Raw genomic sequence first — 144179 nt, 5'->3', positions numbered from 1 at the left:
TTTGCTCATGTACATGTCCCTTGAAGGGATCACTCCATTGTCAACCAAAACATCCAACTAGAAATATTCTAACTTAAAGCCAAGAGTCAAAGTCCTTCTCATGTTCTTCCAATTTATTAGAAAACAAATTATAATTTTTATCAATTTTAATTTTTACCTACTCTAATTTTTTCACAACAGTAACAACTCAACATAGGAGATGAGTTCCCTGGCTTTGTAGTCTATCCATCCATTCACCAACTATTCTCCCACGAGAAGTTACCTGTTCAACTTGTTTAACAACTTTTTCATCCATAGAAGAAGTGACCGACTCAATTACCTCTTATGATTTGGTAATTTTTATCAATACCTCTGTGACCTAATCAACTTATTTCTTCAAGTCATCTTTCTTAACTTTCTCTTCATTGAAGATCGCCACAAGATGTTGGAAAGAAGTTTAAGAATCTTCAAGTGTTCCATCATATGTTTGTTTGCCAAGATCAATTCTTCTAATGACATAATCAATAGATTACACCTTATCCAAGTCTGTATCTAGAAGAGGAATAGCCATTTCCATACACTTTTTCTTTGATTGATCTATTCTCAATTTGGACATATATATGGTGAAAATGGATAACATCAATAACGATATTGAAAGGCTAAATAGATTCAACCACAAAACCCTAGCCTAACAACAACAAAGATCCACCATAACATATGAAGATTACCTAAGACAATGCAAATCAAATGAAATCACAAAGATTATACCATCACATGTCCAATAGGGTTTGGATCTCCATTCTTCCTATCTCCATTGATCTTGCTTGATATATTTGCTCTCTGATTTTATATGCACAAGAGCTCAACAAAGAACGGAATGTGGTTGCAAGTAGGATCGCATATGCCAAGTAGTCAATTAATCAAGTAGTTAGGTCATTAGGATGATTGATTAGGATGATTGATTAGGGTTGATAATGATTAGGGTTGATAATGAAGGAAGCATCTCCTTATATAGAAGACACCATATGAAATGGAGGGATAAGATTGAGAGGTGTAAAACGAGGTTAGCTATGATTAGAGGGTAGGTAAAATAAATAATAAAATAATGAAAGGGGTAGGTAGTGTATGAATTAAGAGATGAATGACATGTGTCATGGGTAGAAAAGGTTAATGAATTAATTAAATAAATAAAGATTTATTTAATTAATAGGAGTGAGATCAATTAAATAAATAAGATATTTATTTAATTTAGGAAAAGGATAATTTAAATAAATAAATGTATTTATTTAAATGAGAAATAAGGCTAGAAGAGGATAAATGAATTAATTAAATAAATAAAGATTTATTTAATTAATAGAAGAATTAGGCTAAAATAATTAAATAAATAAAAATATTTATTTAATTAGACTGGACAATTTTGGGTGTCTACATTGCCCCTCTTTGAGACAATGCGGCTTGTCGCGTTGTTTCAAAGAAGATAATATGAACTGATATAGAGTTGCCCCAAGATGGGAATGATATGCCCCCTCAAGAGATTGGATGAAAATGTATGAAAAGATCGTAGACAATCTCTCGATAAGAAAGAAAGGCCAGAATGGACTGACCGGATAAAGTGACAAAGTCACGGGATAAAGAAGACTGACTCGGGAGATGAGGGCTAGGGCTAGGGTAGTTTATAAGATAGACCATGGGGGAAATACATCCTCGTTGTCATCTACACATCCACGAGAGCAGAGTGTAGAGAGAGAAAAGAGCAGCAGCAGTCAACAGCGATGGCCTTTGTTCATAGATTCGACCGCGTTCGCCGATTCCAGAGGCCAATAGATGCAGGAGAGCTCGTAAGTACCACAAAACCTCCTTGTACTTTGATGCATTTATTGTTGTCATTAATGCATACTAGGTAATGTAATAAATGCACATTTATGTCAGGAAAACGCGTTTGTGTCCAAAAATGTGAATTTTTGTCTTCTAGGTCAAATCGGCAGTTCTGTGATGAACATACACTATTGATTGGATAAGTTGCTGAGAGGATACACTCAAGCAGGTCCTCTAGGGAAGACTAGGATAGCAAATAGGGCTAGGATTGACAATTCTATGATAGAACATACGTTGCCAATTAGGAAACTAGTCAAGAGGATTCACTCAAGCAGAGGCCCTAGGATAGGATAGATCAAGGCACTTTGTGATGAATAATGAGTACCAAGATATAGTACTTTGTGATGAACAGGGAGTACTAAAATATGAGCAGCACTTTGTGATGAACAGTGAGTGCAAATGTGAGCAACACTTTGTGATGAACAGTGAGTGGCACACACGTAGTACTTTGTGATGAACAGGGAGTACTACTAGGATAAATAGCAACACTTTGTGATGAACAGTGAGTGTCACAAGGATAGATAGCAACACTTTGTGATGAACAGTGAGTGTCACTAGGATAGATAGCCAGATGCACTTAGATAAAAAGTAGCATTTTGTGATGAACATCGAATGCCACAATGACTGACATGATTGATTTGCTTGACTGCAAGAGTATTTGCCTATGCTGGAGTCACGGGAGAGATTCCCATCGACTCAGAGGTTGCGACCTGAGTTGACAGCCGAGGACCAAGCTGCGATTGAGGCTATGGGATTGAGACATATTTTGTATGTGCCTGAGTTTCGGGCGAACATGGGATTGCTGACTGCACTAGCGGAGAGGTGGCACTCCGAGACTTGCACATTTCATTTGCTGATGGGTGAGATGACAATCACCGTGGAGGATGTATACAGGAATCTGCAGATACCGATCGATGGGGAGCTAATTCCGTATGATCGAGACGGAGACAGGGATGCCCTTAGATGAGTGTTCTAGGATCCGGGACTGGAGATGAGGGTGGGACACGTGGCATGGGATACCATGACATGGACAGGATTAGCACTACCAATAGTGTTGGCAGGAGTTATCAGTGGGTTCCTCTGTCTGGATAGGGCGACACGAGGGGTGGCTGCAGAGGACACAGGGGCTAGGAGAGATGATCTTGGGGTGGGTCCTTCTAGGGATCAGACTCCATCGAGGCCAGCCAGCTCTGAGGGAGGGAGTTCATCATAGTCGTAGAGGGCTCCCTATGTATCAGTATTGTACCATTTTTGTATGATGATGTAGACACCTGCGGATGATTGTAGCCATATGATTTTGACATCATTGTATCATGACACTTTATATATATATATATATATATGAGATGATTCATCTTTGCAGAAGCTATATGCATGCATACCTATGTGATGTATATTTCTATGTGATGCTTATGATATGGATGCAAATATGTATATGATGCAATGCAATATTTTTTTTTGTTCTTTTATGTTTTATATGTGTTATGCCAATGCAAACGTGAATGTATGTAATGTAGATGAATATGATAATGAAAATGTAAATTGTACTAACAGGTGTTGTGTGCAGGATGTGATGCAGTTGTGATATCTATATGTATGTATGAAATGCTTATATGAGGTAATGCAGGTGCAACTACATGAAATGCAAATGTTTTTGGTGTGTCATTATACTAAGTCATGTGATAGCAGGCTATGCGGACTCGAGAAAGATGATGGAAGTCAATCAAGAAAGGGGGATGAAAGATAGAAGATATGAAAGTGAAAGAGCTTCTTGTGCTTTATCATCATTGAGCTTTATTATGGCAAGTAGGTTATGACAATCAAGGCATATGTTCGACCCAGAAAGTCATTGTACCTGTTTGCATGGAGATAAGACAGTCACAAACAAGGAATGCCCTAGTTCAAACTAGACTCACAGTGTCCTCATATCCTTGGACAAGTCATAGCATTACTAAGAGACAATCCACAGACAACAAATACAAATAGGTGATGATACCCCATCCTTGCCTTTCTAGTCAAAGACATCTTGGAGATAGAATCTCTAGTCAGAGACATCCTGGAAAAGCTAAAAGACATGTCACCAAAAGATAAAATCAAAAGAAAACCAAGACTCGACACCAACATCCACTGTAGTCCTCAAATTTAGTATCTCTTGTCACTTGTAGAAGTCTTATTTGATTGTGGTCACAATGTTTACTTTCACAAAAAGGATAGATCACACTGAACCATAATGTTGTCTGAGTCTGTTGAAGGATTTGATTTGTTGAAGTCCATTGTTGTTGTTGTGTCTCATCTGAAACTAACTGAATCCATGAAATGGATACTTTATTGCGGAGAAGATGAAACTTTATTGCAGATTGTGATGCAAATGTTGCTTTATTGTGGATTGTGCGTGGATAAACTGAAGAAAGCTGGAAGAAACTGTACTCCTCGAAACATATGATGTTCTCAGTTCCACACTCATCACTAGACATAGGATTTGCCTTAGCCACAAATAGGATCTGATTTATTATGGATGGAAAGGGAGGTGAAAAGGGAGGTTTATTATGAATGGCGAACCAATCTTGGGTAGATCAAGAACAAGCCATGATGGGAATGTGTAAGTTTATTATGAATGGATAGGTTGTGAGTGTGTGCAAAGTGAAAGAATGAAAGTGAATCTTGAAAGAGGGAGGAGCAATGTCTCTACACATGGCGTTGGTGACCTAGTTTTCACCATGGTACTTTCTCAGGGCGCCACCAAAGTGGTTTTCACTATTGGACGAAATTATTTCTCTTTACTTTTTTCGATTTTTCAATGTTTTTTTTGTGTCACAAGGCGCCTGTTTGCTAGGTTTTCACCAAGTAACGATTTTTTTTGTTTTATAAGTTTTTTTGTATTTTTGAAATTTTTGAATTTTTTTTGTATTTTTGAAATTTTTTATTTTTTTTGTATTTTTGAATTTTTTTTTTTTTTTTGTATTTTTGAATTAGGATACTCTGAAGAGCTATGTGTAGAACCTGCGAAGGTGCATGTTGTTGATAGGATCCTCCAAAGGTTCACCTTCTGTAGTTGAGAGCTGATATGCCCCAGATCCATATGCTGTTGTAATGATGTAAGGACCAAGCCAGTTTGGTTCGAACTTGCCCTTCTTCTCTCTGTCTTACTGATTTTTGGGATTTTCTCTGAGAACCAAGTCACCTACCTCAAATGTGTGAGGCTTTACCTTGTGATTGTAGTTGCATTGTTCCTTGACTGAATGATGTGTAGCTTGATTGAATGTCTTCCTTGATGAAGGAACTGAGATAGAATTACTAGTGTGTGGACTACACAGGCCCGTATGCGTGTCACCTGAAGAAGTTTGGGCATCCCTGATAACAAAGTCATTCAAGGAAGCTCCATTAAAGGTCCATAATGTATCACCAGAAGGGAAAGGATGTGTGGAACAAGTAGATGAGTGATGAAGGCTTATGATTGCGAAAAGAAGTGAAAGTAGGATAGCATGATGGAGACTTAGGATCAACAAGTAATCTTTTTGACTTGCAATTGTAGAATTTTTGCCCCCAGTTATTTTAATATTAGGGGAGATCAACTCTTGCTCTTTTTCTTTCATTGGATTTTTATCCTTGACCTTGATTTTTGCAGAGTCCAATAGCTTTTGATTTTGATTTGGACTAAAGGACTTTTCTTTATTATTGACTTTTAGATTTTTCTTTGAGCTCTGCTTGTTTTGATGTAGAAGGTTTCAAGGATTTTGGATCCACATATGCTGATGAAGGAATAGCTTCTCGATTGACTGGGATTATTATTTCTGATCTAGGTTGTAGATTGTTGCAATATATGAATGGATTTGGATCCTCTTTGACAGTCACTTCAACTCCATTGTCTGGAAACTTGATACATAGATGATATGTAGATGGTACTGCGCTCATCTCATGAATCCAAAGACATCCCAAGAGTATGTTGTATGTGAGATCTAGATCAAGGACTTGACAAACCACATCCTTTGTAACCAATCCAACTCTGAGAGGTAAGGTGATTGTGCCTTTGGATGAACGCTCTTCATCATCATATGCCTTGATGGTAATTTTGTTTGTAGAATTCACAGCTTTGTCAGAATATCCTAATTGTTTAAGAGTCCTCAATGTACAAATGTTTAGTCCTGCTTCTCCATCTATTAGGACTCGTTTGATTTTATGTTTATGTATGAAGGCTTCAATGTGTAATGGTGCATTATGTGGCTGACTTATGGAGGTGTCATCGGCTTCTGTGAAAGTAAGGGAGTGTGGAATGGAAAGGTATCCCACCATGGCTTGAAACTGGTCCACGTTCAGATCAGTAGGAACAATAGTTTCTCTCAAGATTTTGTCAAGAATGGATTTATGTGCGGGGGATATGCGTAGGAGCTCAAGAATGGAGATGAGCGCGGGTGTCTTCCCTAACTTTTCTACAAGGTCATACTCAGGTTTGGTTGATGAGGAAATGGTGTTTTTAGCTGGAGCACCTTGCAAAGTGAATTTACCTCGATGGGTTGTAACATGACATTCATAGGTAGGTTCGGAAGACGATCCAACACCTTTTAGGACAATCTTGGGTCTCTGGGTAGAATTCTCAGGGGTTTTGTCCTTGATGATAATGGTAGAGACATAATTGTCCATCGAGATGTGATTGATGGTTGAATCATAGTTATAAGATGCTCTGGTATAGTTGGTTTGGTCATCTATGTTTTTATCTTTTCCCTTGTCATGCTTTGGGAATGGTTCCTTAAATATTTCATGTTCTTGATTGGATGAGTGTCCCTCAATCTCAATGTCACCTCTATCAATGAGATCTTGTATGATGTTCTTCAGTCGATGGCAATTTCCTATCTTATGACCCTTGCTCTTATGAAATTCACAATATTCATCATCATTCCACCAATTTGGTTTAACCTTTGGTTCATATGGAGGAAAATCTGGAATAGTGATTACCTTGTTTGCCACTAACTTTTTGAAAACTGACTCAAGTGGTTCTCCTAATGGAGTGTACTTCCTTTGTGATTTAGAAGTTGTTTGAGTATTCACCTGATTTGATCCGGAAAAAACAAATTTGGGTCACAGTGTATTGGCATCAACAACACCATCATTGACCGTGTTCTTGTTTTTATTCCAAAATCTTGGCTTGTCTTTTCCTTTAAAGTCATCTTTGTTTTCCTTGAATATCTTAATTACTCCTTATTCAATTAGGACCTTCTCTGTTGCTAAGCCTTTTTCAATGATGTCCTTGAAGGTGGACAAACAAGCTTTCCTTAAGTCATAACCAATCTCTTTGTTAACATTTTGGGTGAACATTTCTACCATTTGTTTTTGTGGAATTTCACAAGAGCATCTACTAGCTAGATTCCTCCATCTTTGTAAAAATGATGCAAAAGACTCTCCCTCTTTTTGCTTGGTGTTTCACAAAGTAGTGACTGATATGTCTATCTCTATATTGTAGGAGAAATGTTAAATAAATGCCTCTGCTAAGTCACCCCATGACTTAATTCCAGGTGGAAGTTGGGAGAACCATTCCATAGCTTGATCACCTAGGCTTTGTGGGAATAATCTCATCAAATATGTCTCTTCTGCTGCTACCTCAATGCAAGCTATGAAAAATTGTCTTATGTGTGCCTTAGGATCCCCTTTTCCTCTATACTTATCAAACTTAGGCGTCACAAAGTGTGTAGGAAATGGAGGCATTGGAATGATTTTGTCAAATGGATAGGGACATATGTCTCTCATTGTGTATGTTGGCTTTGGTGTATTTATGTCCTCCATTTTCTTTTGTAAGTCCCTAATTTGTTGTTCCAAATTGCTCTTAGGTGGAGATCGACTTCTTGGACCATACCCTATGCTTGAGGCACCAATTGGAGGAGGAGAATGTTGCATATATGGATGATATTGATCATACACATGTTCATATGGAGGAGGTCTATAGTGATGCTGCATATATGGACCACTTGGTATAGATTCATGTTGAGGAATGAAATATCTATTTTGTCCATGTATACCATACTCTACAGGCATGTCATGTTCTAATGTGTTGCCCCCAAATTTGACACGGGGTTTCCTTGTGTCCAAATTTTGAGCATGCCTTTGAATATCCAATTGCTTTGGTGGTTGATCCTTAGCATTTGTATGTGATTGAGCATATCTTTCTGCATAAGACTTCCATAATGGTCTGCGAAGGTGAGTATCATATGCTTGACCATGTGTATGTGGGACCTTTGGTTTTTGAAACAAAGATGATGGTGATTTAGGCACAATATGTGGTCCTCTATTGCCTCCACTATTAGGTCTCCTTTGATCCATGTTAGAGTGAGGTTGTTGCAAAGGTCGATTTTCCATTATTTGAGACATGTCAAAATCATGAGGTATCTTGGCTCCACTTTGTGCCATCATTTGTAAGAAGTATTGTCTATCCCTCCTCATTATTTCCTCAACCAATCAATTGAAACGGGGATCCATAATGGATTCTTCCACATCTACTGAATGTACTGAAAAGTTGTCCATATCATCATTGTGTGTATCATTGTTGTTTGTAGTGTCCATGTTCTCAACATTTGGAATGTTTCTATAGGCATCCATGTCAGGTAATGTAGTATGATCAGAATTGAAAAAGATATCATTGTCATACCCATAAGAACTCATGTTTGCAAACTCTTGAGCCTCCTTAGTTTCTCTCCTAGATTTTTTAAGATGGGTTTCAACCATGAACTAGGTATTGACCAAGATGTGTGAGACTAGATGAAAATGGAAAAAGTATGGAAGACCAAGAGTTGGATGGAATGTAAATGAATCTGAAGTGTACTTGCAATGTCCAAAATGTAAGACCAAGTATGTATGTAGTAGAGTAGGTGTGACTTCCAAAGAGAGGATAGTTTCTCTTGATGAGGTAAGTTGACCTTGACTCTAAGTAAGACCAAATGAGACCCAAAGGTGATAGACCTTGATGAGGGACCACTTAGCAAAATGTTGTTGTATGTAGTGTGTTGACAAAGTATGATGAGGACAAACAAGTGACCTTTTGACTCAAGTTTAGACAAATGTAAATTTAATGCAAGATGTAAAGCAATGATGGACTTTGTGAGACCCAAAGACAGGTTGAATGCTAAATGAACCCTGGAGAAATGACCTAGGAAGCTCAAGAATTCCAAAACTGATTGCTCTTGTTTGCTGGACTGTAAAATTTTTCCAATTTGTGAAGTTGTTGGTTGTGACCAAATCTGAATGTTTGACTATTTTTCGTGACAATAGGACACAATGTTGATGAGGACTGAATGTTTGCAAGTGTTTAGATTCAAAATGACTCCAAGAAAAGTGTGTTGTTTGATGTAAAAAATGTTTTGTATACACTTGAAGACACAAAAGACACAATGTTTTGCCATTTGGTCTTGAATGTTTTGAATGTTTAAAATAAGTCAAGCACAATTCTTATGGCTAGCCAAGACAATAGTTGTTGATCCCACATGAGGTTTTACCCTTGAGGCTACACTATTCAGAGCGGATACTTAGATGCTTGACCTCACTGGCTCCACCCTCGGCACTCACTTCTCAGGTCAGCCAAGCATCAGTCCCCACGAAAACTCCCCATGGTGAACTTTGTATCTCTACTAAGAACTATATGTGTGTGGGCCACTACCAAAGGTCCGACCTCCTACCTCAACAACTAGAAGGATTTTGGCTTCTAAAACAAAAAGGTGCTAGTAAGGGCATCCACTCGTGTGGCCATACATGCGGCACTTTCAGCTCTATAAATACAGAAGGCTCCTAGCCGGTAGGGGTTACGCCTTACAACTGATCAAATAAATTTGATCAAACGGGTTTATGGGGAGACATAGTGTCGGTATGAACTAATCAGCACACCTTATTCATAGTTTTCACCATGAATACAGTTATTTATAGTGGTTTGGAAGAAGATGGCTTTTTTTTTGCTACCACTTGGGTCGTTCTCTTCTCACTAGTAGTCCTAATGACCACACAGGAAGACAGGCCCTCTAAAGATTAAACAAAAAGAGCCTATTGCTCAAGACACAAAAGACAATGATTCAATTTTAGTGCACCAATTGAAGTGTTTGCTAGTCTATGAAAAAAAGGCACACAATAAAAATCCAAAAACCCTTGACAAGGACCTGCAACAAAGATTTATTAGTAGTTTGGATTGTTTGAAATAATCACCCCTTCCTGCAAGCACACAAGTTAGGTAAATTTTAGATCCAAAAGACTTTGTGAAATAGGAGCCTTCAACAATGCGTTTTGTTGACCAATTCAAAGATCTGATTCATCATTAAAAAAATACCACCTGTAAAATTTCAAGAGATTTCTAGAAATGTAAGAAAATCCAAAAAATTTGCTAATTTGCTCCAAAAATTAATTTTTTATGAAAAATCATAAAAAATTCATATAAAATGCAAAATCAATCCAAAAAATCTAAAATTTTTATTGGAGAGTCCTGATGGTCTTCCAAACCCGTATAAAAAAAAATTCTACAACAAATCCAAGCAGCTTGTGAGATATGAGTAAAATAATGCAAAACCCTAATTTTCAAAGATTTGATTTTTAGGGAACCATTTTGCATCAAATTTGAAATCAAAAAGAATATATCCTATATATAATTATGAGATATTTCCAAAAATGTAAGAAAATCCAAAAAATTCTATCATTTTCTCTCAAAAATAATTTTTTATGAAACATCATAAAAAATTCATATAAATTGCAAAAGTGATTCTAAAAATCTGAAATTTTAATTGAGTCCTTCTGATACTTTTCTTGATCTTTACAAAAAATTTCATGCCAAAATTCAAAGCCGTTTGTGAGATCTGATCAAAATAATGAAAAACCCTAATATTTAAAGATCCAATTTTTAGGGAAATATTTTGCATCAAAATTAAAATCACAAAGAACAAATCCTATATATAATTCTGAGTGATTTCCAAAAATGTAAGAAAATCCAAAAAATTCTCTCATTTGCTCTCAAAATTGTTTTTTTATGAAAAATCATAAAAAATTCATAGAAAATGAAAATGTTCTCCAAAAATTCTGAATTTTGGATTGAGAGCTCTTGATACTTTCTTCAACCTGAAAAAAATATTTGGTACAAAATTTCCTAGCCGTTTGTGAGATATTATCAAATCTCTCCAAGATCTTGATTTTGTGTCCAAAACCCTAGCTGCACAAGATTATTCTCCAAATTGTTTTACAAAATAGCAATATAGGGTTAGAAAAATCTGCAAAAATTATAGCTCTAAGAAAAATCCATATCCCACGGAGCGTGCCAAAATGTATATGGTGAAAATGGATAACAACAATAACGATATTGAAAGGCTAAATAGATTCAACCACAAAACCCTAACCTAACAACAACAAAGATCCACCATAACATATGAAGATTACCTAAGACAATGCAAATCAAATGAAATCACAAAGATTATACCATCACATGTCCAATAGGGTTTGGATCTCCATTCTTCCTATCTCCATTGATCTTTCTTGATATATTTGCTCTCAGATTTTATATGCACAAGAGCTCAACAAAGAACAAAATGTGGTTGCAAGTAGGATCGCATATGCCAAGTAGTCAATTGATCAAGTAGTTAGGTCATTAGGATGATTGATTAGGATGATTGATTAGGGTTGATAATGAAGGAAGCATCTCCTTATATAGAAGATACTATATGAAATGTAGGGATAAGATTGAGAGGTGTAAAAGGAGGTCGGCTATGATTAGAGGGTAGGTAAAATAAATAATAAAATAATGAAAGGGGTAGGTAGTGTATGAATTAAGAGATGAATGACATGTGTCATGGGTAGAAAAGGTTAATGAATTAATTAAATAAATAAAGATTTATTTAATTAATAGAAGGAGTGAGATCAATTAAATAAATAAGATATTTATTTAATTTAGGAAAAGGATAATTTAAATAAATAAATGTATTTATTTAAATGAGAAATAAGGCTAGAAGAGGATAAATGAATTAATTAAATAAATAAAGATTTATTTAATTAATAGAAGAATTAAGCTTAGATAATTAAATAAATAATATTTATTTAATTAGACTGGACAATTTTGGGTGTCTACAGGACAGAGTCTTGGCTTTCTTTGTGACCTTGGGCTTAACAGGTACCAATTGATTAAACTCAAAATCATTTGGAGATATGGCTTTCTTTTTCCTCTTGGGAGTGTTAGACACTAACCAAGGTGGCAATGGTGAATCTTCATCTACTCCAACAGTGCTTTATTTATTTAATTAATAGAAGAATTAAGCTTAGATAATTAAATAAATAATATTTATTTAATTAGACTAGACAATTTTGGGTGTCTACAGGACAGAGTCTTGGCTTTCTTTGTAACCTTGGGCTTAACAGGTACCAATTGATTAAACTAAAAATCATTTGGAGATATGGCCTTCTTTTTTCTCTTGGGAGTGTTAGACACTAACCAAGGTGGCAATGGTGAATCTTCATCTACTCCAACAGTGAAAACTTGTGTAGCCAATTCCCACGACTAAACACTAGTAGTAACAATGAGTGAATTAATGGTAACAGTGGCAGGTGGATTTGAGATGGTAGAAACCTATGGAGGAACTTGGGTTTCTGCCATGAAATTTTCAAAATCTCCCAACATGGAAGAAGTAACCTCAGACAAATTGGGAAGAAAAATAGTATCATGGTTGTCATGAGGTGTATAAAGGGCAGATTCACTTATGGAAGTAGAAGGAATAACATGAATTTCAGGAGCTTGAGATGAAAATGACATACTGGAAACCAAATAAATAGCATCAGTAATAGAGACTAAAGTAGTACCTGTGATATCACATAATGTAGGAGGAACACCTTCACGTGTCTCTTGAGACTGGGATTTCAGGTAATCCCTCATTAAATTCTCCTTCCTCCTGTTCCTGCTCATTCTTTGGTTCATCTCCTTCTTCTTGCTATTGTTCACTTTCATTTTATTCTTCTTTTCCTTCAAATTCATCATTGACTTGAGTCTCTTGAATTGAAGACTCACCTTGAGTTTTACCCTTTCTGATAGTGAATTTGAATTTAGGACCTTTAGGAGTTGCAAGATCCTGTCTATTCTTGGTTCTTAATTCAAAAATTCTTCCCTTGGGCCCTACACCATCTTCTTCAAATGATTCAATTTGGAAAGGCTTAAGTTGAACACCATGTAGATTTAACCAAGCAATGGTATTATCAAGAATCCTTTGGAACCTGGCACTTATAGAAGTATTCTCCTTTTGACACCATTGAATGAGAGGCAGAGGTAAGCCAACAACTTTTTTTCTCATATTAAGGATCTAGGATGTCTCCATCCTCTTCAAGATCCCCAGGAACCTCAACAAGATAAAAATTATCAATCTTTTCTCCAATCAAACAAAAGTAGTAAAGTCTTTGGATGTCCTCTTTTGTTCTACAATCAGTCCATACATCCTCAATTCGATGGAAATGAGTGTAACTCTTCTTGATTTTGTTCTTCATGCCTCTTTAGTCAAAATACTTCCTGGCTTTGAAGAATCTCATAGTTACTCTCCTCATCTACTCCTCCATGGTGCGGGCCTTGTAGATGGAATTGATGGAATTTATCCCTATAGCAATAGAAAACTATAGACCTATCTTATGAGCTCCAGATTGACACTCATGGATTGATATTATTTCATGAGCCATCTCCATAAGGATGATCTTGTATGATAGATACCTTGGGAGCATGAAGGGTTCTCCATCAAAGCATCCAATCCTGATATATGTAAATGTGGGGAATTTTAAGAAAATACAACCATATTCACTCAACACCTTCCAAGCTTCATCGGACACTCCTTTTTTTTGAAGATATTCGTCAAATATAAGAACATGTAAAGAGAAAAAAAGGCATCATTGACCCTCCTGAAATGGTGTAATCTCTCCTTGAGAGTTAACTGGGAGAAGTACTTGTAAACAGGAACCTAGCTCCTATCACCTAGGATAGATAAGCCTAGAAAATGCCTCATTGAGGCGGCTACATAGACAAGTTAGGAATTCATATAGAACTATTGGCAAGAACAATGAAGAAAAAATGAGAGGGGGGGGGGGGGGGGGTTGAGGGTTGAATTAGTTTTCACCGGATCTAACAAATTAAGCACAACTTCAAATTTGATCACAATAACAACAACAAAAATAACACCAATATTTTGACGTGGAAAACCTAGTTAAGAAAAAAACCATGGTGGGAACCTACCCACTAAGATGATACTCTACAGTAGTATGTGAAAATATTATAATGGGGAATGCACATGCATTCAGGCACTACTCAAAATAAGAAGATACGCCTGATAGGCTACAACCTTTAGGGAAGTCTCACTACCTTACAAATATTCAGACAACAATCTAGATTACATGAATTGAAAGAATAGCATCTCCTAATGCCTAATGATAGTTTTGATTAAGGAGATTTGTCTACCCTACAACAATCTCTACTCTACACTTCATAGTGAAAGATGAATTTGTTTGTTCACACATACACCATTCTCTGATAATGCAAACACAACAACCATCTCCAAATTACATGAATATAACACCTATTTATACAAATCATCAACTTTGACTACAAGGTCAACTCAACCCTTAAGACCTAATTACAAAATTACATCACACGATACATCGATCAACCACCAGACCAATACAATATCGTTGTCAACATAGCATGGACCCAAATCAAATCCTTGAACACACAATGCCACCAGAAATATTGCTAAGATCATCTGCAACATGCTACACTACCAAAAATATCGCATAACATAAAGAACATCACCGAACCCATAATATCTTCAATAACGCACACAATGATCAATGCGGACCAAAAAAATAAATAGGACACGATTAGGAAGAACCAACAAGCACATTAGAACCATCTGCAATAGTTGCACCAACACCACTTAATCAAATCTTCATCGATCAACATGTTGATACTCAATAACACTCAAACAACAACAACTAGGACTAGAAAGATAACTTCCGGAGCACTAAATCACAAACCATCACAATTGAAGATACACATAAACATACCAAACACTCTCCCAAATTTGCAACTCAAGATATAATCATTCTAGAGCACAACGGATCAAATACCAGAAAACTACAACACTGAACACTGAAAAACAATCCTCATACCAAAATCCATAACTCAATTAAATCGCCACATAGCATGATGAAACCAACACTGAATCAAGTATAGATACTTCTTTACTGAAATCATAAATCCATAGGCACATCTAAAAAATACCAACCAGATCAACTCTTTGCAATCACCAAAACACAGGAATACAAGAATATGTTGACATCAATGACAACAACATATCCTAGCAGCAACAATATCCAATAATCTCCCCCTTTAGTATTTATGGCAATGTATGAATGTGAAAAACAATCAATGCAAAGAAGAAATCAACACCAGTAATCTCCCCCTAAGATCATGCACACAAAGCTTCAAGATAAGGCTATTTTTCACATGCTCCTCTCCCCCTTTTACAACAATGTCAAAGACACATATGTTGGAATCAATGAACACTGAGAGGGGGGGTGAATTAGTTTTCTACAATTTACAATGTTATTAAACTGATTCTTTAACCACTAGATGCATAAAAATGAAAGTAAAGTGCAGAAGCATAAACCAATCAACCACAATACCATAACACCAGAATTTTTATGTGGAAACCCAGAAAGGGAAAGACCACGGTGAGATTTGAACCCACAATATTATTATACTTTGATCAGGAGTATGATAATATTACATAAAGGGGAACACACTTGCATTTAGGCATACTGCCTAGAGCTCAATGCTCAAATACAAAAAAGGGCTACAAACTAGAGGAAGGCTCACTTCCTTACAGGTGATTAGAATTGATTACAAGTATGACTAAACTGAAGAATATCATCTACTAATACCAAATAATAGTTCTGATTAGGCTCAATCTGACTTTGGCATCTGTTATGTCTTCCTGCTTTGTTTTGCTGCTCTGCCATATACTGAAACGCTAAAACCTTCAACTACATACTTCAAACATTCGCTCATACAGACTTCTCACACTCATATCATCATTCAAAATTCTCAACCAAATCGTTCTTATATATCTGCACCACCAAAATAGATCAATTCCCATGTTGGCTTCCAAAAACGGCATAACATGCAACATGAAACATGTATCAATAAGTTAGCTTAATCTGTCCACAAATCCATATGCAGACCAAAACAAAATGATAACAAGATTCAAATATGTTGGCTCAATCTCCTTGAAATCGAAACCAATCAACAAAATCATCCTAAGGATTCGATATCACAAGTTACATCAAAATAGCTCCATTCTCCTTGAATTACTAAATATCGAACCTTCAATCTCGCTCATGAATCAACACCGGATATCTGGATTACGGAATAATATACCTTGAATCATCTGCCTCTATCACCGCAACCAAAATTACACAACCAAAATCAAGATCTACACATTGTACTCATGCTCTACCGGTTACTGTATTCCACCTTCAAGACTTATGCCTCATGATAATAATACTTCTGATAAATCAAATTTACATACACCAGATATAATTTTTGAACTAAGTTGCCATCAATGACAACTCCTAAGCATTTCTCATGCGTTAATATTCACCGTAACAATTTTTATTGCCAACAACATACAGATCATACATCTCTCTCTAAGAAGGACAATCTCTCTCCCTTAGGATAAACTCACACATCTAAACCACACATATTGACTACTCATGTTGAGTAGTATCATCTTCTCATCAATTCGGATAAGAAGATAAGACTATGAAGTCCACTAGATTGATGCATCTCAATTCATCTAGTTCTCATCAGGAGGGGCAGAGACCCCTAACTTGTCTCTCAGATATACAAATGTATCTACAGCAAAAGGCTTAGTAAAAATATCTTCAATTTGATCCTTTGTAGATACATATTCCAATTTGACTTCTTCCTCACCGACTTTCTCCCTCAAGAAATGATACTTAATTGGTATATGCTTTGTTCTAGAATGTAGTACTCGATTCTTGGAAATATTAATAGCACTTGAATTATCACAATATATAACAGTAGGCTCATCATATACAACTCTAATATACTTCAACATCTACTTCATCGAAACTACTTAAGTGCAATTGCTAGCGGAAATAAAGTATTCAACTTCTACAGTAGATAGAGAAATTTCATCTTGCTTCTTACTCATCCATGAAAATAACTTCTTCCTCAAAAAGAATGCTCCACTGGAGGTGCTCTTCTATTCATCAACATCACCTGCCCAATCAGCATCAGTATAAGCACATAACATGAAATCATCATTCTTTGGATACCACAAACCATATTCAATTGTCCCCTTCAAGTATATAAAAATTCTCTTCACAACAATAACATGACTTTCTTTAGGATCAGCTTGAAATCTCACACAAAGACAAACAAACTACATAATATTTGGTCTAGTTTGATTCACGTATAGCAGTCCACCAACCATATATATATACAAGGTCTGATTAACTTTCAGAGATTCATCATGCTTAGATAGCTTGCATCCAATCACCATAGGAGTTCCAATAGGTTTGGAGTCATCTAATCCAAACTTCTTCAACAATTCCTTCACATACTTAGATTGAGAAATGAAAATGCCTTTGCCAGTCTGTGTAATCTGCAATTCTAAGAATAATTTCATCACCTATAATAGACATCTCAAACTCTTTTTGCATATCATCAACAAAATTCATACAAATTATCAACTCCTCCAAAAATAATGTCATCAACAAAGAAATCAACAATCAAAACTTTATCATTATCAACCTTAAAGTATAAATTACTATCAACAATACCTTTACAGAATCCCAACTTAATCAAATACCTCTCCAATCTAGCATACCAAGCTCTAGGGGTATGTTTAAGTCCATACAATACTTTCTTCAATCTGAATACCATGTCTCCTTCATCTGATAATGAAAACCCATCTGATTTCTCAATGTACACTTCCTCTTCCAGATCACCATTCAAAAATGTTGACTTAACATCCATATGATATACCTTGAAATTCTTATAAGCAAAATATGCAAGAAGTAATCTAACGGCTTCAATTCTAGCTATCGGAATAAAAGTCTCCTCATAATCAATACCTTCCATCCATGAACATCCTTTACATACCAGTCTTGCTTTGTTTCTAACCACTTCACCGACTTCATTTAATTTGTTTCAGAACACCCATTTTGTACCAATCACATTCTTGTCTTTTGGTATCAGAACAAGTTCCCATGTATTGTTATTTTCAATTTGATTCAACTCTTCTTCCATAGATTTTATCCAATTCTCATCTTTACAAGCTTCAACAACATCTTTAGGTTCAATCTTATAAATCAAACATACTTCTTTAGCAACAATTCTTATTCTAGTCATCACACATTTATTTTTGTCACCAATAATTTGATTTTTTGAATGATTTAATCTCACATACCTTGGAGTCTTCTAATTATTCTGATTCTTGGGTTCTTGAACTTCTTCACTGACAGCAAAAATGTCTGGATTAACTATCTCTATCGGATCATTCTGTTGGCAATATGGAGGAATTGATTATGTGTTGCACTGATGTTTTGTCATTGATGTCAACACTAGCTGTTATGGTTGGTTACTGACAGATAGGTTTTGGTTACCGGTATAAGATCTTGTGTTACCGATAAGGGTTTAAGTTTTTACCAATGGAGCTTTAACTGAGAATCTTTGACATAATGCATAAGTAGTGTTGGAGTGGCTTCTAGATGGAATTCAGGATACAGAAGGTGATCCTTGATCGTGCCTCGACTTATTGGAGACATCTCTTTGGCATTGTGGACTATGTTTGGGTCCGGTACCTATCTAGTTTATGGACCGGTATCTTGTTAAAGTGTTCTCTACACATTATCGGGATGATTTATGGATTGGTTAATGTTGTTTTGGTCTTAAGATGACATGGCATATCATTGTAATATGGATGTATGTAATGATCTTATTGTAATATCTTTTAGGTGGCTGAGCTAATTAGTTTAGGCCTTAGGGTTTGTATAAATTGATGTAAGATCTCATTGTAGATCGTGGTGGTGAAAAATGTTCCTGGTCATGGAATGAAATATCATATGCAAAGGAGACTTGGTCGATCATCGGTGATCGAATTGGGTTTAAGTAAGAGGTCAAAGGCCTTCAGTATTGATCTTAACCGAGACTATAATCAGGCATGGTAGATGCTATCTCTGGTAGTTTATTCTTCTGGATTATTATCCAATTATATTGAAGTGGTTATAACCTCTCTGTAGTAAGTGAGACTCCTTTGTAATGAGCAGTACATTCTAGGTAGTGTGGCTTCTTGCATGTGCAAGCCCCTCATTGTATCACATACTTTCTGTAGAAGTATCATTTGATTGTGGGTAGGCTTCCCACCTGGTTTTCCCCTTTACCGGGTTTTCCACGTACAAATCATGGTGTTATGTGGTATGGTTGCATTGTGTTAATTCTCTATTTCATTCTTAAGTTTTATTTCTTACCGGTATTTGTTTCTGCTATTCTGGTATTCAATGTTAATGTGCTCTGGTTAAAGGTTATAAAGTGGTTTGATTAATATAATTTGTTGACAACTGATTCACCCCCCTCCCCTCTCAATTGTCCACTGGTTATCCTAACAATTGGTATCAGAACTTTGGTCCTCTTTTGCATAAGCTTAACTGCTTGAGGTAGATCCTATGGCAACTAATACTTCATGTGAGATTTTGCCAAGATCAAGGGCACAATGAAAAGTATAAAAATAGAGACAAAAAAATGACAAGAACAAATTATATTCTCATCAATATGAAAATGATCAACTGGATTCACCAATACAATGAATATAGGTCTTCTTATATATGTAAGGCCATATGGATGTATGAGCACACAATCATGACATGTGGCTCAATGAGAAACAAGGGTAGGTAAGAAATACTAGGGGTGGGTAGGAGAAATAATATAATATTCCACAAGAGGTGGATGACCCACCGAATGTGGAGTGTAACAACAAAACAAGACCACAAAAGGTGGAATCTCTCCTACAAGCTCTATCCCTATGTGCACACTTCCCTAAGTGTCTCAAATCCAAACTAAAAAGAAATGCATTATCCTAAGTTAACTTAAGTAAAGTGTAATAGTATCCATAATGAATATTTATTTACACCAACACCCCCCCTTAAGTGCAACTTACGGGAATGAAGACTCAAGTCAACAATGCAAGATGGGTCCCGGCTACTAGGCCATGATAGGCACCCATGTACAATATGCAAATGCAAGCAAAACTATGCAATGCAATCTCTCACAAACAGAGAAAAGGAGAAAACCCGGTGGGAAAAAACTCCCCCCCAAAAGAGAGATGAAAGTACAAAAGACTCTCAAAGAAGAAGGACAAAACCTCAAAGAGGAAAAAGTCCCCCCCATAAGAGAGGAAGGAGAAGTCAGCTGACCCCCCCTAATGACACATCATGCACCCCCAAGAGAGCTCGCAACTGCTGGAACTTACTCTTAGTGAAAGTTTTGGTGAATATGTCAGCAACTTGCTCCACTGTAGGACAATACTGCAAATCAATGACCTGCTCCTGAATGAGCTCTTGGATATAGTGCATATGAATCTCGATGTGTTTGGTCCACTAGTGTTGGACCGGGTTCTTCGAGATTGTAATAGCACTCTAATTGTCGCAATGTAGAACTGTTGACCGTGGAGTGGTGAATGCAAACTCTGTGAGAATCTGCTGGAGCCAAATGGTCTCAGTTGCTGCATTAACAGTGCCTCAATACTCAGCCTCAATCGAAGAGAGAGAAATAGCATGTTGCTTCTTTCTCTGCCAACAAATGGGGCCTGAACCAAGGTGAAAATTGTAACCGGAAGTAGACTTATGATCATCAAGATTGCCAGCCCAATCGGAGTCTGTGTAACCAACCAAGCGAAGTCCTATGCCTACTGCATAGTGAATCCCATAGTGATGTGTACCCTGGATGTAATGAAGGATGCATTTGGCAGCTTTCCAATGAAGCTCATGTGGTTCTTGCATGAAGCGGGAAACCATGCCAACTACAAATGAAATATCAGGGCATGTATGGGTCAAGTAGATGAGACTACCCATAAGCTGACAATACAAAGTGCCATCAACTAGTGGAGAAGAACAATGAGCCTCAAGCTTGACTCCTGAAAGAAAGGGAGTTAGGGCAGGTTTAGAATCAGCCATATGAAAGCGTGCAAGTAGATCAAGAGCATACTTGGGCTATGATAGTGTAATCCCGGAAGGTGACTATGAAATTTCTATCCCTAGAAAGGAGTGCAAAGGACCCAAGTCAGTCATAGAAAATCTGTCATGCAAAGCAGATTTGACCCTACTAATGATGGATGTAGTACTCCCTGTAATGATCAAGTCATCAACATAGAGCACAAGTATCAAGTGAGAGTCATCCAGTCGCAAAATGTAGACATTTGGATCAGAATGACACCTGGTGAACCCTGCAGAGAGAAGAAAGGAATCCATCTTGGCATACCAAGCCCTGGGGGCCTGCTTAAGGCCATAGAGAGATTTCCTTAGTTTGCAAACCAAAGAAGTATCCTGGATGAAACCCTGTGGCTGCTCCATATAAATCTCCTCATCAAGATCACCATGAAGAAAAGCACTCTTCACATCCATTTGATGTACAACCCAACCATGAGTTGCAGCAATAGCAAGTGTCAAGCAAATGGAGTTCATCTTGGCTACGGGCGCAAAGGTCTCAGTATAGTCAACACCTGCTACCTGAGAGAAATCTTTCGCAACAAGCTGAGCCTTATACTTATCCACACTACCATCCGCTGCAAACTTGGTCCGATAGATCCACTTACATCAAACCATCTTTCTCCCCTTAGGGAGATGGAATAAATCTCATGTGTTGTTCCTCATCAAGGAACTATACTCTTCCTCCATAGCTTGGACCCACTTAGGAACCGCTAATGCTTCCCTAAATGTCTGTAGATCAGAAGCAATAGCAATGAATGCATGTGGAAGATCTTGATGTTGTGATCGAGTTCTTTGTGTATCTGAAGGATCCCCAATAAGAGAACCCGCGGACTCAAGTGTTTGTCAAGCCCAATGAGGTCTAGGTGGAGGTGGAGAACAAGGTTCCTCAACTGCAAGTGGACCCTGCGAAGGTGTAACCCTATGAGTCGGAGTTGAAGGAGTCTCATCATTTGAATCACTAACATCAGTATCCACAATGGAGTAAGGTGGAGGAGGTAGAGAGGCTAAGCTAGGAGAGCCTTCCTCAAAGTGAACACTCCTCTTAATGAACACCTCATGTGTCTCAGGATCCATCAATCTATATGCCTTAACACCCTCTGGATATCCAACAAAGATGCAAGGTCGACTCTGTGGTTCCAATGCCTTGTGTTTCTGCGGAGGTATGCGAGCCCATGTTGGACACCCAAAGACTCTGAAATGTCTCACAATCGGTTTCCTACCAGCCCAAGCTTCAAAAGGAGTAATACCTTGCAAAGCTTTGTGAGGAACCCGATTCTGGATGTGTGTGGCACAACTGATAGCCTTGACCCAAAAGGCAGGATCAAGAGAAAGTGCATGAATTATACAGCTAGGTATTTCTTTGAGAGTTCTATTCTTACATTCTGCAACTCCGTTCTATAATGGAGTGTATGCGATAGAATGCTGAAGATCAATCCCCTCAAATGTACAAAAATCCTCAAGTCTTTTGTTCACATATTCCCTTCCATTATCTATGCGAAGAATCCTCACCACTTTCCCAGATTGCTTCTCCACACGAGTCTTGAAGTCCTGAAATCTATCAAATACTTCACTCTTATGAATAAGAAAGTAAACCCAAGTGAAGCGGGAGTAGTCATCAATGAAGGTGAGGACATAGCGGGCCTTGCTAAATGAAGGTGTTGGAAATGGACCTGCTACATCACTGTGAACAAGTTGAAGAACTTCCAAAGCTCTCCAAGCTTTCCCCTTATCAAACTTTTCCTCGAGATGCTTGCCCATGGAACAACCTGAACATACACCCTCTGAAAAACTGATTTGAGGTAGACTTGTGACCATGTCTTTAGTGCTGAGCTGCTGAAGATAGCGGTAGTTGAGGTGACTAAACCGCTCATGCCATAGCTTACTTTCTGAATTTGAATGAGTAAGCAAGGCCCTAGAAGGTGAACTTGGTGCAAAGTGGGAGAATGAATAAAGCCTTGAGTTGTCATTGACTTGTCCCACTGCTACCAAGGCATCACCATCAAGTTCCTTTACCACAACTGAATATGGTGTAAACTCAACCTTTTTCCCATTCCCATAGTGAGTGATTTGGTAGATAGAGAGAAGGTTGGTAGACAAGTTAAGAACGTAGAGAACATTCTCAAATATTCCATCATCCATGTCAACTGAACCTTTCCCTTCAACCTCTACTTGTGTATCATCACCTATGTAAATGTGAGGTGCCTTAGATTGCTCCAATGAAGAAAACTGCTCCTTTGTAGAACCCATGTGATATGAGGCACCTGAGTCAAGTATCCACTGCTCTGAAGAACTTGTTGTAGCCACAAATGCTTGCCCTTTTCCCTTAGACTGTGAGGAAGAGAAAGGAGATGAATCCTTCTTTATGTAGGTGGATGGCAAGTTGATGTTGTTTTTCTTAAGAAGATTAGTTAACTCATCAACTTGGTTTGTGTGGCATCGATGCTCATCATGACCATACTTCTTGCAATATGCACAAGTTGGCTTATCCTTCTTAGGTGGTGTCCCATTCTTGGAAGAGGATGAAAATTGTCTTGTGATGGAGAGGATGATTGTCCTTTTTCCTGTTGGGGATGTGACTTAGATTGCTTCTTCTTCTTGTTGGAATCTTTGCCTTGACTTCCTTGATTCCCATGATTAGCCACCAAAGCCTTAGACTTTGAAGACTTGAGAAACCCCATGTTCAACAACTTAGATTGTTCCAATATCAACATTTCTGTGAAAGCATCAAATGAAGGCATAACATAGGAACTCCCCACTATCAAACGATGAGTTTGGAAGGTAGACACAAATGCTGCATATTCTAGTGCAAGCTTGTCCAACAAGTTGAATATCAACTGAGCATCCTTTTTGTCAATTCCACAATCCTTAAGCTTTGCTCTTAGCTCATTTGCTTTGGTGACATAATCTTGGATTGTATCAAAACTCTTGGGATCCAAGTTGGTGAGCTCATTGTCAATCTTATAACCTCTGATTTCATCAACTTGACCATACAATTTCTGAAACATATCCCAAGCATCTTTGATTGTAGTACACTTCTCAATATGAAAGATGAGGTCATCTGATACATACTTACGCAAAGTTCCAAGAGCCATGCAATTCTTAGTGAGCCATTCTAACTAAGCATTAGGATCAACCTTAGGATCAGGTGGTGCTGCTATTGTTTCATCTATGTAATGCATGAGACCTTTTTCCATTAATTTGCTCCATACTTTAATTTTCCATGATGCATAATTATGTGGAGTTAAAGGTGGAAATTTATGAGGACTCATTGCAACAAAAGTGAAAGAGCACAAGGAAAGAGAGGCACAATCACACAAGACACCCCCCCAAATTCACTCAATCAAAGAACCCCCCCAAAAGTGATGATTTGACACTTTATACTTAGTGCATATACAATGGGCCACTTGCAAAAAATGGCAAAGTGGGCTTCTGATTTCAATTTTACAATTGACTCAATAAGGCCAAAAGAGACTCAAACTAATAATGCAAGAGATCTAAACTAAAATCCAAGCAATTTGCAAGTACCAAATAGGCCAAATAAGACCAATATCTGAAAGTACAATTTATACTTAAAATCTCTGAAATTTGATCATAGATTATGAAAGTAGATGAAAAAACATGCACTTAAAAAAAAAACGGCACCTGAAAAGGAGGTCATATGAGCTCAAACGAGGCCTTTGAAGTTGCAAGAATTGAGGATTGGATAGATACAGCTAAGAGAATCTGAAAATTCTGAAAACTCTGTGCACCAAAACCACAAAATAACCACACCACTGTGAAGAGCACAAAAAATTAGCCCAAATCAAAAAAAAATTGCACCCAAAAAGGAGCAAAATTGAGCAAGTTGTGGGCCTCCAAAGTTGACCTAGAAAACCAAACTGCTCAATGGAGAGGGGTCTAAAAATTTCCAAAGAAAATGTTGACTGGGCGTTGACGCTAACTGTGCACTGCTGACTGGGCAGAAGGTACGGATCCCAAAAAAAAAAATCAATTTTTTATTTTTTTTATTTTTTTGAAAAAAAAATTTCAAACAAGGAAATAATTTTTAGAATTTTTTTTTTTCTTGAAAAAAATCCCAAAATTCCATACTGTACTGCCCAAATTGGGCAGAAAATTTCCTCCACACCCAAAAATCGATTTTCGCCAAAATAGGTCGAATTTATACTCAATTTTTATGGAAACGACCTTCCGGATGCAATGGTGAGGTCAAAAATGCTCCAGGATGCCTCCAAAAAGTGCAGTTCCTCAGATCTGAAAATAGAAGCCTTCCACAATGTCTCCAAAAACCAATCAATGAAGCCCCAATGGCTCTGATACCATGTAAGATTTTGCCAAGATCAAGGGCACAATGAAAAGTATAAAAATAGAAACAAAAGAATGACAAGAACAAACTGTATTCTCATCAATATGAAAATGATCAACTGGATTCACCAATACAATGAATATAGGCCTTCTTATATAGGCAAGGCCATATGGATGTACGAGCACACAATCATGACATGTGGCTCAATGAGAAACAAGGGTAGGTAAGAAATACTAGGGGTAGGTAGGAGAAATAATATAATATTCCACAAGAGGTGGATGACCCACCGAATGTGGAGTGTAACAACAAAACAAGACCACAAAAGGTGGAATTTCTCCTACAAGCTCTATCCCTATGTACACACTTCCCTAAGTGTCTCAAATCCAAACTACGAAGAAATGCTTTATCTTAAGTTAACTTAAGTAAAGTGTAATAATATCCATAATGAATATTTATTGACACCAACACTTCAAATCCACTGACAACTATTTTCAGAAGAGAAATCCCTAAGCTTGATGGAACAAATTATGGGATATGGAAAATCCGAATGGAGACTCATCTTAGATGCCTTGGCAAGGATATTTGGGAGATCGCTGAGAAAGGATATACATCTTATGATCCGGCATCTGGCAATCCTGCTTCTGCACACTTGGACAAGAATATTGAAAATGATTGCAGAGATAGAGAAGCCATCTTGTGTGCACTTACTAATCAACAAATCATGGGATTGACTAATAAATCATCGGCAAAGGTTATGTGGGATAAATTGCAAACTTTGAATGAAGGTGATCCTACTATCAAAATTGTTGAACTTGATGGTTACCGGGTAAGGTATAAGAACTTGAAGATGGAAGATAATGAAAGAATTGCTACATTCATGGAAAGAGTAAATGAGATTGTCATGGGAATTCAATGTTGTCGAGGATCTTTGAGTGAAGATGAAATAGTTTGCGCAGTCTTGAGAGCCCTTCCATTGGCTTACAAGAAGAAGGCAACTACAATTAATGAATTGAGTATAATGGCAAACACTTCAGTTAACGGAGACATTCTGATTGGGAAATTATCTTCTTTTGAGCTTGACGAATTTGGACCCTCTCGAGCTACAAAATCTGAACCTTCTTTTCATGCATCATCATCCACTGGCAAAAGTGATTGGAAAGCTCTATATGCAAAAGAATTGGAAAATATGAGGAAAGAGGATGAATAATTTGAGCAACTTGAAGCCTTATTTGCTAGAAGTTTACCTAAAGGACCGACAAAAAGTAAGTATGAAAGAAAAGCACCTTTTAAATGTTTTGCATGTAATAAGATTAGTCATTTTGCATCTAGATGTCCTAAAAGGAATGCAAGATTTGAAGAAAGAGTTAAGAAATCATTTAAGCCTAATCAGAACATATATATATTTAAGAAAAGAAAATAATGCTACATAGCAGATGAGGAAGGAGTAAGTGATGACTCTGAGGATGAACCGACAACATACTCTGCTAGTGGACCTGACAATGGAAAGGAATGGGTGTTTTATGCTTTAAAGGAAGATGAACCAGAACCGGTTATCAAGAATGAAGAAAAGGCCCTAGCAGAAAAAGTTGAAGACAAGGATGAATGGGTAATTGATAGTGGATACTCACATCATATGACTAGAGATAAAAGAAAATTTATGTCCCTATAAGAATACAGTGGCGGTCAAGTCAAATTTGGGGATGACAAAGCATGTATGATCAAAGGTAGAAGTATCATTTCTCTGGATGGCAAGCATAATACTAATAATGTCTATTATGTAGAAGGTTTAAAGTATAATCTTTTAAGTGTTGGCCAATTGGTGGATAAGGGATTCCAACTTCAGTTTAAAGATAGAAAATGCAAAATCATTAACAAAACTAGTTTCGAGATTGCAACCGGTACTCAAACTGGAGGTAATATCTTTCACTTGAACACTGGTAATAATACATGTGTGATTGCTCATATTGATAAGAGCTAACTATGGCATAAGAGGTTGTGTCATATTAATTTTGATTGTATTGTTAAGATCAGTTCAACAAAGGCAGTTAGAGATATACCCAAGATTATAAAGCCTCATAATCTGGTATGTAAGGAATGTCAATTGAGAAAGAAAGTTAGAAGTTCTTTTAAGAGAATACATGATAAATCTAATGGTGTGCTTGATTTGATTCATATTGACTTATGTGGTCCAGCAAGGACCAGAAGCTTTCAGGGTGATAGATACTTCATGCTGATAATTGATGATTATTCTAGAATAATGTGGGTGACTTTTCATAGGGAGAAGTCTAAAGCATTTGAGAAATTCAAGATCTTTAAAGCTAAGGTATAAATAGAAACTGGATTGAAAATCAAATGTCTGAGATCAGATCAAGGTGGTGAGCTCACTTCTCATGAATTTAATAGTTATTGTGAGACAAATGGAATTAGGAGACAATTATCTTTACCTCGGACTCCTCAATAGAATGAAGTAGTGGAAAGGAAGAATAGAACCATTTTGGATGCAACAGGAACCATGATGAATGAAGCCAAATTGCATCACATCTACTAGAGAGAAGTAGTGAGTACAAGAGTCTACACATTCAACAGAGTTCACATCAAAGGTGAAACTGTTAAGACCCCTTATGAATTATGGTTTGGACATACACCTATTGTTAAATATTTCATAATTTTTGGAAGTAACTGTTATATCAAAAGGGATGATTCAATTGGGAAGTTTGATCCTAGATGTGATGAAGGGATATTTCTTAGATATTCAATTCAGAGAAAATCATATAGATGTTATAACCAAAGATTGCAGAAAATTGTGGAGAGCACAAATGTGAAAGTGGATGAGCAATACAAAAATCAATCTATATCATATGATAGGGAACCGGCGGTGAAAATAGTCATAACTAAACCAACAATGCCTCAACCGATACAAGACACTGAGAAAGTTACACCGGTACAATCAGAAAATTTAGATGTGACTGATGATCATAATAGTGAACCTGAAGTTCAGCAGACACCAAGGTATGTAAGGTTAAATCATTCTGAAGATCAAATCATTGGAGATAGGAACAAGGGAGTTATGATAAGAAGAAGACTGGAAAATGAAGAGGTATGTCTTATTTCTCAAATTGAACCAGCATCTGTTATTGAAGCTTGTAAAAATAAACAATGGTTAAAGGCTATGGAAGATGAATTAGATCGGATAGAGAAGAATGAGACTTGGATTTTAGTTCCCCGACCTAAAATTAAGAATTTTATTAGAACTAAATGGGTTTTTAAAAATAAACTAAATGAGGATGGTCAAGTTGTAAGAAACAAGACTAGATTGGTTTGTAAAGGATATTCTCAAATGGAAGGAATTGATTATGGTGAGACATTTGCACCTATAGCTAGAATTGAAGCTGTTAGACTATTTCTTGCCTATGTAGTGTATAAGAACTATAAGGCTTATCAAATGGATGTTAAATGTGCATTTTTGAATAGTGAACTTGAGGAAGAGGTATACATTCAATAGCCTGATGGATTTTCATTGACATGTGATAAAGATATGGTTTGCAGGTTAAGGGAAGCATTATATGGATTGAAACAAGCTCCTAGAGCTTGGTATGAAAGGTTTGATAAATATCTTTTGAAGCTTGGTTTTACTAAAGGCAATGCTGACAATAATTTATATTTTAAGATCACTGATGATGATATTCTGTTTATTGAACAATTTGTTGATGATATCATTTTTGGAGGTGAAGATAAATTGTGCATGGAATTCTCTAATAATATGAAGAATGAAATTGAAATGTCCATAATTGGTGAGATGAGATTTTTCTTAGGTTTGCAGATTACTCAAACTGACAAAGGCATTTTTATTTGTCAAAATAAGTATCTAAGGGAATTGTTGAAGAAGTTTGGTATGGATAATTCTAGACCAGTAAGTACTCCTATGGTGACAAGTGAGAAATTATCTATTAAAGACACATCTGCACCGGTAAATCTGACAACGTATATGTCTATGATTGGTGGCTTGTGGCTTGTTATATCTAACTCAGACTAGACCGAATATTATGAATGCAGTAAGTATTGTTTCAAGAAATCAAAGTAATCGTAAAGAAAATCATGAATGTGCAGTAAAGAGGATATTTTAGTATTTGCAAGGAACAATAGAATATGACTTATGGTATTCTAAAGAGGATAACTTCACTTTATGTGCATATACAGATTTAGGTTGGGTAGGAGATACTGATGATAGGAAGAGCATTTCTGGTGGAGCTTTCTTTCTTGGAAAAAAATTAGTTTCATGGATCAGCAAAAAATAGTCATGCATTTTTTTATCTAGTACAAAAGCTGAATATGTTGCAGCAACAACTAATTGCACTCAAGTCTTATGGATGAAGCAAATGTTGAAGGATATCAAGGTAAATTGTCGTGAACCTGTAGTTATCTATTGTGATAACTCTGCAGCTATTGACATGTCTAATAATCTAGTATTTCACTCTAAGACTAAGCACATATCAATAAAATATAACTTTCTGAAGGGCAAGGTGGAAGAAAAGGAAGTCAAATTGGTTTATGTGAATACTAAAGAGAACATTGCAAATATATTCACTAAACCACTATCTAAGGAATCATTTGAGTATTTGAGAGATAGGTTAGGGGTATCTACTCCTCCGACAGAAACTTAATTGTTGGAGCAGTGCATCAGCCCAATATGCATCATTAATTTTATCCTTAGCTTTGGGTTGATGTAGTGGTGCTACTACTCAGGGGGAGTAGTCAACTTTGAGATTCACAGAATATTGATATCTATGTCATATCTTTGGCATTGATGTCAAAGGGGGAGAGTTATATGTGAAAAATAATGTTTATGGGAGAGAGATTCAGATCAATTTCAGATTGGACTACACTCCTCATGGGGAGTTGTTGGGATTTTTCAGTTTTTCATTCTTATATCTTCTATGAGAAATGTTTGGCACTTCTTGGCACTTAGTTGTTTTCTTTTTCACATCTAGTATTGTCATCAATGCCAAAGGGGGAGATTGTTGGCAATATGGAGGAATTGCTTATGTGTTGCATTGATGTTTTGTCATTAATGTCAATACTAGCTGTTATGGTTGGTTACCGGTATAAGATCTTGTGTTACCTGTAAGGATTTAAGGTTTTACCAGCAGAGCTTTCACTGAGAATCTTTGATAGAATACATAAGTGGTGTTGGTGCAGCTTCTAGATGGAATTTAGGATACAGAAGGTGATCCTTGATCATGCCTCGACTGATTGGAGACATCGCTTTGGCATGGTGGACCCAGTTTAGGTCTGATACCTATCTAGGTTATGGACCGGTATCTTGTTAACGTGTTCTCTACACATTACTGGGATGATTTATGGATTGATTAATGTTGTTTTGGTCTTAAGTTGACATGGCATATCATTATAATATGGATGTATGTAATGATCTTATTGCAATATCTTTTAGGTGGCCAACCTAATTGGTTTAGGCCTGAGGGTTTGTATAAATTGATGTAAGATCTTATTTTAGACTGTGGTGGTGAAAAATGTTCATGGTCGTGGAATGAAATATCATATGCAAAGGACACTCAGTTGATCATAGGTGATCAAATTGGGTTTAAGTAAGAGGTCAAAGGCCTCTGGTATTGAGTTTAACCGAGACTATAATCAAGCATGGTAGATGCTATCTCTGGCAGTTCATTCTTTTGGATTGTTATCCAATTATCTTGAGGTGGTTATAACCTCTTTGTAGTTAGTGAGACTCCTTTGTAATGAGCGGTATGCTCTAGGCAGTGTGCCTTCCTCCATGTGCAAGCCCCTCATTGTATCACATACTTTTTGTAGAAGTATCATCTGACTTTGGGTAGGCTTCCCACTGTGGTTTTTCCCTTTACCAAGTTTTCCACGTACAAATCATGGTATTATGTGGTATGGTTGCACTATGTTAATTCTCTATTTCATTCTTAAGTTTTATTGCTTACCGGTATCTGTTTTTGCTATTCCAGTATTCAATGTTAATGTGCTCCAGTTAAAGGTTATAAAGTGGCTTGATTAATATAATATGTTGACAACTGATTCACCCCTCCCCCCTCTCAGTTGTCCATTGGTTATCCTAACACATTCTACTTTAGGTTCTGAATCTACACTTCTTTTGAAATAATATCTCGATCATCAAACTCATATCTGCATGCTCTAATTTTCTTTTCGTGACACTCATCAACCTTCAAATTTACACTTTCCACTATCTTTTTCAACCTCTCATTGTAACACTAGTAGGCCTTGCTCTTAGTATAATAACCCAATAAGATTCCTTCATCACATATTGCATCAAACTTTCTTATATCCTCATCTCTTGTAATATAACATTTTCTTCCAAAACTTCTGAAATATCTAATTGTAGGAACATGATCAAACCATAACGTATAAAGAGTCTTACCAAAATCAACTTTCATATGCACCCGTTTGAATGTGTATACAACAGTGCTAACAACTTCTCTCCATAAGGTCTTCAGAACATTTCCTTCAATCAACATAGTCCTAGTAGCATCCAAGATATTTTTGTTCTTCCTTTCAACAACTCCATTTTGTTAAGGGGTTCTAAGAGAAGATAATTGTCTTCTAATTCTATGCTTTTCACAAAATGAATCAAACTCACCGAATGTGAATTATCCTCTTCTGTTAGATCTCAGACACTTCAGCTTCAATCTTGTCTCAATCTCCACCTTATCTTTGAATATCTTGAGTTTCTCCAATGCTTCTATTTTTTGCCTTAGAAAAGTAACCCACATCATTCTAGAATAGTCATCAATCAACAATGTGAAGTATATTTCACCCTGCACATTTCTCACTCTTGTAGGACCACATAAACTAGTATGCACAAGATCTAATAATCCATTAGATATATACTGCTTACTATTAAATGATATTCATGTTTGCTTTCCCAACTGACATCTTTACATACTGGATTAGAAGGTTTGACAATCTTAGGCAAAACTCTAAGAGCTTGAGTAGAGTTTATCCTTATCATACAGTCGAAATTAATATGACACATCCTTCTATGCCTCAACCAGCTTTCATCTATCTGAGAAATCAAACAAATTTTCTCACTGGCATTCAAATGAAATATATTACCTTTAGTCTTAGTTCCTGATGTAATCTCTATATTGGGGGCATTCAGAATCTTGCATTTACCATTCTTGAATTGCAAATCATATCCCTTATCAGCCAACTATCCAACACTCAAAAGATTATGCTTCAAACCTTCAACATATAAGACATCATTAGTATTATGCTTACCATCAAAGGAAATAGAACCTCTACCACAAATTACACAAGCTTTATTATCTCCAAATCTCACCATAACACCATCATACCTCTCCATATTCACAAATTTTCTTTTATTACATGTTATATGATGTGAAAAACTGTTGTCAATTACCCATTGATCTTTCTCTTCAATCTTAGTAGCCAAATCTTTCTCCTCAACAATGTAGCTTGTAGAATTCATTGTTACTAGATTATCTTCCTTGATAGAAATGAATACAAAGTCATCTTTTGAATCCCATTATTTGATTCTTCATCTATCACACATTCATCAACAACATAATAATATTTCTTCTGATATTTTTACTTGTGGTTAGGCTTGTAAGGCTTATCATACTTATCATGCTTCTCATATCTATCATTCTTATCAAATTTGTCATGCTTATCATACCTTGACATTCTTTCAGGGCACCTAGAAGCAAAATGTCCTATCTTATTGCAAGAGAAACATTTCAAAAGTAGCTTCCCATCATACTTACTGGCTCCCTTAGGCAATCTCTGAGAAATAAGTGCTTTAAGCTCATCCAACTCTTATTCTTGTTCTTCCATCTCTCTCATTTCTCTTTCATATCTGGAAACCCTAGATGAACTTTCTCCCAGATCATACTTCTTCCCAGATATAGAGGCTTTAAATGCAGTCTCAGATTTACCATGTGATTCTCTAAATTCACTCAACTTTAAAATAGCAAGCTTACCAACCAACGCGTCTCTTTTCATAGTGGTCACAGTCTGAATCTCATAAATAGTGACAAATTTAGATTTGTAAGTAGGAGACAAAGATTTGAGTACTTTAGCAAAAATATCATCCTCTTCAAGATTTCCACTACACATTTGATGTTCATGACTAGTTCATTCACTTTAGCCATAAAGTATGATATGTTCTCATCTTCTCCCATCTTCAACATCTCATACTTCCCTTTTAGACTCTACAATTTAGCAACTTTGACATATTTATCTCCTTCAAAAAATATCTCTAACTTTTCCCAGATCTCATGTGCAGTCAGCAATCCCATCACATTAGTCATCTCTGAATTAGTTAGGGCACTCAATAATGCTTCTTTATCTCTTATGTTATGTTCAACGTCCTTGATCTCATTTGCAGTAACCGAACCCTTCTGAGGAACATTGTAGGTACTCTTTGTAATCTTCCAGTAATCATCTCCATGATAATTCAAATGACAATCCATCTGGTCCTTCCATACAGTGTACTTGCTCCCATCAAATCTTCGACTCTCTTTCTTGAAAACATAGGTTCCTGGATCTCCTCAAGTGGTCAAGATTATTTTGGAGGATCTAGCTCTAATACCAATTATTGGCAACAATAGTGAAGGAAAACTGAGAGGGGGGGGGTGAATCAATTTTCACCAAATTTAACAAATTAAGCACAACTTCAAACCTAATCACAATAAAATCACTACACATAACACCAATAATTTGACGTGAAAAACCCGATTAAGGGAAAAACCACAGTGAGAACCTACCCACAGTAAGATGATACTCTGCAGTAGTATGTGAAAATATTACAATGGGGAATGCACATGCATTCAAGAACACTATCTAGAGCTCACTGCTCAAAATAAGAAGATACCCCTAAAAGGCTACAACCTTTAGGGAAGGCTCACTGCCTTACAAAGATTTGAACAACAATCTAGATTATATGAACTGAAAGAATAGTATCTCCTAATACCTGATGACAGTTCCAATTAAGCACATTTGTCTTCCTTGCAACAATCTCTACTCTACACTTTACACCGAAAGATGAATTTGTTTGTTCACACATACAACACTCTTTGATAATGCAAACACAAAGACCATCTCCAGATTACATGGATATAACACCTATTTATACAGATCATCAACCTTGACTACAAGGTCGGCTCAAACCTTAAGACCTAATGACAAAATTACATCACATGATACATAGATCAACCACCAGGCCAATACAGTGTCATTGTTGACATAGCATGGACCCAAATCAAATCCTTGAACATACAATGCCACCAAAAATCTCGCTAAGAACATCCACAATATGCTACACCACCAAAAATGTCCCATAACATGAAGAACACCATCAAAATAACTCACACAATGATCAATGCGGACGAACAAAACAAATAGGACAAGATTAGGAAACACCATCCAGAATGTTAGAACCATCCACAATAGCTGCACTAACACTAGTTAATCAAATCTTCATTGATCAACACACTGATACTCAAGAATAATCAACCAACAACAACTGGGACTAGAAAGATAACTTGTGGAGCACTAAATCATGAACAATCTAAATTGAAGATACATATGAACATCCCAAACACTCTCCCAAATCCGCAACTCAATATATAATCATTCTAGAGGACAACAGATCAAATACCAGAACACTGCAACATTGAACACTGAAAAACCAATCCTCATACCAGAATCCATAACTCGATCAAATCACCACATAGCATCATGAAACCAAGACTGAATCAAGTATAGATACTTCATTACTGAAATCACAAATCTGCACAAGCACACCTACAACATACCACCTAGATCAACTCTCTGCAATCACCAAAACACAAGAATACATGAATATGTTGACATCAATAACAACAACATATCCTAGCAGCAACAATATCCAACAAGAAATTTAAGGTGGTGGGCACCTTAGTCAATTTCTCACATAAAGCATCTGCAATCTACTTGCCCTAGTAGATCTTCTTCTTATTCTTCCTAATAATGTAAATATACATATACATCCACTTGTAGTAAGTGTTGGAAGTTGGGAGGCCTTTAACTCTACTAAGAAGAGTTATAAGATAATTGAACTCCTCAATGAAATCACTGTGAGGAATGATCTCATGCCATCTTGAAATTGTAGGCCTAGGTATTTTTTAGCCAACTATCATTTATTTTTCTTCTGCACTTATCTAATTTTTTATCAAAATAAGCCACTTTTGATTGTATGTCAATATCAAAATATTGATCTATAGGTGACCTTGAATATTATATCAAAGAAATCCTCATCAATCTTGATGAGTGTTTTCTTTCCATCTGCATCCTTCACTGATCTGGTGGTAGGATCATACATGTTGGCTAGGGCCAACACAAATTTTGGATTTTGTGTAGACATATGAAAGGCCTCCACCAAATGAGTTTTGTTGTTGATGTTGTGATCCATTTATAAGATACTAGTGGCTCTTTGACTCTTTTCATGAATTCAATGAGATCCATATGATGAAATGGACAAAGGAGGAAAAACTGAATGTACTTCTTGCTTCTTGAACTTTATTGATTTCTCGCTAGGTGAAGGCTTTGTCATTTGCAATAAATGAATTCCATCATGAGAAAAATCATCTTATGAGACAATTAGCCTCCATAATAATCTTCATTTGATAGGATAAAACCATCGATCAATTACAAATTGGTCAAAAATCACTAATTTATAAGTGTGTGTATTAGGTACAAATCAGACTTATAAGTCCAATTTGCACTTAATATAAGTGTAAAATCATCAACAAGTGCATATCAGACTTATAAGTCCAATTGGCACCTTATATAAGGTAAAAAGCCAAAATAGGTCTATATCAGACTCACATCCCTGAAATACACCAAGGAAAAAATAAAACTCATGAAGGTCTAATTTGGGGATATACCCCCAATTTATACTTATGTTGATGTAAAATCAGAATATGTTTAAGTGCATGTCAGAGCTAGAAATTCGATCAACACTTTGAAAGAGAGGCAAGTGATGGGTGTTGGGCAAGGTTATAATCCTGAACGACGCTATTCAAAGGGAGGACAAAACAAGGTGTCAGGTAGGCTTACAACCCTGATTGATACCATTCAAAGGGAAAAACGCAGTGAATAAAATTGGTGATGGTCAGTTTGGTAACCCCGACCACCACCAATCACTTCAAATAAAGTGGTGGGGATCGAGGTTACCAACCTGATCACCACCAAACACTTTGCAAATAATGGTAGGATAAGGTGGGTCAGGGATACAACCTCGACTACCACCATAGTCAAAGACTATAGTGAGGATCGGGTTAATATCCCCGCTCAACACTATAGTTAATGATAAGTAAAACTAGTGAGGGTGGCGGGGCTGTGTGCCCGCCACATACTACAAAATCATACTATGGTGTATGACGGACATACAATCCCACCATCCACCATTAAAAATCATAAAACTTGAAAAGATAAAAGGGTATGAGTCAGGTTTAAAATCTGATACACATCCAAAAGAAATATTTGGTATGTGTCAGGTTCCAAACCTGATTCATACCAAAGATTATTTAGGGTACTATATAATAAAAATACAAATCAAAAGCTTAACAATACAAAGATTTGAAAGTAAAAATTCAAAGAGGTAGGGCAAACAAAATCATACCTTGATTTGGAAAATCCAACTCAGAGGAAGAAACAATGCCTTGATTTGAAAATAATGATGATTTTAGAGTCACAAATAAAAAATAAAAGAAGTATAAAACCTAAATTGAATCAAACTCTCTAAACAATTAATGTTGATATGTGTATCATTACAGTGTAAATTGGGCCTATAGGTCCGATTTGCTCTATAAAGTCTAAGATCGTGTAAATCGAACTTAAAAACCTAATTTACACCAAAATTAATTAACATGGTGTAGAGTCGGGTTTTAAGTTTGACTTGACACCAAGTAATAAAAAATGGTGCAAAATTAGGTTTAAAACCCGACTTGACATTGAAACAGAGGATTTTAACTTTTAAAGTTAAAATTTTGAAATTTTAACTTTATGAGGGAATTTCAAAATTGAATAACACATATTCAAAGACAAATGAGATGAAAAAAATGTGTATAAGACTTGACTTAGAGAGAAGAGGATGAATTTGAGAAAAATACGTAGGCGTTGTCCTGTTTACATGCAAAACGAAAACAAGGACAACACAATCTATCATTCAAGAGTTGAAGCATTTATCATCAAGAATTTCTAGAGATCTTCAAGGCTGCATATTCTTCATTCATCAATTATGGAGAAACATTACATCATTCATATGCAAGTGTGTGTGTGTGTGTGTGTGTGATTAAGGTTTTGTCATGTTCGTGTCATTTCATAATACATATATGATTACATTCAAGAAGCAAAGCATCTTTATCAGTCATTGTAGATTTGAGGTATATCCTTCCATTATTTATTTCAGTATTTACAATATTTCAATCAAAGTTAATTCCTAAACCGGGGTTTGACTTAGGTAAACCCCTATTCCCAACCTATTTCCCCTTCTTTATGTGTGCATGAAATAGGTACGAAGCTACGATCTTTAGGATAAGCTTTATTTACAGGGACGAATCAATCCCCCTTTGGTGTGCAAAAGGTTCGAAGGACCATGGTGAATTTCACCATAGTCTCGACATTTTAAGAGCTCATTTGGGGATCAGATCTAAATTTGCTTATATTTCTCAGATCTAGTTGTGTGTCTTAGTCTCACATCTATAGCTTGTTGTTCCTATGTTTTTATCTTCATTTTCAGCACTTTACCCTAATTTCAGTTATTCAACTTACAAAAGAGGGTAAACAAATTTACATCTTGAATCCAATCAATATTTTCAGTCCTTATCCTTGGTGGTTTTTGACTAAATCTATTGGATTCAATCCCTCTTTTGAATGTAAAGGTCCCTAATTAAAATTTAGTGGTTTTACTACATCTTGGGGTCGAAACCCTAATTTTTTACCCTTTACATTTTGGTGAAACTGCCATCTTGCACCTTAATTTTTTATTTATGTTTTCAAATCTGAATTCTTTAGGCATTTAAAATTCAAATTTTCATTTACAAGCTCAATTTCCAAGTAAATTTTAAAAATTTAGAGGTTAATTTCACAAAAAACCCATATTTTTAAATTTAAAATTGAGCTTGTGGGTTGCTAAAATTTGGATTAATTATTTTAGATCTAGTTATTTTCAAATTTCAAATTCAAATTTTCATCTACAAGTTCAATTTCCAATTAAATTTTAAAAATTTAGAGATTAATTTCACAAAAAAACCATATTTTTAAATTTAAAATAGAGCTTGTGGGTTGCTAAAATTTGGATTAATTATTTTAGATCTGGATATTTTTAGATTTCAAATTCAAATATTCATTTACAAGTTCAATTTTCAATTAAATTTTAAAAATTTAGAGGTTAATTTCACAAAAAAACCCTAATTTTTAAATTTAAAATCGAGCTTGTCGGTTACAAAAATTTGGATTAATTATTTTAGATATAGGTGTTTTCAAATTTCAAATTCAAATTTTCATTTACAAATTTAATTTCCAATTAAATTTTTAAAAATTTAGAGGTTAATTTCACAAAAACCCAAATTTATAATTCTAAAATTAATTTGTGGGTTGCATAATTTTTCAAGTGTGTTTTTAGATTTAGAGGGAATCATTTCATAGTTTTGTTTAAAAGAAAAAAAAGAAAAAATAAAAACTCTCGTTTTATTCATTTTGTGTGTTTGCATGCTTTAGTTCATTTCATTGCAATATTTAGCATTTCTTTTCAAAATGTTAAATTAATATTTACAAGATTATCGTGCCTTTGACAATCCTTTTCTTATAATGACTATCCTTTTGAAGAAGTATATAGTAGAGAAGAACTTGAGGAGGCTCTTGATGGTTTCCTTTATCCTAAGCCTTATAAACCATCCTTTTGCAAAAGGTTAATCAACATAATGCGTAAGCCATTTAGTAGTGATGACCTTGAGATGATGGATGAAACTCTTGATGACTTCATTCTTCCCTCTACATCATCCTCTAAATCTCCAAAAACTCACAAGGATATTGTTGGTTCCCAAATCAATAGAGCCTAAATCGTATAGGAATAGCCAGAAACTCATAAACAAAACTAGAATTGAATTCATCCAACGAACAAGATAGAGTCATAGACTGAAGTCTTCTACACTTTAGGCTTTGCAACACTAGGTGGGTTCCCCTATACAGTGACTAAGAGATTTTTAACTCTTTATAATTATGACATTGTAAAACAAAGTAGATTTCTCAATAAAAATATACCAACTAAATGTAGAAAAACATTTGGTTATGGCTCTAACCTTGGTTTATGCCATTCTTGTAAACATTGAGATTATTTCTAAACTAATAATTACTCCTAATGCAGAAAAGTGAAAGGCGCAAATATAAAAGGTGAAATAAGAATGATCCTCAACGGGTAGTATAACCAGTACCTATTTGAAAGGGAATACAGAGTCAAATAGAAAACTCAATGACAACCAACATCATGTTATCAACATTAATACTCAATGTTAATATATATGACTTGCATAAAATGTTTAAATTGAAAATGCATTCACACTCTCCTATGCAAATATTGCAGTGCTCAAGACAAAATTTAATTCATTTGCTTGAAATGAAACCCGTCGAGAAAACACACATTCTCCATTAGATGAGACAAGCTGAAAATGTTATTTACACCTTAATTCATACAATACAACACAAAAAATACGAGCCAGAAATGAATGTTCTCTTTATTGATTTTCAAAATATGATTGATACATTCATGATAAGTTGATCGGTCAACTAAATTTGCAAAAAAGACTAACTGTCAATGTATTACTTATTGGCATATGATGAAGCGATGATAATGTATGTTGTCATTTATGTCAATAAGTGCTCAAGCAGGTGAACTGGTATGAAGATCGAAAGTGGTTATGGTCAACCAGGATGGAGTGGACCGGTGTTGGGGTTCACTAAGTGTGACTACCGATTGGTAGTCTCAGATCAGCTCTAGGGTTACCGGTTTGGCTTGTCCAGTGATGTTTTGTGACTAGTTAGTTAACGAATAAGGATAAGGATAGAGATTCCACATTAGTTGTGTGCACGTGAAGGATTTATTTGTGGTTCTTGTGCATAAAGATTGAATGCATTGAATGCCTACCTCGGGAATGAGCGTTTTTCTTAGTGGTGTGTGAAGAGTGCATGATGGGTTATTGATTTCCAGATTTGGTGAAGATTGGACGATGCAGAATGTCTTGAGATCTAGTTTAGATTGTTTCACTCTATGTAATGTGTTTGGATGATCAAGATTGGACCACTTGTAATTATAAACCTAAAATATTTAGGGTTTATGCTAGCAACCTAATTATTGCCTATAAGGTTGATGAGTTTTGTTATTGTAGGGGTTGGCAAAAGTTATATTTGTGTCTGCATGTTGGAGATTTGAGACTTGCCGAACTAGAGTGAGGAATCTGCATAGTGTGATTGCAGAAGAGAGGAACTAAAAAGGATCTACCTTAGCAAGAAGTTTTGTTATTAGATCAGTGTTTTTACCTGTTGTCTTCTAACCATTTCAACAAAAGGTAAATCCATTGATCGGGTAGCTTTAACAGGCTTTGTTGTAAATCCACTAACTAGGTGGCTCAAGTTCATTGAGTTATTTAAATCCTCTAGTGAGGTAACTCTTAACAAGGTTTCAACCTTTAACAAGGTATATAGCCATCCCTTAACCGAGTGATCCCTAACAAGATTGATTCCTAATAGAACCTTTATTGTAAAGTCTTTAACCAGACTAGGCTCCTAACAGAGCAGGCTTCAAAAGAGTTCACAAACAAGCTTGTGGGTATTCATCCCCACCGTGGTTTTTCCCATTTGGGTTTCCACATGAAAAATATGTGTTATGGGTTGTGAGTTTTTTATGTGATAATTGTGTGATTCTGATTAAGTTAGATATGCATGCAATATTAAATGGTTGTGATATTATTGATACAACTCATGCATGATTTTATCGGTGAAGTAGTCATCAAGATTTGAGATCTGTTGAATGTTGTCTGAAGTATTTTTGTTTAACTGGTTTAGTTGTCTGAAGTATTTTTCTTTAACCGGTATTGCTATGGTTAAGTACAATGGTGAAGACAATCAGTTAGATGCGTTTTCATATGATAAAGTGTTGAAGCAGTTTTTTTTGTGTGTGTACTGATTCACCCCCCCTCTCAGTATTGATTAGGACCTTAGTAGTTCATCATTATTCATCAATTGGTATCATAGCACATCTAGGTCCTTAGTGATATAAGCTTAACCGCTTGAGGCAAAAGATCTTGTTTTAATGATGAAGAGGGAAGGTCCTAAGTTCAACGAGGACAAATTTAAAATATGGAAGGATAGGATGAAGATATATATCAAGAGTTTGGGTACACAACACTAGAACTATGTTGAGAATGCCTATGTAATTCCCTCTGGCATTCTAACTGATGATCAGAAAAGAGAGATACAAGAAAATGGGCAAGTCATGGAAGCCCTTATTAGCAGCTTGTCTAATGTAGAGTTCATTGATTTACAAGATAAGGACAATCCGAAAGAAGTATGGGACAAACTGGAATCCATTTATGGTGGTGATGAACATGTCAAGAATGCTAAGGAAGAAAGCCTTAGAGGAAAGTTTGAAGATATGAGGATGGTTGAAGGAGAGACCATTCAACAGTATGGCATAAGAATCAAGACAATGGTTGGTGAAATCAAGAGCACTGGTGGAACAATTGATGATGCCACTATTGTCAGTAAAGTTCTGAGATCATTGTTACCGGTCTATGCAATCAGGGTTGCCGCTATTCAAGAGATAAGGTCTATTGACAAAAAACAAGGTATCTTTAGACTCTATTATTGCAAAGTTGACTGCATATGAATTGAATGGCTATGATGGTAGTGTTCAGAAGACCAAGTCAGCCTTTAGAGCATCTTCTCCCTCTACACCGACCAAGAAAAGAAAAGAATTCAATACTAGTTATGAATCCAGGCCAACTAGAGATATGAATGATGAGGAGATTCTGATGGAGTTTGAAGCTCTTCTTATCAAGAGACTTCCAAAAGGCACCGAAAAATACAGAGGTAAGCTTCCTCTCAAGTGTTTTTCCTGCAATAAGATAGGACATATAGCTATTAATTGTCCTAACAATGATAATAAGGATAAACCAGAGAGGTTCAGGAAGTATACAGGAGTAGGTAGGAAAAATTGTCTTGTTGCAGTGGATGAAGGTGTTATCGATGAGGAATCTGAGAATGAAGAGAATGAGGACATAGTGTTTGTGGTTGTAAAGGAAGAGTTGTCTGACAAGAAAGCCCTTGTCTCACATATTGACAACTCTAACGAGTGGATCATTGATAGCGGGTGTTTTTAACACATGATCGGTGACCGTAGAAAGTTTTTGTCTCTTGAAGAATATGATGGTAGTGTTGTCAGGTTTGGCAATGATGCACCTTGCATGGTGAAAGGAAAAGGATCCATCTTACTAAATGGAAAGAGCGGTGTGGATGATGTCTACTGGGTGGAAGGCCTTAAGCATAATCTTTTGAGTGTTGCTCAACTGAACAACAAAGGAATCATACTAGAATTCAAAGGTGGAGTCTATAGAATAATTGGAAAGAGTGGTGAACTTATTGCCACTAGTATGCAAATCGGAGGAAATATGTTTCAGTTGAATGCCAAGATTAGTCAGTGCTTGATGGAAAAATTTGATGACAGTTGGATATGGCATAAGAGACTTTGTCATATAAGTTTTGACTATATTGTAAAGGCTAGTAAGATCAAGGCAGTAAGAGGACTACCTTTGTTGAACAAACCGAAGAATGCCAACTTGGGAAGATGTCTTAAGGTAAGTCTTTTTCTGCGGAGAAGTTACTTGATCTAGTGCACACCAATCTGTGTGGTTTAATGAAAACTAGAAGCATTAAGGGAGATCGGTACATCATGATTCTTACCAATGATTGCTCAAGAATGATGTGGGTCACATTCTTGAAAGACAAATCTCAGGTATTTGGAAAGTTCAAATCCTTTAGGGCATTGGTGGAGAAGGAGAGTGGTAGAAGGATAAAATGCCTAAGGACCGATCAGGGAGGTGAATACACTTCTGATGAATTCAATAAGTACTACAAGGAGAACAAGATTAAGAGGCAATTGTCTGCCCCAAGGACACCACGGTAGAATGACATAGCAAAAAGAAACAACAAGACTGTGGTTGAAGCGGCCAGAACTATGTTGATCCAAGGAAATGTAGCTCACACATTTTGAAGAGAAGTGATGAGCACTGCAGTCTATACCATGAACCGGGTAATCATTAAGAAAGGTAAAGACCAAACCCCCTATGAGTACTAGAATGGGAGAACTCCCAATGTGAGTTATTACAAAGTGTTTAGGAGTAAATGCTGTATCAGGAGAGGTGAGCACCTGAGTAAGTTTGATGCTAAGTGTGATGAAGGAATATTTCTTGGATATTCCACTAAAATCAAAGCTCTCAAGTGCTACAATAGTAGGACTCAAAAGATTGTTGAGAGTATCAATGTCAGGGTTGATGAATCCCTTGAGAAGCCTGAGGAAACCAACAGAGAGAAAATGGAAGATGAACCAGGTTTAACCTTTTGAGAACTGGTTAAGAAAGAAACAAGTGACAAACACTACAAAGACCTCAGTGTTTCTGTACCGGTAGAAGCTTCAGTGGGTGAAGAAGAAGATGAAGTGGAAAAAGAAGAGGAAAAGCAAGCAGAACCTGCTATGGTCATTCCTAGGTATGTAAGACTGCATCATGATTTGAAGTAGATCATAGGAGACAAAGATGCAAGAATACTTACAAGGAGAAAGGTGAAATAAAATTCTTGCATGATTTCAAATTTTGAGCCTAAGACCGCTAGAGAGGCACTTACCGATGAAGACTGGATAAAGGCAATTGAAGAGGAGTTGGACCAGATAGAGAAGAATGCAACATGGTCCTTGGTATCCAGATCAGAACACAATAATGTCATAGGTACCAAATGGGTCTTCAGGAATAAGCTGAATGAAGAAGGCATAGTAGTAAGGAACAAGGCAAGACTTGTATGGAAGGGATATGCTCAGGAAGAAGGAGAAGACTATCGAGAAACCTTTGCCCCAGTGGCTAGACTGAAGGTGTCTGAATGCTACTTGCATTCACAGCATTTAAGGGCTTTAAGTTATACCAAATGGATGTCAAGTCTGCCTTCTTGAATGGAATCCTGGAGGAAGAAGTGTATATTGAGAAACCAAATGGGTTTGCTTTGTCAAAAGATAGTGACATGGTGTGCAGATTACACAAGGCCCTATATGGATTGAAACAGGCACCAAGGGCATCGTACGAATGTTTACACTCTCGTATTGTGAAGATAGGATTTCAGAGAACAAGTGAGGACAACAACATCTACCTGAAATTTTAAGGTGGTTAGATTCTCATATGTGAAGTATTTGTAGATGATATAATCTTTGGTGGAGATGATGATATGAGTCATGCATTTGCAAATGAGATGAAAAAGGAGTTTCAGATGTCTCTGATTAGAGAGATAGAGTTTTTCATTGATCTAAAAATCTAGCAGATGAAAAAGGGTATCTTCATTACCCAGACCAAGTATATCAAAGTGGTATTGAAGACCTTTGGCATGGAGGAGAGAAAATCAGTTGGAACATTGATGGTGACCAGCTGCAAACTAACAAACGAGGATGATACAACATTGGTGGATGAGAAGGAATACCGGTCAATGATCGGTAAGCTGAACTATGTGGTGCACAATAGACTGGATATTGCTCATTCAATGGGCATAATGGCCCTTTTTTACAAGAGTCAAAGAGAATCCCACTTGGTTGCAATAAGTGCTCATGTAGGTGAACCAGTATGAACTGGTATGAAGATCGGAAGTGGTTATGGTCAACGGGATGGAGTGGATCGGTGTTGGGGTTCACTAAGTGTGACTACCAGTTGGTAGTCTCACCTCAGCTCTAGGGTTACCGGTTTGGCTTGTCCGATGATGTTTTGTGACCAGTTAGTTAAGGAATAAGGATACGGATCAAGATTCTACATCAGCTATGTGCACGTGAAGGATTTCTTTGTAGTTCTTTCACGTGAAGATTGAATGTATTGAATGCCTACCTCAGGAATGAGCATTTTTCTTAGCGGTGTGTGAAGAGCACGTGATGGTTTATTGATTTCCAGATGTAGTGAAGATTGAACGATGCAAATTGTCTTGAGATTTGTTTTAGATTGTTTCACTTTATGTAATGTGTTTGGACGATTAGGATTGGACTGCTTGTAATTGTAAACCTAAAATATTTATGGTTTAGGGTTTATGCTATCGACATAATTATTGTCTATAAGGTCGATGATTTTTGTTATTATAGGGGTTGGCGAAAGTTGTATTGTGTTTGCACGTTGGAGATTTGATACTTGCCGAACCAGAGTGAGGAATCTGCAGAGTGTGATTGTAGAAGAGAGGAACTAAAAAGGATCTGCCTTAGCAAGAAGTTTTGTTATCAGATCGATGTTTTTACCTATTGTCTTCTAACCATTTCAACAAAAGGTAAATCCCTTGATCAAGTAAATTTAATAGGCTTTTTTGTAAATCCTCTAACCAAGTGGCTCAAGTTCATTGAGTTATTTAAATCCTCTAGAGAGGTAACTCTTAACAGGGATTCAACCTTTAACAGGGTATATAGCCATCCCTTAACCGAGGGATCCCTAACAAGATCGGATCCTAACAGAACCTTTATTGTAATGTCTTTAACCAGATTAGGCTCCTAACAGAGCAAACTTCAAAAGAGTTCATAAACAAGCTTGTGGGTATTCATACCCACCGTGGTTTTTCCCATCTGGGTTTCCACGTGAAAAATCTGTGCGTAATAGGTTGTGAGATTTTCATGTGATGATTGTGTGATTCTGATTAAGTTAGATATGCATGCAGTGTTAAATGGTTGTGATATTATTGATAAAGCTCATGCATGATTATATTGGTGAAGTAGTCATCAACATTTGAGATCTGTTGAATGTTGTCTGAAGTATTTTTGTTTAATTGGTTGATTTGTCTGAAGTATTTATGGTTAACCGGTATTTATATGGCTAAGTACAGTGGTGAAGACAATCAGTTAGATGCATTTTAATATGATAAAGTGTTGAAGCAATTTTTTTTGTGTGTGTATTGATTCACCCCCACCTCTCAATAACAGTTAGGACCTTAGTAGTTCATCATTATTCAGCATTACTCTTAAGCTTTCTTGGTACATACAAATCAAAAGTTTAAGAATCCTTCTTCTTGGCACTGAATTCCCTTTTATAACACAACGGACCAAAACAAGCTTCAGGCCAAAGAAGACACATCCTATTGCCTATGAGCTAGATTATGCCCTAAGGCCTCTTTACAATACATATTTCAAAAAATCAAATAGATCACAAATAATGGCAACAACAAGGACAACTTCTAGAGGTTGGAGAGTAGGCTTGATTTGACAGATGCAAGGGCGTTCTTCTGCAACATCTTCTATCAGGGTCAACTTTACTTGGGCGTTGCATCTCTCTGGTACGTTGGGGGCTGATGAGTGGAAAATGAGTGCACTTATCACCCCATCCCAAATAGGAAACCTATCCAAAAAGGTAAAATGTGCAAAAATAGAAATGATTCAAAATAATCATCCTCTTGAAGTTGATCTTCCTCCAAAGTACAATAATTTTTATGCAGAGCATCAATCTCATCAACAAACCAACCAAAATTTCTTAAGCATTGCAGCTTGCTCATTGCTTCTTTTGTCCTATGTGTTGGCATAGTGTAGCTTCCAAAGTGAATTTATGATACATAAAATCTACTTCAATGATATTATCAATAATATTATGATAAGAGTCACCTCGGGAAGGGTCTACAGCCAATGAATTCAAAACCATGCTAATGGCATCTTGGAATCCCTACTTCCACACATCGAAATCCTTAATCTACCCTTCTCCTGTCAAAATAGTTGGGATATCCAACTTTTGAAGTCCTTGGAATGAATCAATCATATCGACCAATGCCTTCTTTTCATCCTCAATGTGAGGCAGCTCCTTGATTAACAAATTGTAATTTTTCCAAGTTATCCCACAATTTGGGGTGCAAAAAGCACATTTTTCCCTGCTGACAAGACATCTTCTAAGTTTTGACTTTTAGGCATCCAAGTGACCCTAATAGGTTGAAAGAATTGAATAATATCATGCAGTTGGCTGAGGCGCTGAGAAATTAAAGAATAAGAGGGATGCACCACATTCAATTTTTCAATGACTTTATTGGAGACCTGCAAAATTGAAGAATTTATAATCTCAAAATAATTCTTCTCTACCTCATCCTTTGCTCTGTGAAGGTATTCTTTTAATTTTTCAAAAATATTATGCTTAGGTTTTGTGACGGTTCTAATTTTCCTCTTGGTCAGCTCCTTTGTTAATCTTACATTTTCAATAAATAATTTTCCATGATCATGAGTGAGGTCCACATGCTTGTTCCTTAAAGCCTCATGTCTTTATGCATCCTCTTCTGCTACCAACTTTACAAAATGTTTATCATGGACTATGATTTTTGATGCTTCAATAGATGAAGTATCGACTAGAGTTCTGATTATTGCATCTCCAACATTTTGTTCTACCTCGAACAGTACCATTGGATTATTTGTCCTTGGGGCCTTAGACCAAAGTGCAAATTCTCTCACACTTGGATTCACTCCTGACTCATGCTCACCAAATTCTTGAGCATAAATTGGTTCCTTTTGCCTCATGACCTGGTCAAGGAGAAAAACATTTTCCATGTCCCACCCTAGGAAAAGCAAAATGACACTCTTTGATACTATTTCCTTCCCTCCTGAGGGGTGCACCTGATGCTATTCCTATCAAAATTTTGAAGCTCATCATCAAAAAGGCCTTTCAATTTATCCCTCATCCTGAATGAATTGATCTCAGCGGTGTTAACAAAATCGTCATTTGCCATGAATTGCATAGAATCAATTAATCTTTCCTTTGTTGTTTCTACTACTGGGATGGTGCTTGGATTAAGAGACTTGTCGAGGTATACAATGACTTATGTTGCCTCATCCTCTTAGAAGGTTTCCATTTGGGGAGAAGCTGGTCTGACATTCTGATCAAATTTTAGCTCAATGACTTCAACAAAGTCAGAGAGCTTTGCCTTTCCATTTTTGACCATTTTTATTGGTCTTGCTGCAGGGACTTCCCTTGATGGAGTAAGTTGTTAGGAAGCAGTCTGAGAAGACTCCCCTATAAGGACTGCCTTCCCCTTTGATTCGGAAGGCTCATATGCTAGACTTTCCTGCAATATTTATTAAGCCTATGCACCTTCTCTTCTTTTCTTCTCTAATGGAAAAATGTCATTGTATCCCAATACTTTGTCTCATCATTCTTGCAAGATCATTTTTTATATTTGAAAAAAAACCCTTGAAGTTCAAGTCCCATTCCTTCCTCTACTTTTCTAATTTCTAGAGGTAATCCCATTTTCCCTTCCTTTGAAGAGCCTCTGCAGGGCTGCTATTTCTTGTTAAATCTTCTTTTTCATTGATTTGATGAGAGTAGCCTTAAGCCTTTGAGTTCTAACGTCATTAATATACCCTTCCTTGTCAAAATTCCTAGCTAATCCCATTTCGAGCCTATAATTGCTTGTTATAAAATTTTGTACTTTCTCAAGTGTATTAGACCCCAAAATGAAGTCCCCAAAAACTGTAGACCTTGGGAGGTGTTGTTTGTTCTTCCCTATTTTGACTATGTCCTTTTCCATCCACAGTATCTATCAAATGAACTCAATAAAGGCAAATCATGGAAGGATTGTTAATGAAAAAATATGAGGTGGTTGAGGGCACCCATAGACCTTGATTATTGTGGAGTCAGAATAGAAGAAGAGATCTCCAAAATTATGGGAGAAGGCCCCCTCTAAATACTTAATATTTTTTCTCTGGCATCCTTCATCCTCAAGACCTTTGCAATGTGCAGAGACAACCTTGGTATTCTAAATCCCATTATTCCTAAGACTTTCATAACAAAATGATCATTAAAATCCCTATAAACTGCATGTCTAGAACCCTTTTCCCAGACTTGGCTCCATCTTTGTACCGGCCACCTTTCCCCTATCTTTGGATGAAATTTCTTCACTTGCAGGTCATCATTCGAGGCTATCTTGTTCTAAAAAAGAAATAGGTGGGAAATCAAAGAATAATATTGTAACTTTAGATTTTTTCCCAAATCTTTGGCAGCCATTAAGCCATCATGCAACTTATCCTCAAGATATGAAACAAAGTCATATAATTTACTTGTTTCCCAAACTTGAATCCTCATTGCCATACCATATAATCACCTATTAACTCGGTAAGCCCACAATCTTCTCCCAGTACCTGACACAGGGCATAGTAGGTCCTCACAAAATAATCCTCAAAAATCTTTAACTCAAAGGGCAAAATATTTCCCCTATATAGCTTTGTTTTAACAACATATTCTTCCTAGAATATGTTCTTGTTGATCTTGGTGAGGGCACTCCTGTCAAGATCAAAACATTCTACTATGGATTCTTTGCATACTTCTAATAAAATAGATCCATTGGCAGCCTTTACTGTCATGCTCTCTGGGTGGTAATGCTTTACCAACTCGTTGATTAGGAGTGGCTTTAAAAAAACATTGGGAACAACCGAATTCCCTAAATTAATATTCCAAAGATTTGATATAGGACTTACCTTGTCCCTATTTTCATGGAAAAAATGGAAGATGTCCCACCCTCCTTCTATGGTTTGGGAATCCCTACACTCATAACTATTATCTCCAAAATTGGCCTTGAAATTTTCCATCATATTAGAGCCCTTGAACATCACCAATAGATCCTGGTTGAGGCTATGAGGCTCATTCTTCTTCTTTTGCTCCTCTGCTTCCAATTTGTTTGCCAATTCTTTGTCAGTTTCTTTTGGCATTTTGGAAGGAACTGAAGAGGATGGAGAGAGATGTGTTTCAATAGTCTATGCTAATAATGTTCCTACTATAGGAATGGCCTTCTTCGAGGGAACCCTTATTCTCTTAGGACTAGGGGCCTCTTCTTGAGGGTTAGACCCTCCTTCTTGTGGGTTCTCTGCAACTAGGGAAACTTGTGCAGAGGATTTGGCCAATTGCTCCTTGGGGGCAACCTTCCTTCTATTAGGGGTGGGCTTTCTATCCTTAGGAGTGGGGCTAGGCTCCTCAAAAGGCTCGATGTCAGAGGTTTCAACGATAATTTCATGACAACTCTCTTCCTCTTAGGTTTCGCAACTTGTTGCTGGGGTATTGCACTTGACTCTCCATCTTGAGGATTTTGAGTAGTAACCGAATTGTTCTTCTCTTCTGCGGGCTTATCAACAATGGCATGGATAGGTGGAATGGTTTCTAGAGGAATGGCATTGATGATTTCGGGGTGGGTAGAGCTCATTTCAGATTAGGAAGCCTCTTGGGATTCAACAGGGGTGGTTTTCTCAATTGGGGATGCCATTTCTACGTATTGAACAGAAAACCCTACATAGACAAGCTTTTCCCTCTAAACCTAGGGCACGAGCTACTGAGTTCACAAACACATACTCTTAGGTTTCCTTACAAAAGCATAGAGAAGGATATGGAAGCTTGACTTACTCTTGTAAACGCAAATGGGTGCTATTGAAAGCTCTGGACATGCTCTTGATCACTTTTGTTGCTCTGGCTCGATTCTTCATTCTTTGCTTTGCTCTTTGATCGTAGGGTGAAGATAGAATGCACTTTCGATTCTTTTTTTATTTCTCATAGATGAATCACCATTACTCCATACGTGCAACCTTCAATAGATTGGTGGCCTTCGAGATTCAAAAATGATCGTTGATCTTCAGATGGACAACTCTAATTTTGTGTTAAGACTCTTGCCTACTAACATGGCTCCCTCCTTTAATTGCTATGCCACCTTTGATTCTTCATGTTTTTAATTTTTCCATCTTTGTGAAAATTTGACCCATGTGAGATAGTTGGGTCCTTATATTTCCTTGTCCTTTGGTATCTCGCATGGTCCTCAATGTATCCTTTACCTTGCTGCGGGATAGCGGGAATCACCATTCCCTTGCTACCTTTGCATCCTAGAACACCATCTATCTATCACTACACACCCCATGGGATAGAGGGGCCTCATTGTTGCTCAATGTTTCATTGCCCCACAATGCCCCTTTCTTATCTTCTGGATACCTTTAGGATGGTGGAGAAAGAAAAATACTTCGCCCCAAAATCCTGTACTACCTTTCTTGATGACCCTTTGACTCTGCTGGAAGCTTCCTTTTAAGCACTCTCGCTATCTTGCATCACCCACTCCTTTTGTTTGCGTTCTTAACCACCTTCATGCTTTAAAACCTTTATAGGATAGCAGTTCCATGTAACTCAATGTTTACTCTATCATCCTGCAGCTCCCTTTCCAGGTGATAAGTTCATCTACAGGATAGTGAGGATAGAAAAAACTTATATCTCGCTATCCTACATAGTATGTGATTAACACACTGATACCTTCTCTTCTATCTTCATGCTTCTTACTCCTGAGGGATAGCGGGGTTGCCTTTCCCCATGCACCAAGATCATCCCGCAAGGTCTTGATTCCATCATTTCTACCACTATGAGATGGCGGAGTTATCACTTTATCCCTTTTGTACCTTCCTCATTGTCCCACATTGCACTCTTCCTGTTCATTTGGTCTTTGCGAGGAAGGCATTGTCTTTTCTTTGATTGTTCTAGCTATCTTGCACTAGCCTTAGTGCGGTTCAAATGTTCCCATGAGGTAGTTTTTTCTTTTCCTTCCCGCTATCCCACAAGGGATTATTTCTTTGACTCGATCGGACCCTTTGTACTATATCCTATCGTCCCGCAGTGGGATTTCCCTTGTTAATAACACTTCACAGGGTAGCGAGGCCTCACTTGCTTCAATTTTTGCTATTCCACAATCTCTTAAAACTGACAATAAATGACTTGCGAGATAGCAACCAAGGGCTTTTAGACACACATCCTAGTATCTCGCATTGACCAAGGACACAAGGGCAAACTTTTAAGTGAAAACATTTAGCACGTGGTCATTTTCTAAGGGTAAAGGTGGCGATGGTGCAGGGTTGCCTAGGATATTAAAACCTTAGGATATGGGATTTTCGCAATACTTAGTACATATGAAAATAATGATTAACCAACCTTAATAGTAACACCTAATGCACGGGGATGGTAAATGGACAACTAGTGACCCTCCCAAGGATAACTTAAAATGTGGACACCGGCTGCTCGCGATCAATGAAGAATGATAATAGGGTCGAGGTAAAAAACATGGACTAGTTTAAAAAATACATTAACCCTTAAAACCCTAAAATTGAAAAAAAAAATTTAGGAACACAGAGGATATCGAAGCAGTAAAACTTATTAGTCCCAATAGTGGCTCTGGTTGGGGACATTTGATTCATAGGATCAAAGTGAGGATTCTGATCTCAGGGAGAGCATACCACTTCAAAAAACATAGGTAATATTTACACAAAACCCTAAACCTACTATGCATGGAAGAAATATTTAAGTAAAGAAGTGTTTCAGGAACTGTCCATGGATTGTGGTATCCATACAATGATGACTTTGATCTCAAAGTGTTTACCGATGAAAATTGGGCAGGTAATGTGGAAAACCGGAAGAGCACAACCGATGGAGCGTTCTTCCTTGGTGGAAGACTATTCTCGTGGATGAGAAAGAAGTAGAGCTGCATTTCCTAGTCTACAGCTGAAGTGGAGTATGTGGCAGCATTTATGAACTGCACTCAGGCAATCTGGATGAAGCAGGTACTGAATGGCTTCAAAGTGACTATATCTGAACCAATGAGTATTTTCTGTGATAATACTAGTGCAATAAACATTTCCAAAAATCCAGTATTGCATGCTAGGACCAAGCATATTGAGCTCAAGTATCATTTATTGAGAGAAAAGGTTTAGAATAAAGAGGTTGTATTAGAACATTTTTCTAGTAAGGAGCAACTAGCAGACATATTCACTAAGCCCTTACTGAAGACTACATTTACCTATTTGAGAGGTGAATTAGGGGTTTTCCCCCTTCATAAAGTAAATTAAAGTTGTGTGCTCCACATCAGTCAGGTACTACCGTGTTAGATCTTATAGGATTGATGTGTTGAAGGATGCTACTCCATAGGGGGACCAACATAGTGGAGACCGGAAGCTTGTGCCTCCACTTTGGCATTGCTGTCAAAGGGGGAGAAGATATCTGATGATGAAGATATATGGGGAAGAAGATATATGTTTGAAGGAAAATATACAAGTGTGATAAGTGATTGTGCAAAGAGCACATTGACCAGTTCAGGTGGTGGTGGTGATCTTTTTAAGTTGAACCAGTATATGTTATTGAGAATGGTGTAGATATTGAGCAATGATACACTGAGTATTGCCATCAATGCCAAAGGGGGAGATTGTTGGCATATGATGAAGCGGTGATAATGTATGTTATCATTGATGTCAATAATTTCTCAAACAAGTGAACCGGTATGAACCAATATGAAGATTGAAGTGGTTATAGTCAACTGGGATGGAGTGGATCAGTGTTGGGGCTCACTAAGTGTGACTACCAGTTGGTAGTCTCAACTCAGCTCTAGGGTTACCGGTTTGGCTTGTCTGATGATGTTTTGTGACCAGTTATTTAAGGAATAAGGATAAGGATTGAGATTCCATGTCTGTTGTGTGCATGTGAAGGATTTATTTGTGGTTCTTGCACCTGAATATTGAATGCATTGAATGCCTACCTCGGGAATGAGCGTTTTTCTCAGCGGTGTGTGAAGAGCACGTGATTGTTTATTGATTTCCAGATGTGGTGAAGATTGAACGATGCAGAATATCTTGAGATCTTTTTTAGATTGTTTCACTCTATGTAGTGTGTTTGGATGATTAGGATTGGACCGCTTGTAATTGTAAACCTAAAATATTTAAGGTTTAGGGTTTATGCTACCGACCTAATTATTGTCTATAAGGTCGATGAGTTTTGTTATTGTAGGGGTTGGAAAAAGTTGTATTTGTGTCTGCATGTTGGAGATTTGATAATTGCCGAACCAGAGTGAGGAATCTACAGAGTGTGATTGCAGAAGAGAGGAACTAAAAAGGATCTGCCTTAGCAAGAAGTGTTGTTATCAGATCGGCGTTTTTACCTGTTGTCTTCTAACCATTTCAATAGAAGGTAAATCCATTGATCGGGTAGCTTTAACAGGCTTTCTTGTAAATCCTCTAACCAAGTGGCTGAAGTTCATTAAGGTATTTAAATCCTCCAGCGAGGTAACTCTTAACAGGGTTTCAACCTTTAATAGGGTATATAGCCATCCCTTAACTGAGTGATCCCTAACAAGATTGGTTCCTAACAGAACCTTTATTGTAAAGTCTTTAACCAGATTAGGCTCCTAATGGAGTGGACTTTAAAAGAGTTCACAAACAAGCTTGTGGGTATTCATTCCCACCATGGTTTTTCCCATTTGGGTTTACATGTGAAAAATTTGTGTGTTATGGGTTGTGAGTTTTTCATATGATGATTGTGTGATTCTGATTAAGTTAGATATGCATGTAGTGTTAAATGGTTGTGATATTATTGATACAACTCATGCATGATTATATCGGTAAAGTAGTCATCAAGATTTGAGATCTATTGAATGTTGTCTGAAGTATTTTTGTTAACTGGTTGATTTGTCGGAAGTATTTCTATTTAACCGGTATTTCTATGGTTAAGTACAGTGGTGAAGACAACTGGTGAGATGCATTTTAATATGATAAAGGGTTGAAGCAGTTTTTTTTGTGTGTGTATTGATTCACCCCCTCCTCTCAGTACTGGTTAAGACCTTAGTAGTTCATCATTAGTCATCATTACTCTTAAGCTTTCTTGGTACATACAAATCAAAAGTTTAAAAATCCTTCTTCTTGGCACTAAATTCCCTTTTATAACACAAGGGAGTAAAACAAGCTTCATGCCAGAGAACACACATGTCAAAATCCTATTGCCTATGAGCTAGATTATGCCCTAAGGCCTCTTTACAATACATATTTCAAAAACTCCAATAGATCACAAATGATGGTGACAACAAGGACAACTTCTAGAGGTTGGAGAGTAGGCTTAATTCAAAAGGTGCAAGGGTGTTCTTCTGCAACATCTTCTATCAAGGTCAACTTTACTTGGGTGGTACATCTCTCAGGTACGTTGGGGGCTAATGAGTGGAAAATGAGTGCACTTATCACCCCATCCCAAATAGGAAACCTATCCAAAAAAGTAAAATGTGCAAAAATAGAAATGATTCAAAATAATCATCCTCTTCAAGTTGATCTTCCTCCAAAGTACAATACCTTTTATGCAGAGCATCAATCTCATCAGCAGACCAAACAAAATTTCTTAAGCCTTGCAGCTTGCTCATTGCTTCTTTTGTCCTGTGTGCTGGCATAGTGCGGCTTCCAAAGTGAATTTATGATAAATAAAATCTACTTCCATGATATTATCAGTAATATTATGATAAGAGGCACCTCGGGTAGGGTTTGCAGCCGATGAATTCAAAACCATGCTAATGGCATCTTGCAATCCCTGCTTCCACACATCCAAACCCTTAGTCTGCCCTTCTCCTATCAAAATAGTGGGGATATCTAGCTTTTGAAGTCCTTAGAATGAATCAATCATATCGACCAATGCCTTCTTTTCATCCTCAATGTGAAGCAAGTCCTTGATTAACAAATTGTAATTTTTCCTAGTTATCCCCACAATTTGGGGTGCAAAAAGCACATTTTTCCCTGCCAACAAGACCTCTTCTAAGTTTTGACTTTTAGGCATCCAAGTGACCCTAATAGGTTGAAAGAATTGAATAATATCATCCAGTTGGCTGAGGAGCTGAGACATTAAAAAATAAGAGGGATGCACCACATTCAATTTTTCAATGACTTTATTGGAGACCTGCAAAATTGAAGATTTTATAATCTCAAAATAATTATTCTCTGCCTCATCCTTTGCTCCCTGAAGGTATTCTTTTAATTTTTTTTTAAAATTAGGCTTAGGTCTAGTCAGGATTCCAATCTTCCTTTTGACCAATGCCTTTGTTAATCTTACATTTTCAATAAATAATTTGCCATGATCATGAGTGAGGTCCACATGCTTGTTCCTTAAAGCCTCATGTCTTAATGCATCCTCCTCTACTACCAACTTTAAAAAAATTTCATCATGGATTGTGATTTTTTATGCTTCAATAGATGAAGTATCAGCTAGAGTTCTGATTATTGCATCTCCAACCTTTCATTCTACCCCGAACAGTACCATTGGCTTATTTGTCCTTGGGGCCTTAGACCAAAGTGCAGATTCTCCCACACTTGGATCACTCTTGACTCATGCTCAGCAAATTCTTGAGCATAAATTGGTTCCTTTTTCCTCATGACCTGGTCAAGGAGAAAAATATTTTCCATGTCCCACCCTGGGACAAGCAAAATAACACTCTTTCATACTATTTCCCTTCCCTCCTAAGGGGTGCACCTGATGCTATCCCTATCAAAATTTTCAAGCTCCTCGTCAAAAAGGCATTTCAATTTCTCCCTCATCCAGAATGATTTGATCTAAGCAGTGTTAACAAAATCATTATTCACCTTGAATTGCATAGAATCAATTAACCTTTCCTTTGTTGTTTCTACTACTGGGATGGTGCTTGGATTAAGAGACTTGTCGAGGTATACAATGACTTATTTTTCCTCATCCTCTTAGAAGGTTTACCTTTGGGGAGAAGGTGGTCTGACATTCTGATCAAATTCTAGCTCAATGACTTCAACAAAGTCAGAGAGCTTTGCCTTTCCATTTTCAACCTTTTTTATTGGTCCTGCTACAGGGACTTCCCTTGCTGGAGTAAGTTGTCAGGAAGCAGTCTGAGAAGACTCCCCTATAAGGACTGCCTTCCCCTTTGATTCGGAAGGCTCATATGCTGGACTTTCCTCCAATATTTATTCAACCTATGCACCTTCTCTTCTTTTCTTCTCTAATGCAAAAATGTCATTGTATCCCAATACTTTGTCTCATCATTCTTGCAAGATCATTTTTTATATCTGAACAAAAACCCTTGAAGTTCGAGTCCCTTTCCTTCCTCTACTTTTCTAATTTCTAGAGGTAATCCCATTTTCCCTTCCTTTGAAGAGCCTCTGCAGGGCTGCTATTTCTAATTAAATCTTCTTTTTCATTGAATTGATGAGAGTAGCCTTAAGCCTTTGAGTTCTAACGTCATTAATATACCCTTCCTTGTCAAAATTCCTAGCTATCTCACTTCGAGCCTATAATTGCTTGTTATAAAATTTTGTACTTTCTCAAGTGTATTGGACTCCACAATGAAGTCCCCAAAAACTATAGACCTTGGGAGGTATTGTTTGTTCTTCCCTGTTTTGAATATGTCCTTTTCCATCCATAGTATCTATCAAATGAACTCAATAAAGGTAAGTCATGAAAGGATTGTTAATGAAAAAATATGAGGTGGTTGAGGGCACCCATAGACCTGGATTATTGTGGAGTCATAATAGAAGAAGAGATCTCCAAAATTATGGGAGAAGGCCCCCTCTGGATACTCAATATTTTTTCTCTGGCATCCTTCATCCTCAAGACCTTTGCAATGTGCAGAGACAACCTTGGTATTCTAAATCCCATTATTCCTAAGACTTTCATAACAAAATGATCATTAAAATCCCTATAAACTACATGTCTAGAACCCTTTTCCCAAACTTGGGTCCATCTTTGTACCGGCCACCTTTCCCCTATCCTTGGATGAAATTTCTTCACTTGCAGGTCATCATTCGAGGCTATCTTGTTCTAAAAAATAAATAGGTGGGAAATCAAAGAATAATATTGTAACTTTAGATTTTTTCCCAAATCTTTGGCAGCCATTAAGCCATCATGCAACTTATCCTCAAGATATGAAACAAAGTCATATAATTTACATGTTTCTAAAACTTGAATCCTCATTTCCATACCATATAATCACCTATTAACCTGGTAAGCCCACAATCTTCTCCCAATACCTGACACAGGGCATAGTAGGTCCTCACAAAACAATCCTCAAAAATCTTTAACTCAAAGGGCAGAATCTTTCGCCTGTATAGCTTTGTTTTAGCAGCATATTCTTCCTAGAATCTGTTCTTGTTGATCTTGGTGAGGGCACTCCTATCAACATCAAAACATTCCACTATGGCTTCTTTGCATAATTCTAATAAAATAGATCCATTGGCAGCCTTTACTATCATGCTCTCTAGGTGGTAATGCTTTTCCAACTCCTTGATTAGGCGTGGCTTTAAAAAACCATTGTGAATAACCAACTTCCCTAAGTGAATATTCCAAGGATTTGATACAGGACCGACCTTGTCCCTATTTTGATTGAAAAAATGGAAGATGTCCCACCCTCTCTCTATGGTTTGGGCATCCCTGCAGTCACAACTATTATTTCCAAAATTGGCCTTGAAATTTTTCATCATATTGGAGCCCTTGAACATCACCAATAGATCTTGGCTGAGGCTATGAGGCTCATTCTTCTTCTTTTTCTCCTTTTCTTCCAATTTTTTTGTCAATTCTTTGTATGTTTCTTCTGGGGTCTTAGCAGGAACTGAAGAGGAGTGAAGGAGATTTGTTTCAGTTGTCTATGCTAATAATGCTGCTACTACGGGAATGGCCTTCTTCGACGGAGCCCTTCTTCTCTTAGGATTAGGGCCCTCTGCTTGAGGGTTAGACCCTTATTCTTGTGGGTCCTCTGCAACTAGGGCAACTTGTGCAGAGGATTGGGCCAATGGATCCTTGGGGGCAACCTTCCTTCTATTAGGGGTGGGATTTCAAGCAAAAGGCTCACTATCAAAGGTTTCAACAATAATTTCATGACAACTCTCTTCCTCTTAGGTTTCGCAACTTGTTGCTGGGGTAGTGCACTTGACTCTCCAGCTTGAGGATTTTGAGTAGTAATTGGAGGGTTCTTCTCTTATGCGGGCTTATCAATAATGGCGTGGATAGGTGGAATGGTTGCTAGAGGAAAGGCATTGATGATTTATAGCTTTGCAGAGCTTGTTTCAGATTAGGAAGCCTCTTGGAATTCAACGGGGCTGGTTTTCTCAATTGGGGAAGCCATTTCTACGTATTGAATAGAAAACCCTACACAGACAAGCTTTTCCCTCTAAACCTAGTATATGAGCTACTAAATTCACAAACAAATACTCTTAGGTTTCCTTACAAAATCATAGAGAAGGATATGGAAGCTTGACTTACTCTTTTAAACGCAAATGGGTGCTGCTGAAAGCTCTAGAAATTCTCTTGATTGCTTTGGTTGCTCTAGCTCGATTCTTCACTCTTTGCTTTGCTCTTTGATCACATGGTGAAGATAGAATGCACTTTGGATTCTTTTTTTATTTCTCGTAGATGAATCATCATTACTCCATATGTTCAAGCTTTGACAGGTTGGTGGCCTTCGAGATTCAAATGTGATCGTTGATCTTCAGATGGACGACTCTAATTTTGTGTTAATGCTCTTGACTGCTGACATGTCTCCCCCCTTTAATTGCTTCACCACCTTTGATTATTCAAGTTTTTAATTTTGCCATCTTTGTGAAAATTTGACCCATGCAAGACAGTTGGGTTCTTATATTTCCTTTACATTTGGTATCTTGCATGGTCCTCAATGTATCCTTTACCTTTCCATGGGATAATGGGAATCATAATTCCCTTGCTACCTTTGCATCCTGGAACACCATCTGTCTATCGCTGCACACCCCGTGGGATAGCGAAGCCTCATTGTTGCTCAATGTTTCATTACCCCACAACACCCCCTTCTTATCTCCTGGATACCTGTAGGATGGTGGGGAAAACAAAATACTTCACCCCATAATCATGTACTACCTTTCTTGATGACCCTTCGAGTCTGCTGGAAGCTTCCTTTTAAGCGCTCTTGCTATCTTGCATCACCCACTCCTTTTGTTTGTGTTCTTAACCACCTTCATGCTTTAAAAACTTTGTAGGATAGCGGTTCCATGTAACTCAATGTTTACTCTATCATCCCGTGGCTCCCTCTCCAGGTGATAAGTTCATCTGCGGTATAGAGAGGATAGCAAAAATTTATATCTCACTATCCTGCATAGTATGTGATTAACACACTGATACATGCTCTGCTATCTTCAAGCTTCTTACCCCTAAGGGATAGCGAGGTTGCCCTTTCTCATGCACCAAGATCATCCTACAACATCTTGATTCCATCATTTCTACCACTCTGGGATGGCAGACTTATCACTTTATCCCTTTTTTACCCTCCTTGTTGTCCCACATTTCACTCTTCCTATTCATTTGGTCTTTGTGGGGAAGGCATTGTCTTTTCTTTGATTTTTCTCGCTATCCCGCACTAGCCTTAGTGCGGTTCAAATGTTCCCACGGGGTATTTTTTGTTTTTCCTTCCCACTATCCCACAAGGGATTATTTCTTTGACTCGATCGGGCCATTTGTACTGTATCTTGTTGTCCCACAGTGGGATTTCCCTTGTTAATAACACTTCATAGGGTAGCGGGGCCTCACTTGCTTCAATTCGTGCTATTCCGTAATCTCTAAAAACTAACAATAAATGACTTGCGGGATAACGACCAAGGGCTTTTAGACACACATCCCAGTATCTCACACTAACCAGGGACACAAGGGAAAACTTTTAAGTGAAAATATTTAGCGTGTGGTCATTTTCTAAGGGTAAAGGTGGTGATGGTGTAGGCTTTCCTAGGATATTAAAACCTTAGGATATGGGATTTTCACAATACTTAGGACATATGAAAATAATGATTAACCAACCTTAATGGTAACACCTAACGCGTGGGGCCGGTAAACGGATGACTAGTGACCCTCCTGAGGATAACTTAAAATACGGACACCGACTGCTCGCGATCAATGAAGAATTATAACAGGGACAAGGTAAAAAACGTGGACTGCTTTAAAAATTACATTAACCCTTAAAACCCTAAAATTGAAAAAAGAAATTTAGGAACACAGAGGATATCGAAGTAGTAAAATTTATTAGTCCCAACAGTGGCTCTAGTTGGGGACATTTGATTCATAGGATCAAAGTGAGGATTCTGATCTCAGGGAGAGCATACCATTTTAAAAAAACATAGGTAATATTTACACGGAACCCTAACCTATATGTAGAACCCTAACCTACTGTGCATGGAAGAAATTTTTAAGCAAAGAAGTGTTTCAGGAACTATCCATGCACTGGTTGTTCCTGCACTTCACCATTCATATTTGCAAGGAAATAGGAATCCTCACCATGTTTCTCTACAAAAACATGTGGGCCAAGCCACAAGGCCTCAAACTTACCATGTTTTCCTTTTTCTTAGCTTCTTCCATTCCATGCCAAAACCAAATCATTTACATCAAATTTAATTTCTAAGGCTCTTTTATCAAATAGATACTTGCTTTGTTGTTGCAGCTTCATATTTCTTATGTGTGCATCATTTTTGATTTCATCAAGCTCTACAAATTTTTCCATTTTTTCCTCCATTAGCTCAGGTATATCCCACTCATTTTCCTGAATAAACTTGTACACAGGTAAGAGATTATTCATGGGCAGTCTGACCTATGTCCCATACACTAGCTCAAATGGAGATTTTCCAGTAGCTCTCTTGACAATGATTCTATCAGCCCATAGTGTAGTCTTCAACTTTGAATCCCAGGATTTATTATTCTTCTCTAGAGTCCTCTTGATGATTTTTAAAAGGCTCTTGTTGTTGGTCTCAACTTGTCCATTTCCCTGTGGATGGTATCAAGATGAATACAAAATATTGATGCCATATGTAATGCAGAAATCAGTAAAATCATCAATTTTAAAACACATTGCATTATCTATTATTAATCTATCTAGGACTCCAAACCTAGTGATTATGTTACTTGTCATAAAATCAATTACAACCCTACTAGTTGCCTTCCTAGTGGGGATGGCTTCCACCCATTTCTTGAAATAGACTATGGCTAAGAGAATCCATTTGTGCCCTCCACTAGACCTTTTAGTCATTTCCCCAAGAAAATCTATACCCTATTGATGAAAAGGGGCCTCCACTTGCATAGGTCGTGGAGGCAAATCTCCTAAATACTTCATCTTTCCTGAAAACTTCTTGCAAGGTTCACATTTCCTAACAAATTCATGAGCATCCTTGAATAGTGTAGGCCAAAAGTATCCATCCCTAAACACCTTGTGAGTGGAAATCTTTGTTGTATAGTGCCCCCAACATATCCTTGCATGTATATCTTTAAGCATTACCTGAGCCTAATGCTTATCTAGGCATAACAACAACAAACCATCTTTGTCTCTATAATATAAATCCCCATAAATAAAAACATATCTTTTGGCCTATAGTTTCACAATCCTTTTCTGAGTGTCAATGAGTTCATCGGGACATTTTTCATGCTTTAGAAAAGACAAGATGTTGGTATACCATGAAGTGTTTTGTAAATTACATATGTTATCATCTAAGGTAGAAAAAGTATTAATTTTGGGTAGCATCCAAAGTTTCTTCTGCCATGAGCTTTGCTAAACCCATGCCTTAGACCAACTTAGTAATTTGAATGTTAATATTAAATTCTTGGATCTTGTTGATCCATTTGCATCATCTACCTGTTGTCTTTGATTGGACAAAGATATCCTTCACTATTGCACATAAGCTATGACATGGGCACCTACAAGGTAAGGTCTGAAATTTTTCACAGCCTTGACTAAATCATAGGCTTGCTTTTCCATGATGTCATACTTGATTTCTGGTGCTTGGAGGGACTTACTATAAACAGAAATAGGTTGTTCATATCCCTCATTATTCATTTGTAACTGTTAGGATTCCCATAGATATTGAGAGGGGGGGTGAATCAGTATCTGACCGATTATAAGATTTTCTTCACTTAAAACATGTAGAGCATATCAATACTATATACCGGTAAACAAGAAATAATGAAATAAATAGAGATAACAACAACCACATGAAAAACACACCATAACATAGTAGTTTAACGAGGAAACCTGATGTGGGAAAAACCTCGGTGGGATTTGTGACCCACAATAATCATTTACTGGCCAATAAGAGAATATTACTGCTACTAGAGGGGCCTGCACATGGAGGAAGGCCAAGTGCCTAGAGCTCACTGCTCAATTACAAAATGGGAAGTCTCACTGACTTACAAAATGGATTATATAAATCCAATGTCTTGTACTACTTCAAGATAGCATCTACTATGCCAGATCCAGTACCGGTTTATAGCTCTGCTTCATACATAAACCCTTAACCTATAATTCACATAATAGGTTTGCCTTATTTCACCTATATATTTCCTTCCATCCATTACAAAATGTTTTACAATGATCTCTTATATATATGAGTCATTTTACAACTTGCCAAGTTGGTTTACAATAATTGACAAAATATATTACAAACAAAATTCATGTCGGCTTCTGTGTCAGTATGCTTCCTTTCACTGCCAGTGTCGGTGGTCTATGTGCTGGTGTAGAGTCTGACCTTGCTAGTACCGGTAGATTGCCTTGCCAGTGTCATAGGATTGTAAGGTTGCCATCAATGACAAAACCTTCAATCACCTACAATATCTCATTGGAGTGTGCATTTGCCAACAATCTCCCCCTTTGGCATTGATGGCAACACTCATGAGAAAAATCCAAAAATTGTTCTCCAAAAAGAATCTGCCATAATTACCAAAATTGTGTACCAAAAGAGTATGTGCTCCCCCTGAGCTGATGAGTCTTTTAATAACTATTTTTCTCATTCCACTACTCCCCCTTTGGCATCAATGACAAAGGTTGTCAAAGTGTCAATTGAGTGTGGTTTCCAGTTTCACCCTTGTAACCGGTTGGTTACAATCTGAAAAAGATCTACCAAAACCAAATTTAGGCTTTTAATGAACTTTTTGTTGTCTTTTATTGCAACCTCTGTCCTCTGAACTGTACTAGTGAGGTGTTGCATTTTCTCTGCTAGTGTTTTCTATCCTTGAATCAAAGCATCAAATATTTCTTTTCTTAAGGAGGCAAGGTAGTCCAATTTTGGACTAAGTCTCCATTTTATATCTTTAGCCTTTCCTTTTATTCTTTCCTTCTCTCTTTCCAACTTTAGTAGTTCTTCCTCAAAACCTATTATTTTCTACTCAAAAGCAGATAATGAATCGGATGAATTAATGAAGTTATCATCTAGTTGATTTATTTCCTCCTGTATCTTGTTGATCTTCTTGTCTATATCAACTGTCAGAAAGTTAGTTTTACATGTATCCCTATACAAAGTTTTAAATTCCTTCAATGTTCTGCACAGTTCCGGTAAAAGTGTGTCAAATTGCCTTGTACACTTCTTTATTTCCTCCTCAAAGAATTTGTGTTTTTCTTTCTCTAATCTCTCCTTGAATGCTCCCTCTTTTATTTGTTCAACTGTCACAGTGTTGTCAGTAATATACTTAGACAAAGTATCAAGTTGACTCAAAGAATCTTTATTATCTACATTACTTTTATCATTTTCCAAATTGGAATGGTATCATCTATTGCCTTGTATGTGTCATGCCCAAAATTTAGGGCAAAAATGAAATGATTTTTTTTTTTTAAATACTAATTAATTAACAAGTTCGCTCACACGACAAGCGTTAATGCATTTGCCATATCTATATTCGAGCTAATTCTGAAACGAACCAAGCATCGATTATTGTTTAATTTTATTTGCAGAAATCTAACTGGTCTAATTTTATCTCCACGAGATACCTAGTCATTAAATTTTATTAAATCAATCACGTTAAAGAATTAGGAGAGGAAGATTAATTCAATCTCCAATATGACTATATAGTCTAAACATCCATTTTAAAATTTTAATGCTCTAATTAAATTAACTAGGGCAATATTAAGCATTTAACACATTAAATACATTTAAAATTATAAGACTAGGCTTTATTCTTAAATTTATATATTTCTCTTTCTTCCTATTAGTAAATCATATAAAAGTATTTAAATAGTCCAAAAACTCTTTTAAATACATACTCCAAGAAAATTTATCATATATATATATATATATATATATATTAATAACTTTCCATTATAATAGTCAAAATGCCTTCTAACCCTAATTTAGGGATTTCTTTTTTTTATATATATAAATAGGCATCTAATCAATTAAATTTAACATATTATTTTATCCACTTACCCTAACCCTACTCGGGCTAGGATTTAATTTTTTTTTTTGATACCATAAACTCACAAGGCCGAATGTCCATGGCCGCATTGAATGTTATGCAGGGTCGGCGGCGTTTGCATTGCAAGGCGGGTCGAGCGAGGGAGGCGGAGGCGAACCCAGCGCCGCCCACTGTGCGGTGACACAGTGGAGCGCTGGGCGCCGCCCACTGTGTACCCACACAGTGGTGGCGTTGGGCGCCGCCCACTGTGTACCCACACAGTGGTGGCGCTGGGCGCCGCCCACTGTGTACCCACACAGTGGTGGTGCTGGGCGCCACGCCACTGTGTGGCCACACAGTGGTGGCGTTCGGCGCCTCCCACTATGTGCCCACACAGTGGCGGCGTACCAGCGCCGCCCACTGTGTGTTCACATAGTGGGACGCTGCCGATACCCGCGCAGCCCCATAAAACCCTTCTTTTTTTTTGTTTTAAAAATTAATTTAAATTTAATTAATTTTTTTTTTGTAAGGTTTTTTTTTATAAATATATATATATATATATATATATATATATATATTTCTCAATATGATTATATGCAATTTTTTTTTTAAAACAAAATACAAAGGAAAATTACATATATATATATATATATTATTTGATTGGGAAATAAGCTTAGGTTCTCTTTAATTTTTTTTTTTTGTTGCCAATAAAGAATGAAGTATACCTACAGCTATGCTTTAGACCATAATACATCGGAAATAAACATATTTTTTTTTTGTAAAAAAAAAACATCATACTATTCTGAATAAAACATTCATCGATTTTTATTTTTTTTCAACTAATAAAACAATTACTTAAACACCCCCTTTTTTTAAAAAAAAATACTTAAGGTCTTTCAGCAAAATAACTCATATTTTTCAACAAGTAGAATATAGATAAAATTTATTTGAAAACTAATTTCTCCATATTACAAAAGAAGCTTTTGCATGCAACTCAAAGTGGCTTTTCTTTTTCTAAAAATCAGAAGTAGAAATAAAACAAGCTTTTTACAACTCTCAGATATTCTGCAAATTTTACAGGATGTTTCTTTGTTTAGCTACAACAATAAACCTCAAGTCTATTTTCAAGAATTACAACTTGCCTCTCATTTCTATGCATGAGGGTATACTTCTGTATCAAATTTAATCAAATATTTGCAAATGGATTTAAGTATCTTCAACAATAATCTTCTGTATCTTTTCATGGTTCCTATTCTCTTCTCCTGACATTCTTGCATAATAGAAAACACAAATATGACCACGGAGTGCTCACCTCCCAGCCTAGGCTAACTGGTAGCCACCCCCGAGCTCAGAGAATCAAGTCCTAGATGGGTAACAAACAGGCAAACACATAGAAGGCAAAATACATACAGATTTTCAGACACACTCCCAACTTGGCTTCACAGCACCACACTTTGGTGATGACCTTTTTAAGGGTGGTAGTGGACCAATACCCTGAGGAGATCTGCAAGTATGGAAAAACAAGTAGCCACCTCATGGCACAATGAATATATCAAGAATCTCAACCCCTTATTCCTTATGCCCCCCAAAGGCATTCTAGCCTTATATCCCTCCTTATGACCCCCATTGCACAAACAGGCCATGCAACAAGGGTCACACAAAGATCCCTTGTGATCGCTCTCAAATGAGAGTCTCTCACTCTAGGGTTGTCACTGCTACCACCCACAAGATCCTCTTCTCTCCCAAGAGTAAGAGGTCTTGAGAAAACTCCCAAAACACATCAAGCAAAATGCAAAATTTCAATGAATATCTAAAACAAGCCATTCAAGAAAACTCAGATTTCTTCACCAATCAAACACTCAAACACATGCAAGAAAATAACCATTTTAATGAATAATCAGACCAACCTTAATCTACCCAATGGTAGTTTGATATTTGAGGAAGAGCTGCCCAATCCACGATTCTTCTTCTTCTACCCTTAGTTAAAATTTTTATTCCAAATCTATTCTTTTTCTTTTCAAAATTTCTCGTCTCCAAAAATGGAGAGTGGGTGATTACCCTCCAAATCTCAAAATCTTCCTTAAGAAGCTCATTCTCTGAGTTCTCACAAGTTTCTAAAAACCAAAAAGGAAGGAAAAGCAAAATGCAAAAAGACTCTCATTCCAAAAGGAAAAATCTCAATTAGATTTAAACTTCTAATTTTCAATTTTTGCACAACTCAAAAAAACCAATTTTTAAAGCGTTAAAAAGATCATTAAAAAGTAGAAACTTGCCTAAAATTACCCCTAACCCATAGGTATACCTTATGGGCTTTAGGAAACCCTATTAAGCTACCCCTAGGTGTTCATTTAACCCATTTTAAACCCCTCTGAAGTTTATTTTCGGGTCAAACGTATGTTGACCACCCCAAATATGATATTCCCAAAGTATTTATGACAACACATTATTTTATTTAAGAAAAACTATAATTAAACACTTTCCCACCAAGAGACAAAATAAAACATTTAAATTTAAATCCACGCATGTGTCAAGTGACACAAATAAAACACTTCTACAAATCAAAACATGGAATTGTCTCTTGTGGTTTTTACACATTAAATTTAAATAACACTTAACACTCATGCAACATATACTGTTACAAATAAAATACAACACAAATGGGGTGTTGTCTCTCCAAATAGACAAACCCCTGGCTTACGAACATACAGAAGTCTAGGTTTGGTTCTCCGTAATTTCCATGGTCACATGGTAAATTTCCTACGCATCTCAATTCACACATTAGTACTTCCAAATATCCATATATAATATAATTCAAAAGTATAACAATACACATCATCACTTGCATAAAATTTTCATCTGCACAGATTAAATACATCTTTTATCAAGCAAAATTCTCATAAACAATTTCATCCCAATTCACATAAACTTAACCATACATCATAGTTCTATTATCATAGTAAAGTCCTGCAAATTAAATAACGACATCTATCATTGCAATATCATCTTATCTAGCAATCATGTAGTGTTCTATCTCATTAAGCATATAAGTAAAATCATCAAATCATAGCAATGTTATCCAAATTCTGAAATCATGTAAGTTCTAAGTCTCAAAAATGCATCAAAATAAAGTATCCATAATAGTCTAAATATAAAATCCACTGAATGTCTGACTGAGTTGAGGTGAGGCCTCACAGTATGCTTGTGAGCTACAATCTGTTATCTTCTTAATGGAATCCAAAAGAACTTTTGTTACATTAGTTGATTTGAATTCTTCACTTAATGAGCCAACAATCTGTATTCCACCGATGGGGGCAGTTTCCTTGCTTGTGGTGACCTTTGGTAGGTCAGTTTGTGTTTCCATTTCTTTAAGCAAAGGTTTGGATTGCTCAGCTGATGTCGATGGCACTGTCTCTGTATGAACCTGTTGCTATGATGGAGCCTATTGCTTTGCCTATTTACCTTCTGTACTATCTGTTACCAGTGGCTCATTAGCCATATCTGTTTTCCCAGTTGTATCCTTATCTACCACAATATTGACTTTTTGTGTGTCAATGTCCACTGTATATAACACCTCAGAATTGGGATTGGTGTCCTCTTGTGGTATGTCCATACTCTCACTAGCTGGTTGATTGTCAGTGGTAACTACCAGTGGAGTATTCAGAGGCGGTGGGGATAAGTTATCTTTTATTTTTATGCTAGGTGGTCCACCAACCTTTCCTTTTCCCTTATCCTTATCCTTCTAATATACTTTGATGGGTTTAGGGTTTCTATATTCTTCCTGCATTTCCTTCTCTACAAGGAATATGTCCCATGCATTAGTAGTTTCCTCTGCTACCTCATTCACTCTACCAACCATAAGTGCTACATGTCGGTGTGCACTTGAAAATACTAACCGGTTAGCCTCAGAGACCAGATAATCTATCTCTTTTGGTGAATTGACAGGACAAAAAGCAAGTAGTTTTTAGACTTTTATTTTCTTATCAAGTTCTACAACAACTTGCCTTCTAGCTTCAAGTCTTTTAAACAGTTCTACCAGTAATTCATCTACAACTTGCATTAGAAATTTCTTGTAAATGTCCAAGTGTAGAATTACACTATTTTCAACTTTCTCCTTGTCATCAACTGATAATGAATCATATAATTTATTGATGTTTTTCAGCTTTCCATCCTCTGTAATTTCATTTAGAAGTTTGTCAATTGGAGCAATGGTTTGTTGAATCTTCTTCTTGGGTGTTAACTTTTTCTTTGGAGTTACTTTTGTAGCTGGGGACCTTACTGCCTGTTGTTTCTGTCTGGTTCTTCTAGGAGAAGGTGTAGATACCGGTGAAGGTTCCCTTTTTCTCACAACTCTTTTAAATTCAGCTGACATATCACTTTCCAAACAGGTTGCAACTGGTGAAAGGTGAGTTTCTGGCTGTTGTGCTTCTAACTCATCTTCAGTAATACCAGTTTTCTTAAGTACATCTTCTTTGATAGCTTTAGCTTGTCTAGATCCTCTTCTAACTGTTGCTTCCACCTTCTTTACCCTTTTCTTTGATTGGATTTGATTTTCAATAGTCTCAGCACTACCAAATACCTCTTCTTTAGGTTCCTTGGGTGCTTCCAGGAGGGCTTTTGCATATGTTTCAATTATGTGGTCATCAGTTTCATAACCCATTTCAGTGACCCAAATGGTTCTTGGGATAACTGCCTCCATCCAAATCTCATCCTTCTTAATAAAAATGCATATTTCATTCTTATACTTATTTACAATTAATTGTGATAATCTAACTCTGGTATTCATCCGGGCCTTTAATGCCTGAAAGTACTCATTTCTATTCTTTTCTCTGTTTTCACCCATGTTATTTAGTAAATCAGACAATTGTTTGCCTACCGGTATATCAAAACCAAGATTTTTATTACCGATACCGGGCACCTGTTTTGTTATGTGCAACATTAAAAAGTCAAGTAGGTTTCCAAATCTAAATGTCCCCTTTTTGTCTTTCTTTATCTTTCCAAGATTGTCAATAAGTTCATCTTTCAACCATTGACACACATCTATTTTTGCATTATCTCTAATCATATCATAGGCACTCTTTATGCATAGGCTAGAGACTGAGTTTATCCTATTTGCATGTGTGGTTTTGTAGCCTAAAATCATGCTAATGAATCTGACATTGATGTCGGTTACAACATTTACTCTTAAAGATCTCTTATCAGATGTTGCACCTGTTAGGTTAATCACTAGGTCATTTGAGACCTTCTTTGTTTTATCAGGCCTGTTATCGGTGGAAGGTAACCCTGTCATAGCTTTTACTTTGTAATTTTGTGAACTAAGTCCAACCAGAAGAATTCACCATGAACCCTGCTTAGAACTATCCTTATAAAATCTTTAGGTAAATCCGGAATACTGAGAATTTCAGTGAAACCTAGGGTTTCCACTATCTTGTGCTCAGGTTTAACATTACCGGTTTTATCACAAATTTCAGTCTTATACACGTTCATGATTTCCTCATCACCTAATTCTTCTATGTGACAATGAATGTACATTCTAGGGTCTTCAGCAAAAACTACTCCTTTGGGGATTTGAGAAAATGCACCAACATTATCATCTTTCTTGCCAATCTCGGGAACTAACTGGAATACAAGTCCAGGGAGTTTAATCACTTTGACTACAGTAGGGTTTGCTATGAATTCAGGAACAAATGAAGAAGCCATGGATATAAATACCTTTATCTGCCTTAAGGATGATTGCTTGATGAATTTCTTCTCTTCTTTGCTTGGAATGCCTTCGCTCAGGAATTTTCGCACTCTTCAAATGTTTGAATGCTCGGTGAAATGAAATTGGAGCCAAAACACTGATTTATAATGTTATTTTTGCCAACCACCACATTTAATGCTTGTCGGTTAAGTAATCACTTAACTTATCTGCCAGTATAGAAGTAATTTCAACTTCTTACCATCAACTGAGGGAATTATTGCAATTTTTACTTTTATTGCCAAACCCTCAAATGAATTTTCTTTAGTTAGATGAAGAGTCTCTTGTTAGTGGAGTGTTACTCTATTTTGTCGGTGGAGGAGTGTTCCTATCACCATTTAGTTCTAATTTCTTGATCCATTGTTTTGAGAATTCCTGCTTTACTTCTTCAACCTTTTCTTTACCTTTCAAACTAGCACTATTGTTATTTACCGGTGAGGACTTGCTTCTACAAAATTTAGCAATATGTCCAATCTTGTTACAAGCATAACAAGTCACATTATTTTTCTGAATAGCTTTCCCATAACCTATGTTGGTTTGTGTTCTGCATTGATTAGATAAGTGTCCAAATCTTCCACAAACATAACATCTTACATTCATTCTGCAATTCTCTGAATTGTGACCAATTTTGTTGCATTTTGAACATTAACTGGTGGTTGTATTTGTGCTTTGATAATTTCTAGATCTACATTGATTTTCTCTATGACCATACGTGTTACAGTTAAAGCATTTTCCACTAAATTTATAAGTAGTAGATTGTCTTACCAGTTTGTCTTGATCCTATGTGTTTGTAGTACCGGAGCTTTCACCAGCTTCAAAGCCAAGGCCATTAGTGTCACCATTTGGTTTCTGATTCTTCAGCAAGTCACCAAGTTCTTCTGAGCTTTTCTTGAATTTTTCTTTGTGCTGATTTGCAATATCCAGTTCTCCTTCCAAGATACCTTTCTATCTCATGAGTTCATTTGAGTTATTTTGTTCATGCATCAAATATGTCTTCAACATATCATTTTCATAACTAAGTCTTGTGTTTTCATTTGCAGCATCACTTAGTCTTCTAGTCAAATCTTCTTCATTCTTCTTTCTATCTTCAATTTCTTCACAAAATCTCATAGTCATATCCTGCATCTCATTCTTTATTGTCATGTTTTCTTGTTTCAGCTTATTCATCAGATCACTAAGAGTTTCCTTTTCATCATTCTCATTTTGCATCTTTTCACAAAGTTCCCTTCTCTTGTTTCTTGCAATGATATCCTGTGCAGCCTTTAGGTCATCTTCAAGTTTGATATTTTTCAACTTTTCTGCATCATAGTCTGAGAGAGCTCCTTCTAATTGCTTCATCAAGTTTTCCATCTCTACCAGTTGTCAAGATCTTCCTCAAGTTGTTAGGCTTTTGAAAATAGAGGACCAAGCTCTGATACCAATTGTTAGGATTCCCACAGATACTAAGAGGGGGGGTGAATCAGTATCTGACCGGTTATAATATTTTCTTCACTTAAAACATGTAGAGCATATCAATACTATATACTAGTAAACAAGAAATAATGCAATAAACAGAGATAACAACAACCACATGAAAAACACACCATAACACAGTAGTTTAACGAGAAAACCCGATGTGGGAAAAACCTCGGTGGGATTTGTGACCCACAATATTCACTTACTGGCCAATAAGAGAATAAAACTGCTACAAGAGGGGCCTACACATGCAGGAAGGCCAAGTGCCTAGAGCTCACTACTCAATTACAAAATGGGAAGTCTCATTGACTTACAAAATGAATTATATAAATCCAATGTCTTGTACTGCTTCAAGATAGCATCTACTATGCCAGATCGAGTACCGGTTTATAGCTCTGCTTCATACATAAACCCTTAACCTATAATTCGCATAATAGGTCTACCTTATTTCACCTATATATTTCCTTCCATCTGTTAAAAAATGTTTTACAATGATCTCTTCTATATATGAGTCATTTTACTACTTGCCAAGTCGGCTTACAATGATTTTACAATAATTGACAAAATATATTACAAACAAAATTCCTGTTAGCTTCTGTGTCGGTATGCTTCCTTTCACTGCTGGTGCCGGTGGTCTATGTGCCGATGTAGAGTATGACTTTGCTAGTGCTGGTAGATTGCCTTGTCAGTGTCATAGGATTGTAAGGTTGCCATCAATGACAAAAAACCTTCAATCACCTACAATATCTCATTGGAGTGTGAATTTGCCAACAGTAACATGACAACAACTATAGTGTGGAATGAACAAAAAGAGAAAGCTTGAAAGGTTTTGTTGAAGCCAGGTGCTTTCAAAATAGGGGCTTGTTTTATGGCTCCCTTAATAGCTACAAAAGCCTCTAGGACTGCATCTATCCAGTCTATTTTGGCTCCTTTCTTCAACATCTTAGAAATGGGTTTTACTATCTCAAAAAATTTTGATATAAACCTACGGACAAAATTTATTTCGCCAAAGAAAGATTGTGTCATGCCCAAAATTTGGGGCAAAACGGAATGATTTTTTTTTTTTAAACAACTAGTTAATTAACAAAGTTACCTAAATCAATTACCTAGTCCATAAATTAATTAAGTCAACTAATTAACTAAAGAAGGTGAAGATAAATTTAATCTCCTATAAGACCTTATAATCTAAAATCCCATTTTTTTTTTCAATAACTTAAAAATCCTTTAAAGTGTCATTTTATTTAGATAATTTAATTAACACGGGCAAAGTTATTTACGAGTAACTATTACTCGGCTTTTGGAAACCAATTAACAATTATCCCATCTAACTTCAAGTGGAAGGCACTTGAATTACTTCCTTTAATATCCATTTCAAAATTTAATGCTCTAATTAAATTAACTAGGGCATAAGTATGTATTTATCACACTAAATATTTTTTTTTTTTTTAAAACTAGACTTTATTATTAAGTGTACAAATTTCTCTTTCTTTTACTTCCTATTAGTAATCATACGGAGGTATTTAAATATTTAAAACTCTATTTAAATACTAACTCCAAAAATATAACCTGTATATATATATATATATATATATATATATATATATATATATATATATATATATATATATCCTTTAAAATATCTTTCCAATATAATAGTCAATATGCCTTCCAACCCTAATTAGGGATTTATTTATTTTATATAAATATTAAGTGACTCTAAACTAACATATTATCTTTACTTCATTTGCCCTAGCCCTACCCGGGCTGGGGTTTAATCTTTTTTTTTTTATTACCATTTATTTACCACAGGGCCGAAACCCCATGGCCACGGCCACGAATTTTTTTGATGCAGGTTTATTGAGGAGCGACGGGGAGGGGTTTCCAAGGCGGCGGCTCGGCCTTGGCCGCCCACTGTGCACTGCACAGTGTTCGGCCTTGCCGCCCACTGCGCAGCGCACAGTGTGCGGCACCGCCGCTCACTGTGCATTGCACAGTGCGCGGCTTGCCGCCGTTCACTGTGCGATGCACAGTGCTTGGCCCCCGCGTTTTGTTTATTATTTTTTTTTTAATTTAAATTTTTTTTAATTTATATATAATATAAATATAAATATATATATATATATATTTATATATATATATTTATATATATATATTTCTCAAAGCTAAATTTATATGCAAATTTTTTTTATAAAAGACACAAAATAATAAAGAAACCTCATAATGCTAAATTAATATATATATATATATATATTTGGTAAATAAACTTAGGCTCTTTTTTTCATTTGTTTTATGAATATAGGGTTTAGAAGATATTTCTATATATTTAACACTCTAATTTTTTTTTCTTTTCTGGATATTATCAAAAGCAAAAATATGATATTGCTGGAGTCTAAGGTGAATAAATTTAATAAGATAATAGCAAAGTAATAGTTATAGATTTATATCTTGCAATAAAATAACCATAGAAATCAATAACTTAATAGCAACTAAAGGAAGTAATCTAAAGTTTAATAAACTCAAATTAAGAAATTTGAAGAGATGAATGCTTGATTTTTATTCTTAAACTTAATTGTGAAATTTCATTCTTGCTACTATTATTTTCTAGGATCCCAAAAAAAAACTTAGATCTTACAATAGAAAAATAAACTGCAATATTCACCTTTAAAACAACATGCATACATTCATTAAAATATTAACAATAAATACTACCCATATTTTTCTTCAAGTAGAATGATGGTAAAATTTATTACAAAGCTAATTTTCTTTTATATTTCAAAAAAATCTTTTGCATGCAAATCAAGCAACCCTTTTTCTTTTCAAAGTAGAAAATAGAAGCATATCTGGCTTTTTACAACTCTTTCAATATTCTGCAACATTACAAGATGTTTCTTTATTTAACTACAATACTAAATCTCATGTCCTATTTCAAAATTACAACTTGCCTCTCATTCAACGAATGAGGTATATTTCTACTAACAAATTTAAACAAATAACTGCAAATGGATTTAAGTATCTTCAACAATAATCTTCTGCATCTTTTCACTGTTCCTATTCTCTTCTCCTGACTTTCCTGCATAATAAAACACAATATGACCACGAAGTGCTCACCTCCCAGCCTAGGCTAACTAGTAGCCACCCCCGAGCTCGGAGAACTAATTCCTAGACGGGTAACAAACAGGCAAACACATAGAAAGCAAAATACATACTGATTTTCAGACACACTCCCAACTTGGCTTCACAGCACCACACTTTGGTGATGATCTTTTCAAGGGTGGTAGTGGACCAATACCCTGAGGAGAACTGCAAGTATGGAAAAACAAGTAGCCACCTCATGGCACAATAAATACATCAAGAATCTCAACCCCATATTCCTTATGCCCTCCAAAGGCATTCTAGCCTTATATCCCTCCTTATGACCCCCATTGCACAAACAGACCATGCAACAAGGGTCACACAAAGATCCCTTGTGATCGCTCTCAAACGAGAGTCTCTAACTCGAGGGTTGTCACTGCTACCACCCAAAAGATCCTCTTCTCTCCCAAGAGTAAGAGGTCTTGAGAAAACTCCCAAAACACAACAAAGCATAATGCAAGATTTTCAAATGAAATTCTAAAACAAGACATACAAAAACACAGATTTCTTTCACCAATCATACACTCAAACACATGCAAGAAAATAACCATTTTAAAGAATAATCAAACCAACCTTAATCTGCCCAATGGTAGTTTTGATATTTGAGGAAGAGTTGCCCAATCCACGAATCTTCTTTCTTCTACCCTTAGTCAATTTTTTTTTCTATTCTAAACTATTTTTTTTTTTCAAAGTTTCTCTTGTCTCCAAAAATGGAGAGTGGGTGATTACCCTCCAATTCTCAAAAATCTTGCTTAAGAAGCTCATTCTCTGAGTTCTCACAAGTTTCTTAAAACCAAAAAGGAAAGAAAAGCAGAATGCAAAAAAAAAGACTCTCATTCCAAACGGAAAAATCTCAATTAGATTTAAACTTCTAATTTTCAATTTTCGCACAACTCAAAAAAGCCAATTTTTAAAGCGTTAAAAAGATCATTAAAAAGTAGAAACTTTCCTAAAATTACCCCTAACCCCTAGGTATACCTTATGGGCTTTAGGAAACCCTATTAAACTACCCCTAGGTGTTCATTTAACTCATTTTAAACCCCTCTGAAGTTTATTTTCGGGTCAAACATATGTTGACCACTCCAAAGATTATATTCCCAAAGTATTTATGACAACACATTATATTATTTAAGAAAACTATAGTTAAACACTTTCCCACCAAGAGACACAAATAAAACATTTAAATTTAAATCCACACATGTCAAGTGACACAAATAAAACACTTTTACAAATTAAAACATGGAATTGTCTCTTGTGGTTTTTACACATTAAATTAAATAACACTTAACACTCATGCAACATATACTGTTACGAATAAAATACAACACGAACGGGGTGTTGTCTCTCCAAATAGACAACCCCTAGCTTACGAACATACATAAGTCTAGGTTTGGTTCTCCGTAATTTCCATGGTCACATGGTAAATTTCCTGCTCATCTCAATTTACACATTAGTACTTTCAAATATCCACATATAATATAATTCAAAGGAATAACAATACACATCATCACTTGCATACAATTTTCATCTACACAGATTAAATACATCTTTTATCAAGCAAAATTCTCATAAACAATTTCATCCCAATTCACATAAACTTAACCATACATCATAGTACTATATTCATAGTAAAGTCCTGCAAATTCAATAACGACATCTATCATTGCAATATCATCCTATCTAACAATCATGTAGTGTTCTATCTCATAAAGCATATAAGTAAAATCATCAAATCATAGCAATGTTATCCAAAACCTAAAATCATATAAGTTCTAAGTCTCAAAATGCATCAAAATAAAGTATCCATAATAGTCTAAATATAAAATCCACTGAATGTCAGACTGAGTCGAGGTGAGGCCTCACAGATTAGATGACCTTCACAGTCTTGGGGATGGGTATCTTGTCAATGGTTTCCACCCTCTTAGGGTCTATTCTTACCCCATCCTTGCACACAATGTGTCCTGACAATTTGCCCTCAGTTACAACAAAGTGGCACTTTTTAGGATTAAGGGAAATCCCATATTTCAAGGCTCTAGTGAATACCTTTTCTAAATACAAAAAATGTTCTTCTGCTTTCTTACAGATGATCTTGATAAACAAACACAATGATGTCTATCAAATCAGAAAAAGCTATATCCATGGTTCTCTAGAAAGTCGCCTCAGCATTAGTTAATCTAGAAGGCATCCTCATATAGACATAAGTCACTTAAATATTAGTTAATCTAAAAGGCATCCTAACATAGACATAAGTCCCCCTTGGAGTAGTGAAGGAAGTCTTGTACTATTCAGATTCCTTAACCTTCACCTAGTTGTATCCTAAAAATTCATCCATTGTGGATAGTAGTTCACAACCTGTGACCTTTTTTAACATTGCTTCCATGTTTGGAAGGGGGTAATTATCCTTTAATGATGACATATTTAAGTTTTTGAAGTCCACACATAATCTAATGGCACCATTCTTCTTCCTTACTAAGACTAGGTTTGAAACCCATGATGATTGCCTTATAGGTTTGATGATTCTACGATTTCTGAGCTTCATTAACTCCTCTTGCATCTTTAGTCTGAGCACTGGGTTGATTGGTCTTTGCTTCTACCTACAAGGTTTGGCAACTGGGTTCAAAGGAATCTCATGTTGGAATAAGTCTTCTCTGTAAGCCTTTAGGTCATCATATGACCATGCAAAAATATGTTTGTATTTTCTGAGTAGAGCAATCAGTATGGATCTAATATTTGGGTTGGTCTTTTTACCAATGTTAACTTTTCTAGGGAATGATTCAGTTCCTAGGTTAATTTCTTCAAGGTCCCCCTTATTCATAAGGAATTGCTTCATCATTTGACTATCTTGATTGTCAAACACTCTCTCCAGAGCCACCAATCCTTTTGGGATTTTAATTGTTTTCAACTTCACTACCTCATTTCCAAAGACAATGTCTTTGCCATTTATAGTCTCCACAAAAGCATTGAACTCAATCTCCTGAGAAGATCCTCAACAAGTCATCCTCATCATTAAAGACTTACCAATTACATATATTTTCAGGTATAATGGGCTTGGTCTTCACTTCCACCTTTGAGATTCTAGCCAAAGTGGTATCATCACTCTTTAAAGCAACATTTGCCAAGAAATCTGCCATGATTTTTTTTCATCTCTCTACCCATCTGATGTTGAAAGCATTGAAAAATTCCATTGAATCCCAGACAGCTAATCTATATTGCTTCAATTTTTTGTTCTTTGAGGAATATACTGATCTAATATGGGATACAACCAATTTTGAGTCTCCCCATGCTGACAATTTCTTAGTTCCATACTTAGTGGCAAAGTTCAAACCTATTAGCAATGCTTCATATTCTGCCATGTTGTTGGTGCACTCAAAAAGTAGCTAGAAAGAATACTTAAATGTCTTTCCACTAGGTGCAATAAACACTACACCAGCACCTAAACCTTCTTTGCTACAAGCTCCATCAAAATACATGTGTCATGAACCTTCTTGACTCTTCTAAATTTTAGTGATGACAAGGTCTTAAATTTTAGGGGAAGATTGAATAGGCTCAACTCTGAAATTGTCCATATCAAAATCACAAAACATCACCATATTATTTGGGTGAACTTGTTCAATAGTGGTATTTTATCAGAGCTCTCTTTCTAACTTGACATCTTATCCATTAAAAGGGATGGTAGCATAAGATAGACCTAACTGAACATTTCCCCCAACCACTATTGCCCATTGTCATGATAAAAGCATGCCATAATTTGGAGGAACATCTACATCCATTACATCCACCTTGTAGGAAGCTTCTGGGAAATTTGTTATTTTGACCTCTAGGCTCTTGAGCATGCCTATCACAAGTATGGACCTATTATCTATGGCATAACATCTCCCATAATTACAATCAACATTTAACCCAAGTTCCTTCATAAACCCCATAAGCATGATATTAATAGCAGCCCTAGAGTCAATCATACATCTTTTTACATATCTACCACTGACTAACAAGGTCATATAAAAAGGATCTACTTGGGAAGGAATCTTGGTGATAGAATTTCCTGCGTACACTTATGTAGCTTCCATTGTTATAGGTTGTTCCTCTTGTGCACACTCATTATTATTTATTAAGACAATATTGTTGTGTAAATGACCTTTAGGCATACTAGGTACTCAATTTAACAAAGCTAAAGCATTATCTCTATGTTCTATAATTTTCATCATTTCTAACAAAGGAACAAACAAAATTATTTGAGACAATGTTTGCATCATATCAAAAGAAGGTGCAACAAAAGTACTTGGAATAACCTCCTTTTGACTTTTTTTTTATGGTTGTTTCTCCTTCTCAGACACTTCTTCTTTTGGGGGAGCTTCAACTACAACCTCTTTCTCAGACTTCTTGAATTTAGTGCTCTTTTTTGGCACATATTGTTGTGTAGGGATGGTCCTCCCAACCTTTTTCTTCTCTTCAGTGACTATTGGAGGAGATTATTTCTTAGGCTTTGGATTATTATCCTTCATGAATATTCAACTAGGTTTCCCTTGGCTGGGTAAAGCACCCCTTGGTCTCAGGTTATACCCACTTTTAATCTAGGTAACAACAACCATACTAATTTTTTTGATTTCTCCTTCAGAAGATCTTCTCAAATTAATGTTTTCAGATTTGTCAGTAGAAGCATTGACTCTATAGTTCTCTCTATCTTCTTCATCAGAAAACACTTCTTGATGTTGACTGCTATTACATTGTCTTTGAGCATCTACATCTATTTCTTCTTCATCCTCTTCAAAGATGAATATTTTTATTCACTATCAGCTCGGAAAGAGAGAATATTCACAATGTGATCTGCAAATCCATCCTCCATGCAACTAGCATAGGCATCTTCATCTTCATCCATGGCCTTTGCCACTTCACATCAGGCATGTATATGTGGTAGATTACATTCCATACACCATGGGATTTCTTCTACAAGATGAGAACTTTGTCTTTTTAGAGGATCTAGTGTTTCTTTGTTTGCAAATCTCTGATCTCCAACTACAGGTCATCCATCTTTCTAATTTGTGTTATAGGGCATGTCATGCAACTTTGGTCTATCATGCCTCTAAAAATTTGGTCTGTGATGCCTTTGAAAACTTGGTCTGTCATGAGACACACCTTTCTCATTTCTAGCCACTTTGTAACTCAAATATTTTAAGACACTCATAACCTTGTCCAACTTATCTTCTTCCTTCGGCAACCTATTGTGATGACCCTTGGGATTTTTCAAAATCCTAACAACATCTCTTTTTGATGTCTTTCCTAAGGCTTTTCTGTTGTTTTCTATGGTTTGAGAAATTTTGAATGCAACTGCCAAAGTTGGGGGGTTATTAGACCTCAACTCATATCCTATCTTAGGATCAAAAGCATCAAAGTAAAATACTATTCATATTATCAGTTGGCTTAAGACTAAGAGCAATTTTATTTAGCAATTTGATAAACCTATTATTAAAACAAAACACTTCCACATTCTAACTTTTTTTTATTCTTGTCAGTTGATGCAAAGAAAACTTGGGATATAAATGATCACCATTTTGATCTCTAAACATTCTCTTGAATTCTTGGAATGATCTAATAGACAAATCAGGCAGACTTTTATACCATTCTCTAGCATCATCAGTAAGAGACTGCACAAACATCTTCATGAAGACATCTTCACCTTCTACTTCAAAATCATCCATTACATTCTGAAATGTTCTAAGATGATCTTCTCTTGAGATTGCATTATTTCCTAAAAACTTAGGCAATGCATCCCTTAACACAATGATCGCTACATTTGGAAAACCTATGATCCCAGTGAAATCAATCTATCTATACCTATCCAGTTGCATTGGTCTTTTAACAAATTGATTATACATCTGTTGTTGGTGTACATTCTCTTGATTAGGGATCTGATGTTGTTGATGGTGTTGTTGTTTATACAGGGGTATCTGATATTATTGTTGATACTGCCCTAGCATTTGTTGTTGATACTGTAGGAACTATAGATACTGTTGAAACACATTATTTCCTCCCATTTGGTTATTTTTCTAACCTACTGGTGGCGGAGGGTATTGTCAGATAAAAAAATATTATGGAGGTGGTTGGCCAAATGTCTATCTTGATGTGTTGCACTAATTTTGTGCTCCATAATGATTTTGTTGGGCTCCATGATGTTGACTAGTACTTGCTTGTCTAGTATTTTTGTTTTGAACATGTACAGGAGGTACATTTGTGCTTGCAAAAATAGAGGACAAATTTGGCATTCCAGTTGTCCATGCATACAACATTGGCATTCTACTAGCTACAGTGCTAGAAACCTTTGCTCAAGTACTAGTTTGGGCATTAGTTGTTCCTTGTTTTGAAACAACACTCACAATAGGAGCTCGAGTAGTAGTACTTGTAACACCAAGGGTTGAAGCATTAGTTGTATTTGTTGGTTCTCAATTATGTGTTTTATGCTTATACAGTAATCAAGTTGATCTCTCCACTTCCTATGAGGTTTCCAGCCTCAGTTCTAAAAAAAATTCAATGACTTGGACCAACATAACAAGGATACAATATTCTTCTGCACTTTAGGCTCTGCAAAACCAACGAGGGGGATCCCTTAATGAATTTACAATCTCTGCACCACACTTGTAAATGACATTAAATAAAGAAGATAATCTCACCAAGAGGCTCAACAACAGTTTAAGGAGATGCTAAATGATGGCTAATCATCCATTGATCTGCAACTTAAAGTGGAACAATGTGAATGAACAACTCTTCAAGTTATTGGAAATAATGGTTCTCATATGGGCTCCACAGAAAAGGAGAAAGTTCCTCAACTTCCTGGAGCCATGAGACATTTCAGATCATAATCACACATACATAAAATAAAAGATATTCTGATTCAAACCAAGTTTGTAGCAAGAGCTAATGATTTTGACAACAATACTGATTGTAAGCACAATTGCTAGTTGTGATCAATGCCTCATTCCATTGGGCAACTTGAAACTATGAAAATATAAAATAACATATGACAAGAATTTATCCAGCAGCTATTAGATCCAAGATAATGTTGCCTTACAGTGTATCTCATCAGTGATTCATATCTATAACTACTTACCTAAATCCTTGCATAAGCTCTATCATTCTGCAACTCTATTTAAGCAATTTAAATGACCCCTTGGGCCAAACTATCATCAGAAAACCACATACATTACAACAATGCACTGAATAAAATAAGACCTTGATTGATTTTACTCAAAAACTGGTAGAATCATACAATGGAGAGAAGCTAGATCTGAACCATATTTTCATTTATTTGAAATGCTACTTCTGCCACATAACACTTTACATTCCATTTTTCAAATGCCTGCAAAAAACTTGAACATTGGACTCCATATAAAATTGCTCTGCAAAATGCATTACATGTTGCTCAAAATAACTAGTCTACTACATGGATCTAAAACCTATAGACAAGAACTAACTACACACCCTGTACAAGAGAAAAATTTTAGAACCTTTGCAACATAGAAGAAAGAAGAATAAATAGAAGAGAAGAAGACTTCAAATCTGCTCCTGCTTTGCCACATGTCTTCTTCAATTTTCCCTGATGATGCCATGTGTCCTATCTCTTTCATCTCTTTGCATATGAGAATATCCTTGTATTTTCAAAATCTGATCTGCATTTTCCCAAAATATCTTCTAACTGAAAATATTCTCCATTTTGGCTCTCCTCATGCAAGCACTCTTTACTGGGAGAATAATAATTTGTAGCACCATTTGCCTATGCCTGTAACTAAAAACATTTCACTTTATGCTTGCTTGCCAAATAAGACACTTGGCAATACTTTCTAATATTTTGTGAATATGTTTTAAAATTTGCACATGTATTTCACTTTGTTAGTGAAAAATGGTTACTCTGGGTAATAATATTCACCATGTGCATTCACCTTATACACATTTTACTCTGCTTCAGCGTGAAAATTAAAACCCCTCTTCCTTCATCTTTACCTCAAAGTAAAAACACCTCCAAGTTTATTCCTTTTACACTTTAGTGAAAACACTTTTCTTATGCAATGTGAAACTCATGTTTTCTTTAAAATATTTCACTTCTGTGCATATTCCCCCACATGTACATCCTTTAAAAAAAGAATTACACTCCATTCATCTTTTACTAGCAACCAACCCCTCTGTGTAAAAGGAAAAATACTTCGCTCATGCCTTTATTTGTAATTGAAAAGCCTTTCCGGTGAATGATTTTTACCTTTATGGGGAAAGCACCTTTTAATTCAACCCTTTCACCTTGGTATAAAGAGTACCAATTCACTCTGGTATTTTCACATTTACTGATTTATGTTTACTTGAGTGAAAATAATCACTTAACTCCTCATTTTTTTCTTCTCATAAGAATAACATTATTGGGAGATAAAAATAATTGACTGCAGCATCATTTATCTTCATCAGTTTACCATTTGCCTTTTATCTCTTATCCAAATTTGGAAAGCTTCCTTGTACTGTTCACTTTGTATATTTCCTTGAGCATCTCTCTCTAATGCATCTGTTAAAAAAAAATTCACAAACCCAACCCATGATTCTGCAACTCTCATTCATGTCCACTATGGCAATTGCAACACAGCTCCCAAATTGACATAAGCATGGAGGACTTTGGCAAAGGTTGTAATATTTGGCGGTGAACCCACCAAATGGATTTGCATTGAAATTTTTAATAACACTATCAACGAGTGCATATCTGCAAAACTTGGTGTGCCATGACACCACAATTCCTCAAGGCATACTCTATAGATAATTCATATGCCCTATCATTGCTTCCACATTCAGCATTAACATAACTGACATTGAAAAAAAGCTGTGAAAACTGACATTGCAAAACTCTAGCTTCCAACTTGCATCTCATATTTAGGGCAAAGTATCTCCTCATTGCAATGCCGCAATGAGTAACAACCTCGCTTCTTCCCATCACGGGATCACAGGATTTCAAAGATTAAAAGAATGTTGCACGAGAGATAATACTTAATAAAGAAAAGAAAATCTCTAATTTGCTTTTAAAATAGTTCATCACCCCCTCTTATACGACACTTGATTTTAAATTTTTTATTTTCGGGCCCACCAAATGTTATACACATCTTCATGTAAAATCATTATAAAATGACTTAAATGATATTTTGAATACCAAATAATATGTCTAATAATGTTATCTCAAAACATTATTAAATAATTTCCTAAACCATTTTCCCAATTTAACCCATATGTAATTATTATTTAAATCATAATAATGATTAAAGTAATAAAATATTACCACTAATCTGGAACCATTAGAATATCTATTTGGATCAATAATATGCAAAAATTTAATCATTGAAACTTGATTTTTATTGTTTTGCAAAATGACCAAAACCACCTTTGTAGCCCTGGAAACCGCCTTCAGAAACCACTCAAATGGCCACTTGAGACCATGCCATCTGACAAGCATATAGACTGATATACTATCAATTACCCTACAAAATCATTTTTCTTGACGATTCCTAAGATGAAAGATATTAATCATCAAAGTTAACTACTTAGTTGTTTCTGCACTGAAAACTGCCAGAAACCTCTTCAAACCCAGTTTCAAAACAATTTTGAAAACATATCAGATGAAGTCATGAAGAATTGGAAACTGGCACACATACTCATTTCACTACAAGGAATCTCATGGACTAATTTTTTTGAGAAAATAATCATCTGGCTGAAAGATATTAATGTTTAAAGTGGCCCATTTATATATTGTTTCTCAAACACTGAAAAAGTCCATATGGAATGAGCCTTGAAAACTGACCAAACGAAGAGCTAGGGGGCTAAAAATTGGGTAGATGGTAGGAAAACCTATATATATTCATGGTATACTACCACTTTTAATTTCAGGTCAACCAAGTGTGAAATACAAAATTCCAAAAAGGGTACTAAACTACTATTTTACACTGTCTGATTTGCAGAAAACAACAAATTGCAAATGATTTGGCTTCGGAACACAAGTCAAATGAAATCATAAGAGTCTAAAAATGAGCAGGGTAGTACATAATTTTGTAGGGAACACAGGGGAACAATAATTTCATCATGACAATTAATAGGGTGCAAGTTATAAACCTCCAAAGTAGGCTACTCAGACTTTCTTGGAAATGTGAACTATGCAGATTTGTGCAAACCCCTAAAATTAGGTGCATCAAAAACATGTTAAAACTGATTGTAGGAGCTTGAAAATGGATATATGGACTTAATAGAATGTGTCCAACACATTCTCCAAGTGATTTCTCATGAATTTTACTGGATCCTAACTTATTAGCTCACAAAAGGGCCTTCTCTAATAGCTTTTCAATGGTGTACTTTTTCATACCTTAGCAAATTTTATATGACAACCTCTAATTTTTTTCAAAAATTAGAAGGTGCCAACAGTATTCACATTTGAGGGCACAAAGGCAAAAGTAACTAAAGGACAGTTGGTTGTACTAAGTGCACGGGTTGTCTGACTTGTCATTCCATGGACAGGTATTTGTGCAGACTGTTGGGTGGCCAAAGTTAGTATTTATTACGCCATCATGTCTATTTATTTCCTCACTCACTCTTGCTACCTTTGCAACTCTTCTATGGATCCCCTAGTCACATTTCCCGAGTTAGAACATATGTTGGACTCAGTAAATTGAGATTGAAAAAGATTATGAACTGCTAGGAGGCTCATTGACATGGGAGTAGCTATAGTGAATTCAGGACCCAAGCTAATTTGTGCATTGGCTAGTTAGTCTGCATATCTAGCCTCAAACTCTCTATGAAACCTAACCCTTTCAAAATCTACATACAACTTATCATAGGTTGTTTGAGCTTGGACCGGTTCTTCATAGTAAGGGTTTTGTGGGTTCTTATCCATGGCTAGGAAAGTATGACTAGCAATAAGATTTTCTCTTGAAAGGGAGTCATCACTACTAGTATCTTCTTCTTCGTATGCAGACCTATAAGGGTCACTATAGTAATTTTTTGAGATACCCTTCCCTTATAAATCACTTTGCATTTGACATTGTTCCTCTAAACTAACCATGAGAGTAGTAAGACTAATACTAACTGACGCTTGAGAAGGGACAGTTTGAAGAATACCTTTATCTTTGACATTCCACATTTTGTTGGCTGCAAATTTGCTTCCTATGTTGCTCATGTGATCAACCTCTTTGTCTGAGATGAGTTCAGCATATGATGCTTTACACATTGCAATGCACACACTTCTCCATGTAGCAGTATTTGTAGCCTTATCACTACTCATGTGAACCTTTTTAAGCTACAAACTGGGTTTTTTCTTCTGAAAGTTGCCACCCAAAATAGGAATATTTGTTTGTTTCTCTTTCATAACTTTGGGCTATGGATAAGACTTACTAGGGCAAAAAATGCCCTTTGATGCAATGTTGACTTTGCTTTCCCCAGCAGAGTCACCAATCTATTGGTTCCCATATTAATAGATCCTAAATCCTAGAGGAATAGCCAGATTCGGCCAAAAAACAAGACATAATCATAGACTTAAGTCTTCTACACTTAAGGCTTTACAAAACCTACATGTGTTCCCCTATACACTGACTGAGAAATTTTTAACTCTTTAGACTTATGATACTGTAAAACAAAGTAAATTTTTCAATGAAAATATACCAAGGAAATGTAGATAAACATTTGGTTATGGCTCTAACCTTGGTTAATGTCATTCTTCTAAACATTGACATTGGTTCTAAACTAATAACTACTCCTAATGCAGAAAAGTAAAAGGCAGAAATATAAAAGGTGAAATAAGAATGATCCTGAATGGGTAGTATGACCAGTGCCTATTTGAAAGGGAAGACAGAGTCAAATAGAAAACTCAACGACAACTAGTGTCATCTTATCAAAATTAATACTCAATGTTAAACATATATGACTTGCATAAAATGTTTAAACTAAAAATGCATTCACACTCTCCTCACACTCTCCTATGCAAATATTGTAATGCTCAAGACAGAATTTAATTCATTTGTATCAAATGAAACCCATCGAGAAAACACACATTCTCGATTAGAGAAGACAAGATAAAAAAATTATTAACACCTTAACTCATACAATACAACACAAAAAATAGGAGCCAAAAATGAATGTTCTCTTTATTAATTTTCAAAATACGATTGATACATTCATGATAAGTTGATCAGTCAACTAAATTTACAAAAAATACTAATTGTCAATGTATTACTCTTAAGATTTCTTGGTACATACAAATCAAAACTTTCAGAATCATTTTTCTTGGCCTTGAATTCCCTTTTATAACACAAGGGAGCAAACCAAGCTTTAGGCCAGATAAGACACATGCCAAAATCCCATTGCCTACAAGCTAGATTATGCCCTAAGGCATCTTTACAATACATATTTCAAAAACTCCAATAAATGATGGCGGCAGCAAGGACAACTTCTAGAGGCTAGAGCGGCAGGATTCATGTCACTAGTGCAGGGGCGTTCTTCTGCAGCATCTTCTATCAGGGTCAACTTGGGTGATGCATCTGTCAGGTATGTTGGGGGATGATGAGTGGAAAATGAGTGCACTTATCACCCCATCCCAAGTAGGAAACATATCCAAAAAATTAGAATGTGCAAAAATAGAAAGGATTCAGACTTATCCTCCTCTTCAGGTAGATCTTCCTCTAATGTACAATACCTTTTGTGCAAAGCATCAATCTCATCAAAAGACTAGACAAAACTTCTTAAGCCTTTTAGCTTACTCATTGCTTCTTGTTTCTTGTGTGTTGGCATAGTTGCAACTTCCAAAGTGAATTTATGATACATCAAATCTACTTCCATGATCTTATCAATAATATTATGATAAGAGTCACCTTGGGCAGGGTCTACAGCCAATGAATTCAAAATCGTGTTGATGGCATCTTGGAATCCTTGCTTCTACATGTCCAAACCCTTAATCTGCCCTTCTCCTATCAAAATAGTGGGGATATCCCACTTCTGAAGTCCTCGGAATAAATCAATCATGTCGACCAATGCCTTCTTGTCATCATCAATGTGAGGCAACTCCTTGAGTAACAAACTATAATTTTTCCAAGTTATCCCCATAATTTGGGGTGTAAAAACCAAATTTTTCCCTACCAACAAGATCTCTTATAAGTTTTGACTTTTAGGCATCCAAGTGACCCTAATAGGTTGAAAGAATTGAATAATCTCATCCAGTTGGCTGAGGAGCTAAGACAACAAAGAATAAGAGGTATGCACCTCATTCAATTTTTCAATGACTTTATTGGAGACCTACAAAATTAAAGATTTTATAATCTCAAAATAATTCTTCTCCACCTCATCCTTTGCTCCCTCAAGTTCTTCTTGTAATATTCCAAAATCTTCAGGCTTGGGTCTTATCAGGGTTCCAATGTCCCTCTTGGTCACCTCCTTTGTTAATCTTACATTTTCAATAAATAATTTTCCATGATCATAAGTGAGGTCCACATGCTTGTTCCTTAAAGCCTCATGTCTTTTTGCATCCTCCTCTATTGCCAAATTTACAAAATGTGCATTGTGGAATGTCATTATTGATGCTTCAAAAGATGAAGTATCGGCTAGAATTCTGATTATTGCATCTCCAACCTTTAGTTCTACCCCGAACAATACCATTGGCTTATTTTTCCTTGGGGCATTAGAGCATAAATTCGGTCATTTTTCCTCATGATCTGGTCAAGGAGAAATATCTTTTCCATGTCCTACCCGGGATAAGAAAAATATCACTCTTTATTACTATTTCCCTTCCCTCCTGAGGGGTGCACCTAATGTTACCCCTGTCAAAATTCTGAAGCTCTTCTTCAGACTGGTCTTTCAATTTCTCCCTCGTCAAGATTGATTTGAACTCATCGATGTTAATAAAATCATCATCTGCCATGAATTACATAGAAGCAATTACCCTTTCGTCTGTTGTTTCTTCTACTGGGATGGTGCTTGCAATAAGAGACCTGTCGAGGTCTAGAAGGAATTTTGTTGCCTCATCATCTTGGAAGGTTTCCCTTGGGGAAAAAGGTGGTCTGACATTCTAATCAAATTCTGGCTCAATGACTTCAACAAAGTTAGAGAGCTTTGCCTTTCTCTTTTCCACCTTTTCTGTTGGTCTTACTGTAGGGACTTCCCTTGATGGAGTGAGCTATGTGGAAGAAATCTGAGAAGACTCCCCTATAACGATTGCCTTCCCCTTTGATTTTGAAGGCTCATATGTCATGCTTTCCTTCAATATTTCATCACCTTGTGCACCTTTTATTCTTTTCTTCTCTGATGCAACAATTTCATTGTAGACCAATAATTTTCTCATCATTCTTGCAAGATCATTTTTTAATATTTGAACAGAAACCCTCAAAGTTTGGGTCGCTTTCCTTCCTCTCCTTTTCTAATTTTTGGAGGTAATCTCATTTTCACTTCCTTTGAAGAGCCTCTACATGGTTGATGTTTCTAATTAAATCTTCGTTTTCATTGAATTGATGAGAGTAGCCTCTCACCTTAAACATTTGAGTTCTAAGGTCATTAATATACCCTTTCGGGTCAAAATTCCTAGCTAATCCCATTTTGAGCCTATAATTGGTTGTTATAAAATTTTGCACTTGCTCAAGTGTATTGGACCCCAGAATGAAGTCCCCAAAAATGGTAGACCTTGGGAGACGTTGTCCTTTCTTCCCTGTTCTGACTATGTCCTTTTCCATCCATAGTATCTGCCACATGAATTCAATAAAGGCATGTCATGGAAGGACTATTAATGGCAAAATATGAGGTGGCTTAGGGCACCCATAGACCCTGAATATTTTTTCTCTAGGAATCCTTCATCCTCAAGACCTTTGCAATGTGTAGAGGCAACCTTAGCATTCTAACTCATGTTATTCCTAAGACTTTCATAACAAAATGATCATTAAAAGCCTTGTAATTTGCAAGCCTAGAAACCTTGTCCCAGACTTGGGTCCATCTTTGTACCATCCACCTTTGCCCTATCCTTGAATCAAATTTCTTCACCTATAGCTCATCATTCCACTCTGTCTTGTTCAAAAAAAAAAAAAGGTGGCAAATCAAAGAATAATGTTTAAACTTTATATTTTCTCTCAAATCTTTAGCTACCATTAAGCCATCATGAATCTTATCCTTAATATATGAAACAAAGTCATATAATTCACTTGTTTCCAAAAATTGAATCCTCATTTCCATAATCATATAATCAACTAGCATCCTGGTAAGTCCACAATCTTCTACCAGTACCTGACACTGGGCATAGTAGGTCCTCACAAAATAGTCCTCAAAAATCATTAACTCAAATGGCTCCTTCTTCGAGTAAAAAAAATATACACTTGAATTTTTATGTCCTTTTCATGTAAAGGAGAAAAATCTTTCATCTATATAGCTTTGTTTTAGTAGCATATTCTACTTGGAATATGTTCTTGTTGATCTTTATGAGGGCACTCCTATCAAGATAAAAATATTCCACTATGGTTTATTTGCATGTATCTAATAAAATAGATCCATTGGCAGCCTTTACTGCCATGCTCTTCGGGTGGTAATGCTTTGCAAACTCCCTAATTAGGAGTGGCGAGCTACAAAAACATTGGGAACAACCAACTTCCCTAAAATAAGATTATAAGGATTTGATACAGTTGTGGACTTGTCCCTATTTCCATAGAAAAAATGAAGATGCCCCACCCTCTCTTTGTGGTTTGGGCATCCTTGCATTGAGAGCTATTAGATCTCCAAAATTGGCATTGAAATTTTCCATCATATTAGAGCCCTTGAACATCTCCAATAGATCTTGGCTGAGGCTATGGGGCTCATTATTCTTCTTCTACTCCTCTACTTCCAATTTTTCTGCCAATTCTTTGACAATTTCTTATGGTATTTTTGCGGGAACTGAAGAGGATGGAGCCTCCTCTACTTGCTCCTGTTGGGCTTCTGATGGATTTTGAGTAGCAGAGGAAAGGGCTTTATTTCAGTGGTCTGTGCTAATGATGTTGCCCCTATGGGAATGGCCTTCTTTGGGAGATCCCTTCTTCTCTTAGGCTTAGGAGCCTCTTCTTGAGGGTTAGACCCTCCTTCTTGTGGGTTCTCTACAATTGGGGAAACTTGTGCAGAGGATTGGGCCAATGGCTCCTTGGGGGCAGCCTTCCTTCTTGTAGGGGTATGCTTTCTAGCCTTAGGAGCAGGGCTTGACTCCTTAGAAGGCTCGTTGTTAGAGGTTTCAACAATAATTTTTTGTGAAAACTCTCTTCCTCTTAGGTTTCGCAACTTGTTGCAGGGGTGGTGCACTTGACTCTCCATCTTGAGGATTTTGAGGAGCAACCAGAGGGTTCTACTCTTCTGCATGATTATCGATAATGGTGTGGACAGGCGGGACGATTTCTATAGGAATGGCATGGGTCATTTTTGGTTGGGCAGAGCTCATTTCAGATTGGGAAGCCTCTTGGGATGCAACGGGGGTGGTTTTCTCAATTGGGGATGTCATTGCTACGTATAGAATAGAAAAACCTTCAGAGACAAAATTTTCCCTCTAAACCTAGGGCATGAGCTATTGAATTCACAAACAAATACTCTTAGGTTTCCTTATGAAAGCATAGAGAAGGATATGGAAGCTTGATTTACTCTTTTAAATGCAAATGGGTGTTGCTGAGAGATTTGGAAATGCTCTTCATCGCTTTGGTTACTCTGGCTCGCTTCTTCATTCTTTACTTTGCTCTTTGATTACAAGGTGAAGATAGAATGTGCTTTGGATTTTGCCTTTATTTCCCACAAATGAATCACCCTTACTCCATACATACAAGCTTCGACAGGTTGGTGGCCTTCAAGATTCAAATGTGATTATTCATCTTCAGATGGACAACTCTGATTTTGCATTAACACCCTTAAGTGCTGCCATGGCTCCCTCCTTTAATTTCTCTGCCACCTTTTATTATTCAAGTTTTTAATTTTGCCATCTTTGTGAAAATTTGACCCATGCAAGATAGCGAGGTCCTTATATTTCCTTATCATTTGGTATCTCGCATGGTCCTCAATGTATCATTTACCTTGCTGAAAAATAACAAGAATCATCATTCCCTTGCTACCTTAGCATCCTGCAACACCATTTGTTTATCACTACACACCTCACAGGATAGTGGGGCCTCATTATTGCTCAATGGTTCACTACCCTGCAGCGTCCCCTTCTCTTCTTGACACCTAGGGGATGGCGGGGAAAGCAAAATACTTTGCCCTGCAATCCCCCACTACCTTTCTTGATGACCCTTCAGTTCTGTTGGAAGCTTCCTTTTAATTACTCTTGCTATCCTGCATCACCCACTCCTTTTGTTTGCGTTCTTAACTGCCTTCATGCTTTAAAACCTTTGCAGGATAGTGGGACAATGTAACTCAATTCTCACTCTGTCATCCCACAACACCCTTTCCATATGATAAGTTCACTCACAGAATAGTGGGGTTAACAAAAACTCATATCCTACTATCTCGCATAGTATGTGATTAATACACTGAAACCTACTCTGCTATCTTCAAAATTCTTACCCCTATGAGATAGTGGGGTCACCTTTCCCCATGCGCCAAGATCATTTCGTAAGGTCTTCATTCCATCATTTCTATCACTATGGCATGGTAGGATTATCACTTTATCCCTTTTGTACACTCTATGTTGTCCCGCATTGCACTCTCCCTGTTCATTTGATCGTTGCGGGGAAAGGATTGTCTTTGCTTTGATTCTTCTCTCTATCCCATGGTAGCCTTAGTGTGGTTCAAATGTGCCCACATGGTAGCTTTTGCTTTGCCTTCCTGCTATCCCACAAGGGATTATTTCTTTGACTTGACCGAGCCCTTTGTCCTGTATCTCATTGTCCCACGGTGGGATTTCCCTTGTTACTAACATTTCACAAGGTAGTGGGGCCTCACTTGCTTTAGTTCCCACTATCTCACAATCTCTAAAAATTGATAATAAATGACTTGCTAGGTATTGACCAAGGGAATTTAGACACACATCCTGCTATCTCGCACTGATTGGGGACTCAAGGATAGACTTTTAAGTAAAAATATTTAGCACATGGCCATTTTCTAATGCTAAAGGTTGTCATGGTGCGGGCTTTCCTAGGATATTAAAACCTTAAGATATGGGATTTTCTCAATACTTAGGACATATGAAAATAATGAGTAACTAACCTAGACAGTAACGCCTAATATGTGGGGTTGATAAACAGATGACTAGTGACCCTCCCAGGGGTAACTTAAAATGCAGACACCTGTTGCTCACTATCAACGAAGAATTATAATAGGGTTGAGGGTAAAAATGCAAACTGATGAATAATGATGAACAACAAATACCCAACAGATACTAAGAGAGGGGGGTGAATCGGTATAGACAAAAACTTCTTTCACAACTTAAACAACAAAGACTGCACTAATCGGTAAACAGCAACGCCGATCTAAATCAAGGCAATACCAGTAAAACACAGTGATTGTAAAGTCATAAACCGGTAACACTTAGATCTTCACAAAACCTAATAACTCATTTCCACTTCACCCATATGCTTAAACAAGTAATACATCAGAAATATAATGACCACTGGATTAGCATGCATCATCGCTTAACAGAAAACACTAAAACATCACATGAAAAACCATCACACATGACACACTAGTTTTTCACGTGGAAACCCAACTGGGAAAAAACACGGTGGGGATGAATACCCACAAGTTGTTCTTGAACTCTTCTGAAGTCTGCTTTGTCAGGAGCCTAGTCCGGTTAAAGACTTTACAACAGGTTCTGCTAGGAACCGATCTTGCTAGGAATCACCCAGTTAAGGGATGGCTAAAAACCCGATTAAAGGTTAGAACCTTGTTAAAGGTTACCTTGCAAGAGGATTTGAAGACCTCAATGATTTTGAGTCACCCTGTTAAAGGATTTACAAAAATCATGTTAAAGCTACTCGGTAAAGGGATTTTCCAACTGCTGAAATGGTTAGAAGTCAACAGGTAATACACTAATCTGATAATAGCACTCAATGCCAAGGTAGATCCACTTCAGTTCTTATACTTCTGTAGTCATACTCAATAGGTATCTACTCACTTCACTAGTCTGGCAAGAATCAAGTATCTCTTCACTTGGATACACACATAACATTTGCCAACAACTTCACAATGCAAATCATCATCGACCTTATAGACAACAATTAGGTCAGTAGCATAGACCCTAAACCCTAAGCATCTAGGTTATCAATAGAGTCGGTCCAATTCTGATCGTTTAATCACATTGCATAGAGTAAAACAGTCTTGAACAAATCTCAAGACATTCTCCATCGTTCATTCTTCACTGCTTCTGGAAGCTGATAACCCATCATGCGCTCTCCACCGTTTACTGAGATTTTGCACATTCCTGAGGTGGATAGAATCAACCTTCTTCATGCAAGATCCTCAAGAAGATTCTTCACATGCACAAGGCTGATGTGGCAAGATGATCTCTTCTTCATTTCAATGCTAACTCATCATAGGATGTTGTCGGTCAAATCACACAAACTTAGAATGCATCAACCAGAAACCTCGATACAAACTTTCCATATATCGGTTCACATATCGGTTCACTTTCTCCATATATCGGTTCATATCATCATACCGGTTCACTTCATACCATCATACAAGTTCACTTGCTAGTTTGCTTACTTCAATATATCAGTTCATACTTCAGCATATTGACATCAATGACAACATACAATATCATCATGTCATCCAACTCTGCACATATGCCAACAATCTCCCCCTTTGGTATTGATCACAATATACATGGAAATATACAAAGATATCTCTCTGCTTCACATCTTCTCTCAATCTCTTCCATATTATGTGTAGCCAATACTGCAGATATCTTTTCCACTTCACATCTTCTCCCCCTTTGACAACAATGCCAAAGTGGAGGCACAAACATCCATGTTCCACTATGCTACTCCCCTTAAGGAGTAGCATCCTTCAATACATCAATCCTAAAAAGATTTGTCAATGCAATACCTGACTGATGTGGAGCACATACCTTTAGTTTACCTCTTGAAGGGGCAGCACCCCTAATTCACCTCTTAAATAGGTAAATGTAGCCTTCGGTAGAGGCTTGGTGAATATATTTGCTAACTACTCCTTACTGGAAACATGTTCCAATACAACCTCTTTGTTCTCAACTTTCTCCCTCAAGAAATGATACTTGAGCTTGAAGTGCTTGGTTCTAGCATGCAATACCGGATTCTTAGAAATATTAATTACACTTTTGTTATCACAAAATATACTCACCGGTTCAGATAAAAAGACTTTGAAACCACTTAATACATGCTTCATCCAAATTGTCTAAGTGCAATTCATAAATGTTACTACATACTCTGCTTCTGTTGTAGACTGAGAGATACAACTCTACTTTTTGTTCATCCATGAGACTAGTCTACCACTGAGAAAGAATGCACCACTAGTTGTTCTCTTCCGGTCATCCACATTACCAGCCCAATCAGCATCAGTAAACACTTTGAGATTGAAATCATTACTGTATGGATACCACAATCCATAATCTATAGTTCCCTTAAGATATCTAAGAATCCGCTTGACTACTACCAAGTGGGATTCTCTTGGACTTTCTAAAAATATGTAGCAATTCCCACTGCATGAGCTATGTCCAGTCTGCTATGTACTACATAGTGCAACTTACCAATCATTGACCGGTAATCTTTCTCATTCAAACAACACTGAGTCATCTTCTTTTAACAATTTACAACCAGTCATCATCGGTGTACCAATCGATTTGCTTTCTTCCATGCCATAGGTCTTCAACACCTCTTTGACATACTTGGACTGAGTGATAAAGATACCATCTTTCATTTGTTGAATTTGAAGTCCAATGAAGAACTTAATCTCTTCGATTAGTGACATCTCAAATTCCTTCTTCATCTCATCTACAAATGCATGGCTCATCTTGTCATCTCCACCAAAAATTATGTCATCAACAAACATTTCATAGATTAGAATCTGATCTCCTTCTGACTTCAGATAGATATTGCTATCTTCACTTGTTCTTTCAAATCCAATCTTCACAAGATGGGAGTGTAAACATTCATACCATTCTCTAGGTGCTTGTTTCAATCCATACAAGGCTTCATGTAGCCTACACACCATATCACTGTCTTCTAGTAGGGAAAACCCATCCAGTTGCTCTATATACACTTCATCTTCAAGTATTCCATTCAGGAATGTAGATTTCACATCCATCTGATACACTTTGAATCCCTTGAAGGCTAAATATGCAAGAAGCATTTGAACTCCTTCTAATCTAGCTACTGGAGCAAAGGTTTCTCCATAGTCTTCTCCTTCTTTTTGAGCATATCCCTTACATACCAGTCTTGCTTAGATTCTTACCACTGTGCCATCTTCATTCAACTTGTTTCTAAAAACCCATTTGGTGCCAATAACATTTTTGTGCTTAGGTCTTGGTACCAAAGACCATGTACCATTCTTTTCTATCTAGTCAAGTTCCTCTTCCATAGCCTTAATTCAGTCTTCATCTTTATGTGCCTCTTTAAATGTTTTATGCTCAAATTTAGAAATCATGCAAGAATTTTCTCTGACCTTTCTTCTTGTAAGAATTCCAGCATCCTTATCTCCTATGATCTGCTTTGGATCATGATGCAGATTTACATACCTAGGAATGATCTTGGCTAATTCCTCTTGCTTTTCCTCTTCATCCTCATCTTCATCTACATTAGCATATACCGGTGTAGGAGTACCGGTACTATTACTTGGTTGTTTTGCAACCGGTTCCCAGAAGGTTACAACTAGTTCATCTACCACTTGCTCAATGTCGATTTCCTGAGATTTCTCAGAAGTTTCATCAACTCTAACATTGATACTTTCAACAATTATTTAAGTCTTATTGTTAAAACACTTGAGATCTTTGCTCTTGGTGGAATACCCTAGGAATATTCCCTCATCACATTTTGCATCAAACTTGCTCTAGTGTTCACTCCTCTTGATATAACACTTGCTACCAAACACTCTAAAGTATCTTACCACTGGAGTTTTACTAGTCCAATACTCATAAGGAGTTTTATCCTTACCTTTCTTGATGAGTACCCGATTCATAGTGTAGACTGCAGTGCTCACCACTTCTCTCCAAAAAGTGTGAGCAACCTTCCCTTGAATCAGCATTGTTCTGGTTGCTTCAACTATAGTCTGATTGTTCCTCTCTGCTAGGCCATTCTACTATGGAGTCCGCGGGGTAGACAGTTGCCTCTTGATGCCATTTTCTTCATAGTACTTATTGAATTCTCCAGAGGTGAATGCACCTCCTTGATCGGTTCTAAGGCATTTGATCCTCTTACCACTTTCCTTTTCAACTAGTGCTTTGAAGGCTTTGAACTTTCCAAAAGCTTTAGACTTGTCTTTCAAGAATGTGACCCACATTATTCTTGAGCAATCATCAATAAGAATCATAAAGTACCTATCCCCCTTAACACTCCTAGTTTTCATAGGACCAGACAAATCAGTATGCACAAGATCAAGTAAACTATATGCTGTGAAAGATTTACCTTTGAAGGTTGAGGAAGACATTTTCCCCATTTGACATTATCTGCACAAAGGATTCTCCTATTTGTTCAGCACAGGCAATCCTCTAACTACCTTGATCTTACTAGCCTTCACAATGTTATCAAAATTTACATGGCCGAGTCTCCTATGCCATACCCAATTGTCATCAAACTTAGCCATTGGACATTGACTGATGTTTGTATTCAACTAAAATAAGTTACCTTTGGTCTGCATACCAGTGGCCATCAGTTCACCACTCTTTCCTTTTATTTTGCATACTCCATCTTTGAATTCCAGAGTGAGCCCTTTATCATTTAGCTGAGCAACACTCAAAAGGTTATACCTGAGATCTTCTGCCCAATACACATTATCAGCACTGCTTTTTCCATTTAGAGAGATGGACCCTTTGCCTTTTACCATACAAGGTGCATCATTACCAAATCAGACTACACATCCATCATACTCTTCCAGAGATATAAACTTTCTCCCATCACCAGTCATGTGGTGAGAACAAACACTGTCAATAATCCACTCATTAGAATTATCAAAGCGGGAGACAAGAGCCTTCTTGTCTAACACATCTTCCTTAACAGCTACAAATACTATGTCTTTGCTTTCTTCATCTTCTGATTCATTATCAGTGACACCTTCATCAACTGCAACAAGACAGTTTCTCCTATTTCCTCCTTTGAACTTTTTTAACTTATCTGGTTTGTCCTTATTATCACTATTGGGACAGTTGACAATAATGTGTCCTATCCTATTGCAAGAAAAGCATTTCAAAGGGAGCTTATCTCTGTATTTACCAATTCCCTTAGGAAGTCTCTTGGCAAGAAGAGCTTCAAACTCCATCAAGATCTCTTCATCATCCATATCTCTACTTTGTCTAGGTTCATAGCTAGTACTAGCTTCTTTACCCTTTCTAGATAGTGCAACAGATGCTCTAAAGGTTGAATTAGTCTTATGAACACTACCATCATAACTATTTAGCTCATATGCAGTCAACTTAGCAATAATAGAATCAAGGGATACCTTTGTCTTGTCAATAGATCTCAACTCCTGAATAGCGACAACCCTTATTGCATAGACCGGTAATAATGTTCTCAAAACTTTTCTAACAATGGTGGAATCATCCATTGTACCTCCTGCACTCTTGATGTCTCCAACAATAGTTTTAATTCTTATCCCATATTGTTGAATGGTTTCTCCTTCAACCATCTACATGTCTTCAAACTTTCCTCTAAGGCTCTCTTCCTTAGCTTGCTTCACATGCTCATCACCATCATAGATAGACTCCAGAGTATCCCATACATCTTTGGGATTGACTTTATCATGAACATCTATAAACTCAACATCAGATAGACTGCTGATAAGAGCTTCCATAACTTGCCCTTTCTCTTGAATTTCTCTTCTTTGATCATCGGTGAGAGTATCAGTAGGAACAACAAAAGTATTCTCAACATAGTTTCACCATTGAGCACCCATGCTTTTAATGTATATCTTCATTTTGTCCTTCCATATCTTAAAGTTATCTCTGTTAAACTTAGGACCTTCCCTCTTCATCATTAGAATAGGATCTTTTCCTTAAGCGGTTAAGCTTACAACACAAAGGACCTGGAGGACACTCTGATACCAAATGATGAATAATGATGAACAAAAAATACCCAATAGATATTGAGAGGAGGGGTGAATCAGTATAGACAAAAAATTCTTTCACAACTTAAACAACAAAGACTACACTAACCAGTAAATAGCAAAGACTACACTAACCAGTAAATAGCAAAGACTGCACTAACCGGTAAACAACAACATCAATCTAAATCAAGGCAATGCTAGTAAAACACAGTGATTGTAAAGTCATAAACCAGTAACACTTAGATCTTCACAAAACCTAATAACTCATTTCCACTTCACCCATATGCTTAAACAAGTAATACATCAGAAATATAATGACCACTGGATCAGCATGCATCACCGCTTAACAGAAAACACTAAAACATCACATGAAAAAGTATCACACATGACACACTATTTTTTCACGTGGAAACCCAACTGGGAAAAACCATGGTGGGGATGAATACCCACAAGTTGTTCTTGAACTCTTCTAAATTTCACTCTATTAGGAGCCTATTTCGGTTAAAGACTTTACAATAGGTTCTGCTAGGAACCGATCCTGCTAGGGATCACTTGGTTAAGGGATGGCTAAAAACCCAGTTAAAGGTTAGAACCCTATTAAAGGTTACCTCGCAAGAGTATTTGAAGAACTCAATGATTTTGAGTCACCTTGTTAAAGGATTTACAAAAAGTCTGTTAAAGCTACCTAGTAAAGGGATTTTCCAACTGCTGAAATGGTTAGAAGTCAACAGATATTACACTGATCTAATAACAAGACTCAATGCCAAGGCAGATCCACTTCAGTTCTTATACTTTTGCAATCATACCCAGTAGGTATCTACTCACTTCACTGGTCTAGCAAGAATCAACTATCTCTTCACATGGATACACACATAACATTTGCCAACAACTTCACAATGCAAATCATCATCGACCTTATAGACAACAATTAGGTTGGTAGCATAAACCCTAAACCCTAAGCATCTAGGTTATTAATACAGTCGGTCCAATCTTGATCATTTAATCACATTGCATAGAGTAAAAAAGTCTTGAACAAATCTCAAGATGTTCTCCATCGTCCATTCTTCACCACTTCTGGAAGTTGATAACTTATCATGCGCTCTCCACCATTTATTGATATTTTGCACATTCTCGAGGTGGATAGAATCAACCTTCTTCATGCAAGATCCTCAAGAAGATTCTTCACGTGCACAAGGCTGACATGGCAACATGGTCTCTCCTTCATTTCAATGCTAACTCATCACAGGATGTCATCAGTTGAATCACACAGATTTAGAATGTATTAACCAAAAACCTCGATACAAACTTTCAATATACCGTTTCATATACCGGTTCACTTTCTGCATATACCGGTTCATATCATCATACCTGTTCACTTCATACCATCATACTGGTTCACTTGCCAGTTTTCTTACTTCAATATACCAGTTCATACTTCAGCATATTGACATCAATGACAACATAAAATATCATCATGTCATCCAACTCTACACATATGCCAACACAGACTGCTTTAGAAAATACAAGAACCCATAAAACCATAGCATTGAAAATAGTTTTTAGGAACACAGAGGATATTGAAGCAAAAAAATTTATCAATCCCAATAGATATTATAATGCATGATAATCCACTTTATGAACATTTACCTTCTATCAATCCTTTTTATTAAGAAGTTTTTGTGATAAAATATGGTTTTGAAATACATCAAACATTTAATGCTTGTGTCAAAAAAGAAAGTATCCAATATTCTTCCCACTTCGCTTTCTTCCCCCTCTCACCCTAAGAAACACATTAATAAGGATCTTGTTGAGTGTTCAATTTATGAGGATATTGTTGATGAGTACTACAAATATGTGCTTATGAGATATCTTTGAGTTTTTTAGAGTTGTGTTGTCATTGATGTCAACATATTTTCTATGTCTAGTGTAGTGATGCAATGAAGCTCAATTAGTTGATTTATGTTGTATATTGATGATCATTGTTTGTGGATTAAAGGGTTTGTAGAGTGATATCTCTAGTTGATTTAGTGCAAGTTTTAGAGGTCCACATGAATTTTTGAGTGAGTTATGAGTATATGTGTTGTGGCCTTTTTTTTGTTGTCCAGTATTGCCAGTGTTCAGTATTCTAATCTGCATTGCTCCGCATTATAATATCCTAATTTATGGATTTTGAATTATGTTTGTGATATTGATGTGTGTACTCAATTCAAGTGGTTTGTGGTTTGGAGCTCCACAAGTGATTTTTATAGGTTGACAGTCAGTTCAATTAATGTTCTTGCAGTTCAGTATGATGATAACGATGATTATAGTAATTTGAGTTGGTGCGGATGTTGTTGTGTTATTTCATGATGCTTGTGGATGTTTCTAGATTGTGTGTTATTATCAGTCCACAATAAGTGGATATGATATAGTAGTAATAATATCACACCATAAAAGGTGGAAATTCTCCTACACACACTATCTTAATGTGGCACAAACACCCAAGTCTCTCATACCCAAACTACTATGAAATGCATTATCCTAAGAAAACTTAAGTAAGGTGTAATAATATCCAAGATGAATAATTAATTACACCAACACCACACCTTAAGTGCAACTTAGGGGAATGAACTTAAGTCTACAATACAACTAAGCAATGCAAGATGGGTCCCGGCTACAAGGCCATGTTAGGTACCCATGTAAAAATGCAAATGCATAGCAAACCAATGCAATGAAATCTCTCACAAAGAGGGGAAAGATAGAAAAACCCTCCTGCAAAAGAGAGATGAAAAGTATACAAAGAACTCTCACAGAAGTTTGTGAAGGAAAAAACCCCATGTAAGGAAAAAGTCCCCCCCATATGAGAGAAGAAGAGAATCTAGGTAGGCCCCCCTCAATGTAGAATCTGCACCAATGGTAGAAGCTTGAGAATGAATGAAGAAATTGATCCATGAATGTTGAACAACATTCCTCCCCTTAGGAAGAAACAAAACCAAAGGTGTATCCATGAAATCTCCCCAATCATGAAGGGAAGATGTATGAAAAAATCTCATGATGAAAAGAATCTCTAAAAACCTACTCAAGTGTCCCCATGTCGATGCTGAAAGATACCCCCTCCAAAGGTGGTAAACTGCTCCACACTACTGAAAAAGACACTCCAAGATCTAGTGGAGATGAATGTGGAACAAGTCCCAAAGACTCACATGTCTCCTTTAGACATAAAGAGACCTCCTCCAACTATTGTGCATAAGAATCCACAATCATGTCAACCTCGAAAGAATGATCATGTAGTGAATGAACAAGAGAGTCAGAGTGCTCCCTCGCAACAATCGAAGAAGGATCATCTTCATCAAAGAGAAGATGAATATCATCAGTGATGTCTCCCAAATGTGCAATGTAGGACTCCACAAACAAACCTGCAATGTTTGTCAAGTAGTCATCCCATGAAACTGAAGCTAGAAGACAAGATATATCTTGTTGCACTGAATCACAAGAAGGCAAAATTGTCGCACTAGCTGCATCATTAGGTGAAATAGGTGATGTAGAATCAATAGGAGGAGATGAAATACAAGGCTCAAGAATGGGGTCACATGTGAGAATCACCAAGTTCAAGTACCCAAAGTTCTCAAAATTTGAACCATCACAAAAAGTGTGATCATCATGTGTACAATCATCATATGTGAAATCATCCTCATCAACAAAATTTGAAAAGGAATATAACCGAGATGCATGATCAACCACCCCAGTCACAATGATAGCTCTAGTCTCCAAGTCTCTAATGAAAATTGACTTGGGTTTGAACTCCACAGTTCTCTTTGTTGCCCCATTTGTGATTTGATAGATGGAAAGGAGATGTTTGTCAAGTGGGGTACACACAACAAATCATTGAAGGAGTTATCCCCAATGGCAATAGATCCTTTATCAATCACATCCATGTATGTATGATTGCCCATCAAAATATGTGGCATGGTGCAAGGCTCAAATGAACAGAACATAGACTATGAAGATGCTATATGATGAGAAGCCCCTAAATCTAGAAGCCATATCCTTGAACCATGATTTGTAGTAGCACAAAGAGATTTTCCTTTTCTTGTCCAAAAAGAGTGAGTCTTCCCACTTGTTGAAGCCATGAATGCTTGCCCTTTTCCTTTTGAATGTGAGGAAGTGGAAGTTCATGAATCCTCCTTCTTGTAGGCATTAGGCAGATCAATGTTGTTCTTTTTGAAGATGTGTGTGAGCTCATCAATCTTCTTAGAATGGCAACGATGCTCCTCATGACCAACCTTTTTACAATAGGCACAAGTAGGTCTATCCCTCTTTGGTGAAATGTCCTTCTTGGAAGAGGATGAATCTCCTTGTTGTGGAGAAGGTGATGCTTTGTCCTTGGGCTTTGATTGCCATTTCTTCTTGTTTGAGTTGACCTTTCCTTGATTTCCTTTGTTTCCTTGATTTGGCACTAATACTTAAGACTTAGAAGTCTTAAGAATGCCCATTCTTATCAACTTAGTTTTTTCCATCATCAACATTTCAGGGAAAGCATCAAATGTAGGCATTGTGTAGCTTAAACCCATTGTTATCCTATGGGTTTGGAAACTAGAAACAAATGTTTCATATTCTTGTGGAATTTTGCCAATCAAATTGAAGATCAATTAAGTATCTTTCTTACCAATGCCACAATCCTTGAGTTGTGCCCTCAACTCTTTTGCCTTAGTGACATAATCTTGTATAGTATCAAAGTTCTTGGGATCTAACATAGTGAGATCACTATCAATTTGATATCCCCTAATCTCATCAACCTGACCATACAAGTCTTGAAACTTTTTCCAACCATCCCTGATTAGAGTAAATTTCTCAATATCAAAAATGAGATCCTTTGATACATACTTCATTAAGGTACCAATTTCCATGATATTCTTAGTGAGCCAATCCAAGTGAGTAACAGAATCAGCCTTAGGATCAATGGGAGCACAAATAGTTCCATCAATGTAATGAGTTAGTCCTTTTTCCATAAGTTTACTCCATGCATCAATTTTCCAAGTAGCATAATTATGAGGAGTTAAGAGAGGAAACTTAGGAGAAACCTTTGTAGAGAAATGGAAAGAGCACAAGAGACACCCCCCCAAATTCAATCAATCAAAGTACCCACCCCCCCCCCCCCCCCCAAAAAAAAAAAGAAAAAAAATTTATGATTTTGGCACTTTATATGTAGTGTGTGTACAATAGGCCACTTGCAAACAATGGCGACGTGGATTTCTGATTTTGTTTTATAACTGCCCCAATAGGCTAAGAACTACAATGCAAAAGACCAACAAGATAGATCTATACAATACAAGTGTCAAATTGGCCAAAAAAGACCATATTCTAAAAGTATAATTTCTACTCAAAATCACTAAAAAATGATAGCAGATTATGATAGTAGACAAGAAATTATGCACTTTAAAAAAAATGGCACCTAAAAAGGAGTTCGTATGAGCCCAAATGGAGTCCTGAAAGTTGCAGAAACAAGGACTGGACAAGTACAATCACCAAAAACTAAGATTTCTAAAAATTTTGTCCATCAAAATCAGAAAATAATTCCACCACAAGAAAGTACACAAAAAATTAGCCCATTTCAAAAAACATTGCACCAAAAAAGGAGCAAAAATGAGCAAGATATGGCCTTCCAAAGTTGAACTGCAAAACTGAAAAGCTCAACAGGAGGGGGCTGATAAATTTTCAAAAAATAATGATGTCAGCAATCTGCGAGCCTAAATTTGATAACTGTATGGTCGTTGCACAAAAATTCACCACTGCTGACGTGGTGTCTGTACTATACGGACGGATAACGTGTCAAAATCTGATTGGTGGATGATGATGTGGCAAGTGTATGGTCTACTAATGTGGGCAATGATGTGGCACATGGTACTATTGTCTGTGTGGTGCCATGTCATACGTTGATGTGTCAGATGAGTTGGCCTGGTGACCGGGCTGCCACATGGCATTGTGCAGGTCATGTGGTGGGGTCCGCGGAGGTCGACGTCAGAGACCAGGCGGTGTAGGTTGCAGTTGTTGGCATGGAAAATCCGAATGGACAGGTGACGGTGGTCTTGGAGCGAAGGCCGGTGGGGGACCTATCGGTAGTCAGAGCTGCGGCACAGGCGGCGGCCGAGAGGGTCATCGGTAGGCAGCGGGAGGATGAAAGCATGGTCGTCGGTAGCGGGTTAACGGTTGGTCGCCGGAGCAAGCAGAGCTGGTGAGAGGATGGGAAATAGAAGTCATTAAGGAATCGCTAATAGGAGATTCTGATTATGGGTCATGCCAAGGTTGTTGGACAAGCAGGATTGTCGGCGTATGAAGTACGATGCAGGTCGTCGACGGAGGGTGCAGTCGCTGGAAATATACGACGACCTTGTAGACAATTAAGGTGACAGTACAGTGCGGGGGGGGTTGATCCCCCAATAAAAATGTATATATATATATAGATAGATATAGATTTTATTTTTTTTCAAATAAAATTTTACAATGGTAATATTAAAAAGTGCAAAAATAATAAATATTAAATCAAAACAATAATTCGCAAAAAAAAAATTAATTTTTTTTTTTTGCAAAATCGCATTGTACTCCTTGTGTGAGATTTTGCCAAGATCAAGAGCACAATGAAATGTACAAAATAGAGAGACAAAATATAGGACAAGAATAAATTGTATTCTCATCAATAGATAAATGATCAATAGTTGTTCATACAATGAATATGATCTTGCATTTATAGGCAAGGCTATATAGATATATGAGCACACAAACATGACATGTGGCTCAATAAGAAACAAGGGTAGGTAGGAAATAGATGTGGTAGGTAGGAGAAACAATATAATAATCCACATGAGGTGGATCACCCATCGAAGGTGGAATTATCACTCCACAATAAGTGGATATGATAGAGTAGTAACAAGATCACACCATAAAAGGTGGAAATTCTCCTACACACACTATCTTAATGTGGCACAAACACCCAAGTGTCTCATACCCAAACTACTATGAAATGCATTATCCAAAGTAAACTTAAGTAAGGTGTAATAATATCCAAGATGAATAATTAATTACACCAACACCTTATATTTATGAACACAACATAAGAGGTGCCTTAATTTATAATGGGTCAGCACTTATGATTTGTTGTGTTGACTTATTAGACAAGATAAATTGGGATCACTCTTCTATTCAACCTTACCCTCTTTGTGTCTATGGCTTTGATAATTTTTCCTAGAGAGTTGCTTGGTATATTCATATTCCTATCAAATTAGGACCCATGACTTTAACTACTCCTATTCATGTCATGCCCAACCATCTTAATTATAACCTTCTTCTAGGTAGACCGTGGATTCATGCTATGAAATCAATCCCTTCTACTCTTCATCTCACAATAAATTCATATATCACAATGAAATTTACATATTCAAGGCTGATCCTAATCCTTATGATTTTGTTCATTGTGAAGTAGGATGCATTTTTCCCTTTAGTACTATGATTCCTTCAATAACACAGTCTCCTATCAATGATGTTTCCTTAACAAAGAATTGGGGTACATTAGAATTTATACCTTCCTTCAATGGGTATAAGATCCCTCAATCTAAGAAGGAAGCCTTGAAGGAGCCTTGTGTGTCATTTATCCAAACATCCTCTAAATCAATTCCCACTTCTCCTTCCAACGCATGTCTTGATGATGATGAGGAATCTTTAGATTTTGATAGTAGGAATGAACCCTCTCCTCTAGACATTTCAACATCTATGCATGGACACAATGGATATGGTTTAGGATGTGTAGCAACAAAGTTTTGATGGTTATGATAAATCTACACCACACTTTTCCCAAGAAGATCTAGAGGTTTCCAAAGTCCTCCTTTGTTGACAACCCCCCCTCCATTGCCTAATACATCACAACAAGAGATTATTTTTTATGAGCTTCTTAAAGCTAGCTTCATTACTCTCCCTTTAAAGAATTGTAAGAAAAATAAACACAATTCTTCTTTTCACAAGTATCATCAAATCCTTGGTCATGCCACTAATGAATGTCATGATTTAGCAGATAAAATTCAACAACGTATTGTAACTAGTACTATTCAAATACTAGATGGCAATGAGTTGGACTCTCATATTTTTCCTTTCACATAACATTTAAGTTCCTATTATGTTGCTCCTCATTATGTGACATTGGTATCTTTCTTATTGGGGGCTCATTTTCACTCATGGTGGTACAATTTCAAGTGTAATCATACTTTGGTAGTAACATAAGAGTATTTTTATTCTTGTATCCATGCTTGGGGGGCAACAATAGCCTTTCAATCATCCTTTCTCACTTTCCCTTCTGGAAGTGGGCCCTTTATTAAGGATCTCTTATCGATTATGGAGGTGTATATCTATGTTAAGGATCTCCTTCCTCTTATTGGACCAAGTATCCCTAATGAGGATCTTACTGTTACAAGTTAGGGTTGTCATTGCACGAAAAGATCGACCTGTCAATTCCCGATACAACCACTAGAGTTATAGAATCCAAAAAAGGTTGTTAAACCATGTCGTGAATCCCCACGAGGGATGTTGGCCCACTGCCAACAATCTCCCTCCCAGCGTCACTCACTGCAGCCTGCATGATTCGAACCTGTGATCAAGCTCTGATACCACTTGTTACAAGTTATGGTTGTTGTTTCACCAAAAGATCGACCTGTAAATTCTCGATATGACCACTAGACTTATAGAATCCGTAGGAGCCTGTTAAACCATGTCGCAAATCCCCGTGAGGGATGCTGGCCCACTGCCAACACTTATCCTTGCCTTATAAGTGCATATCCTTAATTGGATCTCTTCCTTAGTTTTGAAAGTCTATAATCATTCATCAAATTGTTCTCTTTATTGAGTTATATCTTTAATAATTAACCCTTCTATATAGTGAAATACATCCTTGCTAAGGATCTTTTGCTTATTTTAGAAGAGTGTTTCTTTTATATATGATCTCTCTTTGGTGTCCTTGTCTCCATGCTTGGGGGACAAGAGTAATGTTTCGAATCTATCTCTCTTTTTAAAGATTGTCTTTTATTTTGCTGATTTGTATCTTACATAATTTGATGTGATTTCTTGCATAGAGTCATCTTTTATTCAAGTGCATGAATGTTCATTGTTTAGAATCTATTCTTTGTTTAAAATAGCACATCTCTTATGAACAATTTCTCCTTAGTGAAAGTGTACAATCCTAAGAATCTACTTCTTCCTAAACATTGGACAAGTTGTCTATTCTAAGTCCTCTTCTCCTTCCAAGATGTCATCTTTATGCATCCCTCAAAAAGATCCCTTTACATTTTTTGCAAGATATCTTTAACAATTATCTCTTCCTTGCTTAAAGAAACAATGCATATTCAAGACTCTTTCTTCCTAGCCCATAATACTTGCATTATTGATTAGCGGATACCTCCTTGGTGTTGAAGATGGGTTTCCTTGTTTCTATTTATCTAAAGACATTAACATAGGACTATGTTGAAATCCTCAGGGGGGATTATATGCAACCTCCTAGTTTCATTTTTGACTATCAATTATCAATATAGAATTGTTGCATACTCATGTTTCATCCCTATTTTGTTAATCATTTATGGGATTATTACATCCTCATGCTTAATCCCCATTTCATTTATCAACATGGGATTGTTGCATCCTCATGCTTCATCCCAATTTTATGCATCATTTGTCTTATACGGAGTGTTCATTATTGAAACTAGACAAAACAGTCTTACACTATTAGATAGCTTAGATAACCAGAGGACAATTGAGAGTGGGGGTGAATCAGTTGACAACAGATTATAGAACTTTAAGCATTAAATCCTTATTACCGAAATACATAGACTAAATACTAGAATAGCATATATAGCAGTTAAGTACAAATATAAACCACAAAAAATTTTCCAACGAGTCACAAAAGATAACACCAAGATTTGTATGTGGAAAACCCGGTAAAGGGAAAAACCACAGTGGGAAGTCTACCCACGGACAAATAATACTTTTGCAGTAATTATGTGATTACAATAAGAGGGGCATGCACATGCAGGAAGGCCAACAACCTAGAGCGCACTGCTCATCACAAAAGGAGCCTCACTGACTACAAAATAAATCCAGTCTATAATCTAGAAGAAGAATGAATTGCAAGAATAGCATCTTCTATGCTTGAGTACACTTCCGGTTAATCTCAGTACTAGAGGTCTTAAACCTCTTTCACCAACCCAATTCGATCACCTATGATCAACCAAAAACCTTTGCATATGATTACAACTTTATTCGCACACAAATAATCCCATAACTATAATCCCATTAATCCCCATGAATATCCCCTTGAGTATCCCCATGAATATCCCCATGAATATCCCCATGATCTACAAAGAGATCTTACATCACATTTATACCAACCTAGGATCTAAACAATTACACTAGCCACCTAAAAGATAATACAATAAATTCATAACTTAAACCCACAATCTAATGATCAACCAAGTCAGCCTGAGACTGAAACAACATAATCCAATCAATAAACCCAACCGGTAACGCATTGGGATCATGCACCAACACATTAAATAAACCAGTCCATAACCTAGCCGAATAAGATAGCATTAGGTCCAGACCCAAATCCAACACCACTGATCACCAGGAACAAGAACAAGATAGCCAACAACATCCCAAAAGCCATCTAGAAGCCGCGCCAACACCACTTATTGCATGCACCAAAAGGTCTTCAACAAATCTCTACCAGCATAACTCTTACTAGTGACATAAAGTCTTACTAGAACAAATGATAGCTCTTGATTCAACAAATCCTGAACCAACTGATCATGATACCCATCTGAATAGCATGAATGACATATCTAAACCAAATCCACAAGATAAAGCATATCAGAGCATCTCAAATCAATATCATAAACCAACCACTCTATCGGAACCTACCGAAAGTCGGTAAACAACCAAAACAGCCAGTGTTGCCATCAATGCAAAATATAATCAATTCCTCCAATTGCCAACAATCGATATGCTTCATGCTCGAAACTAGACATCACTTGCACACATGAATAAGGATGAATGGAACTTGTAGATAATGGCTAGACTATTCCAATACTCCTTGTTGGCATTTGCATGAAGATTTCATTAATGAAATGTTATGTTGTCATTGATTTTAATTAACTGGTAATGATGTTGTTATAATATTGTTTTCTAACCGGTAGGAAGTTCTAGTGAAGGGAACTACAATCGGTAAGTGAATTTGTGGATGAAATTGGTATTACTAGAGAAGAAGTGAGATCAATCAGTAAACCCTTCCTGTTTATATGATAAACCCTAACCGATGAATTTTGGTGAATTGGTTGTATAAATTAATGATCTGATGATGAGCAGTAATGATTATGACACATATGCATGTTGTATAAGAAGAGTTTCAAAAGGTTTTTGGCACGTAGAGATAACGGTTTTTATCTTGGGAATGAGAAAGTATATTGTATTTAATGCAAACCACATGATGAGTTACAGTGTTTGATAAAGAAGTGATCAAGGAGCAGTCAAGGCTTTATTGAATGATGTTTCAAGATTATTATGTAATCCAATGGTCATACTTGAATTGATTTGTATGTAATCTCTATGAGAGAATTAGGTTTGTGTTGTGTTACCGACCTATTGATTTGTTTATAAGGTCGATGAGTTGTTTTGTTGAAGAGTTGGCAATTTTTAGTTGAGAGTGAGAGTGTGGTTGCCGAACCGGATGATGTATCTGCAATTTGTGTAAAGGCAGATAGGAGAAAGAAAAGGATTTGAACAAGCAAGTGTAGTGCTATTCAAATAGATCAGCAAACCCTTGTTGTTTTCTAACAATTACAGCAGACAAATCCTCTAACCGAGTAAGCTCTAACAAGCTTAGTGTTATTCAAATCTTCTAACCAGGTGGTCCATTAGCTTGGATTTCAAATCCTCTACCGAGGTTACTCCTCATAGGGTATTGCTTCTAATAGGTCATTATCATCAATCCCTTAACCAGGTGGTCCCTAACAGGTTTTGTTCTTAACATGACTTATTGTAAAGCTTTAACAAGCTTGGCTCCTAACAAGGAGAACTTTAGAAGAGTTCAGAATACTTGTGGGTATTCATCCCCACCCTATTTTTTCCCATTTGGGTTTCCATGTCAAAAATATTGTGTCAAGTGGTCAATATTTTTGTGGTTATGTTTATTATGGTTGAACTTCTTAACTGCTAAATCCACTGATATGTTATGTTAACTGGTACCATTCTAAATTGAGGTTTTACTTATGTCTAGGAAAGTATTTGAATGATTCAGTTAAATGGTTTGAGAGTCTCAGAGATGTTTTACTATTAGTCTATGATTATAGTCAACCAGTTTAACTTGACAATGATATTGCATTTTGTCAGTTCTAAGTTTGCATTGAAATTTTGATTTTGAGATTGGTAAAAGTTTATATCAGTTTTCTATCTAGTGATTCACCCCCCCCTCTAAGTAGTTGACTGGATCCTTATTCTTTCACCATACCTATTGGCATATGTGCAGAGTATGTTGACATGATGATATTGTGTTGTCATTGATGTCAATATGCTGAAGAGAGAACCGGTAATATGCTGAAGAGTGAACCGGTATAATGTTGTGAACCGATATATGTGCAAAAGGTAAAGTGGTACGTTTGCCCAAGTGAACCGGTATATGGAATGTTTTCTATCAAGGTTTAATATGGTATGATTACCGGTTGGTAATCCCAAACTCAGGGTTTCCGATTGAAGTGTTATGATCCTGTGTGACTCAAACAATGGCATTGTGTGATGAGTTAGCATTGTAATGGAGATCAGATCATGTTGTCACATCAGCCTCGTGCGCTTGAAGGATCTTGCATGAAGGGGATTGATCCTATCTACCTCAGGAATGTGCGAAGTCCCTACAAACGGTGAAGAACGTGTGATGGGTTATCGCCTCCAAGAAGAGGTGTAGAACAAATGATGGAGAATGTCTTGAGATCTATTCAAGACCGTTGTATTCAAATGCAAAGTGTTCAATGGTCAAGATTGAACTGACTGAATTGCTCAACCTAAATGTTTAGGGTTTAAGGTTTATGCTACCAACCTATATGTTTCCTATAAGGTTGATGTTGTGTTTCACGTTGAGTTTGTTGGCAAATGTTGTGTGTGTATCTAAGTGCAGAGATACGTGATTCTTGCTAGACCAAAAAAGAAAATTGATACCTACAAAGTGTGTGTGCAAAAGGAAGGAACTAAAACGGGTCTGCATTGGCATTGAGTGCTATTACCATATCATTGTAATACCTGTTGATCTCTAATCACTTCAATAGTTGGAAAATTCCTTAACAGGGTAGCTTTAAAGAGCTTGCTATAAATCCTTTAATAGGGTGACTCAAAGCCATTGAGTTCATAAAATCCTCTAACAAGGTAACCTTTTACAGGGTTTAACCCTTAACTAGGTATTCTAGCCATCCCTAAACTGGGTGATCCCTAACAGGATCGGTTCCTAGCAGAACCTGTTGTAACAGTCTTTAACCGGACTAGGCTCCTAACAGAGCGGACTTCTAAAGAGTTCAAAAATGGCTTGTGGGTATTCATCCCCACCGTGGTTTTTCCTAGTTGGGTTTCTACGTGAAAAATATGTGTGTCATGTGTGATGCCTCTTTCATGTGATGTTTTGTTATTTCCTGTTTAGTGGTGAATCATGTTGATCTAGTAAATTATTGTATCTCAGATGATAGAATATGTGTTTATGCATAAGGATAAAGTGGAAATGAGGGAGTAGATTGCATGGAAAGTCAAGTGTTGTCAGTTTATGTATTTCATTGTCTCATTACGTTTAATCGGTAGTAATCTAGTTTAGACCAGTATTAGTGTTTGTTTGTCAAGTGCACTATTTGCAGTCAAACCGGTTCAGGAAAAGTATTTGTGTCTATACTGATTCACCCCTCACCCCTCTCAGTACCGGTTTGGTACTCACTGTTCATCATTGAGTTATCAATTGGTATCAGAGCGTCCTCCAGATCCTCTGTGTTGTAATCTTAACTGCTTGAGGGAAAGATCCTATTGTAATGATGAAGAGGGAAGGTCCAAACTTCAATAGAGATAACTTTAAAATATGGAAGGATAGAATGAAGATATACATCAGAAGCATGGGTTCTCAATATTGGAGCTATGTTGAGAATTTTTATGTTATCCCTACCGGTACTCTCACCGATGACCAAAAGAGAGAGATTTAGGAGAATGGGCAAGTCATGGAAGCCCTAATTAGTAGTTTATCTGACATTGAGTTTATTGATGTTTGGGACAAAGAGAATCCCAAAGAAGTATGGGATGCCCTTGAGAATATCTATGGCAGTGATGAGCATGTGATACAAGCTAAGGAAGAAAGCCTTAGGGGAAAGTTTGAAGACATGTGGATGGTTGAAGGAGAGACCGTTCAACAATATGGAATAAGAATCAAAACTGTTGTTGGAGATATCAAGAGTGCATGTGATAAAATGGAAGATTCCACTATTGTTAGCAAAGTCTTGAGGTCCTTATTACCAGTCTATGCAATAAGGGTTGTTGCTATTTGGGAGTTGAGGTCAATAGACAAGACTAAGTTATCCCTAGACTCCATCATTACAAAGTTGACAGCCTATGAGCTAAATAGTTTTGATGGCAGTGTTCAAAAGACTGAATCGGCCTTTAGAGCATCTGCTGCACCATCCAGAAAAGGCAAAGAAGCTAGTACCAGTGGTGAACCAAGACAGAACAGAGAAATGGATTATGAGGAGATCTTGATGGAATTTGAAGCTCTTCTTGACAAGAGACTTCCTAAGGGGATCGGTAAATATAGAAGTAAGCTCCCTTTGAAATGCTTTTCTTGTAACCAGATAGGACACATTGTTGTAAACTATCCTAATGGTGATAGCAAGGACAAACTAGAAAAGTTCAAGAAGTTCAAAGGAGGAAATCAGAGAAACTATTTTGTAGCAATTGATGAAGGTGTCACTGATGAGGAATCAGAAGATGAAGAAAATGAAGATATTGTGTTTGTAGTAGTCAAGGAAGATGTGTCAGACAAGAAGGCTCTTGTCTCCCACTTTGATAATTCCAATGAGTGGATTATTGACAGTGGCTACTCTCACCATATGACTGGTGACCGGAGTAAGTTTCTATCTTTGGAAGAGTATGATGGTGGTGTGGTTCGTTTTGGTAATGATGCACCATGTATGGTAAAAGGTAGAGGTTCTATCTCTCTGAATGGAAGAAGCAGTGCTGAGAATGTGTATTTAGTAGAAGGTCTAAGGAATAACCTTTTGAGTGTTGCTCAACTGAATAATAATGGACTCACTCTGGAATTTAAAAATGGAGTGTGCAAAATCAAAGGAAAGAGTGGTGAATTGATGGCTACCGGTATGCAGACCAAAGGTAACCTATTTCATCTAAAGGTTAATTTCAGTACATGTCTTATGGCTAAGTTTGAGGATAGTTGGATATGGCATAGGAGACTTTGCCATGTAAACTTTGATAATATTGTGAAGGCCAGTAAGATCAAGGCAGTTAGAGGATTGCCTATGTTGAGAAAACCGGAAAATCCTTTGTGCAGAGAGTGTCAACTGGGGAAAATGTCTTCCTCAACCTTCAAAGGTAAACCTTTCACTGCAAACAATTTACTTGATCTTGTGCATACTGATTTGTGTGGTCCTAAGAAAACTAGGAGTGTGCAAGGAGATAGGTATTTTATGATTCTTACTAATGATTTCTCAAGAATGATGTGGGTCACATTCTTGAAGGACAAATTTGAAGCTTTTAAAAAATTCAAAGCCTTCAGAGCACTTGTAGAAAAAGAAAGCGGTAAGAGGATTAAGTGCTTAAGAACTATTCAAGGAGGAGAAATCACTTCCGGTGAATTCCACAAATACTATGAAGAGAATGGCATCAAGAGGAAACCATTTGCCCCTCGGACTCCACAGCAAAATGGCCTAGCAGAAAGAAACAACTGGACTGTGGTTGAAACGGCTAGAACTATGTTGATCCAAGGAAAGGTTGCTCACACCTTTTGGAGAGAAGCGGTGAGCACTGTAGTCTACACAATGAACTGGATACTCATCAAGAAAGGAAAGGATAAGACTCCTTAAGAATACTGGACCAGTAAGACACCAGTAGTAAGCTACTTCAGAGTGTTTGGTAGCAAATGTTATATAAAGAGGAGTGAACATCAAAGCAAATTAGATGCAAAATGTGATGAGGGAATATTCTTTAGGATAATCCACCAAGAGTAAAGCTCTCAAATGTTTCAACAATAGGACTCAGAGAATTTTTGAAAGCATCAATGTTAGCGTTGATGAAAACTCTAAGAAACATGAGGAAACTAGCAGAGAGCATGTAGGAGATGAACCGGTAGTAACCTTTTGGGAACCGGTTGCAAATCAGCCCAGTACCAGTAATAGTGCTCCTACAGCGGTGGATACTGATGCTGATGAAGATGAGGATGAAGAAGAAAAGAAAGAGGAATCTGTTAAGAATATACCTAGGTATGTAAAACTCAATCATGATCCAAAGCAGATCACAGGAGACAAAGATGCAAGAAATCTTACAAGAAGAAAGGTCAAAGAAAACTCATGTATGATCTATGAATTTGAGCCTAAATTATTCAAAGAGGCACATAAAGATGAAGACTGGATCAAGGCAATGGAAGAGGAACTTGATCAGATAGAAAACAATGGTACATGGTCTTTGGTACCCAGACCGGAACATAAAAATGTCATTGGAACCAAATGGGTCTTCAGAAATAAACTGACTGAGGATGGCACAATGGTAAGGAACAAAGCTAGACTAGTATGTAAAGGATATGCCCAAGAATAAGGAGAAGACTATGGAGAAACCTTTGCTCCAGTAGCAAGATTGGAAGGAGATTGTATGCTCCGTGCATATGCAGCTTTTAAAGGATTCAAGGTATACCAAATGGATGTAAAATCTACATTTCTAAATGGAATACTTGAAGAGGAGGTGTATATGGAGCAACCAGATGGGTTTTCCCTATCAGAAGACAATGACATGGTGTGTAGGCTACATAAAGCCTTGTATGGACTGAAACAGGCACCTAGAGCATGGTATGAACGCTTGCACTCCCAACTTGTGAAGATTGGATTTGAAAGAACGAGTGAAGATAGCAATATCTACTTGAAATCAGAAGGAGATCAGATTCTGATCTGTGAAGTATTTGTTATGACATAATCTTTGGTGGATATGACAAGATGAGTCATGACTTTGCAAATGAGATGAAGAAGGAATTTGAGATGTCACTCATAGGGGAGATTAAGTTCTTCATTGGACTGCAGATTCAACAAATGAAAGATGGAATCTTTATTACTTAGTCCAAGTATGTCAAAGAGGTGTTGAAGACCTTTGGCATGGAAGACAGCAAACCAGTTGGTGCACCAATGGTGACCAATTGTAAACTATCAAAAGAGGATGACTCAGCATTGGTAAATGAGAAGGAATATCGATCAATGATTGGTAAGTTGCATTATGTAGTGCATAGAAGACTAGACATTGCACATGTAGTGGGTATTACCGCTCAGTTTCAGAAAAGCCCAAGAGAATCCCACTTGGTAGCACTCAAGCAGATTCTTAGATATCTGAAGGGAACTATTGACTATGGATTATGGTATCCATACAATGATGATTTCAACCTGAAAGTATTCACAAATGCTGGTTGGGCTAGTAATGTGGATGACCGGAAGAGCACAACTGGTGTTGCATTCTTTCTTGGTGGTAAACTGGTCTCATGGATGAGTAAAAAGTACAGTTGTATCCTCTCAGTCTATAGCAGAAGTGGAGTATGTTACAACTCTTATGAACTGCACCCAGACTATTTGGATGAAGCATGTATTGAATGGATTCAAAGTTCTTGTATCTGAACTGGTAAGTATATTTTGTGACAATACAAGTGCAATTAACATCTCCAAGAATCCGGTTTTACATGCTAGAACCAAGCACTTTGAACTCAAGTATCATTTCTTGAGGGAAAAGGTTCAGAACAAAGAGGTGGTATTGGAACATGTTTCCAGTAAGGATCAGTTAGCAGACATATTCACCAAGCCTCTACTAAAGGCTACTTTTACCTATCTGAGAGGTGAATTAGGGGTGCTACCCCTTCAAGAGGTAAACTAAAGGTTTGTGCTCCACATCAGTCATATCTTACTTTGCTATATCTTTTTAGGATTGATGTGTTGAAGGATGCTACTCCTCAGGGGGAGCATCATAGTGGAACAGGGAAGCTCGTGCCTCCACTTTGGCATTATTGTCAAAGGGGGAGAAGATGTGAAGCGGAGAAGATATCTACAATATTAAGGAGAACATGTGATGCAGAAAGAGAGATATCTTTGTATATTGCCATCAATGCCAAAGGGGGAGATTGTTGGCATATGTGCAGAGTATGTTGACATGATGATAATGTGTTGTGATTGATGTCAATATGATGAAGAGAGAACTGGTAATATGCTGAAGAGTGAACTGGTTTATTGAAGTTAACAACTGGCAAAGTGAACTGGTATAATGTTGTGAACTGGTATATGTGCAAAAGGTGAAGCGGTACATTTGTCTAAGTGAACCGGTATATGGAATGTTTTCTATCAAAGTTCAATATGGTATGACTATCGGTTGGTAGTCCCAGCCTCAGGGTTTCCGGTTGAAGTGTTCTGAGCCTGTGTGATTCAATAGATTGCATTGTGTGATGAGTTAGCATTGTAATGGATATCAGATCATGTTGCCACATCAATCTCATGCGCATGAAGGATCTTGCATGAAGGGGATTGATCCTATATACCTCAGGAATGTGCGAAGTCTCTGAAAATGGTAAAGAATGCGTGATGGGTTATCACCTCCAAGAAGCGGTGTTTCATGTTGATTTTGTTGCCAAATGTTGTGTGTGTATCTAAGTGCAAAGATACATGATTCTTGCAAGACCAAATATGAAAATTGATACCTACAAAGTGTGTGTGCAGAAGGAAGGAACTAGAACGGATCTGCATTGGCATTGAGTGCTATTACCAGATCATTGTAATACTTGTTGATTTCTAATCACTTCAATAGTTGGAAAATCCCTTAACAGGGTAGCTTTAACCAGCTTGTTGTAAATCCTTTAACAGGCTGACTCAAAGCCATTGAGTTCATAAAATCCTCTAACAAGGTAACCTTTAATAGGGTTTAACCCTTAACTGGGTATTCTAGCCATCCCTTAACTCAGTGATCCCTAATAGGATCGGTTCTTAACAGAACCTATTGTAACAAGTTTTAACTAGACTAGGCTCCTAACAGAGTGGACCTCTAAAGAGTTCAAAAATAGCTTGTGGGTATTCATCCCCACCGTGGTTTTTCCCAGTTGGGTTTCCAAAGTGAAAAATATGTGTGTCATGTGTGATGCCTCTTTCATGTGATGTTTTGTTATTTCCTGTTTAGTGGTGAATCATGTTGATCTAGTAAATTATTGTATCTCAGATGATAGAATATTTGTTTATGCATAAGGATAAAATGGAAATGAGGGAGTAGATTGTATGGAAAGCTAAGTGTTGCCGGTTTATGTATTTCACAGTCTTATTATGTTTAACCGGTAGTAATCTGGTTTAGACCGGTATTAGTGTTTGTCTATCAAGTGCACTATTTGTAGTCAAACTAGTTCAGGAAACATTTTTGTGTCTGTACTGATTCACTCCCCCCTCTCAGTACTGGTTTGGTACTCATTGTTCATCATTGAGTTATCAATACCATCAATTGGTATCAGAGCATCTCAGGTCCTCTAAGGTCAAAGCCTAACAGCTTGAGGTAAATATCTTGTAGAACGTGATGAGAAGGAAGGTCTAAAGTTTAATAGAGAGAACTACAGAATATGGAGTGATAGAATGAAAATTTATATGAAGAGTCTAGGAAGTCAATACTGGGAACATGTTGGTACTCAATATGTTGCACCTAGTAGGATTATGACTGATGATCAAAAGAAAGAGAAACAAGAAAACAATCAAGCACTAGAGGCTCTTATCAGTTCTTTGTCTGATGCATAATATGTAGATGTCCATGGTCTGGAGATTTCATATGAGGTGTGGAAGAAACTTGAAGAGATCTATAGCAGTGATGTGCATGTGAAGATTGCCAAAGAAGAGAGTCTAAGAGAAAAATTTGATGACATGTGAATGGCTGAAGGTAAGAATATTCAATAGTATGGTCAGAGGATAAAAGAAATAATTGGTGAGATCGAGTGTTAGTGGTAAAGTGGAAGTTGCCACAATAGTTAGCAAGGTGTTGAGAACCCTTCTATCAGTCTATGCTATCCAAGTTGCAGCCATTCAGGAGATAAAGTCAATTGACAAAACTAAGGTAACCCTTGACTCCATCATTGGTAAGCTTACTACTTTTGAATTAAATGGTTATGATGGTAGTGTTCAAAAATCTGAATCTACATTTAGAGCTTCAATTTCTAACCCATCTATGAGGAAAAGTAGAGACGTCAGTCAGAGCTATGAATCTAGATCCATTAGAGAAGTTGATAATGAAGAAAGTTTGGTTGAGCTGTTAGGTACCAGAGACAACTGAGAGGGGGTGTGAATCAGTTGTCCAATAAATATAAACCAAAATTAACTTAACCAAAACTTAATGCTTAATACCAGTAAACCAAACTTTATGTCGGTAGATAGTTTTATCAGTTAATTGAAGTACAGGTAAAGATTAATGCATGAAATAGAAAGACAATAACATCCACAACACATAACACAAATATTTGTACATGGAAACCCTATAAGAGGAAAAACCATGCTGGGAAGCCTTACCCACAATTAAATGATACTACTACAGATAGTATGTGTGTACAATATGGAGTCTGCACATGCAGAAAGGCTAGCTGCTGCTCAAACACAAAATGGGAGTCACACTGACTACAATTGGATGGTCAAATCGAATGATAATGTACTGCTCAAAATGGCATCTTCATATGTTGGATTTAGTACTGATTTAGCTCTGATATGCCTTCTTCAAACCTTCCTTCAATCTTGAATAGTGTCTACATGTATAGCTCTACTTATATTCGCATATACCTTATTACGATCCTTTTTCCAATCCCATATCAATCTCACAAATGAGATCTTACATTTATACCATAACCTAAGACCAATTGAGTAGGTCGGCTCACTAAAGATATTACAATAAAATCATTTACAAATGAATAAATATCCGATGCATCATGTCATCTCAATGCATTTACAATAATAACAAATCATCTTCATAACGTGTTGTGCTGATCTGGAATAGATATGCTTGCGGATGCATAACCTGGACCTATTTGCTGGTAACAACAAATATGCAAACCTAAATAGGCTAGTGAAAAAATCACCATAACAAAGTGTCCAAACAATGTCTTCGACATAACCAAGTAGTCTCCAAGTCATTCCAAGTGTCTGTGAATAATATAACTTGCCGGTGAACCAAATATCGGTGACTATGCATAAGTTACTGACTTGTCAATGAACATAATCAAGAGTCTCCAAGTGCTGATAAATGTTGACAAGTGTTGACATCAATGAAAAATGTAATGCCCGCCAAAATACCCCAGAGAAATATAGCTAAAAACATGCTAATTTAATTTTTTTTTTACAATATAACACATAACATCTCATAAGCAATGCAACTAGCACACAACAACATTTAAGTATTATGAACATAGGGTAAATCACTCAAACTATTCAAACAATTACGCAAGCGGAATACAATAAATCATTACTCTTGCCTCCCTAGGGTATCTCAACAACATTACTTAATCTACCTACATAAGAAATAAGCATTTACTTTCTTCTAGTTCAATACCTCATAATCTTAATCATTATACACACATAGGTGCAACATAGAAATACCTAACACTCATGATATGCAACCTTCTTAATCTTTCATTTAATATGAGATTCTATCTTTCAATGCGCCACTATTTCCTTTTCCACTTAGATTCATTTTATACACCAAGTCCAAATGTTCCTATTACCATTAACCAACCTTTTACTATGAACATTGCCATACACATACCAAGAGTAATCCCTTACATTGCATTAACATGATTTCCATTTACAATTAACTTCTACATAGTCATTTATAACTCTATGCTCCTAGCATACTTATTACTTCATCATGATTCTAAAAGCACATAATGCAATACTCACAAAGTCTCCTTAAACATTTAACCCATAGCTCGTTTAATACTCATAAAATCTCTTACACTGTATCAATTAACCAACAATCATCTTATTACAAATCAGGTAACTACACAAATTCATCTCAACACAAACTATGATACAATATCCTAATTCCATAACCACTAATAGCATCCACCAAATGGAGATATAACCTTAAACCATAACACATGATACATTATAATTCTTTTCTAAAAGACAAGCATTCATTTTACCATCTACCCATACACTTACTAGTAATTTCCATTATTAATATTAGCAATTCATTCACTAAGAAGATCCATAAAATATTTCATAAGGAACCTTCAATCACACCCCAATAATTATAAGATTTCAATTCAATCATTAGGTCACTGTCTATGAAGTATGATACTATAATTTTAAATTATTTAATCACAACTCATAAACATGTCCTAAGACATCTTCCAAGATTACTCAAACTCACACATCCTATCAAGACATAACATTTCTTCTACTTAAATAATTAGTTAAAGACATCATTTCAAATCTAATACCATTATCATAATATTTACCCGATTTACTTTTAACATGGCTCATCAAGAATACAAAATACATCATTTCATTTTAAACAACAATACTTATCCACATCTCATGCATCCATTTCATTTAATATAAATATGTTACAATACAACTCAAAGTTCATCATTATAATCACATACCATAACCAAAAGCTATTACTATAACTAGAACAACATAATCATTTCTCATAAGCATGGCTTTTTTTACAACCATTACATAAGAATTTCATTACATAAATCACATCATCATTTACATTCTTGCTACAATTATTATCCATGAACAATCTAAAGAAGCATCCTCATCCACGCAAGAAGAATCCAAAGATAGGAGCATCCCAATGGTTTAAAAGCACCAACCACCCGACCATGTGGAACCAAAGGAACCACCCCCCATGCTAGGAGATGACACAAGGTCCCAACACACACTCTACATCTAGGCTGACACTCAAAATCAAAGAGACTAACCAACAAGGACTCTCAAGCAAGAACTCACACAAAGCCACAAGAATAAACTCCCAGAGGCATAAAACTCATCAGGACACAAATGCATCCAATAAGCATAATCATAAATCATAAAGGGGGAGCACATGTAAGAGTGGAGTGTCATCACATACCATCCTCATAACATAATAACACAAGGCACTAGCCTGATGGACATGTGGAGCCATCTCAACCTATGAGAGACCAAGGGAGATTAGCTTGCCGTCTTCACGGCCTTCTCATGCTTATCCTAAAACATCCTCCCTAGGACATAAGTCATGAGGCTCAAAACTATTCATTATCTTGTTTAAGTGAGTTATAATTTTCCCATCCCAATTAATTTATTATCAATGTTATCACTTGCTTACAAATCATGGAAAACTTCAATGTGCCCTGGTGATCTAGACTTCATGCATCCTTACAAGGAACCTCATGCCAGTCTATCTCTCATGACCCCGGTCATCACAAGGAAGCCCAGTCCTCCTAACATGGCCCAACAACACATCACAAGAGGCTCTACCAACATAAATACATTAAAATAATACTCAATGCAGCCAATAAATTCCACACATACTCTTACAACATATGAAAGGCTACAACAACATCAATATAACAAAATGAGCCTCTTGGCTAGCAATAAACAAAGGCATATCAAGCCATCAAATGCTGCCATCAAATGCTGCCATCAAATAGAAGATAACATCACAACAAGGCCTACTCACTTGCTAGTCCAAAATAGCATATATATTCACCTCAATCATCCATGGCCTATTCACATGGGAGAGGGTCTATAATGTCCACAATGGTGCAGAGGAGAAAATATACATAAGACCATCCAAATACATCGAAACCGATAAAAGCCAAATCTGGAAAATATAACAACCCTCAAATAAAGCCTCTGGTACAAAAATTAATCCAGAAAGTACCACACAATCAAGCAACTAGCAAATTAACCTACAGGAAAACTATACCAAGCCTTTAATCCAATTTAAATCCAACCACCAGCAATCTTAAAATTAATCCCAGAAATTCATTCACCAAAGATTCCAACCCCCGTGAATTCACAGGAAGGCCTATTTATAAAAATAAAATAAAAATAAAAAAATAAAACAAAACCAAGCAAAACCATCCTCCAATAAAAATATTCCAAAAACATTATATTTCATGCCTACCTTCCCAAAGTTCAAGAAAATAAAATATATTTTCTACCTACCATAAACTTCCAGCCAATCAAATCCAAGGGTAGATAAAATAAATTAAACCATTGACCTGGGGTGAAAATAACTTTTAAATAAAAGAATACAAATTACCCCTTTTTAAATTACTTAATGGGTAAAATAATATTACCCAATAAATAAAATTCACTTCAACATTAAATAAATAATACACACTTGAAGGCCAATATTAAATCAAAACTCCATGCGACTCAAAGGACAAACCAAAAAATACAAATATTTCCCACAAACTATAGAATAAAACCTTACAACAAATTTATGCCTTCATATATTTCCTTTCTCACTATACAAATTTTAGATTCATTTCCCCAAGCTCACACATTCAATCTGTAGACACGGAGCATACAGGAAAACTGTAAAATAAAATATAAAAAGTAGAATACATCTCCAACCTGCAACCCGTGTTATGGAAGAAGCCGAAGAAGAGATCCCACAAGCCAAACCAAATCAAATCCAAGCTCCAGCCAAAATCCAAGAGAGAAGAAAACTTCCTAGAGAAAATTTTCCAAGAATCAACCCCACGAAAAAATTCACAGAAAATAAAATAAAAAGACAAACATTAACCAAAAACCCTAGCCTCAATCTCAGCCAATCAAAATATTCCAATCTATAATATATTTTACCAACCCCACCATATAATATAATTTTACCTCCCTTTTTAAATTCAACCAATAAGAGAAGAGGGTAGGTAAGGTAAATATAAATCATGTTTTTTTACAATTTGGTGGGAATGTTTTATCATTTTATTATTTATACAACCCACTTAATATAAAAGTCAAACTAATAAATAAAACATGAGCCACAATTAAATAAATTAAATGGGGAAATTAAATTAAATAAACCAAAGGCTCATAAATGAATTAATGAACCAAATAAACATTAAAAGCCAAATAAATATTAAACCATAGGCAATTAAATAAATACCAATAAAGGTCAAATTACAAATAAATATAAAACACATCATAAGCTAAACAATAAAAATTAAATAAATATTAAATCATCATTAAAATAAATAAACATTTAAATATCAAATAATCAAATAACCAAAAAGGCAAGAATCCAATAAATAAAATTAAACATTAGATAACCAAATAATAAAATCGCTATTAATCAAAATAATTAAAATAAACATCATTAATTATTTAATCTTGCATCAATAATCAAATTGTCAATCTCAACATAAAAGGAATAATCAACCAATACTAACATACTCACAATACAAAAGAAACCCAGCTTACTAACTATCATGATGACTTGCGCCAAGACACTGACAACTCACAGTGAACAACTTAGACCTAGAGTATGTGAGGGAAAATTGTGTCAACTCCAAACCACATACCATTGGGATTTAAAGACACGCTCAGACCTGTGAGGCCAGGTGGAGTCGATGTTTGGTACCTGCAAATCCTGCATCCACAAAGCAACGATACGACATATATATATATATATATATATATATATATATATATATATATATATATATATATATATATATATATATATATATATATATTATAACAGACAAGGGTTAGAGAATTGCAATGACACATCGCGCTCCCAATGAGTGATGTGGAATTGTCTCTATCCCGAAGACAGTCATACAACAATCAAATACACAATAAGATCAACTCATCATAGATAATTATTAAATATGGTTAGTACATAAAAACATCATCAAGTGCATGATTAGTATAATTCACGATTATAGTAAGGCATGTAAAATCCATCAACAATTATGCTCATCAAATCACATGATCAATATAATCTTTCGATAGTCAATCACATAATAAGCATATAGTGTCTAATAAATCACACGATCATTAATGATAGTATCAACATCCTATAAAGCATCTGAAATAGCCTATTCCCAATAGTGTCTATCACGCACGAATTAAAGGTCAACTCTAGTCAAACAAGTCAAGTCAGGGGTGGACCTTACAAAAAAAACCATATCAACAAATCCAAAATACCAACATGAGCTTGGAGCATTGTTGTCCAAGCGGTTACTCAGAGGTACCGATAAATAAAGAGGTAAATTATCTTTGAAATGTTTTGCATGCAACAAGATTGGACACATTGCGGCTAACTGTCCTAATGGTGACAATAAGAACAAGCGAGAGAAGTTCAAGAAGTACAAGGTAAAAGGCAAGAGAGATTGTCTTATTGCAGTTGATGGTGGTATCACTAATGAGGAATCTGAGGGAGATGATAATAAAGACATTGTCTTTGTAGCTATTAAAGAAGAGACATCGAATCAGAAGGTATTTGTTTCTCGCATGGATAACTCCGATGATTGGATCATTGATAGTGGTTTTTCACATCACATGACTGGTGATCGAAGCAAATTAATTACCTTGAAGGAATTTGATGGCGAAGTTGTGAGATTTAGTAATGACTCACCCTGCATGGTAAAAGGTAAGGGAACTATTTCCATTAATAGAAAGAGCAGTCCAGATGATGTCTATTGGGTTGAAGGATTCAAGCACAATCTTTTGAGTGTTGCTCAACTCAATGACAGAGGATACCCATTGGAGTTTAAGAATGGTATGTGCAAAATCTATGGGAGAAAAGGTGAACTGATTGCAACCGGCAAGCAGACTAAAGGTAACCTGTTTCGCCTAAATCCTAAAGTCAACAATTGTTTAATTGCTAAAGTAGATGATAGTTGGCTTTGGCATAGGAGATTTTGTCATATAAATTTTGATAACATTATTAAAGTGAGTAAGTCCAAGACAATGAGAGGTTTTCCTCAGTTGGACAAACTGGTTAATGCTCTATGTAAGGAATCTCAGTTGGGAAAGAAGGCATCCTCAACTTTTAAGAGCAAATCTTTTTCAGTGAAACATTTGTTAGATTTGGTTCATACAGACCTCTGTGGACCAATAAGGACTAAAAGTATTCAAGGTGATAGATATTTTATGATCTTCGCTGATGATTGCTCAAGAATGATGTGGGTCATATTCTTGAAGGATAAAACAAAAGCATTTAATAAATTCAAGGCATTCAGGGCCTTAGCTGAAAAGGAAAGTAGTAAGAAGATAAAGTGTCTGAGGACTGATCAAGGTGGTGAATTTATTTCTGACGAATTCACTAGGTATTATGAAGAACATGGTATCAAACGATAGCTTTATGTATCGAGGACACCATAGTAGAATGGTATTGCAGAGAGAAACAATCAGTCAGTTGTTGAAGCTACTAGAATGATGTTGGTATTAGGAGGTGTAGCAAAAAATTTCTGGAGAGAAGCTGTCAGCACAGCTGTCTATACTATGAACCAGATATTGGTAAAAAGAGGTAAGGATAAGACTCCTTATGAATACTGGTATGGTAGATCACCTAATGTTAGTTATTTCAAGATATTTGGTAGTAAATTTTTTATTAAGAGAGGTGACTATGTTAGTAAGTTTGAGGCTAAAAGTGGTGAAGGTATATTTCTTGGTTACTCCACCAAGAGTAAGGCCTACAAATGTTACAACAAATGGACACAAAGAATCATTGAGAGTGTTGATGTTTGAGTGGATGAGTATCCTGAAGTCTCAGGGGAAACCAATGTGTAGAAAAAGGATGAACATCCTTGCATTCTATTTTTGGAACCATAACCGGTGAAACCTGAAATTGGTAAAGAGAATGTTGTTGTACCAATTCAACCGAAATAGGTAGACTTAGAAGAAGATGATGATAATGAAGAAGAACCTGAAGAAAATGATCATGTTATTCTGAGGTATGTGAGACTCGATCATAATCCTGACCAGATTATTGGAGATAAGGATGTTGGAGTGTTAACCAGAAGAAGAATTAGAGAGAATTCTTGCATGATCTCCACTATTAAGCCTAGAACTGCTAAGGAAGAATTTGGAGATGATCGTTGGATTAAAGCTATGGAGGAGGATCTTGATCAAATTGAGAAGAACAATACATGGACCCTAGTACCTAGACCAGTGAATAAAAATGTGACAAGTACTAAGTGGGTATTCAGGAACAAACTAAATGAAGATGGTGTAGTAGTCTGAAACAAAGCTAGATTGGTTTGCAAAGGTTATGAATGGGAAGAAGGAGAAGATTATGGTGAGACTTTTGTACCAGTTGTTAGACTGGAAGGTGTCAGGACTTTACTTGCATTTGCAGCACATAAGGGATTCAAAGTATATCAGATGGATGTGAAGTCAACATTTTTTAATGGAATACTGGAAGAAGAAGTGTACATTGAGCAGCTAAATGGTTATGCTTTGACTGATGAAAAAGACATGGTATGTAAATTACACAAGGCACTATATGGGTTAAAGAAAGCATCGAGAGCATGGTATGAAAGCTTACATTCACACCTAATGAAGATAGGTTTTCAAAGAACCAATGAAGACAACAACATATATCTCAAATCTAAAGGAGATAAGATACTGGTTAGTGAAGTGTTTGTGGATGATATCATATTTTGAGGCAATAATGACATGAGAAATGACTTTGCAAATGAGATGAAAAGTGAGTTTGAAATGTCCCTTGTGGGAGAGATAAAAAAACTCATAGGCTTGTAAATAAAGCAAATGAAGAGTGGTATTTTCATCACATAATCTAAGTATGTGAAAGAGGTATAAAAGACATTTGGAATGAGTGACTATAACCAGTTGGGACACCAATGGTTATAGGTTGTAAATTGTCTAAGGAAGATGAAGCCACATCTGTTGATGAAAAGGGGTACAGGTCAATGATTGGGAAATTGCACTATGTTGTTCACAACAGACTGGATATAGCTCATGCAATTGGTCTAGTTGTTATATTTTAGAACAATCCAACGGAAACATATTTGATAGCAACCAAGAAGATGTTCAGATATTTGAAAGATACTATTGACTATGGATTATGGTATCCATATGCAGGTAACTTTGATTTGAAGGTATATATAGATGCAAACTGGGCAGGGACTGTTGATAATACGAAAAGCACAACCAGTGGAGCATTCTTTCTTGGAGGAAGAATTGTTAATACCCACAAGTATTCTTTCTTGGAGGAAGAACTTCAGAAGAGTTCAGAATACTTATGGGTATTCATCCCCACCGTGCTTTTTCCTATTTGGGTTTCCACGTCAAAAATATTGTGTCAAGTGGTGAATGTTTTTGTGGTTATGTTTATTATGGTTGAATTTCTTAACTACCAAATTCACTTTGATATGTTATGTTAACCGACAACAACCTGAAATGAAGTTTTACTTATTTCAGTAAAGTATTTGAATGATTCAATTAAATGTTTTGAGAGTTTCAAAGATGTTTTATAGTTAGTCTATTATTACTAGTCAACTGGTTTAACTTGACAGTGATATTGCATTTTGTCAGTTCTGAGTTTGCATTGAGAGTTTGATTTTGAGATTGGTAAAAGTTTATATCAGTTTTCTATCTACTGATTCACACCCCCCCCCTCTTAGTAGTTGACCGGATCCTTATTCTTTCATCATACCATCACTCCTAGAAAAACATATCTAGGGGCAAGTATGATGAAATAGTTCTTATTCCAAGTAGACAACTAAGAGGAGGGGGGTGAATCAGTTTTCTCATAAACTTATACAAATCAAACTTATTGTTGGATCTAATAATTAAGCATGAGAGCATAAATCAGCAACACATCAAGAACACACATAACACCAAGATTTTTGAAATGAAAAAGCCGATCAAGGAAAAAACCACAGTGGGAACCTACCCATAATATGAGGATACTCTGTTAGAAGTATATGAAGTATTACAATGAGGAATGCACATGCATTCAGGCACACTGTCTAGAGCTCGGTGCTCAAAAACAACAAGGGCTACAACCTAGGGAAGACTCATTGTCTTACAAAAAGATTTGAATCACATCCAAAAGATCATGAACTGAATAATATACTCTCGTTAATGCCTGGTTACAGTTTTGATTAAGTACATAACAACATTTTTCTTTTCACACTTCTTCTTTGCCTCTGAAAGACGTATACATTCAGTGCACATACATTTTGATTCTCGCCCATACATTGCACTCAATTATAAATAAATTATATTTATTTATACATGACATCAATCTTTTGAGGATCATCAAGGTCGTCTCACTACACAACACCTAATTACAAAGATGCAACCACACATGATATAATATCACATGTGGACCAAGCAATGTCATCCAAGACATAGCATGAACCCATATCACATGCCTCAAGCATGCTACACCTCCAATAATTATACCTTGATCATCTACAACACGCTACAAGCATCATGTCAGCCACAAATATGAAGAACACTAACATAACAGAGAAAATAACAATTACGCACATAATGATCAATGTGAACCACCAACACAAAAGGCAAACAATCTAGAAACATCCACAAGAATCATGAATTACCACCGCAACATCCACACCAACTTGAATTACTAGAAGCACATCATCATTTATACCAAACTTCAAGAACACTAACTGCAATGATTGTCAACCTTGAAAAATAACTTGTGGCGCTCTAAATCATGGACCACTTGAATGGAAGATACACATCAACATCCCAAACATATCTCTAGATCTACAGATCAAGATATTACAATGCGAAGCAATGCAACTCAAAATACTGAACACTCTGACATCACTGAAAACTAAGAAACCAGCCACAACACATATATCCATAACTCACTCAAATCTTCATGCAGACCTTTGAAAATTGCATTGAATCATCTATACACAACCCTCTACAAACCCTTTAATCTACAAACTTTGATGATCACCATACAGAACAAACCAACTCACTAAAATTCACTACATCATTGTCATAGACAGAGAAATATTTTGACATCAATGACAACACATCTCTCAGATATCTCTTACACACATATTTGCAGCATACTACCAAAAATATTACCAAACATCCAACAATCTCCCCCTTTGGCATTGATGGAAACATATGATATGAAAAAAAAAAAATGACAAAGAAATCAACAACTCTCTCATATTACTCTCTCTCCCTTTCATGACTCTCTCCCATCATATTTTTTCACATGACTTTCTCTCCCCCTTTTACATCAATGGAAAAGGCACATATTTGCACCACAAAATATAAAACTGACTTACTGACTACTTACCCTATGTAAGAGCCTCCATTCATCAATTTGGATCACAACATATGGTTGTGAAGTGCATCAGATTGATGCATACCATTGCATCTTAGTTATGATCAAGAGGAGAAATCATCCCTAGCTTCTCTCTTAGATACTCAAAATATCTTTAGGTAGATTATTTGTGAAAATATCTGCAATTTATTCCTTTGTAGGAATATGCTCCAATCTGACTTCCTTCTCATTTCCCTTATCTCTCAAAATGTGAAACTTGATTGATATATGCTTAGTCTTTGAATGCAACACCGGATTCTTAAAAATATTAATTGCCACAATAGATAGCAATAGGCTCATCATACACTACTATGATATCTTTTAACATTTTATTCATCCATATTACATGTGTACAATTGTTAGCAACAACAATGTACTCTGCCTTTGCAGTAGATAGAGAAATAGAATTCTGCTTTTTACTCAACCATGAAACCAACCTTTTTCCCAAGAAAAATTCACCGCCACTAGTATTATTCTATTCATCCACATCTCCTTCCCAATCAACATCAATAAAAGCACTCAAAGTAAAATCATCATCTTTAGGATGTCATAAACCAAAATCAATAGTTCCCTTCAAATATCTGAAATTTTTTTTTGATAGCTACAGCATGAGATTCCTTAGGATCAACTTGAAATCTAGCAACAAGACAAACAACATTCATGATCTCAGGTTTAGTCTGAGTCAAATAAAGTAATCTACCAATCATAGATTGGTATATGGTTTGACTTTCTTTAGGGGAATCATCATCCTTAGTTAACTTACATCCGGTCACCATAGGAGTTCTAACTGGTTTTGTATCTTCTAAACCAAACTTTTTCAATAACTCTTTCACATACTTAGACTAGGATATAAAGATTCCTTTTTCTAACTGAGTAATTTGAAAACCTAGAAAGAATTTCATCTCTCCAATCATAGACATCTAAAATTCACTCTGCATTTGATTAGAAAACTCTTTGCACAAACTATCATTCCCTCCAAACATAATATCGTCAACAAAAATTTCAATAATCAATATATTATCTTGATCAATCTTGAAATATGGATTACTATCAATAGTACCTTTGTTAAATCCTAGCTTATGCACATACTTATCCAATCTGGCATACCATGCTCTAGGCGCTTGCTTCAATCCATACAATGCTTACTTCAACTGAAAAAACATATCACTTTGAACAATCAATAGAAATCCATCTGGTTGTTCTATGTACACCTCTTCTTCCAATTCGCCATTTAGGAATGTTGACATGACATCCATCTGATAAATGAGAATTTTTGTAAGCGGCATAAGCAAGAAACAATATGACAGCTTCAATTTTGGCACTGGATCAAAAGCCTCTTCAAAATCAATTCCTTTCATTTGAGAATATCCTTTACAAACAAGTCTTGCTTTGTTCCTAACCACTTCACCTTGCTCATTCAATTTGTTCCAAAAGACACATTTGGTTCCAATTACATTTTTTTTTTTAGGTCTAGAAACAAGAATCCATGTATTGTTCCTTTCAATTTGATTCAATTCTTCTTCCATTTCTTTTACCCAATGTTCATCTTTACATGCTTCATTCACATCCTTAGGTTTAATCTTAGAAATCAAACAATACTCAACCTGATTTGCAGAAATTATTATTCTAGTTTGAACACCTTTATTTCTATCTCCTATGATCTAATTTTTAGAATGATCCAATCTGACATACGTGGGAGTCTTAGGATTTTCTTGAATTTTAGACTCTTTATTTTTTTCTTCTCCACTTGCTTTAGTTCCTTCCTCTTGATTCACTAGAACAGTCTGAACTTGGTTTTGACTTTGAGGTTGCTTCCCTTTGTTTACACTATTATTCTTATCTGAATTATATCTACAAGATCTATATTATCTCTCATTTCTCTCATCAACCCTGATATTTGCACACTCAATTATCTTCCTCGGTCTCTTGTTATAACACTGGTAGGCCTTACTTTTAGTAGATTAACCAACAAATATTCATTCATCACATCTAGAATCAAACTTCCCTACATCTTCATCCCTTCTGATATAACTTTTACTCCCAAAAATTCTAAAATATTTAATAGTAGGAGCATGACCAAACCATAATTCATAAGGAGTCTTACCGGTATCACCTTTGATGTGTACCTAGTTAAGAGTGTAAATAACAATACTCACATCTTCTCTCCAATAGACATGCAGAATATTTCCTTCCAACATCATTGTTCTAGAAACTTCTTAAATGGTTATGTTCTTCCTTTCCACAACTCCATTTTGCTAAGGGGTTCTTGAGCAGACAACTATATTCTTATCCCGTGTTCTTCACAAAATGTATTAAACTCACCAAAAATGAATTCACCACCTCTTTTAGATCTCAGACACTTTAGATTCAAACCTATCTCAATCTTAACCATAGCTTTGAAAATATTGAATTTATCTAGAGATTTAAACTTCTCCCTTAAGAAAGTAACCCACATCATCCTAGAATAGTTATCAATCAGTAATATGAAATATTTGTCTCCTTGCAAGCTTCTAACTCTAGAAGGTCCACACAAATTAGAATGCACAAGATCCAAAAATCCATTTGAAAAATGCTTCTTACTTTTGAAAGTAATTCTGGTTTGTTTCCCTAACTAACATTCCTTGCACATAGGGTTAGCAGGTTTCATCAACTCAAGAAGATCTCTCACAGCCTGAGTAGAACTTATCTTAATAATATTATCAAAATTCACATGACACATTCTCCTATGCCACAACCAAATTTCATCAACTTGATCAATCAAACATCTTTTATCGGAGCTATTTAAATGAAAGATATTACCTTTAGTCTATGTACCCAATGCAATTTCAATTCTAGAGCTACCCAATATTCTACACTTTCCATTCTTGAACTGAAGATCATATCCCTTGTCAACCATCTGTCTAGCACTCAAAATATTATGGTTTAGGTCTTCCACATAAAAGACATCATCATTATTGCCCTTACCATTGAGAGAAATATAACCTCTTCCACTGATTATACGAGCTTTGTCATCACCAAATTTCACAGCTCCTCCTTCATACTTCTCCAAGCTCACAAACTTACTCTTATCACTTGTCATATGATGAGAGAAACTGTTGTCAATTACCCATTCATCTTTCTCTTCAAATTGTGCAACCAAATCTCTTTCCACATTTGTGCAGCTAGCAAAATCAGAAGGTATTGGATAATCTTCCTTGATAGCAATAAATACCCATTCATTTTCACTTGTATTTCCTTTATCTGATTCATCATCTAACACACCTTCATCGGCAGCATAATTACATCTCTTATGAAAGTTATGATTTTAATATTATCTAGGAACTCTTTCTAGACACCTTGAGGAAAAATGACCTATCTTATTGCAAGAAAAAATATTTAAGAGGCAGCTTTCCTTCATACTTATCGGGTCCTTTAGGTAATCTCTTGGAAATAAGTTCTTCAAGATCCTTAAGCTCTCACTCTTCTTCTTCAATTTCCTTTCTCTCCTTCACATATCTGGACATCCATCTTGAAGAAATTTCTCCTGGACCATATATTTGCTTATCCTTTTTGAAGATAGTGGCTTTGAATGCAGATTTTGTCTTAGGAAGGGAATCACCAAACTCACTTAACTCAAATGTTGATAGCTTACCAATCAACACGTCTCTGGTCACATCATTCATGATCTAGATCTCCTCAATAGCAGCAAATTTATGTTTATATGATGCAAGTAAGGATCTGAGAACCTTAGCAACAATTTATGATTCTTCCAGCTTTCCACTGACACATCTGATATTGCACACTAGTTCATTTGCCTTCTCTATAAAATAAGTGATGTTTTCATCTTCACCCATCCTCAACATCTCATACTTTCCTTTTAGGTTTGCAACTTGGAAATCTTCACATAATTGTCACCTTTATACAAAGTTGATGAGGAGGCAACAGACTGGAAGGATAACCTTGAACCAACCAACCTCTAGGGCTCACAAACTCAACCAAATTCATACTTCCAAATATCCTTACACAACACCAAGTCAAACAGTGGTTCAAAAGACACTAAAAAACACCTTGGAAGACTCAAAGGCTCCAATATGTCCCCTTACAAACAAATAACACTTCTAAAGTCTTGTGTGACTACACACACCCTTGCATTCATATGTGGGCTCCTACTAGGCTTTAGGGGTTTGAAAGGCCCACTTGATCAATTCCATATAAAAATCCTTGGAGGGGTGTTCTCACAATACCTTAACACAAATGAAATAGGATTTCATGGTTTAGACCCACTGGAACACCAATTTTGACTCACTTGCCCACAAACAAATCTAATTGCAATTAGGCCTTCATTTGAAGGAATCGGGTGATAACTTTTGACACCCTGAGAATCTAGGCGAAGAAATTATATTTTCAAACATGCTGTTGGGATTTTTCAACAATATCTCACTTTCCAGTACCACACCAACTTGCAGATATCCCAACCTATAATGCACTAATAGACCTAATAGGGCTATTAGGCCTATTTGACTGGACACCTTCCACAAACTTGTTTGGTTCTCTTAATTGGTGACCATAACTGACCATGAAATGTTATGTAAACCTCCAAATTACTCTTATACCATATTCAAACCCCTTTCCAGTGATCTGCCACTTAATTCTTGCACACTGCACTCATCAAACCAGTCTGTCACATAAAGATGCTAGACCAAGGGTTAGTTCTCCATCCTCTTCGCTATGTTGTGTCCTCTTAATGGATTTAGGAATTGACATATGATATAGTGGCCTATCATCTCCTATAATGGTAGAGTGTTCTATTAAAGATTGATAGGCCAAAACCCATTATTGCAATCAAACCCTAGGGTTTTGAGGGTTTTAGGCTACCTGGTAGAGATTTGCTTGTAGAATGGGGCAGAGATCACTTCAAGACTTCACATCGAATGAAAAAAAAAAAAAGGTAAAACAATCTATTAGGATCTATTTTATTATCATTCTTGCCAATCCACCTTCAATATTCAATCAACAAAAATTAGATGGTTTTCCGAGTTTCCAACAGTTTTGATGCTTCAATTTCCTTTCCAAATCAACCAAAATCTACCCACTTACATCTTTCGGTGTTTGGGGTCCTTAAATGTGTCACCCCAAATGAACACAACCTCCTCCAACCATTATTCAAACTTAACGGACCGTTGGAGAATCACAACTTACAAAAAGTGCAAAATTGTCATGACAACAAAATTGACAATATGATAATTTTTGCATTATTCAACCAAATTAGACTCCTAACTATTATAGTCCCCCAAAATGATTATATTTGATTCTAAAACATCAAAAATGACTCAAATAAACTTTTGGTCAGTTGATCCCTCAATTTAGACCATTGTGACCCTTATTGACTCAATTTACTCTACAAGACCCTAGATGATAATTTGACCCAAACATGGACAAACTTGTCACACTCCTAGGACAGTGAATTACAAAAAAGAACCCATAGGGTCTTATTACATTCATTCTAGGCTAATAGAAAATCATCTTGTCTTTGGCTCATTCCTTCATAGGTAGGTGCTCCTGCACCAAAAGTATCCAACTTGTTCCAGATCTCATGAGCAGTATGCAATTCCATAATATTTGTCATCTCAGAGTCAGTCAAGGCACTCAACAACTCTTCCTTAGCCCTAATATTGTATTCATCTTCCTTAATCTCATCCAGAGTAGAAGGACCATTTGTAGAAATAATATACTTGTTCTTTGTAATAGTCCAGTAAGATTCGCTAGTGCATCTTGGATGACACTTCATGCAGCTCTTTCAAAGAGAGTAGTTAGTACCATCAAATCTCAGACTGTCCTTGTAAATTGCCATCTCGGATCACCTCAAGTGGTTAAGCTTCTTCGGAAGAACCTATTAGGATTAATGATAGTCCCAAAGATACTAAGAGGGGGGGTGAATCAGTATCCGACTGGTTAATAGAATATTTGACCTTATTAAGTATTTTGCATTCCAAAACAGTGTACCGGTAAATAAGAATTAATGTAGTAATTAGGAACAATAAAGAGAGCATAGAAAACACACCATAACACAAGATTTTTAACAAGGGAACCTGGTGTGGGAAAAACCTCGGTGGGATTTGTGACCCATAATATTCACTCACTGGCCAATGAATGGATATTGCTTACAATGTGGTGTCTGCACATGCAGGAAGGCCAACTGCCTAGAGCTCACTGCTCAATCTACAAAATGGAAGTCTCATTGACTTACAAAATGGATTATGAGAATCCAATATAATGTCCTGCTACAATTCAGCATCCGCTATGCCAGGTTCAGTACTGGTTTAAGCTCATACTATAACCATAACCTTATACAAAATTTGTCTTGATATTCGCTCATCGCTTCTACCATATCCATCATATGTCCATCATTACAAAATGATTTACAAGATCTCATACATATATGAGTCTATTACAATATGCCATGTTGGCTTTACAAAAGATATTTACAATTAAATACAATAAACAAAAGTTTGTTCCTGTCGGCTGGGGTGCCGGTATACATTGTTGCCGCTGTCGATGAGGTGTTTGTCGGTGTTGGTAGCTATCGGTGAAGGTATCAGTGGTTTATCAGATGAATGCCACAAGGTTTCCTAAAGGTTTCCACAAGGTTGCAAGGTTGCCATCAATGACAACACCTTTAATTATCATTATAGTGTATAATGCCAACAGAACCCTCTCTGATACCAATTGATGAAATAGCTCTAATTTTGAGCAGACAACTAAGAGAGGGTGAGTGAATCAGTTTTCTCACAAACTTACACAAATCAAACTTATTCTTGGATCTAATAATTAAGTATGAAAGCATAAATCAACAACACATCAATAACACACATAACACCAAGATTTTTGATGTGAAAAACCCTATCAAGGGAAAAACCATGGTGGGAACCTACCCACAATATGATGATACTCTATTAGAAGTATATGAAATATTACAATAGGGAATGCACATGCATTCAAGCACACTGCCTAGAGCTCACTTCTCAAAAACAACAAGGGCTACAACCTAGGGAAGTCTCACTATCTTACAAACAAATTTGGATCACATCCAGAAGATCATGAACTGAAGAATAGCATCTCCTTAATGCCTGGTTATAGTTCTGGATAATTACATAACAACTTTCTTCTTTTCACACTTCTTCGCTACCTCTGAAAGATGTATACATTCAGTGCACATGCATTCAGATTCTCATCCATACACACCACACTCAATTACAAATAAATTACATTTATTTATACATGACATCAACCTTGTGAGGATCGTCAAGGTCGGCTCAACACACAAAACCTAATTACAAAGATATAACCACAAACTCTACAATATTACATGTGGACCAAGAAATATCAACCAAGACATAGCACGAACCCATATCACACACTACACCTCGAGTAATTACACCTTGATCATCCACAACATGCTACAAGCATCCTATCTGCCACAAATATGAAGAACACTAACATATCGAAGAAAATCATCAATTACGCACATAATAATCAATGTGGACCACCAACACAAAAGACACATGATCCAGAAACATCCACAAGCATCATGAATTACCACTGCAACATCTACACCAATTCAAATTACTAGAAACACATCATCATTTATACCAAACTTTAAGAACACTAACTGCAATGACTATCAACCTTGAAAAATAACTTGTAGAGCTCCAAATCACAAACCACTTGAATTGAAGATACACATCAACGTCACAAACATATCTCCAGATCCGCAAATCAAGATATTACAATACAGAGAAATGCAAATCAAAATACTAAACACTCTAACATCACTGAACAACTGAGAAACCAACCACAAAATAGATATCCAAAACTCACTCAAATCTTCATGCGGACCTCTAAAAATTGCACTAAATTATCTATACACAGCCCTCTACAAACCCTTTAATCTATACTCTAATCATCACCATACAGATCAAACCAACTCACTAAACTTCGTTGCATCACTATCACAGACAGAGAAATATGTTGATATCAATGACAACACATCTCTCAAATATATCTTAAGCATATATTTTTAGCATACTACCAACAAATTATACATGACCTTTCTCATCATTCTTCTCATGGATCACCTAGAAAAACACATCTAGCATGTATTTGTGCTCTCTCTTTCCATACTCTCATGAACTCATAGCTTTGTTATTGGTTGTTCATGGATGATGTGTGCTTTTCTCTTTTATGTGATCACATGTGTTATTGACATGACATTTTTTAAGAGTGATATTAGTGGTTGATACATTTTGATATCAAGGTCTCTTCGACTCGTTGACTTGAGGTCTTGTTTTTGGTTTGTAGCTTTTGTGTATTGTGTGTCTTTTGTCTTTTGTGCCATTGTTTGTCTTTTTGTATTTGTTTGTCTTTTTGTTTTTGTCTTGTTTTGTGTGCCCTTGCATATGTTTAAGTGATTTAAGATCCTAAGATTGGGGACTTGGTTCCTCGAAATTAGTGATGTCTTATACTCCTTGTAATTTTGCTCTTCTTTTTCTCTCTTTCGTCTACTTTACCATGAGTATTTGCATAAGCTCATACTCCCACTAAAGTGGGGGATAAATGTAGCATCCTAAATTGTACTCCCTTACAATTTAGTCCACATTTGGGGCCATCACCTTAGTTTTTGTACCCTAATGCTTAATTAAGACTTTATTATGTTTACATCACACAAATATGGCCTTATTTCAAACATACACCACATGGCCCTTTAGTTTTGGCCCTCAAATGGGGTAGCACTAAGGCATGGTGCCTTGGTCCTCATTGAGAACATGGTGCCATGCCTTGGTCCTCCCTATTTGAGCTTGTTGAATATTGTTGCTGCTAGGATATGTTGTTGTCATTAATATCAATATATTTCTGTATTTTGGTGTTGCAAAGAATTATTTTGCTGATCCAGTGATTGCAATGAGTTGATCTGGTCAGTTTATCTATTTGGGATGTTGAATAAACAAGAGATACTTCATTCTTTATTGATTCCATGATGCTATGTGCTGATTTTGTCGAGTTGAGGATTCTGGTCTGGAGATTAGTTTTCAGTGATTCAATGTTACAGTGTTCTGGTGTTTGATTCACTATGCTCTGGTATGATCACATCTTGTGTTGCGGATTTGGGAGAATGTTTGGGATGTTTGTGTGTATCTTCAGATGGTTCATGATTTGATTATGTGGAAGCTATCTTTCTTATCTGAGTTGTTGTTGTTAAGTGTTCTTCAATGTTAGCGTGTTGATCAATGAAGATTTGAATAAGTGGTGTTGGTGTAGCTATTGCAGATGGTTCTAACATGCTTATTGGTGTTTCCTAATAATTGTATATTTGTCTTGGTGGACCACATTGATTATTGGGTGAGTTATTGATGATCTTATGGGTCCGGTGATATTCTTCATGTTATGCGGTTGATCTTGGTGAGATTTTTGGTGGTGGTGTGTATTTCAAGAGTTGATTTAGGTCCATGCTATGTTGTTTATGATATTTTATTGGTCTGGCGGTTGATTTATGTATCATGAGATGTAATTTTGTAATTAGGTGATAAGGGTTTAGTTGACCTTGTAGTCAAGGTTGATGATTTGTATAAATAGGTGTTATATTTTTGGTTCGATGATGTATGGTTGTTGAGTCTGCATTATCAGAGTGGTGTATGTACGATCAAGTGAATTCATCTTTCGGTGTGGTGTATTGAGCAAATATTGGTGAAGGGAAGGCATATGAGCTTAACTAGAACTATCATCAGGCATTAGAAAATGCTATTTTTGTAGTTCATCTTTGTCGGATTGTAGTTTGATCATCTTTGTAAGGTAGTGAACATTCCCTGAGGGTTGGCACCTTCTGGGTCATTATAATTTAAGCAGTGAGCTCTAGGAAGAGTACCTAAATGCATGTGCATTCCCCATTGTAATATTTAAATATACTACTATAGAGTATCATCTTATTATGGGTACATTCCCACCATGTTTTTTCCCTTAACCAGGTTTTCCACATCAAAAATATTGGTGTTATGTGTGTTTCTATCATTGTTGTTATATATTTTTTTACTGCAGTTGACTAGATTTGAGATTGTTCTTAATTTGTTTAATCCGGTGAAAACTGATTCACCCCCCCTCTCAGTTTTTCTTCTTTGTTGTTGCCAACAAGTTGTATTAGAGCTAGATCCTTCAGAATAAGCTTAACCATTTGAGGAGATCCGAGTTGGCAACCTATGTGTTTAACAAGGATATTCCTAGATTTGATGGGAATAATTATATTGTTTGGAAGGACCAGATGGAAGTTCATCTGAAGTGTCTTGGAGAAGATTATTGGAAGATTACAAAGAATGTTTACAATGTTCCTCCGAATGGACCGATTACTGTTGATGAAATCAAGGAAGCTGAACATAATATAAGGGCTAAGGAAGCATTGTTTAGTTCCTTGACTGATTCAGAGATGACAAATGTAATGGGTTTGAAGACTGCACATGAGATATGGAAAAAGTTAGAAGTCTCGTATGAAGGAGATGCACAAATTAAAGTTGCTAAATTGTAGAGTTTGAAGGGAAAATATGAGACATTGAAGATGGGAGAAGATAAGAACATAACTTGCTTTATGGATAAAGTGAATGAGCTTGTTATGAACATTAGATGCATCACTGGAACTCTTGAGGAAGATGAGATTGTTGCTAAGGTGTTGAGATCCTTTCCTTCTTCTTATAAAGCCAAAGTCACTGCTATTGATGAGATCTAGAGTGTGACTACTATGACTAGAGATATGTTGTTTGGTAAGATGGTTGCATTTGAATTGAGAAAATTTGGAGAATCACATGGTAAATCTGAGACTGCATTTAAAGCCTCTATATCTATAAAATAGTTGGATGATTCGAGAGAGAGTTCATCTAAGGTTTCAAGATATGAAAGAGAGATGAGAGAGATGGATGAGCTTGAAGCACTTATTGCTTGGAGACTACCTAAGGGAGCCTGTAAGTATGATGGAAATTTACCTTTGAAATGTTTCTCTTGTAATAAGATACGACATTTTACTTCAAGGTGTCCTAAAAGAATGTCTAGGTATGATAAGGATGAAAGACATGATAGACATGATAAGAAAGATATATATGAGAAGCATGATAAGTATGACAAGCCTTATAAGCCCTACTAAAAGTACAAAAATCAGAAGAGATGCTATTATGTTGTTCATGAAGGTGTCATAGATGAGGAATCAGATAATGGGAATTCAGGAGATGAATTTGTATTTATTGCTATCAAGGAAGATGATCTGGTACCAGTGAATCCTACAAGCTACATTGTTGAGGAGAAAGCTTTGGATGTTAAGATTAAAGAGAAAGATGAATGGGTAATTGACAGTGGCATCATATGACAGGTGATAAAAGTAAATTTGTGAATATGGAAAGGTATGATGGTGGTATAGTAAGATTTGGGGAGGATAAAGCTTGTGTAATTCATGGTAGAGGTTCAATATCTTTTGATGGTAAGTGTAATGGTGGGAAAATGATGGTGATAGATCAAGAGGAAAACTAATCCTTTCCCTCAAAGAGAGATGAGAGTTTCACTTATTGATTATCCTTCAAGCACTTTTCACCATTACATTAGGAAAATAAGGGGTAATTCACTATATTCAATCTCCACACAAAGATGATAGATTGAATTCTAAATGAATTAAGAATGTTAGGATGATCCCTTCTTCCTTTGTTTGATTTGGAAAGGAAATTGATTGAACTGTGTAGTGCAAAAGTGACAAAGAATCGATTATAACTTGAGATCTGAATATGGGATGAAGTTGTGCAGCTGGATTTGGTAGTAAAATGTCGAGATGAAGTCGCCTTGCAAATTTGATAAAAAGTTGTCTGGACGGTGGCAGGAATGTACACGGTCCTCTGAAAAATCCGTGAAATGAAAAGGATTTTTCTGCCTCTGCAAATGAAGCCTGAATCTAAAAGTACAACTGCGCACCTGCAACCTACACATAGAAAAGAGAGGGAAATGTGTTGGGATTGGGGGTTTACCTTTAGGTCAAACCCCAATTTTGGAATTAACCAAGTAATGAAAGAAAGTACTTGCAAGTAGATGTAAATGACAGACAGAATTGTAAATCACCTCAAGCAAGGTTGTAGTAGCAATGTTGATAGAAATGCTTGTGTGGAATTGTATGTCTAAATCAATCTCCTCTTCAATGGCTGAATCCTTGACTTGAATGCAGTACCTAGCTTGTAAGAGAGACTTGAGAATGCTCAATTCTAAAAAGGAATGCTTGAATGCTCTTGAATGCTTGATCACTTGTGAATTTCCTACCCATCCAACTTATTCCACTTATTCAACTTATGCAAATGAGAGGGAAAATTCCCCTTAAATACATGTTTGGTGGACTTGAATTTTGTCACAGGCCGACATC

Source organism: Cryptomeria japonica, chromosome 3 (assembly GCF_030272615.1).
Source record: "Cryptomeria japonica chromosome 3, Sugi_1.0, whole genome shotgun sequence".
Lineage (NCBI taxonomy): Eukaryota > Viridiplantae > Streptophyta > Pinopsida > Cupressales > Cupressaceae > Cryptomeria > Cryptomeria japonica.
The sequence above is the reverse complement of the archived record's forward strand: the minus strand, read 5'-3'. Positions refer to the sequence as shown.